This window comes from Leucopleurus acutus, assembly GCF_964270905.1.
Source record: "Leucopleurus acutus genome assembly, chromosome: 5".
In the NCBI taxonomy this organism is placed as follows: Eukaryota; Metazoa; Chordata; class Mammalia; order Artiodactyla; family Delphinidae; genus Leucopleurus; species Leucopleurus acutus.
In genome coordinates this window covers 66,342,391-66,450,497 of record NC_139147.1, presented here as the reverse complement: position 1 = coordinate 66,450,497, position 108,107 = coordinate 66,342,391, and the positions used below count along the sequence as shown (strand labels likewise).

The 108,107-nt window shown below is 41.2% G+C and overlaps 1 protein-coding gene across 2 annotated transcripts; it reads left to right on the top strand.

The window, feature by feature from the left end:
• Positions 1 to 46,938: 46,938 nt before the first annotated feature.
• GPR156 (G protein-coupled receptor 156) lies at positions 46,939 to 105,302 on the top strand (the record flags this gene model as incomplete). 2 transcript variants are annotated; one of them, XM_082839846.1, is made up of 9 exons in its annotated part: positions 46,939 to 47,034; positions 47,250 to 47,386; positions 81,541 to 81,676; positions 81,896 to 82,006; positions 87,074 to 87,187; positions 88,202 to 88,297; positions 91,617 to 91,853; positions 99,216 to 99,374; positions 103,953 to 105,302. In XM_082839846.1, the coding sequence occupies 9 exons, from the start codon at positions 46,939 to 46,941 to the stop codon at positions 105,300 to 105,302; spliced, it is 2,436 nt and encodes an 811-aa protein (XP_082695972.1). The 2 variants fall into 2 exon arrangements, with proteins under 2 accessions (XP_082695972.1, XP_082695971.1); XM_082839845.1 differs by having other exon boundaries at positions 87,074 to 87,199.
• Positions 105,303 to 108,107: the final 2,805 nt, after the last annotated feature.

Here is a 108,107-nt window from a genome sequence, read left to right as displayed (position 1 = left end):
ATGGCTGTAGCTCAGCTTCTTCCTGAGCTCCCACCACTGGACCACTAGAGTCCACTTCACAGCTGTTGCTCCCTGAATGGGTAACCTTCTTGGATGCAGTACTGGAAAGATATTTCAAGCCCAGAAACCTTGTGTAGGGTCCTCTCCTCTCAATCCATAGAACAATAAAGTCCCCTTGCCACCCTTGGGGTCCACACTCATTTGGATTCAGGGAGGGGAAAACATCCCTCCTTTCCTCTCACAAAGAAGGGAAAAGACTCTCATGGTGATTATGGTAGTCTTTTCTCACAAGACCACCACTCATCATTCATCCCACTCTTTTCCAGTCTTCTTAACTTGACTCAGCATGGTTGTTGAGGTGTGTTGATGATAGTATTGCCAGTTTTGCTTCCTTCCAGAAGCCCTAGGGAGGTATTTGACCCCATCTTAAGGTGATCAGTTGATGGCTGTCTTAAAAATGTATATATATATAGGTAGATATAGTTTTTCTTACCTAGTGTCTAATAGTGTAAGTTTTCAGTTTTAAATGCAATTTAGGAAGGGAAAAAGTCCCTCTCAATTTCTTGTTACATGCATTTAGCTACTTACAAATTACTCTCCAAAAAGGTTATATTGATCTACACTACCATCAACAGCAAATGGGAATGCCTGTTTACCAAACCCTCCCTAATACTCCCTTCAACATCTTTGAAGACCAAAACTCCTGGTAGAACCAAACTTCTCAGTTTACTTTGTCTTCTGCAGGAGCAGGAAGAAAAAGAAATCTGAGTGGGAATACACAGCCCCAATTCCCCTGCTATCATATGAGTATTTGCTGTGTAGGTGTTGGACTATTTTATGTGGATATACTTGACCTCTAATAATTAGCTACAGAGTAATGTCTTGCCTCTGTCAGCCCTGAGAACAGGTACTACCAGAAGGCAGTGGATCTGTTGTGAATACTGAGCCTGCAGGGTAAAGGAGAAGCTAGCACCCCTTGAGGCTAATGTTTAGTTGCCTAGGGAGAGACCCCAAGGGGGTTGTATTTTTAAAAATTTAACTGGCCTTTTTCCCCAGGTCCTGGGAATCCACCTCCAAATCCTTGAAATTTTCAGTCATAAAAGTGTCTTTGTTATTTGTGGTTGGCTCCCCAGATCACACCTGATAGTTTATGCTAATGAACACCAATTTGCAGCTCGTGTTTGTAGTAAAGACAGTCTTATGGAGGACTGTACCCTTAACCTGTGAAGTTTGCACTAACTCTAGGTAGTTGGTGTCAGAACTCCTTACACCGAGGGAGAATCTCTAGGCAAAACTAGAACTGAGACGCAAGAGGGAAGAGATATGGGAACATATGTATATGTATAACTGATTCACTTTGTTATAAAGCAGAAACTAACACGCCATTGTAAAGCAATTATACTCCAATAAAGATGTAAAAAAAAACACAACAAAACTAGAACTGTGAGGTCTAATAACCCTCACCCTTGCAGAGAATCTACTTCCATGACAAAAAGAGTTAAGAAAATTAATTTCTATTTATGTTCATTACTAAAGAGTCAAACAGCCCTGTGGCCTAGCAAAGAGATTATCCACCTAGAATGTCTTCTTTGATCTCTGCTCTAAACACTTGGCCCAGGGGGCTACTTCTACAGGCCAAGCAAAGAGAATAGTAGGTTCATCAGAGATCATAAGTTATTCAACTATGTGTCCCTCTCTGAGAACCTACAATGGTGCTTCCCTATGATAGATACTTAAAATAATAATAGTGTTGGTAATAATCACAATAATAATTTAGTGAAACAGGAAGGTCCACCTCTGGTAGCCAAAAGGCTTGAGAATCATCCATCTAATGGGTTAAAAAGAAATAGACCAGGGGCTTCTCTGGTGGTCCACTGGCTAGACTCCACACTTGCACTGCAGGTGGCACGGGTTCGATCCCTGGTCGGGGAATTAAGATCCCACATGCCACACACCTTGGCCAAAAGATAAAAAATAAATTAAAAAAAAAAGGAATAGACCAGGCCAAAACAATGAAGATTGAAAGGAGATGTGACAAAATGTTTATGAAATCATGAAGGGTGTGGATGAGATAACCAGACAATGCTTACTCTCCATTATAACCAGACAATGCTTACTCTCTATTACATTTCAAAGTATTTAAAGCTTGAAGCAGAAAAATTGAAAACATGAAGTATACACAGTGGGAAATGGAATGAGAGAATCCATTACTCAGTGAAATAGTGCAAGCTAAAAATATCTATAAGGTTTAGAGGAAACTTAAGAGGGACAAACCAAAATAGATTATTTCTTTTATTTCTTATTTTTTAACTTAATTTTTATTTTATATTGGGGTATAGTTGATTTACAATGCTGTGTTAGTTTCAGGTGTACAACAAAGTGATTCAGTTATACATATACATATATCCATTCTTTTTCAGATTCTTTTCCCATGTAGGTTATTACAGAATACTGAATAGAGTTCCTCCCTATGCTATACAGTAGATACTTGTTGGTTATCTATTTTATTTATTTTATTTTTTTTAAACATCTTTATTGGAGTATAATTGTTTTACTATGGTGTGTTAGTTTCTGCTTTATAACAAAGTGAATCAGCTATACATATACATATATCCCCATATCTCCTCCCTCTTGCATCTTCCTCCAACCCTCCCTATCCCACCCCTCTAGGTGGTCACAAAGCACCGAGCTGATCTCCCTGTGCTATGTGGATGCTTCCCACTAGCTATCTATTTTACATTTGGTAGTGTATATATGTCCATGCCACTCTCTCACTTCGTCCCAGCTTACCCTTCCCCCTCCCCATGTCCTCAAGTCCATTCTCTACGTCTGCGTCTTTATTCCTGTCCTGCCCCTACGTTCTTCTTAAGAAGAAATAAAAATTTAGGAAATTTATCGTCACTTTCTGAGGTCATGGAGCAGAACCAAGCATTCACACAACATGTGCTTAGAATTCACTCCAAAAGTAGAGCCCTCGGCTGAGTGGACAATGGAGATGACTCAGTCTCATCTCCCAAAAGGAGTGGACCCATCACATCAGATCCTGGTTCAGCCTGCTTAGGATTCTTGGGCTCATTCCATTGCCCAGTCGTGCTGGAACTCTTTGTCCTGCCCTCAGATGTCAGTTTATACACCCCAAAAGAAATCATTTCAGTCTTCTCTACTGGGTCCCTGACAAACTACCATTTCTACTGGCACTCTCGCATACTCTGGTGGGAAGGGATACTGGACAAGTTTCGGCACTTTGTCCTTATTTATTGAAGAGTCCAGCTCCAGGCCAAAATCGTATGTGTGATCGTTTAGAACTGATCATTGAAAATTACAGGGCTTTGCCTGGCAGACCTCACGGGGCGAAGCTGCCCTCCCCACACCAGACTTGATGCACTGCCAATCCATTGCAATTTTCTGGAGGGGTTGTGGTCCGGGACTCAGCCTGCCTTCTCCCTAATCCAACCAGCCATGGTCATACACATATCTACATTCCTAACCCAGATGTCTCCATTCAGAGTCCTCCTTGTTGGGGGCCTTGGCTGAAGCACTTTTCTCCACTTCGAGTCAGTACCTTTGCACTACTAGCCCTTCTCTCTCTCTCCTTCCCCCTGGCTCACAGATCCACAAAAAGGCAGGAACCTTTTGCTCAGGGCTTCTTGACAGTGAGATGATTGCCCCTGTATGTACTGCATTCACCTGAAAAGTTTTCAAAATATGTACATTAAGAACCTAAATGCCCAGCAATAAGGACTATGCAAATACATTTTGGCCCATTTATAAGCTAGAACACTGTGCAGATGTTAAAAGTGATAATGGAGATAAATGAAAGCATGCTTATCATAGGTAGTTCAAAGCAGCATATACTCTCTATTTGCATTTGTGTAAAGAAAAAGTATGCAGACAAAATAATTACCAATGGTTACCTCCACATCGTTACCAATGGTTACCTCCACATCGTTACCAATGGTTACCTCTGGGTGATGAGGTTATTCATGTTTGATTTTCTTGCCTATCAATATTTTTCTAATCTAGAATGACTATGTATTATTTCTGTAATGTACATACTCCTTGAATGAGCAATTCTATACCTAAGAATTCATCTTAAGAGTATAATTTTAAGCTGCGTGCAAAGATTTAGCTAAAGTAATGTTTAAAGCAAAGTTGGTTTTTTGTTCTTTTTTTTTGCGGTACGCGGGCCTCTCACTGTTGTGGCCTCTCCCGTTGCAGAGCACAGGCTCCGGATGCGCAGGCTCAGTGGCCATGGCTCACGGGACCAGCCGCTCCGCGGCATGTGGGATCTTCCCGGACCGGGGCACGAACCCGTGTCCCCTGCATCGGCAGGCGGACTCTCAACCACTGCACCGCCAGGGAAGCCCCTAAAGCAAAGTTTTTTATAATCAAACAATCTAGTGAAGATCTAGAAATAACTCAATTTCTAATGTTAGGAGATTGGAAAAATAAAATTTAATACATCCATAAATTATATTAGGCAGCTGAATTCAATATTTAATGACCTGAAAAGAGGATCATAATATATTAATAGGTTTTTTAAAAAAAGCAGGTTACACAACACTATATTTCCATAACCTTTGACTCAGAAATCCCACTTCCAGGAAACACTAGCACAAAGAAACAGTGTAAATATCTTGATTGTGTCATTTCAGTGAAAAAGTAGAAGCTACACAAATTTTATCAATGGAGAATGCTAAAACAAATAATGGCACATTCATATAATGGACTACAGTACTGAGCAACTGTTAAAAACAATGAAATAAATTCTTGTGAGCTAACATGAAAAATGTCATCATATATTCTTAAGTGAAGATATATCTGTATGAGGAATTAGGAAATACATTCTAAATTTTATATTTCCATACTGTTTCAGTAACCTTACCACAAGCACCTATCATCATTCTACTTCTGTCTCTATGAACTTGGCTATGCTAGATCCTGCATATAAGTAAAATCACACAATATTTGTCATTTTGTAACTGGCTTATTTCCCTTAGCATAATATTTTCATCCACGTTGTAGCATGTATCAGACTTTTATTCTTTTATAAGGCTGTTGTATGTGTATACAATATTCATTTGCTGATGGACATTTAGGTTGCTTCCACCTTTTGCCTCATGTGAATAATGCTACTATGAACACGAATATACAAATATCTGTTCGAGTTCCTGCTTTCAATTCATTTGGGCATATACACAGAATTGCAATTGCTGGATCATATAGTAATTCTACATTTCATTCTCATCATCTAGGGTTTCTTTCTGAGGTAATAAAATTATTCTAAAATTGACTATGATGATATGATGGTTGTACATATCTGTGGATATACTAAAAACTACTGAACTGTAAAGTTTGAATGGGTAAATTGTATGTTATGTGAATTAATAAATTTGTTTTTTAAAAAAGCAAAAAAGACATTTGCCTAAGAGCACTAAGGATGAGCCCTTCTCAACTTCTATCCCCAAGAAGTACTGGACAACCAGAAAGCTTCTCAACCTCAAAGGACTGGCAGCTTGCATCAACTGTGTTGGATTCTGGACATCTAGTTTCAAGGAGTCTTATGCTCATTAAAACTCTCCCTCTGGCTATGTGGGGCCACAGTGCATTAAACATTTGGGGACAAAAGTAGTTTGCAGAATGTCCATTTTATTAATTTAATTATTCTTAATATAGTGTTTACTTCTGTTTCCCACGGGTGTTCTTCTCTGTATCTTGTTCCTGCCTGTTCCACAGAACTGACTGTTTGACAAGTAAGGCCTAGGAGACAGGTTCCCTGCTAAGACTCATAATGGCAACCCTTTCCAGTGGCCACCCATCATCCCAGCAAGCACCAACAAAAGATGTCTATTACCTTTTAAAGGCTTACTGGAGATTGAAAAGTTAACCTAAGAGTCATTTAGGGGCATGACTATAACATGAAAAAAACTAAAAATAATCTACTAATTACTGTGACTCAGTCCCTCTGGTTCACACAAGACCAGTATCCACAAATATAAGGACCAGAAATCTTCCCACTTGCCTTATAGGAAATTATTCAAGTTGTGTTCCTGAAACAGTTCTTACCTGTTGTGTTATTGGAATTCTGGAGAGCATCTGCCCTTCTTTTCAAATAATGATGCTGTTGCTGCTTTTATTTCTTGGGATAGATTTCTGACATTAGCATCATCTTTAAGGGTTTTTAGTATGAATATTTACTTCATCTCTCTGAGCTTCTTTATTCGTTTTAAAAATGAGAATGTTGAACTAGCATATTTCTAAAGTCATTGCCAGTTTTGATATTCTATAACTGTGCACCAAGTAAATTGTAGAGGAAAGTATTTATTTGGGGGACATCTTCCTCCTCTTAAGACATTTAGGGCCTCTATTGGGAGCCTTTCTTTCTACCTGGAGGCACTGACACTTAACCGTTAGGCTCTAATGCCTCTGATTAGGCCAGAAATCAAGAAACCACACAATCTAGTTCCAATTACCTGTCTAGTTATCTTCCATTGCTTTGCTCAAAGATCCCTCCAGTTTTAACAAAAATGGACTGCTTGCCTTGATTCCTGCCTCTGAGTTCGTGCTCATGTTATTTCCTCTACCTGGCATATCTTCTCCCATCTCTGCCCTTTGAAATCTTATCCTTCTTAAATGAGGTCAAATTCCCTTTTCTCTGTGAAGATTGCTCTGTGTGGTCTTTGAAAGCAGAAACCATAACATATCTGTATCCTTAGTACCTATCACAAAACCTTAAACCAGAAAATGATTCCAAAATATTTTATGATGATATTCTCATTTGAATTGTTATTATTTGTTTATGTCTTAGATCTACAGTACTACAAAACTACAAATTTCTTAAAGGGCAGGGACCATGTACATAATCCTTTGAATTCCTCATAGCTCCTAGCAATATATTGTACAAAATGAACACCAATAATTGGAGTGCTAGAAGGAGAATCATATCCCTTTTGCCTCTGAGTTCTGAAAAATAGAAATATAAATCCAGGAACCAGGCTATAATTCAAATATCAGCTTTTCTTTTTTTTTTTTTTTTTGGCTGTGCTGTGCAGCTTGTGGGATCTTAGTTTCCCAACCAGAGATCGAACCCAGGCCCTCAGCAGTGAACGTGTGGAGCCCTAACCACTGGACTGCCAGGAAATTCCCCAAATTTCAGCTTTTTATGGTAATGTTAGATTGGAGAACACAGCCTGGATTAGAAATCAAAATGTGTTTCACACTCCTTCCTCCCAAACTGAACTGAACCACCCAAGCACAGGCAGAAGTTGTACAAACACAGGCCATCTAAAGAAGCAGGGTCTGTTCTAGTTAGTCTACCATATGAAGAAGAACGTATACCTCCTGCGAGCAGGATCATTCCACAGAAGGTCAAAGAAGGACTTGGCTACATAAATGCAAAGATCCTTTTTCTAAAATAACAATCACACAAATCATTGTATTTCCCGTAAGAAACAAGTGGGAGGTGAAAGAACAAAGGATTGACACTTTCTCCTTAACACTTCTGAGAAAGCAGAACTATGTTTTGGACCAAGGCAAGAAGTTATGGAAAGGGAGAGGCTGTTATCTCCTACACTTGATAGGTAGTTGTTGAAAAAAGAATAACAAAAGTATGCATGGGGCTTCCCTGGTGGCGCAGTGGTTGAGAGTCCATCTGCCGATGCAGAGGACATGGGTTCGTGCCCCGGTCCGGGAAGATCCCACATGCCGCAGAGCGGCTGGGCCCATGAGCCATGGCCACTGAGCCTGCGCGTCCGGAGCCTGTGCTCTGCAACGGGAGAGGCCACAAGAGAGAGAGGCCTGCGTACCGCAAAAAAAAAAAAGTATGCATGCCATTCTGATAATAGTCCATTTTTAGAATGTACCATTCACAAGCCAGCCACAGCCCTCTACATGGTAGAGCAAATTGGAGCCAACCCTTGGAGGTCAATTTGAGGTCAGGCAGGGAGCATCTTAGGGAACTGAGCTGGATGCTGAGTCTTAATTCTTTTTTTTTTTTTCTGAGTCTTAATTCCTGATGCTACTAGTTGGTTAAAGTGTGGGAAGCCTGGAAATTCTGGTGGCTTTCAAGTCAATTTCAAGGTAAAAATTCTGGGACCTTATTTTAAATTCCTTGTGGAACAAAATATAAGGGAGTCAAGATGAGGAGCCTAGAGGGTGAAGTATGGAGGGTATCTTTTTCTTAAGAAGGATTAGCATGAACGACCTTTAGGGGCTTAACTTGGTCAGAGTTCCAGTGCTAACTTTAATCCATTTTGGATTTACTAGACAAAGTTTTCAAGTCAGCTATTATAAATACGTTCAAAGAATTAAAAGAAATCACACATAAAGATTTTAAAAAAAGAATGAGGATGATGTCTCACAAAACCTAGAATATCAATAAGAAGACAGAAGTTATTAAAATAAAAGAACCAAGTTGAAATTCTGAAGTTGAAAATTACAAATGAAATAACAAATTAGAGGGGCTTAACAGCAGATTTAATAGGTAGAAGAAAGAGTCAGCACACTTGAAGATAAGTCACTTGAGATAATGCAATCTGAAGAACAGAAAGAAGAAAAGAGAAAAATGAAGAAAGCCTCAAAGACTTGTGCAACACCATCAAGTGTACCAACATAAGCATAATGGGAGTCCCAGAAGGAGAGGAGAGGGAGAAAAAGGGCAAAAACAATATTTGAAGAAATGATGGCTTAAAATTTCCCAAATTTGATGAAAAGAATTAACCTACACATCCAAGAGGATCAACACACTGTAAGTAGGATAAACACAAAGAGATCCCTACCTGGACACATCATAGTCAAACTTTAGAAAACCAAAGATAGAATCTTTAAAGCAGAAAGAGAAAAATGGCTCTTCACATCCAAGGGATCCTCAATAAAAATTAACAGCTGACTTTTCATCAGAAACTATGGAGACCAGAAGGAAGTGGGATAACATATTCAAAGTAATAAAAGGAAAAAACTGTCAACCAAAAATTCTATATCCAGCAAAACTGTCCTTAAAAGTGAAGGAGAAATTCAATCATTCCAAGAAAACAAAAACTGAAAGAGTTTGTGGTTAGCAGACCTGACCTCAACAAATGCTAAAAGAAGTCCTTCAAGCTATAATAAAAGGACACTAGACAGTAGCTCAAATCCACACGGAGAAATAAAGAGCACTGGTAAACATACTACACAAATAAATACAAAAAATGGTATAAATATATTTTTGTTTGTAACTCTCTTTTCCTATTTGATTTTTAAATAAACTGCATGAAAAAAGTAATTAATTTTAAAACTGTGTTGATGAGCTTATAGTACAAAAAGGATACAAATACTTGTGTGAAAATAATATCACAAAAGTGGGAATGGAGCTATACTGGAGCAAAACTTTGTATGCTATTGAAATTAAGTTGGTCTTACTCCAAATTAGATTATTTTAAGCACAGATGTTAACTACAATGCCAGGGCACCCACTAAGAAAATTACTGAATACATACAATCAAAAGAAGCAAGACAGATCTGAGGATTTTAGTGGCTGGGATTAAGGACAGTTATTTTAAGAGAGTGTCAATCTAAAATTCAAGATTCAAAAAATAAATAAATAAAATAAAAAATAAAATTCAAGATTCAAATTCCTGGGACATAGAGTCTATCTGTTCTAGTGTGGGTCATGCCCACTATTATGTTCAAAAGAGTGGGGTTGCAAGATTGGCAGACCTCTAGAATTACATGGGAGGCATTTTCCTAAATAAGTAGGTTTGGGCAAAAATAAATAAATAAGTGATGACCACTAAATGAGTTAACATTTTGTTAACCATAATTTTAGTGAATCAAAATGGTCTATTTAATGTGATTCTGCCAGATAATAATATATAGCAAATTTATATTATACCATAAACAGAATTATATTTGTGAATGGGGCAATGTGATTAATAGTGACTGAGTATGGGATTACAGAGTAGGATGGTATGTCAAATTTTTTAAATACTGAAATAGAAGATTGGTTTCCCAAGGAAGTTTGAAACAGCAAAATCTATTTTAGTTTCCTAAGTGCTATGTTGACTTGTTATAAGACATGTGATATTAACTTGACACCAACTGGAATTAGTTGTAGTTGGTTTTTAAATTCCAAACAAAGTTAAAAGATAAATGAGAGATTGGGGAAAGTACAATACTTGCAAAACATACAACATATTAACATACAACATATATAGGATTACTATCTATAATATACAAGAAATTCTTACACTTTGAAAAGACCAGTAACTCAAAAAGAAAAATGAACTAAGTATATGATTAAGCAATTTACAGAACAGAAAATCCAAAAGGGGAAAGAAAGAGAAAACATAAACAGCTTCACTAGTAGTCAGTGAAATAAAAATTAAAGGAACAACAAATTATCACTATTCACTTACCAGAATGGCTAAATTATGCAAAGTACATTGTTACAGTCTTTAAGAAGGCAATCTATTAACATTTTAAATAGACCAATCTCATACCTGGGAATCAGTCCCTCAGAAATTAAAGTACCAGGGCATTTGGATATACACATAAGGATGTTTATTGAAATGTTGGTGGCAGTGACAATTTTTTTTAAAAGAATTTGAATGTCATGAATAGGGAAACTTGAATAAATTTTGGTACATCCATACTGTGGAACATTATGCAGTCTCTAAAATAAAAGAACGAATCAGAGCTATACCAGTTGAACTGGAAGGATTTATATAACATTGTTTAATGAGAAAAGCAAGAAGCAGAGAAATGTTTACACTATAATTACTCACTTTGTAAAATATATATATAGATAGATATCAATATATATGGTTATATCAGCATGCTTAACTTTTTAAATAGTTGAGAATGAGGGAGAGTAGTGAAGGGAGAAAACTAAAACAGAGGGTGTCCTAAACATAGCATACATGAAATCATTCCATTTGTGCATATATGGTGGAGGGACATATGCATAAAGATATTCATGAAAATACGATCATCAAAACATTAACAGTGGTTATTTCAGTGTGTTGCGGGTTAATTTCCTTCCTTATACATTTAAGTATTTGAATTTTTACAATAAGCACAGTTTATATACAACCAAAGAATGGTTATTTATTTTAAAACGTGTGTGGCCAATCGCCATGGGGGATGAAGTTGAGTCAGAAACACCTCCTGCCTTGCAAGCTCTGACAGTGGGGAGACAAGAAAACACGGCCAGCTGTAGCATACAGACCAACTTAGTGAGTGCTGTAACAGAAGCACAGAGTGCTGGGAAAGGGAATTATTTGATCTCCCAGATCTGACTGGGAAGATCTGGAAGAACTTCGTTAAAGGAGAAGGCAGCTGGGTCTTGAAGGCTTGGGAGCAATTCAGCAGGTAAAGAAGGGGATAAAGAGAAATCCAGGATAAGGGAACAGAGTGACCAAAACACACAGGGGCATTAAACAACCAGGGTATATTCAAAGAATGGCAATTGGTGCAACTCAGTATAACTGGAACACAGGTGTTGAGTGGACCGAAGGTTGGAAAGGTAAGCTGGTTTCCAATTGGGAAAGTAGTTTGGACTGTATTCCAATTGCAGAGGGGGTTTACTGCAGGTCTGTGGCAGAGGAGGGGAGATATGTTTTGCTTATTTTGTCAGGAGAGCAACATTCTTAGTTCTGTTTTGGGAGTGGGGAGAGACAGGAGGCAAGGAAACTTAAAATGATTCGGGCCAAGGTAATCAAAGTCTAACAGGAGCAGCAATATGGGAATGCAGAGGAGGGGAAAGGTTCCAGAAACATTTCTGAGGTAAATAGGGCAGGCCTTGGTGGAAGATGGAAAACCTTCTGCGCCTGGCCAACTGAGGGCTTGGGGATACTTCAATTTGAGAAAAAGAACACTGGGACTGAAGGTGGGGACCACGTTGGAAGAAAAATTCCAATATCTTGCAGAATATGGTGAGAATAGTGGGCTAAAAGCAAGGAGAAATTCTGAGGAAAAATAAAAGCCCCACAGAGATGGGAAGGACAAATCCTCAGTCTGAACCACAGAAGTGAAGCCCTGGTTCTGGTCTCGTAAGTCAGCTGTCCTAAGGAGAAGATAAACCCACGTGCCTTCTTAACTAAAGCAGCCCCCAAGGAGGAGGATCAAATTGGTTCCGCTCACTGTCTGCATGTTCCAAATGAAAGGGCCTGGCTGTATCGAATGAGACATCTGGGAAGAGTCCTGGATAATATCTCGGACATAATTCCTGCTCCTGGGAAATAGAGCCTAAGCGTCCTTCTCCCCGCTCCGCCGCGGAGTCCCCAGGGGAAGCCCCGCTCATGCGCAGCCCGGCGCGGCGCACAGGTCCGCGTGGCCCCGTGGCGTACGGGGCCATAAGGCGCCGACCCGCCCTCCCGGCCAGAGCGCCGGGTCCGGTGCGGCGCGCGGGGCGGTGCCAGGGGAGGGGCAGGAGGCCCGGCCCCGCCCTAGCCGGCCAGGGGCGGCCCCGAAGGCACCGCGCGCCCAGTGCAGGTATCAGGGAGCCGCGCCGCTGTCCCGCCGTCCTGCCGCCTCCGCGCCCGCCTCCTGGCTCCTGGCTCGGAGATGGGCGCGGCGCCCTGCGGTGCTGCCCCCGCCCCTCCCCGTCCCTTCCGGCCCCGCGAACCCGCGAGAGACCCGGGCGCCGCGGGCGTCCCGCCGCCGGCCGTGAGCTAGGCGCTCCTCGGCGGTCCGGGACCTGGTGAGGTGAGCAGCGCGCCCTGGAGGATCCCAAATTCGGGAGTTTGCAGGACCTCTCTGTGGACACGATATATCCACAAAGCATTAAACACTTAAATTCTAAAGTAAAATGTGGAAAGGGGGGAAGGGCGTTCTCTCCTCTCCAGAATCTGGGCAGCTTCTTTGGAAACGGTAAAGAAACTATCTTAGAAATTGGAGGCGAGCCGTGGTCCCTGACCAGGGATGCCCGTGGCAGCTTCCTGAGAAGGGTTACTGGTATTTGTCGGGAAGAGGGGCTGCGGCTGTTTGTTTTGTTAAACGAACGACAGTGCTGAATCGGAGGGATCCGGGAACAGCGTGTAGACCTCCCAGAGCCTCCTCACCGAGCTTGTCCCCAAACCTGCCTGGTGGCGGAGGGCGGGGGCACGGGCACCCCAGGGTGCCGGGTGGCGGATAGGGTGGACTCTCTCACGGGCACTGTGAGGTCCTGAACAGAGAAAGTTTTATTGTACTGCGGTCTGTCAAACTGCCTTGTTCTGGGGCAGAGGAGAGTCGCCCGGGAGCTGCCGCATCCTTGTAGCTCTCTCCGAAACTAGAGGCCACTTGTTAGAACTTGGATGGTGTATGTCTAGTTATACGTGCTACGCTGCGGAATATGAACCGTGAGGTTTTTCTTTTAAATTGAGATTTGTTGTTAACATTTTCGAATAGGAATCTGTGGGGGAGAGACGTCATTACTTGCTCTCTTACTCTTCCCTTTGTTGGTTTCCTAGGTACATGCGTGCATGAATAATAGGCAAATTATGTCCTAGCCTATAATGAAATGTCTTTGCTGGTGTAGTCCTTTAACCAGGATATGGAGGGCAACATTAAATTATTGCACCCCTAAGTGAAAGATTTTCAGGTGGGGATTAAAAGCTGGGAAATTTGTTGATATAATTGTATGAGGCAGCAAGGCCTGCAAAGGAAAACTAATTTTTCTCCACCAATGGCTAAATGCAGCATAGAAGGCCTCCCTACAGGCTGGGTAGCAGCCAGGCTTGCAAAACAGTAGCTTCTTCCCCTGCTGCAGTTGTAGCAAATGTGTAAATGGCTAAATAAATGGAGATAAATGGCTGAGGAAGTGGTTGTACATAGTGTAAGGCAGTTTGAGTCTGGAGAAGAAAATGCCTTGGCAGGCTTTGCTTGAGTTAGGGATCTCTTGGGAGGGGACTGGTGCCTCTCTGGTCCCCATTTTGCCAACCTAATTCCACTTCAGGGCCACCACTGTCTCTGGAGTGCTCCCTGTATTCCCCTTTCTCTTCCCCCTCCAGCTTTTAGCTTTTCCCTGTTCCCCAATAAAGGCTAGCAATGAGCTTGGCAGAGGCAGAGTTATGGTGGCCTGGGGATAGAGAACTTACAAGTCTAGTGAAAGCAGAGTTGTGGCCTAGGGGAGACTCGGGGTGGGTGGGGTGAAGCAACTTCCAGCCTAGACTTCCAGCCTAGAAGGCTCTCAAAAGAGTGGGAGGGTAATGATGGAGGGAAAGAGATTCTCTGGGGAGGACGGTAGGTGCTTGACAGTTTGTTTCCTGCTGAGGGTTTTACTATTTCCTTTTTGTTGTTTGACCATAAGGGCATTTCCAGATGGAGTTGGGGGAGTATAGAACTTCTCTGAAAAGTCCCTCCTTTTCCCAAATTTGTATTTCTTTCAACTCCCTTGTAGGTTTTCAGAGAATAAGTGAGGGCAGGGGGAGAGAGAAGAAAGAAGCACTGAGGCTCTGCCTTTCCACAGAGACAATGGAACGTGGACTGACTTGGGCCCAGAAGGTGGATTTGAAAGTTGAAAAGAATGTTCCACATTTAGTTAAAAATCAGAGCCTTTATTTTGCAGAAGGGCATTGAGAACCATAACATTTACCTTTAGTTACTGATGAGTTTTGCCTGATAAAGGATCCAAGTTCCTACCTCTCTTTTTTTTTTCTCCAGCATTTTATTGTGAAAAATTTCAGACGTACAGAACTCGAATCAGAAGGTGGTTAAGAAATAGATGAGTGAAAGATATTGACATTTCGGGGTGGGGGGAGGATCTTATTCTTCTGACTCTTCCCTAAGAATCCTAGGCACATCTCTTCATTGCTTCCTTTTTCCCATTCTTAAAACATCAGTTGGATGATCTCACTCCCCTGCTTAACACCCTCCAATGGAATAAAATCCCTCACACCTGGAAGAAAATCCAACTCTCTACCAGGACTTAGCAAAGCCCTATGTGATCTGGCCTCTTTGCCCTTCTATTCTGTCACTCTCCCCTCACTTTACTGTCTTCCTTGCTTTTCTTTGCCTGAACACTCTTCCCTCAAATACTGGCAGTGCTTCTTTCCTTAGTTCATTTAGGGCTCTTTTCAAATGGGACCTCCTCCATCAGGTCTTCCTTGACCACCTGATCCCAAACCGCACTTTGTCACTCCCTGTCCTCTGACCCTGCTTTAGCTTTTTTCACTGTACTTACCATTACCCAGCATTAAATAGTATATCTGTTTCTTTATTAATCATCCATATATCCCCCACTCAAATGTAAGCTTCAGTAAGGACAAGAAACTTTTTGTTTTATTCATGGCGATGTTCCTGTTTGGCATATTGTAGGCAATCAGTAAATAATTGTTGAATTAATTAGATAATTAAATGACACAGACAAGACATTGCCTCCCATAAGGGTTACCAGAACCCTTGGTAAAATATTAGAAGTCCTTGTAAGTAATTCAGGTTAATCAATATTTTATAGGTAAATGGTGATCCTAGAGATCAGTGGCCACTCTTATCTCCACAGTGCTTTGAAGCTGAATCCTGTGTTAGAAGCTGGGCTAGTCTTGACAAACCCTTATCCCAAACAAGATATAAAAAATTTCAATCCTAGAAATTTACCCCTTGCCCCTTTCTAGTTACTCCCAATCCCCAGAAGCAACTTTTGTTGTGATTTCTTTTATCATAGATTAGTCTTGCTGGTTCCTGAACATATAAACGCATTCACACTGTATGTACTTTTGTGTCTGGCTTCTTTTTGCTTGGCACAATGTCTGTGAGATTCAGCCATGTGGTTGAGTATAAAAGTTGTTTATTTTTATTTCAAGATAGTATTCCACAATATGAATATCTACCTTCTGTTTATCCATTCTCTTATTGATGGACACTTGGGTTGTTTCCAGTTTGGAGCTATTTTGAATAAAGCTGCCATGAACATTCTTATAGAGTCTGCCTCATTTTGGCTTCTATGTACTTCTTTGAAAATCTTTGTGCCACCAGTGCTGAGAGAAGTATGGCAAGGTTATGGTGGCTATGACCGATGTGGCAGCCTGCCTGCAGCCCAACAGTGCCCTTCCTAGACAGCCCCACTGGGTGCTGACTTCCACTGTAGAGGGAAAGCACTTGGAAAAGGAGTGCGCAGGCAAACTGGGGAGCCCTCCGGTGCACTTTCAGTGTTTCTAGATCCTTAAAAGAGACGTAGAATGCCTGCCGCCATTGCTGTTGTATTCACCTCCTCCTCTCAGCTCCCCATCCCAGTACAAGTTGACTCTAATTAGCCATCGAGCATTCTGTTCTCGAGGGGTTTAAATATTTATGAGTAAGAGTCTTGTTCAGAGCCTGATAAAATATTTATGTGTTTCCATGGGGCATTGGTTTCCATCTAGACTTCTCAAGGTGTTTTTTTGGAGACACTTGTCATAATTATGAGCTGCTCAGACAGAGATAGATGATACGGCCAGAGAACATTGGTAATACTGAACCCACCTTGCTTTCTAGGGATGGGGACAAATGAGGCTTCAGAAGAATGAGCATTAATAATATCTGGATCGGGAGAAAGACTGACAACAATGACTTGGGAAAAGCAGGGCCTGTTAATGGAGTGCCCCTGAGGGTGTGAGTCCAGAGGGGATGGTGGAAAAGAGCTTGTCAGCGTGAGGAGGGATTAATTAAGATGGAATGCATTCGTTCCAAATAGAAGAATAAAGAAATCAGCCTTTAAAGGACACAGTTCCTTTGACAGCAATGTAGACAAGGCCTGTATAAGGCAGCTGTGCTGAGTGCTATAATTATCACACCTGCTATGAAAATATGGGAGAAGGAGTGGAGGCTAGCCAGCGTTTCCAGGGGTGGGGGGGCCGGGGGAGAAAACTAGCTATTTCAGGAGGAGTTGTTATTTTCATCCAAGGAAGAAGTGCCTTTTGAGTCAAGTTTTGAAGGAGGTGTGGCTCTCTGACTGGCAGCTGTGGTGTGGAAGGGCATTTCCAGACAGACAGAGTAACTTAAGCAGACATTTGAGTCAGGGCCAAAGTGCTGGTGTGGCTTTGAGTGAGGTGAAGACGGGGGTCAGGGAGGGGTAGGGCAGGTTGCAGTAAGAGGTAGAGCAGGAGAGCTAAAGGCCAATGGTAAAGGACACAGGGGCCTGGACTTTAGTCTGTTCATTGTAGGGAGCCATGTAACTTTTGATTGGGTCGGATTTTGAGCAATTCTTGGGCAGTGCCTCCAGCCCAAGTAAGGCCTTGAGGTCTGTTTATGTCCAAGTCACTTCCAGAATATTCTCCTGTGTCCAATCCAGTCTAGAGACTTTGTACAATCTACTCTAAGGGATGTAAACAAGAGGAGGTCAGATTCATTCAGTATACTCCTGGGATTAACCAGAGACAGATCTCACCCATCACACAAATAACTCAGAATGCTCCAAGTCAAACTGAATTCATGGGCTGTATGCTGCATCCTCTGATCTCTTTCATGGCCACTTTGCCTCAATGGGAGGGAATTGAGAGGGTCTAAGTACCCCTTTATCACCTGAACCTATATCTGGGTCAGTATACTTCAGGCTGGGTTGCCAAGCAACAGAGGACCAAGCGATGAGGCCGGCAGACCATCTCTGCAAGATTAAGGCCTGCTTCAACCCGGTTCCTGGGCTGTGACTAGAGAGGCAACTGGCAGTAGAGGGTTGAGGCCATGCAGATTGACAAACCATAGACAGGACTGCTCGGCCACCTTCCACATGTGTTCTCCCGTCAGATCACAGATTCCTATTCAAAAGTGCCTCAGGATGTTTATTTTTAATCCATAATAAAAATAAGGAGGTCAGGAGGGGTGTGAAACCTCTCGGTCATCTCCACTTTATGGTGTTTGTGATAAGGAGGAGAGAATTGTAGACGTGATGGTCTGGGGATAGTCAGTCTTCGGTGTTGTGGTGAGGAACTTTGCATATGTGTAGATTAGCTGGAGAGCTCTGGATGGGGAGAAGCGATTTCTTGGTGTGAGGACAGAGTAAGGCATGGGAGGACCTCTTAGAGAAACTTCATGATTCTGCCCAGGGCCTTGCTAGTTGGAACTGCTCTGTTGCTGCTGTGGGTACGTGTTCTAGAGTGCCATTGGGAACACCCAAGAAAGAATTCTCTGGGCCTTCCCACTGCCGTCTGCCTATGCTGCAATATCAGACTATCAATCAGCACTGTCAGCTCACCATCCTGATTTTCCAAGGGTAATTGGGGAGACCTTGGGAGAGGAGGCAGAAGCGAAAGTCTTAACTAGGGAAATGGCAAGACTCCGGACCAACAACGTCCTTCTTGGTTCTTATTTAAGACATTCCTGATTTTTTGCATGAAGTGGAATCTTCCAAGGGCCACATTAGCTGTAGTATTTCCTCTGAACAGGTGAACAATGTACATCCTTAATTGAGTGCCTTTTCCAAATGGACATTTCAGTGATTCTGTGTTGTGCCCTGGCTGGTGATGGTTGCCTGCTTTTGGATGCTGTTTAGATAAACCCAGGAGATCGGAGTGAAGAGGAAGCAGGAAAGATGATGGCAGGAGACAGGAAAGGGAAGAGAGTAGTGACTTGCTGGGGTCCTAGGCAGCCAGTTATCTGCAAATGAAAGACTGGAATGAAAGAACATCAAATAACCACCCATGGGAATCTTTATGTGCAAATATTGCTGCCTTCCAAGGCAGCTGTGAGGAGAAAAGAAGGGCGGAGACATGAGGCTGCTTTCAGTCAGTTTGAGGAATATTAATACAGGCTTGACACACCAGAACACATAGCCACACCACAACCGTGCAGATCCCAGCAGTAATACACTGTCCAAACCCCCTTCGCGCTTCCATCACATTCTCTCATATTCATTCATAATATTAGTTATGTATGTGAGACATTTCAGCTGTACTTGCAAAGATGCACAAATGCAGACTGACTTTATAAAGTAAGTATAAAGATAAGAAGAAACTATTCTAAAATATTACCAGCAGTGGGATTATAAATGATTCCTTTTCTTTTTTTAAACTTATCCCTATTTTCCATGATTGCTGTTATAAGTATGGATTTCTATGATAATCAGCAAAACATTAAGTAAAAAAATCTTTTAAGGGTCTAAGTAGGGAGAAAGAAGAAGAGGCATAGATGGAGGACAGTAGGATTGTACAAGAATAGAAAAAAAATGTTGGAAGATGAATGAACAAAAAAGTTAATTCTTTTCAGGCTGCTAACTTCTGCATATTTTTTTGTTCATTATTGAATATCATATCTCCTGCCCCCTGCCCCAAGGATCTGGAAGCTTCTATTAGCATGAAACCAAATTGCAAATACTAAGCCAAGTGTCATACCTCCAAGGCCTTAATGCAGTCCTGTGGGTGACAATTGGAAGTCCCACAACTGGCTTACAGATGTCGACCAAGGTGCTAACATAGAACACTTCAACCTGGGCGGCAGCATCTTTTCCACAGAGTTTAATATTTATTCCTGCAATGGCCGGGCCAGCCTTGTGCATCTCATCTCTGGAATATGGAACAGGGACCAACAAAAGCTGTCTGTAGTTGGAGTAGTGGGATTTTCCCAGACAAAACCCTGTTCTATTCTCATCCACGCCTCTGCCTGCTGCTCAATGGCTCAGGCAACCCCTTGGGAAGATCTGCAGCTGAGCCTTTGGAGAGGTAGATGTAGTTTTCATTGCACAACCACTGGCCTTTTCTAGAGGCACTGTCGAGTCTGTGCTTTAATTGGCTTCTACTGAGGGACACGTGGTGAGGCCTCTGTCCGGGAGCAGAAGTTGCTGTCTACCTTTACCCACCAGGATCAATTTAAAGCAAATGCCAGAGAACTATATACCCCACTGAACTCTGGGGTCTGGCATTACTTGTAATATTACAGTCTCAATAAATCCTTTTTATATTTTTAATTTATTACTTTTTTAAATTATAAAAGTAATACACACTCATTATAACAAGTCTAGTAAATAGCAGTATAGAAAGAAAATGTTACTAATCTCCACCTACTTTCCTTTCCATCTTCCTGACAAAACCACTTCTTCACCCCTTTTCTACTTTCAGACAAACATAGGTAGAGTTATTTTCTATTCTATATGTAAATGGGATCATATAATACAAGTTATTCTGTTTCATTTTATTATATTCCTTTATTTATTTACAATATTCCTTTGCAGAAAAGTTCTGTAATTTTTCCCATGATTTTTGTATTGATAGATATTTTCCTCCAGTGTTTTTTTGTTTTGTTTTTTTACACAACAAACTATGCCACAGTAAACATTCTACATATATCCTTACATTTTGGTTTTTATTTCCATAGGAAAATCCCCCAAATTGGCATTTCTGAGTCAAAGGGAACACACACAATTCTACTGCTCACTGTGGGTTTCCCCTACAGCAGTTGTTTCCCTCCCTCCTTCTGTCTTGCTCTCCCCTCTCCCACCGCCTTTCTCCAGGAGAGCCCTGCAGTGAGACCTCATCCTTGCCAAGTGTGGATTATATCAGCTCAGTGGGGAGCAGGGTCTGCAGTGTCTTGGTTGCATTGTGTCTCTATTGCTTCTGGTTGGCCAGACTGTTTACAATTCCCCTTGCTCATTTATTCCATGCTGAGGAATTATACATGGTCTTCATCTGTGGCAGGAGCAGCATGATCAGTGGGGAGGGGGCCGCTTTCAGAGAGAATAAGCTGTTACAATGCTTTCTCACAACGCGGTATCTGCTAATGTTTTTGTTATGTCCTTCCCTTAATAGTTGGATTGAGAAAAGTTCTTTGATTCCATCCCGGTCTTCTCCCTCTATTTTGAGGGATTTGGGATCTGGGGATTTTTATGAGCATATAGTCAATCAACTACAATTGATTACTTGACATGAGGATAATTAGTTGAGAAGGTAGGGGTCTCGGAGCTTAAGGATCAGTGCCAAGCAACAGATGCGAACATTTTTAAACAAATGATTTTACTCAACCTGTTATTAGTAGTGAGCTTCCCAGGACTACTTGGCTTTCATTTTTATTTTTGCTCTTGTTTGCATGTAAAAATTCAGTCTAGCCCATAAGACTGGAGAGGAGTGGGATTCCTCACCATACCAGGGCTGGAGAAAATATCAGAGAAGCATTAAGGGAAGCTGGTGAGTATGAACAAGTGAAATATAAATGGTGAACTGACAAAGTAGCAAGAAATATGAGATTTTTAAATCCTCAGCTGAAGGCTGCTGTGTAGGCCTGTGAGTTCGTGGACACGCTGTGGAAATCTGTGATCTCTAATCTGTATTACAAACCCAGTTGTGATTCTGTGTTCAGAATGCAAACGTAAGCTGAGTGGAGGGAACAAAATCATGAAGTCCTATGGCAGACATTTTGCTGTTGGCTTCTATAACACATGCTGCAATTTTTGCTCAGTAGCTTTGAAATGGATTTTTATGTCCTAGATTGAAAACTAAAGAAAGAAATGAAAACCAGAATAGAAGTTATTGTGATTAATTTCTAAGGAGAAATTTTAACTTTAGGTTGGACATATATAAACCAGAAGCATAAGCATCATCCTTTGTGTTAATACTTTTAACATCAACTTTTATTTTCAAGTATGCACTGATGGAGTAATAATGATAGTTAAACCAATCCCTATTATAGGTTTGTCTCTTATAACTTAGGGATTCTATAATGTATCTTAATTGGTCTCACAGGTAATAGTAAGGATAGTTATGTCTTATACTGTTTGCACTGTGATTTGCATCTGTAAAGATTATCTTTAAACAGTTTGGTCTTGACAGTAAAAAAAATTTAAGGTTAAACATATTACAAGACATTAAGCATCTGCTTCTGGCCCTAATGGTCTACCTGGTAGTAAACGATTGCTCCCAGAGGGGACATCTAGAAAAGCTGGATTTCAAAAATCTATTTGAAGGCGTAAAAGACCGACCAAGGCAGCCAGTGCTTGAGAGCTAAGACCTTAGAAAGAAGAGAAATTCATTGAGTGCCCTACATTCTAGGTTGCATTTTTCCTTGAGACATTTACCATTTAGTAAGTAGCATGTGTGGAGAAGCTAAGAACCCAAGCAAAAAGCAGCTGCTAAGACTCAGAGAAGCTGAGCAGAACATTCTGCAGCCTGATAGGGCTGGGGAAGGAAAAAAGGGGGAATTCAAGGATACTAAGTGAGCCGGGACGTAAGAGGCCATGCTCATGGAAAGAAAAGAGGCACAGAGGAATCAGCCCGATAAGTTTGAACCATTTTCCTTATAAGTCATTCACCAATGTATAAGTAGCACAGACCAAGAGGTAAGAAAGCCAAACAGAAAGCAGGTGCTGAAAAGCTAAGGTAACCAGAGCTATTACAGTCTTACTGTAATACTGTGCTGGGGAGATTAAAATGGGAGTGTTAGGCCCACCAAAGTGGAAGGGCCTGAAAAACACTGCAACAGTTAATTTTATGTGTCTATTTGTGTCGGCCACAGGATGACCAGATATCTGGTTAGACATTATTTTGGGGTGTATCTGTGGGGTGCTTCTGGAAGAGATTAGCATTTGAATTAGGGAACTAAGTAAAGCAGTTGGCCTTCCTCAATGTGGATGGACATCACCCAGTCTGTTGAAGGCCTGCATAGAGCAAAATGGCTGAGGAAGGTTGAAATTTCTCTGCCTGACTACTGAGCTGGGACATCGATCTTCTCTTGCCCTTGGCACTCCTGGTTTTCAGGCTTTCGGACACAGACTGGCACCTACACCATCAGCTCTCTGGCTCTCAGGCCTTTGAACTACACCACTGGCTTTCCTGTGTCTCCAGCTTGTGGATGACAGATCATGGGACTTCTCAGCCTTCATAATTAATTGTGTGAGCCAGAACCTTGTAATAAATCTTTTTAATTTATATATAAAATATTAATTCTGTTTCTCTGGAGGACCCTGACTAGTACAAATACCCTAAGCTTTTGGTTGGGACTCCTGAAGGACTGTGCCTGAGGAGTTAGCCCAGAAATAGACCTGATCTTATAAACAATTGACCAGTCCCCAATCAGATTAGCCACTGACTGGATTAACATGATCAGTTTTGGCTCCGGCCGGAGCAGGCGCAGGAGCGTGGGGGCCGCAGTGGGTGGCCCGGTGGCCTTCTCGCACAACCCCCAACCCCCTCGTCCGGCCCCTCGGTCAGAGCCCTCCAGGAAACCTCTGTTTTTTGCTCTGAAGGCCTTCAACTGATTGGATGTGGCCCACCCACATTGTGGAAGGCAAACCCTATCAAACCTTGCACTGCACTCATTTAATGACCTTGCCCTTTGTTGCAGCATGCAGGATCTAGTTCCTGGACCAGGGATTGAACCCGGGCCCCCTGAATTGGGAACACGGAGTCTTAACCACTGGACCACCCTATTCTTGTTTTTAAATACGGTCCCCTCCCTCTCTCAATGGAAGATAAGCTTGGAGCAAAGGTGTCCAGTAGAAATGTTCTCAAAAATCCTGGGCATGTTCTCAAAACACTTTTTTTTTAACAGCTATTTAATTGCCACTGTACTGCCAAGGATTAAATCAGTTTTTTACTTTGCTTCTTCACAGTGTTTTCCTTATAAAAAATTAAAGTAAGTAAATGACTGCCAGGTGGAGAAAACTGTCTGCTAAAGAATTGTATAAAGGCATCATAATGGCAGTATAAAAGAGTTGATCTTGGAATGAAGGCCTTGGGTTCATGTTATAGCATCTGCTACTTTCTAGCCATATGACAGTGATTTTATCTCTCTGGTTCTACAAAGTGGCCATACTTCATGTTACTTGTTGTAACGGCAAGAAAAATAGACCACAGGGTGTGAAGGGTTACAGTTAGTCCTCTGGTAGTGCTCTGGTTTCACAAGTCTTTTCTAAAGTTCTTAGAATGATTAGTAGGAGGTAATATTCATGTAATACCACCAGCACTGTGCCTGCTTAATAGAAGACATTCAATTATTTCTTGAGTGGAGTTAGTTTCAGTTGATACTATACCCTTTAAATTAAAAAAAAGCCAACTTATTTTACCATATACACAATTGTTTACTGTTAAAAGTGTTTAAATTAATTGTACCCTTGGTTACATGTTGAAAAACAGAACTGAAATGTTAAGTGGTGACCAAGTAATTATACTTCCATCATGCTAATGTTGTAGGGAAGAACAAAGAAAAATCAAACAGCAAAGGCATACCCAATAATTAAGTTGCACAATTAAAGGTTAATATTTTCTCAACACAAAAATGCAGGTTTCTACTTCATCCTACTCTCTTACAGTTAATCTTTGATAACTCGAGACACACTGAAAATATTAAAGCCAACTAGGTCTTAACTGATTACGTTTTCCTTAGTAAAGGTGGAAGTGTAGAGAATTATTCTTAGTACTACTGATACAAATAAAATTGGCTGGTTATTAGATGCCTTTCAGTGTAGTGGTTATGGTATATGAAGCTCTCTTGCCAATGAAAGTTTTGTCCAAATCACTTCCTGGTTGCCTCAAAATGCCCCATTTGTTAAGTTCTCCTTTCCCTATTCTTACTGGCTTTCTACCTTCATACCTTTTTACGAAATAAACATTTTCTTCCAACTAAAATTAAAAAAGATAGGGGCTTCCCTGGTGGCGCAGTGGTTGAGAGTCTGCCTGCCGATTCAGGGGACACGGGTTCGTGCCCCGGTCCGGGAAGATCCCACATGCCGCGGAGCGGCTAGGCCCGTGAGCCATGGCCGCTGAGCCTGTGCTTCCGGAGCCTGTGCTCTGCAACGGGAGAGGCCACAACAGTGAGAGGCCCGCATACCGCAAAAAAAAAAGATAATCACTTTTATTCTAACACCCTAACAGAAGCTAAAAAACATACCCTTTGGAAAAGAGAAAATGATCCAGAGCTTCTGTATTCTTAACATATGGTCTCTGATATTAAGTGAAATAAAACAAAACAAAACAAAAGGGGGCATACCAAAATATTCTTTCCAGAATATGGTGCAGAAAGGGAGAATGTAGAGTCCCTGAGCTGAGAAGACAGTTTCAAGTCTAGGGAGACGAAAGGCAGCTGGAGTTTGCAAAACGGAGTATTGAAGAGGAGAAAGCTGCTCAGAGAGAACTCCAGAGATTCTCACAGAGTATACCTCAAGTACAAAGCTGAGTACTAATGAGCACGTGAGTGTGAGGAAGCTACCTAGGGAGGGAAGAAGAACCACTCAAAAGGATTAGAGGAACCAGTACTTGCCAGTCACACAGGGCTGGGAACAGAGATTTCATCAGGAAAAAGTGCAAGCAAAAAGACAATGGAACAACATCTTTAAAGTACTGGAAAGACAAAAAACAAAAAAAACCCTTCAACCTAGAATTCTATGCCGAGTGAAAATATCTTTCAAAACAAAGGCAAAAGACTTTTTCAGATATATAAAAGCTGAAAGAATTCTTTACTGGCAGATGTTCACTACAAGAAATGTTAAAGGAAGTGCTTTCAGCAGAGGGAAAATGATACAAGGAGGAAATATGGATATATACAAAAAAGTGAAGAGCACCAGACATGGTAACTACATGGGAAAATATGTAAGATTTTTATTATTTAAACTTCTTTTAAGTAAAATTGACAGTTTAAAGAAAAATAAAAACAATGTATTGTGGGGTTTATAACATATTTAAAAGGAAATGTATGACAATGACTGTACAGAGGCTGTTAGTGGAAACATGGAAATATATTCTTGGTCACATTCTTATACTACATGTGAAGTCATGTGATATCACTTGAAGGTAGACTGCAATAGGTTAAAGATGTATCTATAAACACAAAAACAGTCACAAAAAAGAAGTATAACTAGTAAGCCAAAAGAGAGATAAAATGGAATCATAAAAAATACTCAATTCAGGGCTTCCCTGGTGGCGCAGTGTTTGAGAGTCCGCCTGCCGTTGCAGGGGACATGGGTTTGTGCCCCGGTCCGGGAAGATCCCACACACCGCGGAGCGGCTGGGCCCGTGAGCCATGGCCGCTGAGCCTGCATGTCTGGAGCCTGTGCTCCGCAACAGGAGAGGCCACAACAGTGAGAGGCCCGCGTACCGCAAAAAAAAAAAAAAAAAAAAAAATTCACGTTAAAAAAGGCAAAAAAGGAGGAAAAGGGAAAGAAGAATAAAAAACAATACAATATGATACATTTAAACCTAAAAATACCAATATACCAATAACTACTTTAGATATAAAGGATCTCAACACCTCAACTAAAAGGTAGGAATTTCCAGATAGGATAAAAAAGCAAAGCTAATTATATACTATGTATAAGAAACAGACTTTACATATCAAGACAAAAATAAATTAAAAGGGTGGAAACGTTTAACCGTGTTAACACCAATCAAAATATAGATGAGTAGCAATATTAGTATCAGGTAAAGTAGATCGCAGAGCAAAGAATATTATACACCTAATCACAGAGCTCCAAAATACATGAAGTAGAGATGATATGACTTCAAGGAGAAGTAGACAAATCCATAATTGTGATCCAAAATTTCGTTAGCTTTCTTTAATGCATGTAGCAAGAAGACAAAATAATTAAGGATATAGAAGAAGGAAACAACATAATCAGCTCGACCTCATTAATCTAGATATAGAGCTCTAGATATTGATATAGAGCATTTTACCTATTGACAGCAAAATATTCATTCATTTCAAGTACACACGGAACATTTATCAAGAGAGACCATATTCTGGGCTGTAGGACAAGTCTCGATACAGTTAAAAGGATTCAAGTCATACAAAGTATGTTCTTGACCACAGTAGAATTAATTAAGAAATCAATAATAACAATCAATAATCTTCAAATATTTGAAAACAATAATGCATTTCAAAATAGCTCTTAAGGCAAAGAAGAAATCAAAAGGGAAATGAGAAATTAGTTTGGACTGAATGAAAATGAAAAGTTACATATAAAAAGCAGTATAGGTATACCTCATTTTATGGCATTTGGCAGATACTGAGTTTTTTACAAATTGAAGGTTTGTGGCAACCCTGCCTTGAGCAAGTCCACTGGTGCTATTTTTCCAATGGCATTTGCTCACTTAGTGTCTCTGTGTCACATTTTGGTAATTCTTGCAATATTTCAAACTTTTTCCTTATTAGTATATTTGTTACGGTGATCTGTGATCAGTGTGTTTGATGTTACAATTGCAAAAAATACATCTTGCTGAAGATTCAGATGATGGTTAACATTTTTTAGCAATAAAGTATTTTTAAATTAAGGTATATACGTTGGTTTTTTAAGACATAATGCTATTGCACACTCAGTTGACTATAGAATAATGTAAACATAACTTTTATATGTTCTGGGAAATCAAAAAATTCATTTGACTCACTTTGTTGTAATATTCACTTTATTGTCATAGTCTGGAACTGAAACTCTCAGTATCTCTGAGGTATGCCTGTACTTAGGTGGAAATTTATAGTGCTGGGGACTTACAAGAAGAGAAGTCTCAATGTCCTCAAATTCCATCCCAAGCAACTAGAACAAAAAAGAGTAAATGAGACCCAAAGTAAGCAGAAGAAAGGAAATAATAAATATCAGAGCAGAAATCAATAAAATAGATACACAAAAAAGTAGAGAAAATCAAAGTGAATGCTGATTTATTGAGAATATCAATAAAATCAGTAAGCCTCTAGTGAGCCTGATCAAGATAAAAAGAGAACAGATACAATTTACTAACACCATGAATTAAAGAGGTGACAACACTACAAATTCTATAAATATTATAAACAGCTTTCTTCTAATAATTCCATCAACTTAGATGAAAAGAACAAATACCTTGAAAGACACAAACTACCAAGGTTTATTAAATATGTCTTAGAGTTCGTGAAAGCCCACATCTATTAGAGAAAAAGTCTTAGCAAACTAGAAGAGAATTTCCTTAACCTGATAAAGGGAATCTATGGAAAACCTACAGCTAACATCATATTTAATAGTAAAAGACCTTGCTCCTAAGATCAAGAACGAGACAAAGATGTCCACTGTCACCAATTCTATTCAACACTGTTCTGGAGGTCCTAGCCAGTGCAGTAAAGTAAGAAAAAGAAATGAAAGGCATCCAGTTTGGAAAGGAAGAAGTAAAACTGTCTTTATTTGCACATGACCTGATCATCTATTTAGAATATTAAATGGAATCTACAGAAGAGCCACTAGAACTAATGAATGAGTTGAGCATAAAAATACAGTATCAATATACAAACATTGTTTGTGCATATAAATACCAATGTTGAACAATCAAAATTGGAAGTTAAAATAATAGCATCAAAAATATGAAATACTCAGGGATAAATCTGATAAAAATTGTGCAAGACCTATATACTGAGAATTACAAAACCTTATTGAGAGAAATTTAAGAAGACCTAAATAAATGGAGAGATATACCTTGTTCATGGGTACTATTGATTGAATGTTTATGTCCTCCCCAAAATTTATATGTTGAAATCTTGTCCTCAGTGTAATGGTATTTGGAGACAGGGCCTTTGGGAGATGATTAGGTCATGAGGGGGAAGCCTTCATGAATGAGATTAGTGCCCTTATAAAAAGAGGCCAGAGAGCTAGGTAGCTCTCTTTCCATCATGTTAGGATATAACAAGAAGTCAGCCATCTGCAGACTGGAAGAGGACTGTCACCAGACCATGATCATGCTGGCACCATTATGTTGAACTTCTAGTCTTTAGAACTGTGAGAAATAAATTTATGTTGTTTATAAGCCACTTAGTCTATGGTGTTTTGTTATAGCAGGTGAGCTGAAAGACAATGGGTTAGAAGGTTCAATATTGTTAAGACGTTACTTCTCTCCTAATTGATCTATAGATTCAATACAATCCCAATCAGAATCCCAGATGACCTTCTTGTAAAAATGATAACCTCACTTTAAAATTCATGGGAAAATGTGCAGTATCTAGAATAGCCAAAACAGCTTTCAAAAAAGGAACAAAGTTGGAGGATTATTGCTCTCTGTTCGTTATTTTGTTTTGTTTTTGTTTTTTTTTTTTTGCGGTACGCGGGCCTCTCACCGCTGTGGCCTCTCCCGCCGTGGAGCACAGACTCCGGACGCGCAGGCCCAGCGGCCATGGCCCACGGGCCCAGACGCTCCGCGGCATGCGGGATCCCCCCGGACCGGGGCACAAACCCGTGTCCCCTGCATCGGCAGGCGGACTCCCAACCACTGCGCCACCAGGGAAGCCCTGTTCGTTATTTTGAATGCAAGAGTGTTTTCAGAGGTTTATGCATATGTCAAAACTTATCAAATTGACACTTTAAATATGTGCAGTTTATGGTGTACAATTTATACCTCAATAGAGCCGTTTATTTAAAAGCCTAATAGGAAAATGGGATAAAATACAAATACAAAATAGTCTAAAATAACCCAAAAAACCCATAGGACAGATTGAGAAAGTAAAACAAATAGTAACATAATAGATTTTAACTCATTTATGTCAGTAATTATCTTAAGAATAAATAGAATACTCCAGAACATATATACACTACCAAATATAAAATCGATAGCTAGTGGGAAACAGCCACATAGCACAGGGAGATCAGCTCGGTGCTTTGTGATCACCTAGAGGGGTGGGATAGGGAGGGTGGGAGGGAGATGCAAGAGGGAGGAGATATGGGGATATACATATATGTATGGCTAATTCACTTTGTTATAAAGCAGAAACTAACACCATTGTAGAGCAATTATACTCCAATAAAGATGTTAAAAAAAAAGAACGAATAGAATACTCCAATTAAAAGACAGAGATTATTGTACTAGATAAAGAACAGACATATTAAAAAGGATTATTAAAATGTTATAATTGGTGACAGAGTTTTTCATAGCCTTCATCATTTTTTTTTTTTTTTTTTTTTTTGGTGGTACGCGGGCCTCTCACTGTTGTGGCCTCTCCCGTTGTGGAGCACAGGCTCCGGACGCGCAGGCTCAGCGGCCATGGCTCACGGGCCCAGCCGCTCCGCAGCATGTGGGATCTTCCCCAACCGGGGCACAAACCCGTGTCCCCTGCATTGGCAGGCGGTCTCTCAACCACTGCGCCACCAGGGAAGCCCAGCCTTCATCATTTTAATGCACCATGCTTTACTTGTGGGTAGCCACAAAGAAATGTTTGATTTATGAGACCAATATAAAGAGAAACCTTAATTAAAAAAAATTTTATCCCTAGCTTCACCTGAGTTGTGGTTTGAAATGAGCCTCTTCACTTGACATGAGTGGGGTTTGTAGGAGGGGTTAATGGGTGGGCTATGATTCCCCCCTCCTGATTTTGTATGTAAAGTATTACATATTTATATATGTTTTTCAGGAGAGGATCAGTAGTTTTCATCAGTATTTCATGTCCAAAAAACTATTTAAGAATCATGGTTTGAAGAATGAATAAACTGAGTGCTGCACTAGGTGTCTAATTTCTTTTTTTTTTATACAGCAGGTTTTTATTGGTTATCTATTTTGTACATATTAGTGTATATATGTCAATCCCAATCTCCCAGTTTATCCCCCCGACCCACTTTCCCCCCTTGGTGTCCATATGTTTGTTCTCTATATCTGTCTCTATTTCTGCCTTGCAAACTGGTTCATCTGTACCATTTTTCTAGATTCCACATGTATGCGTTAATATACAATATTTGTTTTTCTCCTTCTGACTTACTTCACTCTGTATGACAGTCTCTAGGTTCATCCACGTCTCTACAAATGACCCAATTTCGTTCCTTTTTATGGCTGAGTAATATTATATTATATATATGTACCACATCTTCTTTATACATTCGTCTGTCAATGGACATTGAGTTTGCTTCCATGACCTGTCTACTGTAAATAGTGCTGCAATGAACATTGGGGTGCATGTGTCTTTTTGAATTATGGTTTTCTCTGGGTATTTGCCCAGTAGTGGGATTGCTGGGTCATATGGTAATTCTATTTTTAGTTTTTTAAGGAACCTCCATACTGTTCTCCATAGTGGCTGTATCAGTTTACATTCCCACCAACAGTGCAAGAGGGTTCCCTTTTCTCCACACCCTCTCCAGCATTTGTTGTTTGTAGATTTTCTGATGATGCTCATTCTAACTGGTGTGAGGTGATACCTCATTGTAGTTTTGATTTGCATTTCTCTAATAATTAGTGATGTTGAGCAGCTTTTCATGTGCTTCTTGGCCATCTGTATGTCTTCTTTGGAGAAATGTTTATTTAGGTCTTCTGCCCATTTTTTAATTGGGTTGTTCGTTTTTCTGATATTGTGCTGCATAAGCTGTTTATATATTTTGGAGATTAATCCTTTGTCCATTGATTCGTTTGCAAATAGTTTCTCCCATTGTGAGGATTGTCTTAATGTCTTGTTTATAGTTTCCTTTGCTGTGCAAAAGCTTTTAAGTTTCATTAGGTCCCATTTGTTTATTTTTGTTTTTATTTCCATTACTCTAGGAGGTGGATCAGAAAAGATCTTGCTGTGATTTATGTCAAAGAGTGCTCTTCCTATGTTTTCCTCTTAAGAGTTTTACTGTGTCCGGTCTTACATTTAGGTCTTTAATCCATTTTGAGTTTATTTTTGTGTATGGTGTTAAGGAGTGTTCTAATTTCATTCTTTTACATGTAGCTGTCCAGTTTTCCCAGCACCACTTATTGAAGAGACTGTCTTTCTTCCATTGTATATTCTAGGTGTCTAATTTCTTAGTACTTCTCTGAAATTAATTTCTAGTGAATGGTTCAAGTGATTTGATCTGTATGTATGTACATGAGCCTCATCACAGTAGCTTGGAGTAGCAAGTTAAAGGTTATTCCAAGGATTGTGTGGTTCCACACAATCTGATGAAAGCCTTATGTTTCCTTAAGCTAGACTCAGGTTCTCATGGAATGATTCTTAGATCAACAGGTGCAACATCACCTGGAAACTTACTAGAAATGTACATTCTCAGGCCCTACTGAATCAGAAACTCTGGCAGTAAAGGGCCTGCAATCAGTATTTTTTAAGGCATTCTCCAGGTGATTTTGATGTGCACTAAAGTTTGGTAACCACTGGGTTAAACTATTCTTAGAAAAGTCTATTTCGTACCCCCTGCTTTCAGGCCAAGTTTAGGACATTTTGATAAGGAAGTGGCTGCAGAATGAACAGTCCAGTGTCAATAGCTTATATTTTCCATCTCTTTATCCTCAAAGAGCCTGAATCACTGTCACACAGTGTCTTGGGTTGCACAGCAACACTGAACAACAGTTCAGAGAAACCCAATGTCCAGATAAAACTGGAATTTGCAGACACAGCATGTGAGTTCACTCATAAAAATTCTAACCAGAAGGCTTTTCAGGAATGAGTCCCATTAATTCCAAGGGCCTTGGATCACTGCTGCTTTTGAGGAGTAGAACATTGTTTCCTCAACAGACTGAACCTCAGGAGCGAAGTGTTATTTACCTTTTTCTAGCTGTACGGCATCCTCACGAACACCCTTTAAAGAAGTACTCAGTATCACCATGGCTCCGTTGGCAAGGTAGATTAATGAATTCACTCAGCCTATGTTCTGGGTATCCAGCAGGACTGAGGTCTCAGCTATAGCAGCATAAAACCTGAGCTGTCCAAAACCAGCCTCTGAAACCTTCAAATGATCATTCTCTCTGGTCCTTCTGTTGCCTGAAGCTTGATTTATCGTGACACCTTACTGTTTCGCTGATGAGAAATAGCACAGAGCACTTCACAGCAGTTCTCATTAAAGGAGGGCAGCCAAGTGGAATTCATTCTTGGCTCTTCATAATTTTCAAGTGAGAATTTTACTGCATATTAATGAACACTAATTGACATTTGTGACTGGTTTTTATGGAAATCATGCATATATAATTTGCATGATAGTACCTAAGTGCAACTCTGAGAAGTTGGTGAGGGTTTTTGTATGTTGCTGGGGTTTTTTGTTTTTTTGTGTGTTTAATTCCCAACTCCAATCCCTGGCAGTAGTGTGGAATATTCACATGTCTCTAGGCTCCGTCTATAAGGCAGTAGTGGCTCACAGCCCAGTTTGTGTGGTTGTGCCAGTTTATACCTGAGAGTACAGAGGGTCACAAAACACATCAGGGCAGGTCTCTGAAAGTAGGAGATGCTCCCACAGTAGTCAGGGGGATTTTCCAGCCCTCCTTTATAAATCAAATCTGCTGGTTCTGCTGAGTTATAGGAGTATCTCACTGTCCTGAGGATTGTTCCTAGGAGTATAGGACTCCTATCCTATATAATGTTTTCTAAACATCTCTGGGTTCACTTCACCAAATATGGACTGATCACCAGGCCCTGTGCTAGGTGGTAGAGCAAGACCACGTTGTCTTGTTCCCTGCTGCATCCCTAGGTCTTCATGACCAGCCCATAATAGTTGGTCAGTCAACATTTATTGAATTAACGATCATGGTCTCTACCATCAGGGATCTATAATTCAGTATCCTTACAAAATTTGATTTTAAATACAATATAAAGACCGTTACTCTTCATGTTAGAAGAAACAATGATTTAGAACTTGGGATTCTGTTAGAAACTTTAGAGAAACAAGATAGATAACCTTGGCTATATGATCCAAGTCTTTTGTATAGACGACCCTTCTCTACTGTGGAAATGAAAGAAGCCAATATTTATTGACGATCTAGTATATCAGTTCCATGTGCATGCATCCTGGACATCATATGATTTAATCATCAACAAAACCTGTGAGGTGTAGGTAGTATTATCCTCATTTCACTGAGGAGGCAGCTAAGAATTGGAGAAGTTAAGGGACTAACCTAAGACACCACAGATACAAAATGATGGAGCTGAGAGTTAAATTCAGCCTGGGCTTTGTCCATTGCAGTATCACTCATTATACCCAATGGTCCTAGGATGTGTGAAATGAAGCCAAACTCCATGTACTGGGATGGAGGCTGAATTGACCCAGGGACCCTGAGGTGTGCCCTGCATTCAGTTGATCTACTGTTTACAGTAAACCTACTGCTTACATCACTGTTGTTCAGATCCTGTGGGGGACCCACTCCAATAGACAGTCTGGTTCACTTTAATTCTACCAAGCAGCCAGAAATATTTAAACACTGTAAGCAGAGGGAGAAGTCAGATTTCATAGAAGAAAAGTTACAAGTAATATCAAATTAAAAGGTTGAGTATGGCCTTCTGTAATGTTGAACAAAAATGTCCTACAGATTGCAGAAAAAATCACTGACTGTGCGCTGGGAAGCTCTGGAGAGGAGAGGCTTTAGAACACAGGGATTAGGAAAGAATGGTGGGATAATCCAAGAATTCATACAGAGCCCAAGGATCTGAAAGGTTCGTTTTCTCTAAGACTCACATTAAAGTGGTGAATCAAGTCCACTCTCCTTCACCCCACCCTGTCCTCTTCCCACCCCTGTCAAGGGACACCCAGTGATTCCCTTCTGCTTCTAAACTCCCCTAAGAGGGATGTATTTGGAGCAGCTGTCTCTCCTCCCCTTGATCTTCCCTCCAGTGAATCAAGGTTCCCTGCACGAGCCCTGCTCCAGGGTCCTGGGGATGATTATTCAGAAACCATGAAAGTATGTGGAAAACTTAACTGGAGGCACTTCAGAGGCTTTAAAAGAGAACTTTTATCATTTCTCCCTCTTTTATAAGGCAAATCTGAGGTTCTGAGAAGCAGATTAATTCAGTACACTTTACATTGTTGGGGAGAAAATGTACAAGTTCCAAAACGTATACTCTCCCAAGAGAATATTCTTTCCCCTTCCACAGTATTCCTTTTTTCTCTCGGACCTCCTCCACAAACTTCTAACTACAGCCTTAGAGCTGTTACCCCTATGGCCCTGCTCTCTCCAGTTGCCTCCACTGGCCCTGCACACATTCTGTGTATTCACATCAAACTTGCCTTCCTGCTGGTCACCATTCCCATCTGGCACTCCCCTGTACACACACACAGTCTCCATCTTCCCTTCCCCAAGCCCAGGCCTTTGCCCCACATGTTTCAAGTGCGTGAAAGGCCAATCATAACTTCCTTTAAAGGACCTTTAAAGTAGTATAGAAAGAGCACTGAACTTGGGACACCAAGATTTTCTTTCTAGGCTCACCATGTGATCCCTGAACCTCCCAACCTCTGTGGGGCAGTTTTCTGACCCATAAAATGGAGACTGGACTTGATTATATCTGAGGTTGCTTCCATCTCCAATATTCTGTGACTTCACGTACTTTCCTGACTGAACTGTCTTGTTCATAGACACGCAGTTCTTTTCCACCCTAATCTCATGCTCATCCTCTCTTAGAAAGAATTTACAACTGTAAGCCATCTTCTGTGTTGAGGATCTCTGTGGTGGGCGGTCGTTAGAGGAGGTTTAATCCCCTCCGCCCTGTGTGTACTTGTCTGCTGCCTCCACAAAGAGCAGTGTATGCTTAGGCAAGAGACGTGAATTTTACTGTTAGTATAAGTGCCCCATATGCAGCATGTTTGTAAATCTGCTACCAGAACATAACACAGTGCATTCAAAAACAATTAAAATGCATTTTACATTCTCTGCTGTTTATAATTATCCATGTATCTGCTGCCTATATTAACATAGTTAATGTGGAGGTAACACTTGAGGCAATATTAGTGCCAGAAGGAACGTTAGTATCTAGTCACTGCTATTGGTGGTGGTTTGAATAGATATATTTTTTATTAATTTGCATGTGGTTCTGACTTACCTCTTCTTCATGGATAACCTGAGGCTGAGATACTTCAAACAATGTATCTATTTGCTCACACTGGATAGAAACATTGGTATTACTTCAGCTGTCCCTTCTGCTTTTAATATAAAGCATGTATTGGGTTGAAAAATGAAGGAATAAGGAAATCCAGACAAAAGGAAAATAGTCATAGGATAATAAAATTAGCCAGAAATACCTAACACTGCACAGTTGCTATAAGTGAACCACATATTTGATTCCAAGCTTCCCAGCAGCCAAAAGAGAAAGAAATATACTACTCATGACATGAAAATGTTCCAGAAAAAGATAACTTTTCCTGGTATTTGAAAGGAAGAGAAATTTCCACCATCTGTCCTCATGGAGGAGCCACTAAGTCAGTGTTGTAGACCACACCTTCGACAATATTTTACTAATACCTACAATGCTAATTTTGTTCATTTATTCAATAATCATTTATTGCATGCCTACTATGTGCCATATATGTTTCAGTGCATTACAGTTATTGTTCTTTTTGATGCTCAAATTATCCTGTCATTGACCAGTGGAAGCCTGTTGACTCCTGCATCCCTTTGACATGATTCTCTACTCTCTGTAGTCTGATAATTTTTCATGCTCTAGTATGACAAAATGTCCCAGTTTCATCTCATATATTTCCAGCTCTGTAACTTAAATTGACTATTTCACTAAAGAAACCTGATTCCTTTTAGTGAAAAATGGTTTTAGAGACTACAATCTGGGCACTTGCAGTGCTTATTGTTGCTATGTTGTACTTACTTCCAAACTTCAGTTAACAGACTAGGAAATATGAATATTTTAGAAAAAGAAAAATTTTGAGTCCATACTGATATTTCCCATTTAAATAAAAGATTGAGAGATTTTTAACTTATTTTATTTTATATGCATATTTTTTTCTCTTACTTTGAAATTCTTAGTTCCCATTGACATGAACATAATTACTTATTTGCTTTATCTAATAGGTAGATGTGTGTATGTGTATATGTATTTATATCCATCTATATAAAATAGGAACAATACCCACTTAATGCCATTTAAGATTTCTTTGTGGTTATTTTTTGTCTTTCGGGTATATAATCAAATTACTTTTACTTAAAATAATTCTTCTCTATGTGGTTATGTCATTAACTTGATGATAATAATTTGTTTCAGCTTGCTTTCTAATTTTTAGATATTTATTTTCTCTTTGATTTAATTTTGTTTTTTTTGAAGTTTTGAATTTTATTTTCTTTATTTTTTATATAGCATGTTCTTATTAGTTATCCATTTTATACATATTAGTGTATACATGTCAATCCCCATCTCCCAATTCATCACACCACCACCACCACCCCTGCCACTTTCCCCCCTTGGTGTCCATACTTTTTTCTCTATATCTGTGTCTCTGTTTCTGCCCTGCAAACCAGTTCATCTGTACCATTTTTCTAGGTTCCACATATATGCGTTAATATACGATATTTGCTTTTCTCTTTCTGACTTCACTCTGTATGACAGTCTCTAGATCCATCCACGTCTCTACAAATGACCCAATTTTGTTCCCTTTTATGGCTGAGTAATATTCCATTGTATATACGTACCACATTTTCTTTATCCATTTGGCTGTCGATGGGCATTTAGGTTGCCTCCATGACCTGGCTATTGCAAATAGTGCTGCAATGAACATTGGGGTGCATGTGTCTTTTTTTTTTTTTTAACATCTTTATTGGGGTATAATTGCTTTACAATGGTGTGTTAGTTTCTGCTTTATAACAAAGTGAATCAGTCATACATAAACATATGTTCCCATATGTCTTCCCTCTTGCATCTCCCTCCCTCCCACCCTCCCATGTGTCTTTTTGAATTATGGTTTTCTCTGGGTATATGCCCAGTAGTGGGATTGCTGGGTCATATGGTAATTCTATTTTTAGTTTTCTAAAGACCTTCCATACTGTTCTCCATAGTGGTTGTATCAATTTACATTCCTACCAACAGTGTAAGAGGGTTCCCTTTTCTCCACACCCTCTCCAGCATTTGTTGTTCGTAGACTTTCTGTTGATGCCCATTCTAACTGGTGTGAGGTGATACCTCATTGTAGTTTTGATTTGCATTTCTTTAATAATTAGTGATGTTGAGCAGCTTTTCATGTGCCTCTTGGCCATCTGTATGTCTTCTCGGGAGAAATGTTTGTTTAGGTCTTCTGCCCATTTTTTGATGGGGTTGGTTTTTTTTTTAATATTGAGCTGTATGAGCTGTTTATATATTTTGGAGATTAATCCTTTGTCCATTGATTTGTTTGCAAATATTTTCTCCCAACTGAAGGTTGTCTTTTCATCTTGTTTGTAGTTTCCTTTGCTTTGCAAAAGCTTTTAAGTTTCATTAGGTCCCATTTGTTTATTTTTGTTTTTATTTCCATTACTCTAGGAGGTGGATCAAAAAAGATCTTGCTGCGATTTATGTCAAAGAGTGTTCTTCCTATGTTTTCCTCTAAGAGTTTTACAGTGTCCGGTCTTACATTTAGATCTTTAATCCATTTTGAGTTTATTTTTGTGTATGGTATTAAGGAGTGTTCTAATTTCATTCTTTTACATGTAGCTGTCCAGTTTTCCCAACACCACTTATTGAAGAGACTGTCTTTTCTCCATTGTATATCATTGCCTCCTTTATCATAGATTGGTTGACCATAGGTGCGTGGGTTTATCTCTGGGCTTGCTATCCTGTTCCATTGATCTATATTTCTGTTTTTGTGCCAGTACCATACTGTCTTGATTACTGTAGCTTTGTAGTATAGTCTGAAGTCAGGGAGCCTGATTCCTCCAGCTCCGTTTTTTTCCCTCAAGACTGCTTTGGCTATTCGGGGTCTTTTGTGTCTCCATACAGATTTTAAGATTTTTATTCTAGTTCTGTAAAATTGCCATTGGTAATTTCATAGGGATTGCACTGAATCTGTAGATTGCTTTGGGTAGTATAGTCATTTTCACAATATTGATTCTTCCAATCCAACAACATGGTATATCTCTCCATCTGTTTGTATCATCTTTAATTTCTTTCATCAGTGTCTTAATAGTTTTCTGCATACAGGTCTTTTGTCTCCCTAGGTAGGTTTATTCCTAGGTATTTTATTCTTTTTGTTGCAGTGGTAAATGGGAGTGTTTCCTTAATTTCTCTTTCAGATTTTTCATCATTAGTGTATAGGAATGCAAGAGATTTCTGTGCATTAATTTTGTATCCTGCAGCTTTACCAAATTCATTGATTAGCTCTAGTAGTTTTCTGGTGTCATCTTTAGGATTCTGTATGTATAGCATCATGTCATCTGCAAACAGTGACAGTTTTACTTCTTCTTTTCCAATTTATATTCCTTTTATTTCTTTTTCTTCTCTGATTGCCATGGCTAGGAATTCCAGAATATGTTGAATAATAGTGGCGAGAGGGGACATCCTTGTCTTGTTTCTGATCTTAGAGGAAATGCTTTCAGTTTTTCACCATTGAGAATGATGTTTGCTGTGTGTTTGTCATATATGGCCTTTATTATGTTGAGGTAGGTTCCCTCTATGCCCACTTTCTGGAGAGTTTGTATCATAAATGGGTGTTGAATTTTGTCAAAAGCTTTTTCTGCATCTATTGATATGATCGTATGGTTTTCATTCTTCAATTTGTTAGTATGGTGTATCATATTGATAGATTTGCATATATTAAATAATCCTTGCATTGCTGGGATAAATCCCACTTGATCATGGTGTATGATTCTTTTAATGTGTTGTTGGATTCTGTTTGCTAGTATTTCGTTGAGGATTTTTGCATCTATATTCATCAGTGATATTGGTCTGTAATTTTCTTTTTTTGTAGTATCTTTGTCTGGTTTTGGTATCAGGGTGATGGTGGCCTCATAGAATGAGTTTGGAGGTTCCTTCCTCTGCAATTTTTGGAAGAGTTTGAGAGGATGGGTGTTAGCTCTTCTCTATATGTTTGATAGAATTCACCTGTGAAGCAATCTGGTCCTGGACTTCTGTTTGTTGGAAGTGTGATTTTTAATCACACTTTCAATTTCATTACTTGTGATTTGTCTGTTCATATTTTCTATTTCTTCCTGATTCAGTCTTGGAAGGTTATACCTTTCTAGGAATTTGTCCACTTCTTCCAGGTTGTCCATTTTATTGGCATAGGTTTGCTTGTAGTACTCTCTCAGGATGTTTTGTATTTCTGCAGTGTCTGTTGTAACTTCATTTTTCATTTCTAATTTTATTGTTTTGAGTCCTCTCCTCTTTTTCTTGATCAGTCTGGCTAATGGTTTATCAATTTTGTTTATCTTCTCAAAGAACCAGCTTTTGGTTTTATTGATCTTTGCTGTTTTCTTTGTTTCTATTTTGTTTATTTCTGCTCTGATCTTTATAATTTCTTTCCTTCTACTAACTTTGGGTTTTGTTTATTCTTCTTTCTCTAGTTCCTTTAGGTGTAAAGTTAGATAGTTTATTTGAGATTTTTCTTGTTTGTTGAGGTAGGCTTGTATAGCTATAAACTTCCCTCTTAGAACTGCTTTTGCTGCATCCCATAGGTTTTGGATCATCGTGTTTTCATGGTAATTTGTCTAGGTATTTTTTGACTTCCTCTTTGATTTCCTCAGTGATCTCTTGGTTATTTACTAATGTATTGTTTAGCCTCCATGTGTTTGTGTTCTTTACGTTTTTTCCCCTGTAATTGATTTCTAATCTCATAGCGTTGTGGTCAGAAAGATGCTTGATATGATTTCAGTTTTCTTAAATTTACTGAGGCTTGATTTGTGACCCAAGATGTGATCTATCCTGGAGAATGTTCCGTGTGCACTTGAGAAGAAAATGTAATCTGCTATTTTGGGATGGAATGTCCTATAAATATCAATTAAATCTGTGTGGTCTATTGTGTCATTTAAAGCTTGTGTTTCCTTATTAATTTTCTGTTTGGATGATATGTCCATTGGTGTAAGTGAGGTGTTAAAAGTTCCCCACTATTTTTGTGTTACTGTCGGTTTCCTCTTTTATAGCTGTTAGCAGTTGCCTTATGTATTGAGGTGCTCCTATGTTGGGTGCATATATATTTATAATTGTTATATCTTCTTCTTGGATTGATTCCTGGTCATTATGTAGTGTCCTTCCTTGTCTCTTGTAACATTCTTTATTTTAAAGTCTATTTTATCTGATATGAGTATTGCTACTGCAGCTTTCTTTTGTTTTACATTTGCATGGAATAGCTTTTTCCATCCCCTCACTTTCAGTCTGTATGTGTCCCTAGGTCTGAAGTGGGTCTCTTGTAGACAGCATATATATGGGTCTTGTTTTTGTATCCATTCAGCAAGCCTGTGTCTTTTGGTTGGAGCATTTAATCCATTCATGTTTAAGGTAATTATCGATATGTATGTTCCTGTTACTATTTTCTTAATTGTTATGGGTTTGTTTTTGTAGGTCCTTTTCTTCTCTTGTGTTTCCCACGTAGAAAAGTTCCTTTAGCATTTGTTGTAGAGCTGGTTTGATGGTACTGAATTCTCTTAGCTTTTGCTTGTCTGTAAAGCTTTTGATTTCTCCATTGAATCTGAATGAGATCCTTGCTGGGTAGAATAATATTGGTTGCAGGTTTTTCCCTTTCATCACTTTAAATATATCATGCCACTCCCTTCTGGCTTGTAGAGTTTCTGCTGAGAAATATATATAAGGAATTCCCTTATATGTTATTTGTTGATTTTCCCTTGCTGCTTTCAGTAATTTTTCTTTGTCTTTAATTTTTGCCAGTTTGATTACTATGCGTCTCGGTGTGTTTCTCCTTGGGTTTATCCTGCCTGGGACTCTCTGCACTTCCTGGATTTGGGTGGCTATTCCTTTCCCACGTTAGGGAAGTTTTTGACTATAATCTCTTCAAATATTTTCTCGGGTCCTTTCTCTCTCTCTTCTCCTTCTGGGACCCCTATAATGCGAATGTTGTTGTGTTTAATGTTGTCCCAGAGGTCGCTTAGGCTGTCTTCATTTCTTTTCATTCTTATTTTCTTTATTCTATTCCATGGCTGTGAATTCCACCATTCTGTCTTCTAGGTCACTTATCTGTTCTTCTTTTTTTTTAAAAAATTTTTTAAAATCTTTTCTTCTGCCTCAGTTATTCTGCTATTGATTCCTTCTAGTATATTTTTCATTTCAGTTATTGTATTGTTCATCTCTGTTTGTTTGTTCTTTAATTCTTCTAGGTGTTTGTGTTTTAATTCTTCTAGGTCTTTGTTAAACATTTCTTGCATCTTCTTGATCTTTGCCTCCATTCTTTTTCTGAAGTCCTGGATCATCTTCACTATTGTTATTCTGAATTCTTTTTCTGGAAGGTTGCCTATCTCCACTGCATTTAGGTGTTTTTCTGGGGTTTTATCTTGTTCCTTCATCTGGCATATAGCCCTCTGCCTTTTCATCTTGTCTGTCTTTCTGTGAATGTGGTTTTTGTTCCACAGGCTGCAGGATTGTAGTTCTTCTTGCTTCTGCTGTCTCCCCTCTGGTGGATCACCAATATTTTATTTTTGGAGTGTCTAATCTACTATATTTTTAATTTTGTAATTGCATTTTAATCTCTAGAATTCTGTTTGGGTTTTTAAAATATATTCTCCATTTCTCCTTTCATTTTGTTTATGTTCTGTTTTATATCTTTGAGCATATTTATAATAGTTGTTTTAAAGTCCTTATGTGGGCTTCCCTGGTGGCGCTAGCAGTTGAGAGTCTGCCTGCCGATGCAGGGGATGCGGGTTCATGCCCTGGTCCAGGAAGATCCCACATGCCGTGGAGCGGCTGGGCTGGTGAGCCATGGCTACTGAGCCTGCGCGTCCGGAGCCTGTGCTCCGCAACGGGAGAGGCCACAGCAGTGAGAGGCCCGCGTACCGCAAAAAAAAAAAAAAAAAAAAAAGGCCTCATTTGCCAATTATATTATTTCTGTTATTTCTGTATTTTTTTTCTATTTTTTGGCTGCGCTGCACAGGATGCAGGATCCTAATTACCTGACCAGGGATCAAATCTGTGCCCCCTGCCGTGGAAGTGCAGTGTCCTAACTTCTGGACTGTCAGGGAAGTCCCTCTGTATGTTTTTATTGAATTTTTAAAGTGTATTGTTATAGGTCTTATTTCTTGCATCTTTGCATGCCTGGTAATTTTTTATTGATGATGGACATTTTGAATTTTATGTTGTTGAGTGCTGGTTCTTGTATTCCTTGAACCAACATTGTATTTTGTTCTGGAATGCAGGGTTTTTTTTGTTTTTTTGTTTTTTTGCGGTACGCAGGCCTCTCACTGTTGTGGCCTCTCCCGCTGTGGAGCACAGGCTCTGGACGCGCAGGCTCAGCGGCCATGGCTCACGGGCCCAGCCGCTCTGTGGCATGTGGGATCTTCCCAAACCGGGACACGAACCCGTGTCCCCTGCATTGGCAAGCGGACTCTCAACCACTGCGCCACCAGGGAAGCCCATGCAGTTAGGTTTTTTGTGGATCAATCTGATCCTTTTAAGGCTTACTTTTGAGCATTTTTAGGGAAGGTCCAGAGTAGTTTCTAGTCTAGGGTTTATTTAGTCCCATTTTTTTCTGAGAATTGTATCCAATGTCCTGTATATTATGAGGTCTCTCCACTCTGGCTGGTGGGAACACAAAGTATTCCCAACCCTGTGTGAACTCCAGGAAATGTTCAGCTACTGCCTACCAGTGGTTATTTCTTTCACTTCAAGTAGTTTCCTCTCACTTATGCCTAGATCAATACTCAGAAAAAGACTGAGAGGATCCCCTGCAGGTTTCCAAAGCACTCTCTTTCTTGGTATCTCCATCTTCTTCATTACTCTGCCTCACAAATTTGTTTGCCTGATGTCCCTAAACTGCAATCTATTCTCCTTACCTCAGCAAGACTTCTAGGCTCTCTTTGGGTTTCCCTCCTTGTGCTGTGGCCTGGGAACTGCCTTCAGGCAGTAACTTGGGATCAATTATTGTCACTGGAAGGATATATTTATTTATTTATATTTCACTTTATATCTGTCAGTCAATTGTAGCTTCACCTCATTTGTTTTCCAAAGTCCTGTGAAATCTGTTATCCAGTATCTGGTAAGAGTTGCTTTGTATATTTTGTCTGTTTTTCGAGGTGTTTACAGCAGGACGGCAATTCCAATAGCAGTTAATTCTTCATGAACAGAAGCAGAAGTTGTACCAACTACAAAACAAATTTTTAAAAGACAGTAATTGTAGGACTAGTTTTTCAATAGCCAGAAATAATGTGTAGAGGAATAGGGTAGATTTTTGTGGAAAGATATGGGGGCTGTTGAGAGTTGTGAACCTGTAAAGGACCATCTTGCTGTTTGGAACAGTGTAGTTGATGCAGTATCTGTTTTGCTGATCCTAATCACCGGGCAGGATTCTGTCAAATAAATTGTAAGCCCTACCATTTCATCTTCTTGGGCCTGCTACTGTCTGTGGACTAGACAGTTTACCTCTGAAGACTTTGGTGGGGGCGGGAATTGCTCTTGGAGGAGCCTGGCAGACCTTTCTCTTTGTGCCTTGGATTCTGTATCTATGTTATGGTCAAATGCCTCACTATTATCCCCTCTGACACACTCCTTCCCACCCACTTTCCCAATCACTCAATACTTTTTGAAATCATTCAACTCTGTCCTCTCAATAACTAAGCCATTCACTTGTTTCACCACTTCTTCATGTGTGAATCTCTGTAAATGTGTGCTAATGTTATAATTGAATGCCTGCCCCGTGGAAGAGCCTAGTATCATGGTTTATAAAGTTCCTACACTGGATATCCATGGACTGGAGGGGTGCCTAGCATTCAAAGTTCCATGCCAGTGAGTTCAGTCTGTCCAAGGTGACCTTTAGAATGTACTCAGAAATTTATGTTCAGCTGGACAATCCTATCATGTTCACAGAATCTTCCAAAGATGATTTGGGCTTAAGGTTGTTAGCCCTTCTGAGATCCACAGTGTTGACCAGGGTTTCTCTACCTTAGCATTACTGACATTTGGGGCTGGATAAGTCTTTGTTATTTGGACCATTCTGTGAATTGTAGGATGTTTAACAGTATCCCTGGCCTCTACCTACCACATGTCAGTAGCACCTTCCTCTCAGTTTTGACAACCACAATGTGTCCAGACACTGCCAAATGTCCTCTGGCTGTGCAAAATTGCCCCGGTTGAGAGTTACTGATATAGACATACTGTTGTGGGCCACACTCCAGAGAGCCCATAGATGTGAAGCTCTGGGAACTAAACATGAAGAAACCTAACAGGCCATTGGTGTCTTCTTGAGGTGAGGTCAGTCCAGGGTGTCTGCCCCATGCAGGATATTAACTGGGAGTACATTGACCTTTCAGTTAAACTCCTGGATTTGAGTCCCTCCTCTGCAGATTTGGAGCAAGATTCTCCACTTTTCTGCTCTTCAGTTTCCTTATGTGAAAACGAGGAGATGTCTTGTTTACCTCACATGACACAGTTGTGAGAACAAAATGAGGTTTTACGTATATACACACACACATCTATATGATGTAAGGATACACAGACAGGGGCTTAATAATGGTTTAAATGTAAGTGTACTTATTTGCCAGTATGATTAAAAGGGCAATACAGGAAAAATATATTTTTCAATCCATCATATAGTCCTCCCTGTGGCTTCCAGTATTGCTCTATGCTAGAAAGCACAATAGGGGATGTCTAACTTTTAAGAAAAAAAAAAATATCTTTTTAGCAATTAAATTTTCAACTAAATTAAGATGCAAATAGTCAGATTTTTATATTTACTCCTTAATTTTGCATTCAGTAATCTGATCAGACTTCACAAGAATTTAAATGTCTTGACAGGAGGTAGTGGCTTTTAGTTCTCTTGGGATTTCATTGTAATGAGCCTGGTAAATAATTCAGGAAGATATGAGAGGCCAATATATGGGCAGCACCTGGTGCTATATTGTTCCTGTCTAAGCATGCAGAATCCAAAGATGGCATTCTACACCAGTCACTATTGTTCTGACTTAAACACAAGTCCTGTATTCAGTGGCCATTGGAATAATAATAATTGATTTTTTTTCCTCTTCCACAATAAAAGAAAACTGTGCTAAGCTGTTTCAGAAACACAAAGCAGAAGTGGCATCCTTTTTTAAATTCCCACTGGTAAAATTTCAAATCTGTTTCTCTGTTACGGGGTAGATTGCTTCAAAGTATTGGGGACATGTCTGCCTTTTCTGCTGGAGTTAATTTAAGCCTCTCTACTTTTGAGCATTTCTACTTTGGTTCTGCAAGGTAGAGCTTTTTTTTAGATCACAGTATTCATATTGCAATCATCTGAGAGAAATAATACCATCCCCTGGCCACTTGCTCACTCTGTGGGAATTCTTAGAACCCTCAGTTTCTCTCCCTATTACCCGAGTAGCCTATCCCACTTCTAGTAGTCTAACAGTTAAAAAATAAACAAACAGAAAACTCTTGGCAAAGGGCTTGCATATCCTTTTGAGATCCCAGCTGACTGGGCATAGAATGTTCCTCCCTTCACTGAGCTAACAGGAGTGAACAGGACCAACCAACAGACAATGTATGCAGACAGTATGGGCACCTGAGCCTACCACCACCCAGGATCAGACAGAGCTTAATCCCTAAGTTGCATAGAAAGATCTTTGAAGGGCACGGGGGGTTTCCACTAGGGAAAAAAAGAAGATGTGTTCACATATTGAAACTAAAATTCTTGTAGTGCTGGACCATAAAAGGGATCAGAAGAGGGACTGTAGAGCTGTATATCTATAAATTGTTAGGTGTGCTTTGTCTTTGTTTTTAAAGTATTGTTTATTAAAGAGGTTTTGAAATATATTTATTTAAATATATACTATATTTTAAACCTTTGTTATATATAATGTATATAACTACATATAATAAAAATATATAGTTAAAATGTGTAAAATATTTTAAACCTCTGTAATAAACCATTTACATATATGTGTGTGTTTGTGTTTATTTGTGTGTGTTATATATAAATAACATTTGTTTGTTAACAGGCTTAATTGCTTTCTTCTCCTTTGAGACCTGTGTGAGAGTACTTGGAGCAGCGACTGCCATCTGGTGGCAAGCCAGAATCATCGCAGTGTGTGACTTCATGGTTACTAAGATGCCCGCTCTTGACTCACATGGTCTGCACTGGCAGCAGGGGACGAGGAGAGCCTGGAGGGTGTCTGATGAAGGAGCTTAGTGAAATAACTCTCCACTTCCACCTGAATGGATTGTTCCTCCCAGATTCTGCACCAGGAGCCAGCTTCAAAATGGCACCTCTGAAGAAAAGATTTGAGTTGCTCTTCTGTTTTACTCAAAGATCTTCTGGTTATCTACTGGTGGGTAACCAAGACCGTGAATAAGCACATACCAAGAGGGGCATATGATGACATGGAGTCTGAAATAAACTGCTCTGAATTGTGTGATGGTTTTCCTGGCCAGGAGCTGGAGCGGAGACCCCTTCATGATCTCTGCAGGACAACGATTGTAAGTGAGCAGCCATGGGGTGTCAGGGCTGCTTAGATGTACACGTTATTGTTATTATTGTTGATGATGGTAGTGGTGGTGGAGCGGGGAGAAGTACGAGGAGGAAATGCTTATGCAGGACATTATGTCCCAGCTCTGGGGGTCATGGGGGCAGTTCATGTTTGATCTATAGAAGAGCCTTCGTTCCTAACAGCTTCTCTTCATTCTGTTCTCAGACCTCTTCCCACCACAGCAGTAAGACCATTTCTTCATTATCTCCTGCCCTCTTGGGTATTGTTTGGACTTTCCTCAGCTGTGGAATTCTGCTGATAGCCTTCTTTCTTGGCTTCACAATTCGCTGCAGGAAGAACAGGTAAGCAGCCCCATGCCTAGTTTCTCATATCTCGTTGCCTGAAACATGAAACCCAGAGTGTTAGTGTCATTTTGGCACCACGAGCTGCTGGCTGGTATCAGCAAAGCTTGTGTTCTACTGTGGCATTAAACTATGTGAGAAGCTGTCCCTGAAGGAGGCCTGGCCTTGCAGTACAATTCCCTCTTGAGAAGGAGAAAGGTCTGGCCCACTCTTGTGCTAACTACTACAAGGATATCCAAAGAAGAGAATGAAGAGTCTCTCCTCATAAAGGATGGTGAGATCTTTCCGAGAAGATAAGGTATTTGTATTAAAAATAGAGAGCACGTAGAGAAATATTCCAAAGCAACATTGAAGTTTATGGCAGCACAATTGGAACCAGTCTGGGTAAGCTAAGGTTTCCGTAAAAATAGTGAAGCCCCACTACCTGGCTATTCTGCTAGGCAATTGTGACTGGTTGGAAAGTCACTGGCTCATCCAGGTAAGGGCGTATGGCACCCAGGACTGACAAAAGAAACAAAGTGATGGCTTTTTTTCTGAAGGGACTTGCAGAATCTTTCCTTCACTGGTATCCAGTCCTTCCCTCAAGGCCCACCCCATCTCTCCCACTCTGTGCCATCCTCCTGCCCCAGCTATCCCAGGCTCCCTCCTGAGAAGCCCTGCTCCAGCCTTCTCTCCCTGGTCTACAGGTGATTTCTGGATGGAGCCCATGTCAGATTTCAACAACCCCCTCAGAGATGCCAAACTTGCCTGTCCCCACAGCAGCCTGACACTTTGTGGCGATCAAGTGTATTATGCTCCATTGCCTGGGCTTGGCACTCAGATGAGGGTCAGTCAGTTGGATTTGTCTGCAGGCATTTTGGGGTGCCACTGGCCATCTGAGGCTTGGAGGACATGGAACTGTTAGGCAGCAGTGGCTTGATCTACTGCGTCAACCTCAGCACGGCAGTGAGGAGTGGCACTTGGCCCTGGGGGCACCCCTGAAGCTTCCCCAGCCACTTTTCATTCTGTCCCTCAAATACACTAAGCCCACTCCCATCTTAAGGCCTTTGATTTACTGTCACCTTACTGTTCCCACTGCCTGACAGTCTTCTCCAGATCGTCCCATGACTAGTTCCTTCTCATCTGATAGGTCTTGTCTCAATTGTCACCTCTTCAGGGAGGATTTCCCTGATCATCCTGTCCAAGGTAGCGTCTCTACAGAATGGCCACCCAGCCCCCTACGTCTCATGACATATCCCATCACCCTGTTTTATTTTCTTCATAGCAAGTATCATTCTCTGATAATACCATATTTATTGATTTACCTGTTTATTGTCTGCATCCCCCACCAGAATGTAAAGTCTGTGAACACAAGGACCTTGTCTGTCATGCTCACCACTGTTTCCAGCATTTAGAACAGACTGGAACGTAGTAAGTGCTCAGTAAATATGTTTTCAGTGATCCTGGGAGTAAGGAGATTTAAATCCCAGCAGTAGCTGCTGCCAAGAAAATGACTAGGAAAATCACACATTCCAAGGTTAGAAAACTATGGAGTATACTATTTTCAGTTACAACACATTTCTATAATGCAAGTTAGTACCCAATTGGCAAATAAGAAAATAACATCATTGGTTCATATGTAATTTTTTCCCCAGCTAATCAATAGTTTAAAGCATCCAGGGGCAAGCTTTCTTACAGTTAAAGAAGGAAGCCTTAAGCTAAGAATACTGTGATGGCAGTGCAAGCAGTAGCTGGTTTAATGGCTTCAAGAACTGGTATTCTACCTACAATGTGACGCTATCTGATGAAGTTGCAGGAGTAGATGAAGACATGAAGAAGACGTTTCCCTCGTATTTAAAAACAATTGATTGCTGAAGAAAACAGAGATCCAAATTAGATTTTGATGACAGTGTTATCTATTGGAGGTGAATGCCCTTAAGGACCTATGTCTTGCAGATTTAAGGCTGTAAAAATCAGCTGTGATCCTGGGTACAAGTGGTAGTGGACATTTACTGAGTACTAGTATTTTAATTGAGATAATTATTATTTTTTATTAGTATTCTGGTTACAAAGTTAAATGTGTTTCATATGTTATGGCCCCACATTATTTTCCCATAAGCCATTACTTTTATCCACAATTTTGTAGAATGTGAGGTTTTTTAAAAAGCATTTATATGTCTGAACACTTGTAAACAGTGTTATAGCAGAAGCACCTGTACTTGTTTCATTCTACTGAAGACTTTGTTCCTTGTCTTGCTTGCAGCGGGAGCATGACTTGGCATAAAAAATAACGTATTAAGAGGCACTGTGAGTAAAAACACATTTTGCAGTTAAGTAGCTTACAAGGTCAGTCAAGGAAACATAAAATAACCCAGTTTCAAAAGTGCTTTCTTAAATAGTAAAATTTGTTCAAAGGTGCAGCATCACAGTTAGATGCCTCATTTCACTCCAGTTCTGTGGTCTCTAAATTTGTGAATGTGACTCTGTATGTGCACACACATGCATGTGTGTGCCAGAGTAAGAAAAACATTTTAATAAAATAAAAATAATGTAGCAGTGTTCAAGTTCAGTCACCAATACTGTATTTTTGATAACATTTTAAAATGTAGTCTACAAGGGAAAATCAGTAAAGATACAGAAGACTTGAACAACTCCATCAACCAACTTGACCTAATTGACATTTGTATAATCCTACACCCAACAGGAGCAGAATACACATTCTTTTCAAGTACACACAGAACATTTGCCAAGATAGATCACCTTCTGGGCCATAGAGAAGATCTTATTAAATTTAAAAGGATTCAAATTATACAAAGTACGTTCTCTGACCAGAATGGAATTAAATTAGAAATCCATAACAGAGAGATCTCTGGAAAATTCTGAAATATTTGGAAACTAAATAGAATACTTTAAAATAACCCATGGTCAAAGAAGAAATCAGAAGGGAAACTAGAAAGTATTTTCAACTGAATGAAGGTGAAAACACAATATATCAAAAATTTTTGGATGCCATTAAAGCAGTACTTGAGGGGAAATTAGAGCACTAAACTCCATATTATAAAGAAGAAAGATCCACCTTACAAAACAGAAAACAAGAGCAGATGAGTCCCCAAATAAACAGAAGAAAGGAATAATAAAAATCAAAGTGGAAACTTATAAAATGAAAAACAGAAAAGCAACAGATAAAAACAGCAAAACCAAAAACTTTATGAAGATCAATAAGATTGACCAACTTCTAGACAAGGGGCCAGGAAAAAAAAAAGAGAATATATAACTACCCAAGTAAGGGAGAGAGAGCTGTCATCACTAAAGATTCTATAAATATTAGAAGGAAAATAAGTTAATATCATGAACAACTTTGGTAGGCAGTCTCTACAATGTTCTCCAATAAGTCCTACCTCCTGGTAGTCACAATATTGTGAAATCTCTTCTCCTTGAGTATGGGCTAGACTGACTGATTTGCTTATTAGTCACTTGGGATAAGGTTACAAAAAGACTATGGCTTCCAACTTGGATCCCTCTCACTCTTTCACTCACTCACTCTGAGGGATCCCACCTTCCATTTTGTGAGCTGCCCTGCAGAGAGGCCCACATGGCCAGGAGCTGATGTTTCCAGTCTGTGGCCATCAAGGACCTGAGGCTTATTAACAGCCATGTCAGTGAGCTTCAAAATAGATCTTCTGAGTCCTGCTAAGAGCAGTGTGAATAAGCTTGGAAGCAGATTTTCCCCCAGTCGAGCCTTGGAGGACTGCAACCATGGCTCACCAAGGGGTATACTTGTGAGAGACCCTGAGCCAGAGGCACCCCTGTGCCTGTATTGTAGAAATGTTACTAGTTCTACACAAAGTCTTCTAAGAAACTGAAAATAAGGAAGCATTTCCTAACTTACTGTAATGAGTTAGGAAACAAAGAATTTAGAAGAGAAAAAGGCTATAGGCTCATGAACATAGATCCAAAATTCTAAACAAAATTTTAACAAATTGAGTACAACCAATATCAAAAGGATAATTCATCATGACAAAGTGAAGTTTATTCCAGGAATGCAAAGTTGTTTTAACATCCATATATCAATCAATATAATACACCATGTTTACCAACTAAAAAAGAAAACCATATGATCATCTTAATAGGCATAGAAAGAGCATTTGACAAGGTTCAACATCCATTCCTGATAAAATCTCAACAAAGTAAAATAGAAAAGAACTCCCTACCGTTTTTTTTAACATCTTTATTGGAGTATAATTGCTTTACAATGGTGTGTTAGTTTCTGCTTTATAACAAAGTGAATCAGTTATACATATACATATGTTCCCATATCTATTCCCTCTTGCATCTCCCTCCCTCCCACCCTCCCTATCCCACCCCTCTAGGTGGTCACAAAGCACCAAGCTGATCTCCCTGTGCTATGCGGCTGCTTCCCACTAGCTATCTATTTCATGTTTGGTGTGCGTTGGTGGTATAGTGGTGAGCATAGCTGCCTTCCCTACCATTTTTTTTTTTTTTTTTTTTTTTTTTTGGGTACGCGGGCCTCTCACCGTTGTGGCCTCTCCCGTCGCGGAGCACAGGCTCTGGACGTGCAGGCTCAGTGGCCATGGCTCACGGGCCTAGCCGCTCCTCGGCATGTGGGATCTTCCCAGACCGGGGCGCTAACCCGTGTCCCCTGCATCAGCAGGCGGACTGTCAACCACTGCGCCACCAGGGAAGCCCCTTCCCTACCATTTTTAATGGTAGAAGACTAAATGCTTTCCCATTGTGATCAGAAGCAAGATGTCTGCTCTCATCAGTTCTATTCAACAGTGAAGGTTTTAGCCAATGCAAAGAGAAATAAAAGTCACCTAACTTAGGAAGAACTAAAATGGCTTACCTTCAGGTCACCTGATCATCTATATAGAAAGTTCAATGGAATCTATTTTTTTTAAAAAAAAAATTAGAACTAATAAATTAGTTTAACCAGTTTGCAGGGTACAAGATCAATGTACAAAACTCAACTGTATTTCTATATAGTAAAAGCAATTGAAAAGTGAAATTAAAAGTAATGCCATTTACAGTAGCATAAAAAATATGAAATATTTAGGGATAAATCTAACAATGTGAAATACTTGTGCACTGAAAACTGCAAAACATTGCTGAGAGATATTAAAGAAATTCTAAATAAATGGAGACATATTGTGTTCATGGGTTAGAAGACTCAATATTGTTAATTCTCCCCTTATTGATCTATAGACTAAACCCAATCACAATCACAATTCAGCTGGCCTTTTTTTGTATAAATTGACAAGCTGGTTCTACGATTCACATGGAAATATGAAGCACCTAGAAGAGCCAAAACAACTTTAAAGAAGAATAAAGTTGGAGGACTAGGACCACCTGATTTCAAGATGTTACAAAGCTACAGTAATGAAGACAGTTTGGTATTGGGTAAAGATAGACATATACATCAATAGAACAGATAGAATCCAGAAATAAACCTATGCATACATGAGAAACTGCTTTTCAACAAAGGTGCAAAGGCAATTCAGTGGAGAAGGGACAGTCAGTCTTTTCAACAAATGGTGCTGGAACAATTGGATACCCATATGCAGAAATGAACTTTGATCTATATCTTGTGCCATGTTTAGAAATTAACTGAAAATGGATCATAGACCTATCTATTAAATCTAAAAAAATCTAAAACTGTAGAACTTCTCAAAGAAAGCATAGGATAACAATTTTGTGACCTTATAATAAGCAAAGATTTATTAGGTACAACAATAAAAGTAAAATCCATAAAACAAAGCATTGATGAGTTGAACTTCATCAAAAGTAGAAGCATCTTCTCTTCTAAAGAGAAACTTAAGAAAATGAAAAGAAAGCCACATACTGGAAGAAAATATCTGCAAGTCATGTATCTGATAAACAACTTGTATCCAGAATATATAAATAATACTAAAAATTGATAATAAAAGAAGCAATCCAACAACAACAAAAAAATGAGTGAAAGGTTTGAACAGACACTTCACCACAGAAGATATATGGATGGCAAATAAACATGTGAAAAGATAGTCAACACCATTCGTCATAGGGAAATGCATATTAAAACCACAATGAAATACCACTACACACCTATTAGAATGGTTGAAATTTTAAAAGACTGGCTAAATTGGCATATACTGCTGGTGGGAATGTAATATGGTGCAACCACTTTGGAAAACAGCCTGAACGTTTCTTTAAAATTCAACATATGGCTACCATATGATCCAGTCATTCTGCTCTCAGGTTTTCACCCAGAGAAATTAAGCTATATGTATACCATACTTGTATACCATGTTCATAACAGTTTTATTTGTAATAGCCAAAAACTGCAAATAACAAATATCCATCAACAAGTGAACGGATAAACAAATTTTGGTATATCCATACAATGAAATACTACTCAACATTAAAATAATTATTAATATTTGGAACAACGTGGATGGATATCAAAATACTTATGCTGACTGAAGGAAGACAGGCAAAAAAGACTGTATAATATATAATACCAATTATACAAATTCTAGAAAATTAATCTATTGTTAACTAATCTGTAATGATAGAGATCAGATGAGTGGTTGCCTGCAAGTCGGGGGTAACACAGAAGAGCAGGAAGGAGGGATGACCAAGGGGCATGTGGAAACTTTTGGGGGTGATGGTTCATTACCTTCATTGTGGCGAATATTTCACAGGTATATACATATATCAAAACTTAATAAATCATATAATCCTCAAAAATCATACAGTTGATTGTATGTCAGTTACACTCATTAAAGCTATTAAAAATGTAGTCCATAAACATTCTTATTTTTTTGAGAAGGTTCTCATGAGTGAAAAAGTGTACCATATTTGGTGTCCTTTTCCAAAGGGCCCTGCTAGGTGACCTAAAACCCATCTGTGAAGTGTGCTAGGTATTAATGACTGATATGGGAGAATGCACTCTTTTTTCCTAGATTCCTCATGCAGTTTAATAAGGACCAAATTAACTCTTGGAGCAAAGTAGACCTTTCATGTCAAAAGGGAGGCTCTCCTGGTGCCTCCTCTGAAATGCACAAAACAAGGGCAATGTCATAAGTTTTGCATGAAGATAAACTTGTTCAATTAAAGGACTATCTTTTATTCTAAGACCTTATCTCACTGTCATTTGTGATAATGATTTAGATGGTAGTTATTTACATATTGTTACTTCTCAGAATTGAAAGTAGCATTCCCACAATAATCCCCAGTAGCTGGGTTTTTACTACCTGGGAAATCAAAAAGTTTGAGTAATAAGAATTGTGTAGGGGGGCTTCCCTAGTGGCGCGGTGGTTAAGAATCTGCCTGCCAATGCAGGGGACACGGGTTCGAGCCCTGGTCCGGGAAGATCCTACATGCTGCGGAGCAACTAAGCCCGTGCGCCACAACTACTGAGCCTGTGCTCTAGAGCCCATGAGCCACAACTGCCAAGCCCGCGTGCCGCAACTACTGAAGCCCGTGCACCTAGAGCCTGTGCTCCTCAGCAAGAGAAGCCACCACAATGAGAAGCCTGCACACCGCGACGAAGAGTAGCCCCCACTCACCACCACAGAGAAAGCCTGCACGCAGCAATGAAGACCCAATGCAGCCAAAAATAAATAAATAAATAAATAAATTTTAAAAAAAGAATTGTGTAGGGTATGAGATTTTGCCCTACTTATAAGTTAACAACTTAGCCTGTTACTGTTTTATGCTAGCAAAAGACACAAGACTCTTGGGTCAGAAACAAAGTACTTCATTACTCATGGTAGAAAGCAGTAGTCAGAGCTTTGTGTTGGGTTTGTGCTGGTTCCCATGCCATCAGTCCCATGGGGATGATGCAGGGCCCATGATGGATGATACTTGCACACACAGGGGGCTACCATTAAAGGAAAGGAACCTAAGCCTGGGGAATTCTTCACTTTTATAGTGAATCGTAACAAGCCTATTCTTTGTCTGGGGGGTGGGGTATGTTACCTCATCTCTCAAGGTTGCTCACTGCAAACACAGCCCTGAGAAATGGTCTAGTTAAGGAGCAGTCAGGGCCTTGCCTGTGGCCATACCCAGCAAGAATGTATTTCTGTGGTGCCAGTTGTAACTTCTCATTTTTCATTTCTGATTTTATTGATTTGGGCCCTCTCTCCTTTTTTCTTGATGAGTCTGGCTGAAGGTTTATCACTTTTGTTTGTCTTTTCAAAGAACGAGCTGTTAGTTTCATTGATCTTTTCTATTGTTTTTCAGTCTGTATTTCATTTATTTCTGCTATGATCTTTATGATTTTTTTCCTTCTACTAACTTTGGGTTTTGTTTGTTCTTCTTTAGGTATGAGGTTAGGTTGTTTATTGGAGATTTTTTGTTGTTTCCTAAAGTAGCTTGTATCGCTATAAACTTCCCTCTTAGAACTGCTTTTTCTGCATCCTATAGTTTTTGGATTGTTGTGCTTTTATTTTCTTTTGTCTTCAGATTTTTTAAAAATTTCTTCTTTGATTTCTTCAGTGATCCATTGGTTGTTTAGTAGCATATTGTCTAGATTCCACATGTTTATGTTTTTTGCAGTTATTTTCTTGTAATTGATTTCTAGTCTCATAGTATTGTGGTCAGAAAAGATGCTTGATATGATTTCAGTTTTCTTAAATTTCCCAAGACTTGTTTTGTGGCCTAGCAAATGATCTATCCTGGAGAATATTCCATGTGCACTTGAAAAGAATGTGTATTCTGCTGCTTTGGGATGGAATGTTTTATTATATATATAAATATAAAGTTTTTTATATGTGCTCCTATGTTGAGCACATATGTATTTATAATTGCTGTATCTTCTTGTATCAATCCCTTGATTATTATGTAATGACCTCCTTTGTTTCTTGCTACAGTTTTTGCTTTAACATCTATTATGTCTCATATAAGTATTGCTGCCCCAGCTTTTGTTTGATTTCCATTTGCATGGAGTATTCTTTTTTCCATCCCCTTGCTTTTAGTTTTGTGTGTCTTTAGATCTGAAGTGAGTCTCTTGTAGGCAGCATATATATGGGTGGTGTTTTTGTATCCATTCAGCCAGTCTGTGTCTTTTGATTGGATCATTTTTTTTAACATCTTTATTGGAGTATAATTGCTTTACAATGGTGTGTTAGTTTCTGCTTTATAACAAAATGAATCAGCTACACATATACATATATCCCCATATCTCCTCCCTCTTGCATCTCCCTCCCACCCTCCCTATCCCACCCCTCTAGGTAGACACAAAGCACCAAGCTGATCTCCCTGTGCTGTGCGGCTTGATTGGATCATTTAGTCCATGTTCCTTTAAAGTATTGATAAGTATGTACTTATTGCCATTTTGTTAACTGTTTTGTGTTTTTTTTTAGTTCTTTTTTGTTCCTTTTTTCTTTTGTTCTCTTCCCTTTTGATTTGAAGACTATCTTTAGTGTTATGTTTGGGTTTCTTTCCCTTTTTGAGAAGAAGACCATATATTTTATGATTCCATTTATTAAAATGCTTAGAATAGACAAATCTATATAGACAGAAAGTAGGTTAGTGGTTACCTATTGCTAGGGAAAAGCAAATTAATACTATGAGATATATACCAAATGACTTAAATTTTTAAAGATAAAGATAAAGATGCAAAACTGTGAAATTCTTGTCTGCTCATGGTGAGAGTGCAAATTGGTACAACCACTTTGGAAAGTGATTTGGTATATCTTCTTTTTTTTTCCTGTGAAAATTTTTTTTCTCCCAGGTTTATTGAGATATAATTGACATATAACACTATATAAGTTGAAGGTGTACAGCATTATGATTTGTTACATACATCGTGAAATGATTATCACAGTAAGTTTAGTGACCATCCATCATCTTGTATAGATACAAAATTAAAGAAATAGAAAAAAACTTTTTCCTTGTGATGAGAACTCTTAGGAGTCACTCTATTAACAACTTTCATATGTAACATACAGCAGTGTTAATTATATTTACCATGTTGTACATTACATCCCTAGTTCTTATTTTTCTTATATGGCATATTTTCTAAAATTAACAATACATGTAACTTGTGATCCAGCAAATCCACTTCTAAATTATTCCCATGAGAAATGTATGCACATTTATACCAAAAGTTGTATAAAGAATATTCACACTAGCATTATTTGTAGTCATCCCAACTGTCCTTTAACAGTAGAAGGAATAAATGTTATGGTACATTCTTGCAATGAAATACTATTCAGCAATGAAAATGAACAAGTTATTAACACCCAGAAACATGACCAAATCTCATAAACAAATTTTAAAAGCTGGCCACAAAAGAACATGTACTATATGCTTCCCCTTAAATACATTTTAAAGGCATAACTAAAGTATAGTGTTAAAAGTCAAGCTAGTGGAAAAAAAAAGTCAAGATAGTGGTGTACCTTTAGGGAGGAAGGAAAGGGTAATAATTATGAGTGGAGGTTTTGAGGTATTGAAATGTTCTTTTTCTTGACTTGGATGATAGTTACATAGATGTTTTCTTGGTAATAATTCACTGAGCTAAACATTTATAATTTGTGCACTTAAAAAATACCTTTCCTGGTCCAAGATTATTTTTTTAAAAAGTCAACCTGTCAGGTATCTATAAGTGTAGAAGGCATGAATAGGAAGTGGCAATGTCTTCAGGAGACTGCTGAACATGAGGACAAAGAGTCAGCTTCTAAATACCTTCCTTACATAATGCCAGATGTCCACGTGTTCAACTGCTTCACCATAATAGCCTTTCTTACTTTGATCAGATTCCTGCATCAGGGTTTGTTCTTAAATTTCCTGTTCCCTTGGCTTTCGTAAATGTAGCTGAGCATCAGATTTTCACTTAATTTGGATGTTAACAAGGTTAGACAGTAATCTGACATTAATCAGTTGCTGATCCTATTCTATTCCTTCTTCCATCTCTGTCCCACTAAAGAGCTTGCTTTCTGGGGGGAGGGAAGTTTTCAGACAGTAGACATATTTCAGTTAATATTCTGAACTTTGCCGTGATCAATGGAGGAAGATGCTATTCCTGTGTGCGTGCATGCACGCGCACCCGTGTGTGTGTGTGTGTGTGTGTGTGTGTGTGTGTGTGTGTGTGTGTGTGTGTTAGGAGGAGGTGGTGATCAGGATGCTAATCTATGCACAGTGACCTTTGCTTCTATCTGACTGAGCAGATGTAGGAATTAATCATTGTCACTCCTGGATGCTGCAGCTGCAGCTGTCCCCCACTGCCTTTCTGTTCCTGATAGATTTATTAGTGCATTTTGTTTGCTGGAAAACATGCCTCAGCAGAGTAGAACTGGCAAATTAGAGAAGCTTATCTGTGAATATAATTTTCTAGAAACATGTTTTTCCTGCACATCGTACTTATGTACTCTAAACTCTTTAAAAGAAAAAGAAAGAGAGAAAAGAAAAACAAACTGGTAATATTGTTTATGTAATATCTCAACAGTTATGTCTCATCCTGAGAAATTTCACAGTGGACCAGTAACATTACTGTATAGCGTAGGATTGCAAAGAACTGATTGTCTTCTAACCTCTGTACCCTTCTTCTTTTTGTATCTGCCCCCCCACCCATTAACTTTCAACTATCAGTTTGGTCCCACCCCTGGAATATGGGCATAGTTTGGCTGTAGGCACAAGAAAATAAGTGGTGTAAATTAGCACTAAATTCATATTATAGCAGGCCCCACTAACAACTTTCAGACTATAGCTAACACTCTCTGGACCCCAGGCATCCCCGCTGTGTAGATATCCCTGCAGCCACACCAAATCCAACCCATGCCAATATTGACACTAGTCTGGATGGAAATCAAAGTAGCCACACCGTTTTGGATGTTGAGAGTCAGCTCCAGAATGCAGTATAAATTTCCTAGATCTGGCCTATCTATTTACTTAAAAAAAATTTTTTATTGGGGTGTAATTGATTTACAATGTTGTGTTAGCTTCAGGTTACAGCAAAGTGAATCTGTTATACAAATACATATATACACTCTTTTTTAGATTCTTTTCCCATATAGGCCATTACAGAGTATTGAGTAGAGTTCTTTGTGCTATACAGTAGGTCCTTATTAGTTATCTATTTTATATATGGTAGTGTGTATGCGTCAATCCCAGTCCTCCAATTTATCCCTCCCCTTCCTACTCCCTGGTAACCGTAAGTTTCTTTTCTTTTTTTTTAAAATAAATTTATTTATTTTATTTTTGGCTGCATTGGGTCTTCATTGTTGCTCGCGGGCTTTCTCTAGTTGCAGCGAGCAGGGGCTACTCTTGTTGCAGTGCACAGGCTTCTCATGGTGGTGGCTTCTCTTGTTGCGGAGCACGGGCTCTAGGCACGTGGGCTAGTTGTGGCACGCGGGCTCAGTAGTTGTGGCTTGCGGGCTCTAGAGCACGGCTCAGTAGTTGTGGCACGTGGGATCTTCCCGGTCCAGGGCTTGAACCTGTGTCTCCTGCACTGGCAGGCGGATTCTTAACCACTGTGCCACCAGGGAAGCTCCCATAAGTTTATTTTCTATATCTGTAAATCTATTTTGGTTTTGTAGATAAGTTCATTTGTAGTCTTTTTTTAGATTCCACATATAAGCGCTATGTTATATTTGTCTTTCTCTGTCGACTTACTTCACTCAGTATGAGAATCTCTGGGTCCATCCATGTTGCTGCACATGGCATTATTTTGTTCTTTTTGTGGCTGAGTAATATTCCATTGTGTGTATGTACCATATCTTCTTTATCCATTCCTCTGTTGATGGACATTTAGGTTGCTTCCATGTCCTGGCTATTGTGAATAGCACTGCAGTGAACATTGGGGTGCGTGTATCTTTTTGAATTATGGTTTTCTCTGGATGGCCTATCTATTTTCATTTTCCCCCTCTCTCTTATCAACTCAACATGCCCTGGGGCAGAGGCCAGAGTGGAGCAGCCAGTGTCTATTTAGAGTCTGTTCATTCCTTTCCTCGTGGCATACTGCCTGCTAGAATCCTGGGCCTCTCCCTTAGATACCTACACTAGCCTGTAGTATATCCTCCCTTTCTGGTACAACCCCTCACTCACTGGGTCCTCTGCTAATTTTCTGTACTTCCTGACCCTGCTTGGCGGACTTTGATTTTCACTCATATTTCACTATTTTGTTGACTCTTTCTTTTTTTTTTTAAATTTTTTTGAAGTCTTTATTGAATTTGTTACAATATTGCTTCTGTTTATATTTTGGTTTTTTGTCCATGAGGCATGTGGGATCTTAGCTCCCTGACCAGGGATTGAACCCACACCCCCTGCATTGGAAGGCAAAGTCTTAACCACTGGACTGCCAGGGAAGTCCCTTGTTGACTCTTTCTTCTGTATTTCTCTTCCTCAAAGTGATGTCCTGGTTTTACTTTTTTAAAACATTTTTTTAATTGAAATATAGTTGATTCACAATGTTGTACCAAGATCTCCTGGTTTTAGACATCCTTGCATGTTCAATCCCTAAATTACCACTGCTGCTTCTTCCTTTCATGCTCCCAGGATCTGGTTTGTGTGTCTTAATCCTATGAGTCTGCCTAGACTCCTGAATTCTGGTGTAACCTCTTTGGCCACCATTTGAGCCCCAATTCTTACCAGCTTTCTGTCTCTGATAGTGATACCAAGCACCTTATTAGGAGAAGACAGGTTAATCCTCTGGATATCAACTTTAGTATTTGGTCCCATCTTCCCCCCTGCCCCCAAAAAACAAGCTATCCAAGTGTCCACTGACAGATGAATGGATAAACAAAATGTGAGATGTACATGCAATGGAATATTATTCAGCCTTAAAAGGGAAGGAAATTGACATATGTTACAACACAGATGTATCTTGAGGACATTAAGTGAAATAAGCCACTCACAAAAAGACAAATACTGTATGCATCTATTTATATGAGATATCAAGGGTAGTCAAACTCATAGAAATAGAAAATAAAATGGTTGTTGCTAGGGGCTGAGGGGAGGGAGGGAGAAATGGGAAATTATTGTTTAATGGGTATAGAGTTTCAGTTTTGCAAGTTGAAAAAGTTCTAGAGATTGGTTACACAACAATGTCAATATAATTAATACTACTGAACTGTACACTTAAACAGGGTTAAGATGGTAAATTTTATGTTTTATTGTATGTAACTTTATTTTTATTTTACCACAATTAAAATCGTTTTAAATTTTAAAGAGAAAAACTAAAACTCCTATTAGTAGTAACTTATTTTGATAAAATAATCTACTATAGGGCCATTTCCTTAAAACTGTATTTTATTGCCTGTACTATCTTTCAGGGGAATAATGATAATGATCATCCTTAGATCATTACCTGTTTTGTGAAGTTGTTACTTTATTTTTCATGTCCTAACTCTACATTTCTGAACCTTTAAATGGTATCATCTCTTTCAAGTATTCCAGGATTTCCTTGTAGTATACACAAGATCTCTTTGTGATTTAATAGGTTTCTATGACATCCCCCTTGGTCTTCTCCTTTCCAGGCTGCAGAGTGGTCTGTCCTCATTCTCTAGAGACCCTGCCACTCAGCTTTTCTTCTCCAGAATTTATTTATTTTCCTCATATCCTTCTTTAGTAAAGGTGACGAAAGCCAGATGTTTCCTTCTGGCACATTGTGATACCTTACCCTGGGCTTTAGATTCTTACCAGAAAGGGAAGGAGGTGGCCTAGTTTTGTGTGAGATATACAGCAAACAGTAGTAAAATAGAAATGTTATTGGCAAGGAGAGTCTTTCTCAAATCTCCATGGGTAAGAATTCCTCAGACACATAAGATAACAATAAGAATATACTTATTCTTTTGAAATATAATTCACACACCATGAAATTCATCTTTTTTTAATTAATTAATTTTTGGCTGCATTGGGTGTTCGTTGCTGCTTGCGGGCTTTCTCTAGTTGCGGCGAGCGGGGACTACTCTTCGTTGTGGTGCATGGACTTCTCATTGTGGTGGCTTCTTTTGCTGTGGAGCACGGGCTCTAGGCATACAGACTTCAGTAGTTGTGGCTCACTGACGCTAGAGTGCAGGCTCAGTAGTTGTGGCTCATGGGCTTAGTTGCTCTGAGGCATGTGGGATCTTCCCGGACCAGGGCTTGAACCCGTGTCCCCTGCATTGGCAGGCAGATTCTTAACCACTGCGCCACCAGGGAAGCCGGAAATTCATCTTTTTAAAGTGTACAATTCAGAAGATTGGACAATTATCATCACTATCTAATTCCAGAATAATTTCATTACTCTGAAAAGAAACGTCATACCTGTTAGCAGTCCCTCCCTATTTCTTCCCTCCCCCAGCCTCTAGCAACTACTAGTCTAACTTCTATCTCTGTAAATTTGCCTTATCTGGACAATACGTATAAAGTCATACAACATGTGGCCCTTTGTATCTGGCTTCTTTCACTTAGCATAATCTTAGCATAATGATTACAAGGTTCATCCATGTTGTAGTATGAAGCAGCACTTCATTCCTTTTTATGGCTGAATAATGTTCTGTTGCATGAATATTCCACATTTTGTTTATCCAATTATCAGCTGATAGATATTTGGTTATTTTCCCTTTTTTGTCTATTATGAATAATATGCTGCTATGAACATTCATGTATAAGTTTTTGTGTGTACATTATGTTTTCCTTTATCTTGGGTGTATGTCTAGGAGTGGAATTTCTGAGTCATGTGGTGGCTCTGTATTTACATAAATGCTGAGCTCTTTTCCAAAGTAGCTCTAGCATTTTACAGTCTCACTAGCAATGTTTGAGGGTTCCAGTTCCCTCCACATAATTGCCGACACTTGTTATTATCTGTCTTCTTTATTCTAGCCATCCTAGTGTGTATAAAGTGGTTTTGTGGTTTTGATTTGCACTTCTCTGATGGGTAATAATGTTGAGCATTTTTTCATGTACTTATGGATCATTTGTGCATCTTCTTTGGAGAAATGTCTATTCAAATCCTTTCACAATTTAAAAAATTAAATTATTTATCTTAGGAATATAAACCAGTGATATCTCAAACTTGGTTTATATTAGAATCTCCTAGGGAGCTTTTAAAAATCCTGATATCCAGGCTTCACCCTAGACCAGTTAAATCAGAATGTCTGGGAGTGGGACAATAGCAGCAGTTTTTTCCAACTTTCCAGGTGATTCCAGTGTTTGAGAACCAGTGCTTTAGGCTAGATGACCAAGCTGATGATACCAATATACAAATGTTAAAGATTTAGAAACTTAGAAATTATGCCAGGTATTAAAACTTGAACTAAATGTGAATTGTAAAAAGTCTAATCAGGTCAAGAGGTAGGGGTGAGCTTTTTAACAGAGATTTTTGATAGAATGAACTTTCCTATAACAGGAGGTTTCAAACCACCTACAGTTAGAAAAATGTCCTAGCTGTGGTTCTTGCCTTGTGACTAGGCATTGGTCTTAGGAGGTAACCATGGGTGAGCCAATTAAGGTGAGTTATCATGACACATTCAATCCATAAGCCCAGAAAATTTATCTCAATCATTCAGTGCTCAAAGGGAAACTATGACAAAATATGAGTATTAGCTAGGAGAAAATTGAAACATAGGCTTTGAAAGTCAAAAGAAGATTGGAGACTGTTTTAAGAAATTCTATTGGAAGTGTAGGGAAAGAGTAACTGAGAATTTAAAAAAAATTAAAAAATCCAAGCACTTAAAAATGTGATAGTCACAATGTTTATTGTGGAGGGAAAAAGACGTCTCTCAAAGACTGTAAAAAGCTACCCAGAAGAGATCAGGGAGCCCACAGAGTATGTCAGGTTAGGTACAAAATAGGAAAAAAGACTTTGAGAAGCACCTTTGAAGAGAGTCCAAAACACATAAAGGGATTATTTAAATCTATTAAAAGGAAGAAGCTTAGAATAACAGTGGGATCTTTTGCTGTTAATAATGGGGCACAGGGAGTGCTCAGAGACCAAAAGACAATAAGTCTAAACTAATTGTGTGCCTCTGAATTTATTGAGAAAGATACCAGAGTGATTACCACATTCAAATTGCCTCCTATGAATGAATCAGTAGTAGTTGATCAAATAGTTTTCTCTGTTTTGCATATTTCAAGTCAGGTAGACAAATAAATATTGATTAGCCACTGGAAACTGTTGACATTCGTCTTGAGAATTTTGAAGGCCTCCAGAAGAAATTTTTCTCTTAGTCATGCCTTTCTCTGAAGCTATTGCCCTGGCCCTCTCCTTCCTGTTACCACCAAGCTTCTTAGAAGAGTGGTATTCAGCCACCTCCACTTCCTCATCTCCAGCGCATTCTTCAACCCATGCCCTGATTCCAGTGAAATGGCCTTTGACAACATCGTTAAATCAACTCATCTCTTTTTAGATGCCATCCTGTTTAGCCTCAAGCCACGTTAACACTTAACCATCTCCTTTGTTCCTCCTTTCTGAAAACTTCTCTGCTCTTAACTTTACCATACATGATTGCCCTGGTTTTAGCTCTTTGCTTCTTACCAGCTGCTTTCACTGGCTCCATTTCATGTTGATATCATCTTCGGTTCCAGTCTTAATTCACTTCTTAGACTATACCCATCACCTGGTCTTAATCCCTCCTGTGACATATCTGTGACATATCCCCAAGCCCTGCCTTTTTCAAATCCCACATTCTAACTTCATCATTTCTCATTCTGGATTTCCTTGTCTCCCTACACATCCAGTTAGTCACCGAGTCTTAGACATTTAATCTCTGAAATGTCTCTAAAATTGTTCTCCTATTACCCACCTCTGTTGCCCAAGTGTAGTACTGATCTACTTTTCATCTGAATTCTTGCAGGAGCCCCCTAACTGGTCTTGTCCATTTCCAGTTCAGCTTTTGCCCTCTTGCCAGCATTTTTTTCTTCAAACATAGACTTCTATTGCCTACCCAACTCCTAAGGTAAGCACTTAAGATCTTTTGTAGTCTGGCCTTAATCTACAATTTCTGTTTATTCCCTTTAAATTAAGTTGTACTTGCATCATACAAGATAATGGCCATTCCTAGAGCATACCATGCACTTTCATCGCCCAGCTTTTGCTCATGCTCTTCCTTGTTTCATGACTCTTCTCATTTTTCACCTGATAAACTCCTATTCATCCTTTAAGACAAACTCTTGTCCATCAAAATGTGGGCCCTGGACCAGCAGCATCAGTAGCATCTGGGAACTTGTTAGAAATACAAATTCTTGGCACCCTACGGTAGACCCTACTGAATCTGACACTTTGGAGGGTGATGACCAGATCTGTACTTTAACAGGCTCTTCAGGTGATTCTTACCAATTCTAAAATTTAAGAACCACTGTTCTAAGGCACAATTCCTTTATCAGTGTCCACAGCACTTTGCATATACCCATGGTAGTTGCTACGCTGTTTCATAATCATATTTACCCATCCACTTATCTATTTCCTCTGCCTCATATTGAGTCCTCAAATTCAAATACAATATTTTTGTTTATTTCCTAGCACCTGCCAGTGTCTGGCATACAGGAGACGCTTGATAAGAATTCGGAACCTTAAGCACACGCTACTCCCCTCCAGGATTCGGTCCAGTCAGAGTGCATACAAACACACAGCGCTGACAATCAGAAGGTGTCCAAGGTTTCTACTCTTAAAAGCTGACATGTGCCACACTAGCCAAAAGCACACATACTGACAAGACCAAGTGTCAGCAAGGATACAAAGAAACTGGATCTCTCATACATTGCTGGTGGGTAAAATGGTACCACTACTCTGGAAAACAGTTTGGCAGATTTGTACGAAGTCAAACATACACTCACTGTGTAATTCAGCAATCACACTCCTGGGTATTTACCCTAGAGAAATCAAAACTTATCTTCACCAAAAAAAAAAAAACTGTACACAGATGTTTATAGAAGCTTTATTTGTAATAATCAAAACCTAGAAACAATCCAAACATCCTTCAACAGGTGAATGGATAAACAAGCTGTGGTACATCTATATAGTGGAACACTACCCAGCAATAAAAGGGAACAAGCTGGGGCATTATGCCGAGGGAAGAAAGCCAGTCTCAAGAGGTTACATACTGTATGATTCTATTTATATGGCATTCTCAAGAGACGAATTTATAGTGATGAAGAACAGATCAGAGGTTGCCAGGGGTTATGGTTGGAGGGAAGGGTGTGACTTGGAGCGGGTAGTTGGAGGGAGGTTTTGTTTTGTTTGCATAATGGAAGAGTTTCGTATCCTGATTATGGTGGTAGTTATCAATGCATTAATCTATACATGTGATAAATTTCATAGATCTACACACACAAAGAGTGCATGTAAAAACTGGTGAGATTCGAATAGGGTCTATAGTTTAGTTGATAGTATTGCACCAGTGTTGATTTCCTGGTTTTGATAATGTACTCTAGTTATGTAACATGTTATCTTTGGAGAAAGCTGGGGGAAGGGTACACAGAAACTCTCAGTTCTGTTTTGCAATTCCCTGTGAGTCAAATAATTTCAAAAGAAAAAGGCTTTTGAGAAATAGAAAGCACAGGGATTTCTGGTGAAAGCTAAATTAGAAAGCGCTGCTTGACACAACTCTAAAATGGGCCCCAGGAAGGGAGACGAGTTCGTTGCCCAGTGGAGATGGGAAGGGAGGGAAGTGGAGTGGAAATTTCTGCCTTGGAGACTGTTTGGTAGGACGTGGCCCAGGCCTGTTACCTCTCTCCAGTGTGACTGCAGGCTCCTGCTCGCTCGGGGAAGAGTGAGTACTGGGGTGGAGAGGGAGGTGAAAGCTTCCTCCTCAGCAGTTTCCCACATGGGGAGAGTGGGAGGAAAACCTTTCCTCAATAGGCCTAGGTGGGAAAATGGAAAGAGGGGTTAAGAAATGTTGACATCCTGGACTTCCCTGGTGGTCCAGTGGTTAAGACATTCTGCTTCCACTGCAGGGGACATGGGTTCCAACCCTGGTCAGGGAAGTTCTGCATGCCATGTGTGGTCCGGCCAAAAAAAAAAAAAGTTAACTTCCCTTAACAAGGTTAAAGGTGTGCCCAGTGAAAGATTAAATGGCATAAGAACTCAAGCTCTGGAATCAAACTCCACCTCAGATCCCAGCGCCATCACTTATTAGGCATGTGACTTGATCACTTAAATGAACTTTGCTAAATCCCACTTCTCTATTTAAAAATAGGAGTAATGGGACTTCGCTGGCAGTCCAGTGGTTAAGACTTTGCACTTCCACTGCAGGGGACATAGGTTCGATCCCTCGTTGGGGAACTAAGATCCCGCATGCCGGGTGATGCAGCCAAAAAATAAAAATAAGTAAAAAAAAATTTTTTTTAATAGGAGTAATGATACTGTGTATCTCAGAAGGCTATGAAGATTGCATTAGGTAGTTTATGTAGAGCACAGCCTAGCACATATTAAATATATAATTGATGTTGCCTACTCTTTTTAATATTATTCTGTATAATTATCAATATTCTAAGTAGTAGAGAAAACATGTATTCATATGATTCTGACTATAATGTAATTTTTGATGATCCAGAGGCATTTCAGGATCCTTCACTACTTCAGACATCATGAAATGAGCACTTAGTCCCTGTATGTGTACACACAGACAGTTTAACTTAAAGGTACTGGTTGTTACTTTCTATCACAGGCTTCTTATCTGCTTTTTACTTTAGGTACATTATCTCTAACCCATATAGCACTCAGGAGGATAAACTGAGATGAAGAAACCGCCTTGGCATGGTTAGACAGATCACCCATCACACACAGCTAGTCAATCTAGTCAGTCCAATTTCAAAGCCACGCCTTTTCCACAACTTTGTGTTACCTCAGTATTAACCTCAGTATTAACCTCAGTGTTAATCCATGAAAGCTGCTTAAACATACACACAGACTAACACTTGTTCCTTTCACATCAGATTACAGGACAGAATATGCAACTCCTGTCACAGCCTAAGGCAGATACTTCCAGCCCATTGCTGGGGCCAAGACTTGAACACTAGACAATGATGGAAACCAAGAGCCCAAAGCCAGCTGTAGCAAGAATTCAGTCTTGGGTTGCAGCCAGTAGGTCGAGCCAGGAGTCGTAGGGAACCCTGCCAAGGTCTGAGGTCCAGGCCGGCAATCAGAATTGGAAGAGGCAGGCAATGCCCAGCAGAAGGCACTCCAGGGAACTCAGACTACCTCTCTATCTCCTCTTGATGGTAAATTCCAGCTAAAGGTGAGAAGGCAGAGGTGAAAACCCTGAGCCTGGAATTTCCCTGGTGGTCCAGTGGTTAAGACTCTGCTCTCCCAATGCAGGGGGCCCGGGTTTGATCCCTGGTCAGGGAACTAGATTCTGCATGTGGCAATGAAGAGCCCACATGCCGCAACTAAGACCCAGCACAGCCAAATAAATAAACAAATAAATATTTTAAAAATGAAAGAAAGAAAGAAAAGAAAACCCTGGGCCTGCCAGAGCTAGTGCAGGACGTTAGAAACCAGGGTCAGGAAGGCCCTAGCAGAAGTTCGTTGATCAGTAGGATGGACACAGGTCCCAGGTGGCTGGGGTAGACTGGAGGGAAGTGAGAGAACACCCGAAGGAACCAGGAGTCAGGACATCTACATTAGCTGTCCCCACGTGGTCCCTATCTGGCTGTAAAACTGCATACGGGTCCCTTCATCTTAAAATAAGGGAATCAGGTTCACTCAGTGGTTTAAGCCATGTTCCTTAGAACCCTAAGACTCAAAGCCTGTCCTAGGCAATTTGTGGGGGGCAGAGTGGTGGGGAGCAAGCAGGTCCTGCCTTTCTAGAAGTCTCCCTTTTTCTCTTTGGAGTACTCTTCCAAGACTCATGATTTATCCAGGATAAGAGACATTTAATAGGTTTCCACCAGGTTCAGGGCCCTGTAGATGGTGCTGATAGAGACAAAGCTGAGTAAAACCCAGTCCCAACATCATGAATTCCCAGATTGTGGCCCAGTGGGGAATGATTCCAGCAGTTGTAGCTGTTGGGGATTTCACTCAGATTCACTAAGGCCCAAAGTTCTAACACCACAAACCTGAGGATGAGAAAGAAGGGAAAGAGGGAAAGGAAACCTCCCCAAGATGGCAGGCCAGTCTTTGGTGCCTCAGAGAGATCAATTTACATGTCACCTGGTAAATGATAATATTCTGGTTCACAGCAGATGCCCTGTGATTGGGTGTTTCACGTGGCCAATTGTGCTGTGCTTTATGCTCTACTTAAAATCAGGGCATCTGCTCTGTCCTTTGGGAAGTGCTACAAGTCTCCTGCTAGGAATTGCTCAAGGCCTTTCCCACAGCTAAGGGGAGAAAGGAAGTTGAAATCACTGCTTCATAAATTACAGCACATGCCTACCCTCTAGGGTCTGAGGTTATATGACAGAAGAGGACTTTTTGTGTTTCTAGTGTTTCCCCCTCACCAGCATTTAAAAACACATTTAAAATATATTACAAGTGCATGAGACATAGAAACTAATTTTTAAAAAATCTATGTGGAATGTGGGCATAATACTCCTAATTAAAACCATACAAGCTCCTTTCTAGTAAGGGTACCCTTTGGTACTCTTTTCACCCTCTCATCACCAGCTTATCTTGAATCTATCAGTATGCTTTTTCACCACTGTCCTAAACTTGAGCTGGTATAATGAAGTAATTAATGGGCATTGGGTCTTATATCTAAATATTCACATTTCAGCTTTAAAAATATTTGCAAGGCTGCATTTTAAAATTGATCCTTAGGCCTTTTTATATTCCATGAGAGCTGTGCATTTTGAAATTTGTATACTAGAAATTTATATTCATAGTCACATAAAAATATCCATATTAAACATACATTCATATACATAGATTTTGTTAAATTGCTCAGTGTATACTGAGAAAATAACTGGTAATATTAAATTAAATTTTTATTCTATTTTAAAAGGTGACAGAATAAGCAAATTGTCTTTGCCATGAAAACATTAGAAACCAGAGAGGTAGAATCCTAATGAGCTGAGGACAGAAATTAGATCTCATTTGCTTTCCTGTCTCCAGTTCTTCTTAATACCTTGACAAGTAGATATTTAAGAATTGTTGAATTAATGTCTGATGCAGAAAGTTTATTAAAAAGATAATAATGAATAAAACATGGAGACACAAAGATCGTCTGTTAAAGGGAAATTTAGGGGCAGGATGTATACCAAGTTTTGTTTTGCACTTCATAGCTAAATATTTTGATGGATTGATTGAGACATAAATTCTAATGCATCTCTGGTAACCAGGTCAGCCTATTGTTCCTGCTTAAGTTAGAGAAGCAGAAATGCAAAGAGTCCGAGGGGGGCAAGCGGGGGGTGGTGGTGAGATGAAATGGGAGACTGGAATTGACATATATACACTAATATGTATAAAGTAGACAACTAATAAGAACCTGCTCTATAGCACAGGGAACTCCACTGCACAGTAGAAACTAACACAACATTGTAAAACAACCATACACCCCCCCCAAAAAAAATCTTTTGGAAAAAAGAAATGCAAAGTGTGACTGGCTTATTAATAAGCCAGAGCAGGGAAAAGAAATTTGCTTCTGGAATAAGTTGAGAAGGGAAGAGCTGGAAGGGGCCCTAGATTTCATCAAGTCAAACTACTGCTAACCATTTGGCTCTTCTGCAGGCAGAATGTCCCTATTCATCTAGTTCCTCCCCAGCTTCAGTGCTATAGGCTTGAATTGACAGAATAGTTGGTAGGGACCTTGGTCTCTCCGTGTAAAACAAGGCTCTGCAAGCACTTAATGGCTACAGGAAAGCAGGCACATTTAGAGAGGCCAGGCCCACTCAGGACAAGAAGCAGGGCTTAGTGTTTTAGTTCATGACAAAACATCGTTTACTGCCTGCAAGGATGTAAAGAGAAGGCATGCGTTGCAGCCTAGCTGCAAGCAGCAAATCAAGATCAGCGGATTTTCTGAAGTCAGAATGGGATGCGTGTTGTTAACCTCTGAGCAGATGTCACCTGAGACCCTGTAGCCTATGTGGTCATGAGGATGAGGTTTCATCCATCAATTGCTCAACAACCATCATGTCACTGGGCCTACATGGCCCTCGACACATGATGTAAGAGACATATTCGACAAAGGCATTTCCTGGGGGGATTCTCCAAGATGAATTCAGCCAATGGAACGGAATCTTTCAAGTGGCCTGATTTCACTGGAGACAAGTGAACACATATGCATGTGTGCCTGTGTGAATATACACATCCCCAAGATGCTGCACTTTCCTAGAAACAAAGAATGGGAGAGCAAAAAGCTTCACAAGCATCCCATTAGGATCCTTTCTCTCATTTATTTTTAGACTCCCTTGGCACCATGCTGAGAGAGGAAGCAGAGGAGGGGCTCACCCAGATGACGCGGCTTTTCAGTGAGGGTTTGGGGGCTGGGGATTTGCCAGGTGGTTAAAACCCTGTGTCTGTGGAAGTCCACGGCACGTAAAATATCTTGGCCCTTTTGTGTGCAGTAATGCCAGGGAGTTTCCAGCCATTCTAAGAGGGACCAAGGGGATCCTCCTAAAGCTCCTGCCATTACCCAGAATGTACCCCTCTTGCCTTAGCACCCATTGAACCGGCTCTTGACTCTCCCTCTGACTGCAAGGATCTCTGCCACTTTATGGCCATTTGGCACACTTTGGGAAGGATGAGAGCCTCCTTCCTCCACCCAACAGAGGAGAGCGTTGCCAGGGAAAAATGAGATTAGGCAAGACAACAAAGAAAGGAAGAAACAATGGGCCTTCCATGTCCATTAATGAATTCATTCATTCGTTCATCCATCTAACAAATGGTTATGGAACACTTGCCATTTTCCAAAGCCTGTGCTAGGGGCTGAAATACAGACAAATAAGAAACATCCTGGCTTTTGAGGAGTATAAATTGTCTAGTGGGACAACAAAATCAATACAGTTGTCGTGTAATATAACACAACAATTGTATTGATGCACATATACCCTGGGGTAGTATAAGGACGTGGAGGAGGGCACCAAGCCTAGACTGAGGGCATCATCCAGACAGACACTTGCTCTTATTTCTTTGAATCCAATGAAGTGAGTCACTCACAAAGGAAATATGAAGAAATAACTCATAGAACAAATAAAAAGATTGACTGGTAGTACAGTAAGCTTGGCTGATTGATTTTGGTGGCAACGGTCTACAAGGTTTTACAGTTTTCCCCCACAGCAGTCAGCAGCCTGGATGTAAAAGCAGACAGTGAACTGTAATTTTTTTTTTTTATTTAACTGTAGTTGATTTACAGTTTATGATAGTTTCCGGTGTACCGATTCTTCTGCATTACAGGTTATTACAAGATACTGAATACAGTTCCCTATGCTGTACAGTAAATCCTTGTTTATCTGTTTTGTATATAGTGGCGTGTATCTGTTAACCCCATAATCCTAATTTATCCCTTCTCCACTTCCCCTTTGGTAACCATAAGTTTTCTATGTCTGTGAGTCTGTTTTGTAAATATGTTGATTTGTATTATTGTTATTATTTTTTGCGGTACGCGGGCCTCTCACTGTTGTGGCCGCTCCCGTTGCGGAGCACAGGCTCCGGACGCTCAGGCTCAGCGGCCATGGCTCACGGGCCCAGCCGCTCCGCGGCACGTGGGATCCTCCCGGACTGGGGCACGAACCCGTGTCCCCTGCATCGGCAGGCGGACTCTCAACCACTGCGCCACCAGGGAAGCCCTGATTTGTATTATTTTTTTGGATTCCACATATAAGTGTTATCATGTGATATTTGTCTTTCTCTGTCTGACTTACTTCACTTAGTATGATAATCTCTAGGTCCACCCACGTTGCTGCAAATGGCAATATTTCATTCTTTTTATGGCTGAGTAACATCAATGGATTGAACTTTTGATGCGAGTTTTGTCAAGCAGGTGCAACAAAAGGGCCTGTTTGGAAAGGGAATTGGGTGTTGTTGAGAGAACAGTCCCAATAACCAACCAGAGGTTTGAAATTGAGTAGAGGAAGGAAGAGAGACTGTGAGAAAGCTAAAGAACCAAGGAACTGAAGGTCTGGAGGTTGTCAGTGGGCAAGTGTATTAGATGTAAGCCTATGAGAGTAGAGGGCTGAGGATAGGAGACTCATTCATTCATTCATCAAGTATTTATTGGGTGATTTTTTAAATTAATTTTTATTGGAGTATAGTTGCTTTACAATGTTGTGTTAGTTTCTGCTGTACAGCAAAATTTATTGAGTGATTTTAATATGTGAGGTAGTGTTATAGTGCTGGGAGTACATCATGAACAATTCTAATTGTCAGGAGAAGACAATAAACAACAAGAATAATAAATATGTAAATTATGTAACATGTTAGAGGTAATAAGTACTATGGTGGGATGGGGATGGAGAGAATAGTGTGGGGTAATAAGGATTTAGTATCTAGTGGAAGAGTGTGATTTTAAGTGGGATTGTCATCATAGCCCTGGTTGAGAGGGTAACATTTGAATAAAGATATGAAGGGAGAGAGGGAATGAACCATGCACATATGTGAATTAGAATATTCCAGGCAGGGAGCACAGCCACTTTAAAGCCTTGAAGTGTGAGAGCACCTGGTGTTTTCATGAAATAGCAGGGAGGTGTGTGGAGTGGAGTGGGCAAGGGGAAGAAGTAGGAAATGAGGTAGAGAGATAATGGGGACCAAATGTGTAAGCACTGTGGACCCTGCTAAAGACTTTGGCTTTTTTCGAGTGAGATAGAAAGCCATTGCAGGGTTCTGAGCAGAGAAGTGACATGATCACTGTGGCTGCTATGTTGAAAATAGAAGTCAGGAGGGTCCAGAGTAGAAGCAGGGAGACCAGTTAGGAGGCTAGTGTAATAATCCAAATGAGAAATGCAAAGTCAGACTTTGATCAGGGTGATGGCAGCAGAGGTGGTGAGAAGTAGTTGGATTCTGGATGTGTTTTAAGGATAGAGCCAATAGGATTTCATGACAGATTGGATGTGGGAGGTGAGCTAGAGTCAAGTATGACTCCACGATTTTTGGTCCAAGCAAATATAAAGATGAAGTTGCCATTATCTGAACTGAGGAAGGATGTAAGAACAGGTTGAGGGGGGAGACCAGGAGTTAAATTTTGGATGCATTGAAATCAGAGATATTGGCGTTTAAATTTTCTGAAGTGGAACCATTCTGAATGATCATAAGACCCAGGGTGTGACCCAGGGTGTCTGAAAGTGGAATAAAGTGAAGTTGTTATGATTAAAGAATTTAAACTCTGGAAGTTGAAAGGTTAATGAAATCTCCTAGGATTGTCTCCTAGGGTGGTGGCCCAGGCAGGAGAGGAAGAAGCAGCGCCAGGCTGCTCTCACCCTTAAAATACAGAGTTTGAATATAAATAGCTACAGGTCACACAAATATTAGTTTGAGGTGTTCAGAATTTGAATTGAACTTAATACATTAGAAATAAGCAAAATGATAAATGATCACATTTGCTGAAACACACCAGACAAAATTATGATAAAACTGTTTGGAACATATCCAGATGAGTTAGATTTATAATCCCATTGTAGCGTGGATCAAAAACAGTGGACTGAAAAAGAAATTCAATAAATTTCACAATTTAATCTTAATTGTTTTATTAAAAAGCTTTTTGGGTATTTTTTTAGATATGTTTAAAGCTCAATGATACTATTTATATCGACTCATGTAGCATTTTAGAAAGCATGGCCCTGTGACATTTTAGGAAAGTTTTCTAATAGTAACAGCAAGCCAAGAAGTACCCTCAGCCCCATTCACAGGCTATGTTTCCAAACTCTGTCCTTAACATCATTAAGAAGAAACAACAGGATACCAGTGTCTCTATAACTCCAAGTATAATGAAAGACCAAGTTCAGAAACTGATATTTGATAAAGATTTTTAAAACATCATACTGTTAGATGTCATTTATGCATCTGAATTCATTAAAGACTTCGAAATGATAATACAGGTTTATATAGGTTCTGCAGATATAGATGGATATATATTTATCTCTATGTACTGAAACCTTACTTGAGAAGAGAGAAATCAAGAAAACTCTTGCCTTATATTGCCAATCAGTAAATGAAGTAAAAAAGATAATGAGGTAGCTATAAAATCCTTTTTTAAAAAAAATGCCACCTTGTTTCTGACTGTCAGTAACCCAGTCTGGGCTTTTTGTCTCTTCATAAATGAAACACAAGTAATCTAGATGGGCCTGGCTATTTATAAGTAGATAATATTTAAATCTTCTTCCCTTGTAGAAATTATGTTTGTGTTTATTAAAATATTCAGCATATGCAGTCTTCATCTTTTGGTTCAATAGAAAAATATAAATGATATAGGTGGTTGAATTCCTATCAAAGTAGCAAAGACATTCTCCAGACTTACATAATTCACCTGCTGAATTGGAGATGATTCACCTTTCAGTGACTTCCCAGGTGTTAACTTGGCCAAACACAATAGGTAAATCATCTTCTATTCATTTTTTTTTCTGAGGCAAGTTTTCAGTATCATTGTTTAGGAAAAATATCAAAACATATATAAGTCCATAACATGTCCATTTGAAAATTAATTTGCATCAACTTCTGAGATGTGAAGACTATGTAATGTATATTTTGTTTTTTAAAAAAACTAAATTGAGTTCCTCCTAACTAAATCAGGAGGGGGAGGAATTCTAAATCAGGATTCATGCAGTACTGAATTACACAGAGGAGACCTGATTGTACAGTGGTGTTCAAATAAAATGGTCCAGAGAGGAGTTAAGAAAGAAACCTACCCATCAGTGATCTAGACAACACAGACGTGTGGCTGTGAAACTGGGCATTTGCTTGGTGAGAACCTCATCATCAGATATTCATAGCTGATGCCTAGGAGCTTGTGAGAGGCCACGGGGAAGAAAAGCCTCAGTTCTTGGTCCTGCAGGATCCCACCCAGTGGTTTTACCACCGCCCAAGCTTCTGGCTGCACTGAGTGGCCAGTCCTGGTCAGCGGTGCCCTCTTTTCTAAATCAGTATCAGCACCGGTCTCTCTAATGTATACTTTTCTTAACAAATGCTTTGCGAAGCTGCTGATAATCATTGTTATTTTGGTAGTCAATATTCAGCACATATTCCCCCTTCTTATGGGAAGAGACAAAGAAACTAGGGAAGATTACACTAAGCCCACAGTTGGAAGACATGATGACTGAGGAAGCAATCCTAAAGGAAGAAGTGGATAGGTAGGATAGGGCTAAATCTTAAATGGGGATACAGGAGACTTAAGGTAAACAATAGAAAATTGTTCTTTATACATGTAGCTCTCTTGGTAAGTGATGAAGGTGGTATTTTAAGAAAATAAGTGTGAAAGTAATACGCAAGATGTATTAGGACAGGGAAAAACTGGTGTTACAGAGAGCTGAAGCTTACACCAAAAAATCTAAAGATTAACATTTTTGCATCGCCTTAGAGTATTCAAAGAGTTTTAGCACACACCTCATTCGATCCTCACAGTACCCTGTGGGTGGATACAAAAGAAGATATTATCTTCATTTCACAAATGAGGAAGCAGGAACATAGACTAGTTAAATGAGGCGATGAAAGTCACACAGCTGTGACTGGCTGAGCCAGGATTCCCATCTCATACCGACTCCAGTTCCATTTCTCCTAACACGACTGTATCCTGGATAAATGTGGTAGCAGGAATGGAGAGTGAGGGATAGCTCAGAGAGATTTTGAAATAACAAGTGAAAGAAATTGGCAATTGATTGGGTAGAGGTGGAGAAGGAAAAGGAAGAGGGAAAAGGTGATTACCAGGTTTCTAAAGCCTGGAAGATGATGAGGTTAACAGTATCATCAGCTGTGTTGGCAACATGCTTGCAACATGCTTGCTACATGCTGGGCCCTGTGCCACACACTTGGCTACATTGCCCCTTTGAATCCTCACAACTCTTTGGTTTGGGCAGGAGGGGAGCGTGTATTATTATTATCCCCATTTTACAAGGCAGTTGTTCTCACTTTTAGAGGAAGAGAAAAAAATCAAGGTTTTTGCCCCAAGACTAGGTAAGCCTCAGCTGGACTCATTGGCTTACAGTGACCGTACTTGGGGCCTGAGTCGCAGGCAGAGGTTTGGTGTTCTTGTATGTGTGGACGTAATTATGTTGCCGGCTATGAAGTAATCAAGCTGGGCCGATGGTGGTTGTGATGGTTCTAAGTACAGCACTGCCAAACTGTTTAATGCCTCCTAGGTACGTTGCCTGTCTTTAAAGTAGGCTGTACTAAGTAGCTGGTTTTACCTTCGCTCTGGCCTTTAAGGTGGTCAGCCAGGTAATCCAGGTACATAGATAAGAATGCTTTCCCCCTTTGTTACTAATTAAAAATAAACATATAGGGAACTTCCCTGGTGACGCAGTGGTTAAGAATCCGCCTGCCAGTGCAGGGGACACAGGTTCGAGCCCTGGTCCAGGAAGATCCCACATCTTCCCTTAGATCCCGTGGAGCAACTAAGCTCATGCGCCACAACTACTGAGCCTGCGCTCTAGAGCCTGCGAGCCACAACTACTGAGCTCATGTGCCACAACTACTGAAGCCCGCACGCCTAGAGCCCGTGCTCTGCAACAAGAGAAGCCACCACGATGAGAAGCCCACACGCCGCAATGGAGAGTAGCCCCCGCTTGCCGCAGCTAGAGAAAGCCCGCGCGTAGCAACAAAGACCCAATGCAGCCATAATTAATTAATTCATTCATTCATTAAAGAAAATTTAGGTGAGTTTAAGAAAAAAATAAACGTATAGGTATAATTACCAAATGACTAGTTGTATAAATATTGCATTTATGCAGAATACACTATTTAGACTAAAACTCTTAAGTACAGTTACATTACTTCTTAACTGTTACTAGTTATTTTTATTTCTTAATTGTTATCAATCACAGTCCAATGTAAACCTGCTTTTCCCCTTAGGTTAACCAATTCACACATTTCTGCCTTGTCCCAAGCCTCTACTGGTGCCCAGGATTTGTGTCAGACTGTGATTGTCCACATTTCCCTATAATCTTCAAAGTGCTCTATAACCTCATTTAAAAATCACTCAAGAAAAAACTTTTCCCAAATTTCCTGCTTTCAATCCCTGCTTTCTCTTCCTCTCTTGGTCAAACAGAGAGAGGAAAACAATTTACATGTCAAATAAAGTAAATAGTGGATGAAAAATTCCCCAAAGTTTTGTCAAAAAGTAGTTTACCTTACAGCTCATTTTATTTTATTTTTTAATTTTATCTTTTTATTGAAGTGTAGTTGATTTACAATGTTGTATTAGTTTCAGGTGTACAGCAAAGTGATTCAGTTATACATACATGTATATATTAATATATGTATTATATATATTCTTTTTCAGATTCTTTTCCCTTATAGGTTATCACAAAATATTGAGTATAGATCTCTATGCTATATAGTAGGTCCTTGTTGGTTATCTGTTTTATATATAGTAGTGTGTATATGCTAATCCCAAACTCCTAATTCATCCCTCCCCACCTTTCCCTTTTGGTAACCATAAATTTGTTTTCTATGTCTGTGGGTCTATTTCTGTTTTGTGTATAAGTTCGTTTGCATCATTTTAATTAGATTCCATATATAAGTGATATCATATGATATTTGTCTTTCTCTGTCTGGTTTACTTCACTTAGTATGATAATCTAGGTCCAGCCATGTTGCTGCAAATGGCATTATTTCATTCTTTTTTATGGCTGACTAACATTCCATCGTATATACATACCACATCTTCTTTATCCATTCACCTGCCAATGGAAATTTAGGTTGCTTCCATGTCATGGCTATTGTAAATAGTGCTGCAGTGAGCACTGGGGTGCATGTATCTTTTCAAATTATGGTTTTCTCCAGGTATATGCCCAGGAGTGGTATTGTAGGATCTTATGGTAGCTCTATTTTTAGTTTTTTAAGGAACCTCCATACTGTTCTCCATAGTGGCTGTGTCAATTTACATTCTCAACAACTGTAGGAGGGTTCCTTTTTCTCCATACCCTCTCCAGCATTTATTATTTGTAGACTTTCTGATGATAGCTGTTCTGACTGGTGTGAGGTGATAACCTCATTGTAGTTTGATTTGCATTTCTCTAATAATTAGCGATGTTGAGCATCTTTTCATGTGCCTTTTGGCCATCTGTATGTCTTCTGTAGAGAAATGTCTATTTAGATCTTCTGCCCATTTTTTGATTATGTTGTTTGGTTTTTGTTGTTGTTGTTGTTATTGATCCGTATGAGGTATTTGTATAGTTTGGAGATTAATTCCTTGTTGGTCGTATCATGTGCAAATATTTCCTCCCATTCTGTAGGTTGTCTTTTTTGTTTTGTTTATGGTTTCCTTTGTTGTGAAAAACCATTTAAGTTTAATTTGATCCCATTTGTTTCTTTTTCTTTTTATTTCCATTACTCTAGGAGACGGATGGAAAAAGATATTGCTGTGATTTAAGTCAAAGAGTGTTCTATGTTTTCCTTGAGGAGTTTTATGATATTTGGTTTTACATTTAGGTCTTTAATCCATTTTGAGTTTATTTTTGTGTATGGTGTTAGAGAATGTTCTAATTTCATTCTTTTACATGTGGCTGTACAGTTTTCCTAGCATCACCCATTGAAGAGGGTGTATATCCATTGTATATTCTTGCCTCCTCTGTCATGTCATTAATTGACCATATGTGTGTGGGTTTATTTCTGAGCTTTCTATCCTGTCCCATTGATCTATATTTCTGTTTTTGTGCCAGTATCATACTGTTTTGAGGACCATAGCTTTGTAGTATGGTCTAAAGTCAGGGATCCTGATTCCTGCAGCTCCATTTTTCTTTCTCGAGATTGCTTTGGCTATTCAGGGTCTTTCGTGTTTCCATACAAATTAAAAAAAAATTTCTAGTTCTGTGAAAAATGCCATTGGTGATTTGATAGGGATTGCATTAAATCTGTAGGTTGCCTTGGGTAGTATAGTCATTTTGACAATATTGATTCTGCCAGTCCAAGAACACAGTACATCTTTCTATCTGTTTGTGTCATCTTTGATTTCTTTCATCAGTGTCTTATAGTTTTTGGAGTACATGTCTTTTGCCTCCTTAAGTAGGCTTATTCCTAGATATTTTATTCTTTTTGATGCAATGGTAAATGGGATTGTTTCCTTAATTTTTCTTTCTTATCTTTCATTGTTAGTGTATAGAAATGTAATAGATTTCTGTGTATTAATTCTGTACCCTGCAACTTTACCAAAATCATTGATGAGCTCTAGTAGTTTTCTGGTAGTATCTTTAGGATTTTCTATGTAGAGTAACATGTCATCTGCAAACAGTGACAGTTTTATTTCTTCTTTTCCAATTTGGATTCCTTTTATTTGTTTTTCTTCTCTGATTGCTGTGGCTAGGACTTCCAAAAGTATGTTGAATAAAAGTGGTGAGAGTGGCCATCCTTGTCTGATCTTAGAGGAAATGCTTTCAGCTTTTCACCCTTGAGTATGATGTTAGCTGTGGGTTTGTCATATATGGCCTTTATTATGTTGAGGTAGGTTCCCTCTATACCCACTTTCTGGAGAGTTTTTATCATAAATGGCTGTTGAATTTTATCAAAAGCTTTTTCTTCATCTATTAAATGATCGTATGGTTTTTATTCTTCAGTTTGTTGGTGTGGTGTATCACACTGATGGATTTGCGGATATTGAAAAATCCCTGGGATAAATCCCCCTTGATCATGGTGTATGATCCTTTTAAAGTATTGATGGATTCAATTTGCTAATGTTTTGTTGAGGATTTTTGCGTCTATGTTTATTAGTGATATTGGCCTGTAATTTTCTTTTTTTGTGGTATCTTTGTCTGTTTTTTTCAAATAGTAGTTTACCTTACAGCGCATTTTTAAAGGCTCCAAACTGTATCTCTTTAGGTATCTACCTGCTAGTTATTTATTCACTAGGCTGCATAGAGCAGTCTCTTAGCAACCATAAACTTCATGGAAAAATGCTAACTCTTCTCTGATACCACCTAAAAAGGAAGTGACCTTCTTTTAAAAGACTTGGAGTTTATACAAGCAAGAAGTACCAGAATTTAGTTCTATTTGAAAATAAATTTAAATAAGTCATATTTATTTAATTTTTAAAAAATTTTATTTAAATTTTTCACAGATTTGTAAAGTGGTTTCTTCCCTATGGCCTTTTACTCTGAGGCTGCATTGGAGATTATTCTGGCCCACTCCCAGGGCAAATGACATGACTGTAGGTATCTTTCTTCCTGGTTTCCTATAGGATTGTGAAGATGTCCAGTCCCAATCTGAACATTGTGACCTTATTGGGCAGTTGTCTGACTTACAGTAGCGCTTACCTCTTTGGGATTCACCATCAAGGTGCTTTAGCAGGAAGGTCAATGGAAACTCTCATTCAGGTAGGTGAAGTCTTCAATTTTGTTTTGAATATGATGCGGGTGGTGGTTACATTTATCCTTGCTGTGGGCACTTTCAGAGGCAATCCCTGGAACTCTGAGTCAGTGAGGTCCACTTTCTGCCCCAGGTTCTCTGTGGACTGAGGCTTTACAGATCAGAATGTATGGAGAACCACAAAGGATTCTCCCCTGCCTCTTGCTTCTGTCCCTTTCCGCCTATAGGTAAGACTGTCCATGTTGTGCATTGGGACCTCCCTTGTGTTTGGCCCCATTCTGGGAAAGAGCTGGCGACTCTACAAGGTGTTTACCCAGAGGGTTCCAGACAAGAGAGTGGTGAGTAGGCAACAAGTACACAGTGCTTGATCACAGACAGCAGCTCTACTACTGGTTAAAAGCTAGAGAAACTTGTGCCAGATTACTGGGTCTGGCCCTTTTATGATGACCTGAAGTTCCTGCTCCTTACTTCAAACCTTGGAGTCACATGGCCGGTGTCAGTGCTATTGGGATATAGGTCTTTAAACAAAGGTTCTGCTTCATATGCACCCCAGGCCCCGGTACTGCTCTGGGGGATGTGTGAGCTGGCCCATATCTGGCACCAGTTTGAGGGAGAGCAAGATGCCCAGAGAGGCTGTTGCTTGGCACAGGTGTGAGCTGAAAGTCGACAGAGGGAGAGTGATTACAGAGAAGCTATAGCAGATAAGCAGTTATTTCCCTCTCTGGAGCCTGATTCTTTTCCATTTAAGAAGGCCATTCTCTGCACTAAGAAGGATGAGCCTGGAGCAGTGAGCAAGGAAGAGCATACCCATTTCAGCAGACAGAATCAACCCTAGAAGCTATGTGGCAGCCAGACCACCTACATGTGCCTGACATCAGGTGTCATCCTAACCACATTCCCCCATTTTATCAGGTTTCCTGATAGAGCTGCCCGCACCTCAAAGCCTGATCATCAAACGCTTTGTCTATGTAGGCCCTGCCCAGACCTAACATATTACTCAGTTGGAGTTTACTTCTCTGGACTGACAGGACTTTTTTTTTTAGCAAACATTATTAAATTGTGGTGAATATTTATCAAAAGCTCTACTGTGAGTAACCATACATATGAAGAAGTTTGTCTAAAGGACAGTAAGTTCATTCATCTCTCTAGAACACTAATTCCTTTTTTTAAAAATAGCTTTATTGAGGTATAATTGACCTCCAATGAACTGCACATATTTACTGTTTGATATGTTTTGACATATGTATACACTGTGAAATGTGGGATATTATCTACAAGTTTCCTCATGCACCCTTGTCATCTCCCTCTCCTGTCCAATTCTTACATCCCCTGTCCCTGTCCCCAGGCAACCATTGACCTGCTTTCTGTTACTATAGATTAGTTTGCATTTTCCAGAATTTTATATAAATGGAATTATATAGTATGTATTTTTTTTATCTTTCTTTTACTTGGCGTAATTATTTTGAGATTCATGTATGTTGTTACTTGCATCAGTGGTTCTTTTCTTTTTATTGCTAAGTAATTTTCCAATGTGTAGATGTAACTACAGTTGGTTTATACATTCACCTATTGATGGATGTTTGGGTTTGTTTCCAGTTTGGGGCTATTAAAAATAAAACTGCTATGAATGTTTGTGTACAAGTCTTTGTGTAGACATATGCTTTCATTTCTCTTGGTTAAAAACCTAAGCCTAGGGGCTTCCCTGGTGGCACAGTGGTTGAGAGTCCGCCTGCCGATGCAGGGGACACGGGTCCGTGCCCCGGTCCGGGAAGATCCCACATGCCGCGGAGCGGCTGGGCCCGTGAGCCATGGCCGCTGAGCCTGCGCGTCCGGAGCCTGTGCTCCACAACGCGAGAGAGCCCAGCAGTAAGAGGCCTGCGTACGGCAAAAAAAAAAAAAAACAAAAACCTAAGCGTAGAATGATTGGATCATATGGTAGGTATATGTTTACCTTTTAAAGAAATTGCATGACTGTTTTCCAAAGTGGTTGTACCATTTTACATTCCCACCAAAAGTGTATGAGTCCCTTTCCTCCACATCCTTCCCAACATTAGACTTGGTTGCTCATTTTCACGTTGATCATTCTAATAGGTATGTATGGTAGATTCTCATTGTGTTTTAATTTGCATTTCCCTGATTCAGTGTTGAGCATCTTTTTATATGCTTATTTGCCATCCATATACCTTCTTTGGTGAAGTATCTGCTCAAATCTCTCACCTATTTTTTAATTTAATTGTTTGTTTTCTTATTATTGCGTTTTGAGGGTTCTTTTTATATTCCAGATACAGTCCTTTATCAAATAAAGATTTTCTTCCAGTTTGTGACTTTTTATTCACTTAAGAATGTCTTTCACAAAGAAGATGTTTCTAATTCTGATGAAGTCCAGTTTACTACTTTGTTCTTTAATGGATCATGTTTTTGGTATCAGATCTAAGAAACTTTTGCCTAACCCAAGGCCCCAAAAGTTTTTCTCCTATGTTTACTTCTAGACGTTTTAAGAGTTTTTGTTTTTACATTTAGGTCTATGATTTATTTTGAGTTAATTTTGAAATATGATGTGATCTGTGGATTGAAGTTCATTTTTTATATATGGATATCCAATTGTTCTGACACCATTTGTTGGAAAGAGTGTCCCTTCTTCACTGAATTACCTTTGCACCTTTGTTGAATCTGTTTCATTGATGTCATTGTTTATTTTGACACCAATACCATATTACTGTAGCTTTATGTTAAATCTTTTTTTTTTTTTATTTATTTTTGGCTGTGTTGGGTCTTCATTGCTGCGCACGGGCTTTCTGTAGTTGTGGCAAGCGGGGGCTACTCTTCATTGTGGTGCATAGGCTTCTCATTGCGGTGGCTTCTCTTGTTGCGGAGCACAGGCTCTAGGTGCATGGGCTTCAGTAGTTGTGGCACGCGGGCTCAGTAGTTGTGGCACACGGGCTTAGTTGCTCTGTGGCATGTGGGATCTTCCTAGACCAGGGCTCAAACCTGTGTCCCCTGCATTGGCAGGCGGATTCTTGACCACTGTGCCACCAGGGAAGTCCTATGTTAAATCCTGAGTCAAGGAGTATTAGTTCTTCTCTTTCAGTGTTGTTTTGGCTAATCTAGGTCCTTTGAATTTCCATATGAATTTTTTAATCAGTTTGCCAATTTCTGCGAATTTTTTGCTGAGATTTTGATTGAGGTTGTATTGAATCTGTAGATCAAATTGTGGAGACCTGATTTCTTAACAATGTTGTGTCTTTTAACCCATGACCACAGTATAATTCTTCATATATTTAGGTCTTTTCTAATTTCTCTCAGCAATTTTTTTGTAGTTTTCAGTGGAGGTCTTTCATATCTTTTATCAAATTTATTCCTAAGTATTTTATTTTTTATGCTATTATACATGTTACTGTTTTTTATTTCACTTTCCAATTTTTTGTTGCTAATATATAGAAATACAATTGATTTTTGTAAGCTGATCTTACATGCTGCAATCTTGCAAAACTACTTATTAGTTCTAGTAGCTTTTGTGCATATTCCGTCAGATTTTCTATATAGATTCATATCTTCTGTAAAAGAAATTTTCTTTTCAATCTTGTATGATGTCACTGGCTAGAAACACCAGTACAGTGTTCAATAGAAGTGCTGAGAGCAGACATCCTTGAGTTGTTCTTGATCATATGGGGAAAACATCCTATCTTAGTCAAAACTAAGAATGATGTTAGCTGTAGTTTTATCATAGATGCCCTTTATCTAACGGTGGAAGTTCCCTTCTATTCCTATTTTACTGAGAGTCTATAAAGAATTAATGTTGAGTTTTGTCGAATGTATTTTCTGTATCTGTTAATCGTATGATTTTTCATTTTTAGCTTGCTCATATGGTGAATTACATTAAATGATTTTAGGATCTCAAACCAACCTTGCATTCCTGAAACAAACTCCACTTGGTCATTATGTATTACCCTCTTATATTGTTGGATTCATTTTCATAAAATTTTGTTTATAATGTTTGTGTTCATGTTCTTAAGGTATGTTGCTCTGCAGCTTTCTTTTCTTATAAAATCTTTTTCTGGTTTTCTAACAGGGTAATGGCAGCCTTGTAGAATGAATTGGGAAGTATTCCCTCCAATTCAATTTCTGGAAGAGTTTGTGTATAATTATATAATTGGCATTTACTTATGGCATAAGTATTTCATTTACAATAGTGTGCTTCCAGTTCCCCACTCTCCAATCTTTGTGTTGTTTTTACTTTTACATATGTTACAAGCCCCACACAATTGTTATTAATTTTTGTTTAAACAATCAGTTATGTTTTAAAGATATTTAAATAGTAAATATCAATCATATATTTTTCTATGAAGTTAACATTTCCAGAGCCCTTAATTTCCTCGTATAGATCCCTATATTCATCTGGTATTATTTTCCTTTTACTTCAAGGATATCTAACATTCTCATGCAAGTGTGCTAATGCTGAATTCTTTTGGCTTCTGTTTATCTGAAAAAGTCCTTATTTCACCTTTATTTTTGAAAGATATTTTTTCTGGATATAAGATTCTAGGTTGATATTTTATTTTCTTTAGTTGAAGATTTCCCTCTACTGTTTTCTCACTTGTCCTTGTATCTCATGAGAAATCTGATGTCTTCCTTATCTTCGTTCCGCTATACATACTGTGTCATTTTTTGCTAGTTGATTTGAAGATTTTCTCCTTATCACTGGTTTGGAGCATTTTGGTTCAGCAACTGATTTGTTTTTATCTTACAAACACCATGAATCATGTAATTAGTTGTGCTTCCTTCTTTTCATTGGTTGTCAAAAATGCAGACCCATGTTTCTGCCCCAATTCTTGAATGGTATGTGCTCTCCTCACCTGAGCATTCATCATAATTCTTCTTATTGTCTCTTTCCTTAATATTTTTCATCCTGTTGCTGCATACATTTTTTTAAATCTTATTTTTGTAACCACAAAAATAACACATTCTTTTTGTATTAAGTCAAATGCTTCACATATGTTTAAAGAAAATGCTAGTAATCTCTCCTCCACCACCATCATCTCTCAGTCTGACCCTCCAGGTTAATGGTTGTTAATAGTTTTATGTAAAAATTTCCACATCTATCTATGTGCTATATAAACATATAGAAATAATAGTGTATTTATTTTATAATATCCCTTGAATCCTTTGTGGGAAAAGGCAGGATATGGAAGGGACAAACAAATGAAAATGTGTAATGGTGCTAATGATGATATGCACATAGAAATCACTGCATGTGTTTAGTGTCTGTTTCATCTTTGATGGCTGGATTTGAAGCCCCTTTGGAAGGTTAACCCTGGAGCCTTTATCTCAGAGCACATAGGACACTCTAGCCCCTGTGTTGTATAGCCAGTGAGCAAAGGAAAGTTATGACCTTGACTCTTTTGCAGATAATCAAAGACCTGCAGCTCCTGGGGTTGGTGGCAGCCCTGGTGGTAGCAGATGTGATCCTGCTCATGACGTGGGTGCTGACTGATCCCATCCAGTGCCTCCAGATTCTCAGTGTCAGTATGACGGTGAGGGGCCCAATCCCTGGAGAATCTAGTTCCTGAACTGGAGGGACTGGCTTCTGTGGGTACACGGGGGTCATTCTCCCAGTAGCATTCACTGTGTGGACATCCTCCCAACGAGAAGATAAATGACCCAAAGAGGCTAGCGAGTCAGGAGCTGTGGCCACCATGAACACCTGCCCCTTGTCTGCAGGGTCTGCTCCGCTCCCACTGCTCCTCCCGCCCCAAGTGTTTTCCAGCAGCAACCGCTGAGATGGCAGCAAACAGAGATCTGCCTGGCAGTTATCTCTGCTTCCACCTTATCAGTAATGAGAGTTTTCAGCTACAGAGAGCTTCTTTACCCTAACTGTTGAAAGGTAAAGGTAGTATTTTGAGGTGTTCTTTGGAGTCAGTCAACCCCAATTCAAATCCCAGCTCTACCACTTACCAGCCTTGGGAAAGTTTTTTAACCTGTCTAAGTCTCTATTTCCTCATAGGTAAAATGGAGATAATAATACTACCTATTTCATAGGGCTGTGGTGAAGATTAAGGGAAACAATGCAGGTAAAGGACTCAACTGTGCCCAGTATATAGTGTTCAATTAATAGGAAGCATTATATCTCCAGCCTAACAAAGGAGCTGAGGAATACAGGGGAATCTTGACAGTGCAGATTCAATATTGAAGGTTTCAGCTGTTAACAAATAGCAGAAAGAGGATGTGAAATAATTTGTAATTTTGCTGATGCACTAATCTGAATCACTGTGGTAGCAAAGCACATAACAGGGGTAAGCCCTGCTGGCACCAAGAATCCACATGTCAGCCCAACTTTGTCATCTTTTCCTCCAACTCATGGTTACTCTCATTTAGATTCTAATGGAGTCACCTAAATGGTATAGTTTTTACATATTAAGGGAGAAATTATATACTATAGAGGATTTCACAAACTAGAATGTTTACAAAGCTCTGCTGTGTATGTGTGTTCCTGGTAACTGTGGGTGCCCTCAGTCCTGACTCTGTGTCCCTTCTAGGTGACAGGTAGAGACGTGTCCTGCTCTCTGACTAGCACACACTTCTGTGCCTCCCGGTACCCTGATGTCTGGATTGCTCTCGTTTTGGGATGCAAGGTTGGTAACTTCATCTCCTGGGGCTATCTCTCTGTTACCAACAAAATGGATATAAAGAGGAATTATAGGAATTAATGAGGTGATTTCTGCAAAGAGTATTGAAATCAGAAGAGACCTCTGTTGATGCATACATCTCAAAGCCATGACCCTTATTATTTCTGTACTCTATTTGTTTTGAGGGTCACGTTTCCAAATCTTTGGACTCCCTCATTGAGTCCTCCCCCAAATCATGTGGAATTCACCCACTGTTTCTCCCATTTCTTGGTCTGGTTTTTTCATTGATTTGTCAATACCAGTTTTCTCCCCAACTACCTGCAAGGGGAATTATAAGGAGACATTCTAGCCAGCTTAACCTATTCTCTTAAGTGCCCTTATTACTCCTCTTGGGTCTTTCTTCAAGATTTGTGTCAAGGTAACCTGCTGCCCTCCACTTGCCTAACTTTCTTGCTCTGATTGGAAGCATGGTTGGCCCTAAGACAAATGGGAACATCCATGGTGTCCTTTGAGTGGTTCCAGCTGCCTCGAAGTGTCTCCTATACTGCCCTGAATCTCCCATCATTCGACTCATTTATCTCTGTTAGATGGCAAAAGGAGGATATTGGTTCTAGAGGGTACCGAATACCATACAGGGCACTAAAGGAGAACCAGCTATCCTGTTAGCTGGTTTTCAGCTTGGAGGGACAGAGAATCTGGCTTGGGGCGGGGGAGGGGGGGAGTGGCATAGGGCAGGTCTGTTTCAATGAACAGGCGAGCCCTGCCTGGCAGGAGGCTGCCTGTTGAGTATTAGGAGAGAGGGGCCTGGTTGATTGATTGCTGGCAGAGGAAAAGGAAAAGGAAAAGGAGGTCTTGTAGACATAGGTAGGTAAACTTGACTCACTTCACCACTAGGAAAGTGTTCAAGTGGTTGCTTCTGAGAAATAGGCCTGAGGATGGGCAGGGCTGGGACAGGGAAATGTTGCTTTTTAACCATGTGCATGTATTACTTTGATAGAAATGTTTTTAAGAGAAAATGGTAGGAAGTGAATAGCTTTTGATCTCTAGTTTCTTACTAGTGGTTAAGAAAATGAGTTTCAAAATATGACAGAACAGGGTTTGAATAATGACTCAGCCCCTTCCTAGCTGACCCTGAACCTCATTTGACCTCCCTGAGCTTCGATTTCTTCATACGTGAAATGGGGATGATGATAACATCCTCTCAGAAGGGGTCTGAGTTTTGAAAGGATTAATGCATGTTGAGTTTTCGTTCACTCCTGGCCCATAGTAAGAGCTAAATACATGTTAGATACTTTTATTATTAATCTTCCACTGCCCACCCCTGCCCCCAGACAGTTTTGAAAGCACAGTGCCTTTCCCATTCTTCGAGCCCCTGTAGAAGAGCACGTCCTTCCCGGCACAGAAACTCAGCACTTCCCCCATAGCAACTCCCTCTGCAAGTCAACTTGATTTATTTTCTCCATTGCCTTTTATATAATCCCATTTCCATTTTATTTCACTGCAATATCTTTCTATAGGACAAAGAAAGAAAAAGGGGGGAGAGTGCTGAGCCATCAGGAAGGTGACTGAGCCAGGCCCCCATGGGCTCCCTGTTCAGGCAGCTCCTGAGGAGGACCCCAAATCTGCACATTAAGTCCCCGGACCGCCACCCCACGCTTCTCAGCAGTGAGGGCGAATGACACACAAATATCAGATGTGATTCACTCAGACACGAGTCATGCGTGTATAGATGCTTTATTCATACCTGATTCACTTTTGGAAAGAGTTTTAATGGAGGTAAAGCATTTTAATAGAATCAGATTTGAGCATTTCAGAGTCATAGAATTAATTTTATTTGCCTTTGATTAAATTACTAATGATCTAACTCTGCCAAATGCCGCCTGATGGCGTCAGTTATCCAAAAGTCAGGCCCCACTGGCCTGCTGACTTGTATGTCCTCTACTCATTGACGATCTCAGGGCGGCCACATTTGTACCCCTTTGGGACACTGAGCATTCGGGGCACCCAGACAGCATCCCTGCTGTACTTACTCCTTCACTGTAGGCACAGCCAGTCCTCCAAACAGTTGTCTTAAGGGCCATCCCTGCAGATGGAGTTGGTCAGATCGTGTGATTTCAGGGCCACTGGCAGGTACCCTGCTGATACCTGACCTTACTTTTATTATTAGTTCTCCCTCTGAGTCCCTGTAGTTCCCACCCCACCTCATCCCCCGTGGCAGCTTCATATCCTGTGTCATAAAACATTGATATTTGGGTGCTTGCCTTAAATCTCCCAACCAGACTGAGCTTCTTAAAAGCCAGAACCATGACTTCCACTTGGCAACACTGCTTCCTGCCCTACACCTACCCCAGCACAGAGCTTTGCCCCGAATCAGGCGAACATACGCTGAATCTATATATTATGTATTATTGATTAAAGCTTTGATTTCTGTTTAAATGTAGCTCCTTCTAGGAGAGGCAGCACTTTAAGAAGCTGTGAGCCATTTTCTGTGTAGTACAAATGAGAAATCTGAGAGCGGGTTTACATTCATGACAAAGAGGAAAGAATAGGGCCCTGGGTTCTGGGGGGGCGGGGCAGGGAATGTCACAAAGAGGGTGAAGGGTATAGATGAGGCCTTTGCTGCCTGTGCCTGTCCCACGGTCCTGTCCAGGTCCCGGCCTGCCTTTGTTCTCTTCTTTTTTCACTCTTCGTCTCCCATAAACACCCACTGGCACAGAGCTGCTGCTAGCCTATAGAGATCCTTTGTGTGAATTAGAAAAAGGCATCCCTTCCGGGCAGATGCAGTCTTGCAGGTGCAGGGCTTGGCAAGCAGATGGTGCCTTTGGGAGCATTAGAAAAAAGAGCCCCTTCCTCCAGTGCTTCCCCTGCCGTGGCACATGGCTTGACAAGGGGACCACAGGGCTATTTCAGCTTCTGCATGCCCCTCAGCTCCATGCAGTGCAGAAGCACACAGCAGCATGGTGCGCCCCTTGCCCTCCCAGTGCCTGGCAGTCCTTTCTGTAGGGCTCCTACCTGCATGTATCATCCTATCCTGTACCTCATCCTGGCAGAGTCCTCTCTGATGGCTGACTTGCTGACCTCTGATAAACTAATTCTCAGAGGAGAGGAAAATGAAATTTATCACGCATACATGAGGTGTAAGGGGACCACCCTAAGGGTAGTCCCAAGTGCTATCTTAGTAAATCCTCCTCATAGCAACCCTTTAAGGTAGGTATTATTATCCCTATTTTACAGGTGAGGAAATTGGTCCCAACCCTACTGCTCTTGGACCCCAAGCCTGATATTTCACTTCTCTGAGCCTCCGGTTCTTCTCCTCTTTGTCCAGGGCCTGCTGCTGCTCTATGGGGCCTACCTGGCTGGCTTGACGGACCATGTCAGCTCTCCTCCTGTGAATCAGTCTTTAACCATCATGGTTGGGGTCAACCTCGTGGTGCTGGCTGCGGGGCTTCTTTTTGTGGTCACCAGATACTTGCACTCCTGGCCCAACCTGGTCTATGGACTCACATCTGGAAGTATCTTTGTTTGCACAACCACAATCAACTGCTTCATCTTCATTCCCCAGGTATGCTCTAGGGAGAACTTGGAGGACCAATCCACCCCATCATTCCAGAGACTTTGCTGGGTGTGATAAATTGTTCACTTTGTTTCCTACTGAGACTTTTGGGTGCCATTGATTAGAGAGTCAGAAGGAAGGTGGGGTTCCTAGTGAGCTGGCTCCCTCTGTTCTTCCCTCCTTGCTGTCCTGAAGGAGCCACTCTGCTCCCGGTCAGTAAGGAGGGCTGACCAGAGTAGCCAAGTAGTGGCACCCGCTTCTGCCCAGGTGGGTGCCTCACAGACCTGCTTTTCTACCCACCCTCCAGTCTGCTGCATGCATCCCCAGTTCCCCCTTCATCCTGATAATGTCATTTCTTGTACTAGCCTGGCAGTGAGGAACCTTTCCTTCTTTCCTGTTTGCAATTGCACATTCAGAGAAAAGTGCATTTGGGTCTTTATGAAATTTAAAATGCCTTTTCTTTCTTTTTAATAAAAAGAGGAAAATGTAGAACCTTCCTTTTCTTTTTACAATAAGGAAAAAGTAAAAACTAAATTTAAAATGTATTTCTTAACCATAATTCAAAAAGAGTCATGTACCACAATGTTCATTGCAGCACTATCTACAGTAGCCAGGACATGGAAGCAACCTAAGTATCCATTGACAGATGAATGGATAAAGAAGATGTGGCACATATATACAATGGGATAGTACTTAGCCATAAAAAGAAACGAAATTGAGTTATTTGTAGTGAGGTGGATGGACCTAGAGTCTGTCATACAGAGTGAAGTAAGTCAGAAAGAGAAAAACAAATACCGTATGCTAACACACATATATGGAATCTAAAAAAAAAAAAGGTTCTGAATAACCTAGGGGCAGGACAGGAATAAAGATGCCGACGTAGAGAATGGACTTGAGGATACGGGGAGGGGGAAGGGTAAGCTGGGACGAAGTGAGAGAGTGGCGTGGACATACATACACTACCAAATGTAAAATAGCTAGCTAGTGGGAAGCAGCTGCATAGCACAGGGAGATCAGCTCCGTGCTTTGTGACCACCTAGAGGGGTGGGATAGGAGGGGTGGGATAGGAAGAGTGGGAGGGAGACTCAAGAAGGAGGGGATGTGGGGATATATGTATACGTATACCTGATTCACTTTGTTATACAGCAGAAACTGACACAACAATGTAAAGCAATTATACTCCAATAATGATGTTAAAAAATAAAATAAAATAAAATGTATTTCTTATTATGAGGATTAAGAAAAAATCAAACAAGGGAGGAAAATAGAAGGGGAAATATCCAGACAGCAAACAGAAAGAAAGAGAGTCAGAGAGAAAGGTGAAGGAATCCATAAGCTCTGAAAGGAAAGTGATGTTAAATTATTCACGTTATGCCCCAGGGTACCACTGAGCCACATACATCCAAGTTAATGAGCTTGGCATTAAGCACTTGTTTTGTGTCCCTTCTAGTTCTCTTTTTCTTCCTCCCGAGGCTTCCCTCATCCCACGACACCCTCACTACCCTATCCTTATTCCCAGTGCAGTTACCAGTTGACCATGTATGACTTCTCCATGAGGGAGCTAACCGGTAATTAAAGTGTTGCCTGATGGAGGGTGGCAGTGTATTTATAAAAGTGAAGAGTGCACTTTGGGGCACGATGGTATGACACAGGCAGAGGCCCTTTACTCTTTTTCCCTTTCATAAATTCTCATTAAAATACTCAAGAGGATGAACAAATATGGAAAGCTCTGTAGCAGCAGCACTAAAAATCAAGGATGGGGGCTTCCCTGGTGGCGCAGTGGTTGAGAGTCCGCCTGCCGATGCAGGGGACACGGGTTCATGCCCTGGTCCGGGGAGATCCCACATGCCGCGGAGCGGCTGGGCCCGTGAGCCACGGCTGCTGAGCCTGCGCGTCTGGAGCCTGTGCTCCACAACGGGAGAGACCACAGCAGTGAGAGGCCCACGTACCGCAAAAAAAAAAAAAAAAAAGAAAAATATCAAGGATGGGCATTGCCTCTGAGCCAGAAACTAGAGGAATTTTTGTTGAATCTTAATGTTATAAGAACTGGATTGAAGGAAGCCTTTGAGAGCTGAGTCTTATTTGTCTGGGATGTAGCAGAAAAGGGCTATGAAATGCCAGGGCTGTTCCTCCCTGGGAGATGGGTAAAAGAGAGTGGAGAGGAGACTTTTGGGAAGCCCACTCCTTAGGCCCTGGGGCCAACATTATTGATTGGTAACCCATCCACCCATTGCCAAACCTTTGTTCCTCAATTCATCTCTACTAGTCTGAAAGAGCTAAACACTTGCTTTGCCAGCCTCCCTTATAGCTAGGTGTACCCATGTAACACAGTTTTGAACACCAAAGGTTTTCTGGGAGGCTTCTGAGAAAGCTTTTGCTTTCCTAAAAAAAAGCTGTGGGGGTGGCTGGCGTCGCCTCTTCTACTTTCTTCCTATCTTGAATGTTTTTGATGCTTGAAGTTATGGCAGCCATCTTGGGATGATGAGGGAAAAGCCAGGAGAATGTATTTATTATATACCAGGAAACTATAGCTTTTCCCACGGAAGACTATGAATTCAGGGGGAAAGGATCTATGAAGAGATTCTGCAGTTCACAATAAAAGGACCACAGATTTCTGAAGATTAGAGAAGCTACCTTCCTCTGAAGTAAAACAGAATGTTTTTAGAAGGTATCTGATTAGTCTTATCAATAGGATTCAAAGGTTATTGCCCCTCTTTGACTAAAGCAAACCATTATGAAAACGACATAATCTTAGATCATGAAATATTGAATAAGGATGAAAAAGATTGTGTTAAATTTAAAACACCAATAGAAGCATTGAATAGGCAGCTGGACATGGCAAAATACTGAATTAGTGGGTTAATTTAAGGAAACAGAAAACAAGGACACAGGAAAAAAATGAGAGACTAGAAAATATGGAGAGCAGGTCTAAGGATATGATTTAAAGCTAATAGGAGTCTCTGAAAGAGAACAAGATAATTTAGAGCAGAAGTAATCACCAAGGAACTATTAGAAGAAAGCTTTCCTGATCTAACACAAGACCTCCATCTGAAAATTGAGTGAATCAGTAAACTCCCTGATGTGGCCCTACTTAGGTTTCCTCTCTTCCCCCACACTCTGTCCCTCTTGTATCCTAAGCCTCAGACACAAGATTTCCACTTTCCTCCGTGTTTAAATCCTCAGGACCTGGGACCATAGTGATATTTAGGTGCACTTCCATCTTATACACAGACATAAAAATACAAGATAAAGTTCATCTTGGAATCTGTCTTCCGGGTTTGAACTAAGGACAGGCACTTGGTTTGTTGAAGCGGGAGTGGAAATGGAATTATTGGGGCTGGGGTACTGGAACTGGGCAGATGGACTGTGTTGGCCTTTCTCTCTTTCCTTCTCTCTATCTCAGTCCTCCTAGCTGTCTTGAGCTTCCTTTCTCATACTGTATATTTTCTATTTTCTCTCTCATGCTTTTCCTCCTCTTGAACTGACCATGATCTGAAACAAAAAAATATATTTTATAGTCAATTGTATTTTAGGTGTAGGAGGTAAATTGTTTTTCAAAATGTAAAAGTAACTGAGGTTTTTCAGGTTTTCTGTGTGCCCCTGAATTGATTTTCCCCTCTAACTCTGTGGCCTTTGGTTGAAGAAATATTCTCCCTGTGAGACCAGAGACTGGATATTCCCAGGACAGTAGGACAGCTGAGCGAATTTGGAGAAGTGTGTGAGGAGAGCCACAAGGGGAGGGAAGGGAGCAGGGAGGCAGGCTTCTTTCTTGCTACTGAGCCTTCAAACTGGACTGTGATGGGAGGGATTTATGAAAGCAAAGGCACAGACACCTCAAGGGCAGGTAGGCAGTGCCAGAAAGCTGGGTGAAATGGACGATGTGACTGAAGAGCTAAGTGGACTAAGTAGCATTCTCCACAGGCCCTCAGGAAATGCCTAAGTGTTTACGCCAAACGCTGAGGTCATCACCAGTAGTGAGCCAGCCTCTGCTTTTGTGACTTAGATGTGACCCATCCTCCCACACACACACACCCCTCCCTCCACCTCTGAGAGGCAGGTGGGTCCTGAGGTAGGACATTATTTTATCCTCTAAACCTGCAGTGTTTCATCTGCTCCTCCAGGAAGGTACTCATGACTTTCTACTCTGCCTTATAGTCCTCTGTAAATGTCTCAGCACCTTACCAGACAGATGAGCTTTTTAAAGGAAAGCTTCCTTCATTTGTCCGTGTATCTGTCCATCCAAATATTAACTGTTGGGAATAGGCAGTTAAACACACGGCCTCACTCTAGGTCTATTTGGGAGCTGACGTGAAAGGATTTATAACCCTTGTGTTATAGTGTTTGAGGATGTTACACGATGTCAAGGAAGGGGTACCCCAGCCTGTCTGGGAACTCGGTAACACCGTCTCAGAAAATGAGGTGCTTGGGCCCACCTTGAATGAGGAGTAAGAAATGTTCACAGCACAGACGGGGGAAGAGCAGTGGATGGCATTTCCGACGGGGGAAACCCTCTGACAGAGGCAGAGAGGTATGAGAGAGAAGAGGAGGTGTTTGGAACACCATGAGCCTTTGCTCTTTTCGAAGCACAAATTGAAACAAGGGGAGAGTGGCAGGAGGTGAGAGAGGCACATGGGGTGAACTTCTGAAGGCCCCAGTGCACCCCATTAAAGACCCGAGACTTAATCCCACTGCTTGGTTTCCTATTGCTGCTATAACAAATTCCCACAAACAGAGTGCCTTAAAACAATATACATTGAATGCCCTATAGTTCTGGAGGTCAGAGATCTAACATGGGTCTTATTTGGCTGAAATCAAGTTGTTAGTAGGTCTGCGTTGCTTCCGGAGACTTTGGGGCAGAATCTGTTTCCGTGCATTTTCCTGCATTTTCTTCGATCCACGGCTCCTTCTTCCATGTTCAGGGCCAGCAGCACAGCATCTTCAAGTCTCTCTTTCTGACCTCTCTTTCCATTGTCACATCTCCCGTCCTGCCTGCCTCTTATAGGGACTCTTGTGATGACATTGGGCCCACCTGGATGATCCAGAATAATCTCCCCATCTCACAGTTTTAAACTCAATAACGTATGCAGAATTCCTTCTGCCATGTAAGGTAACATATTTTACAAGTTCCTGGATTAGGAGGGAAGCGTCTTTGGGGGGCCATTTTCTGCCTGCTACACGCACAGACCCAGATGCCGAGAAAACAAGACTCCCTGTCCTTCTGAAGGAAGGGCTGTGGGGAAGTCCTGAAATTATGACCTAAGGGTCATTTCTAGCCATATTCCAGAAATCCTGAAGAGTCAAGTCTTAAGGACCAGGACCTTCACAAATGGGGAATTAAGGGGGAGGGGGTTGGAGGGGCAAGGGGCTTTAGTCAGGGGCCACCCTGGCTCCACCCAGCCAGCTTAGGGTGAGACAGACGAAAAGCCTTGGAAGTGCCCTTACACCAATGTTGAGCAGTTCCTCCAGCAGCTCTGTAGGGAGGGCTTGGTCTGGAGGTGCTGGGGGGAGAGAAAGGAAAAGCTATGCTGCTAGGGAAATGAGGGGGCCCTGAGGAGACATAGAGGTAGTGCAACACTGCTAGGGCCAGTGCTAGGAGAGCAGCGCTGGCGGTCAACGCCATCCACCCATGGCTGTACAGTGACCCTGTAGTGCTGGGCTCCAGTAGCTCCTGAGCAGGGTGTTGAGAGGACAGCACCCTGGGGAGGGGGCCTTCAAGAAGGGCATCTGACAGGGCGGTTCCTGGCCCGACCCAGCACAGGTCACACAGACTCCTGGTACCATGAAGGACTCATGCTGAGTTAACAGAGGACCCAAGAGGACTTGGGCAGAATGTGGTATTGAAATTGATGGCAGGATTTAGAATCCTATCTGAGATTTACCAAATTTAGGTTACTTTCCATAGTCAGAGCTCAGTAAATGTTTGATGAGCAAACAAAGACACCCCAGGATCCCTGTGAGGCTCCCCACAGGTATCTCAGCATCATTTCCAGAGCTAAGGTCCCAGAGTGCCCAGCGTCCATCACTAGGGCTCTTAATTATGAGAATCCCTAAGGGAAAAGATGCCTTCAGCGCTGTGGCCTCCCCTGGCATCATGTCCCTAGCATTCGCCAGGAGGAGACAGTGTCCCACGGGCTCAGGAGCGTGTCCCTGTTTGTGAATGTTCTCTGTTCAGTCCCATCCCTGTTAAACTAAACCAGCCTGTGCATCCATAGACTGGTTCTCAAAACCAGTATCTCCTGAAAAACGTTCCCTAGGACCTCACAGTTGACAGTCTCTCTCATCAGCTGTGTTGAGGACGTGCAGTGTGGCACAGTGCCCTCGTTACAGCTGTGACTCTGAGGCTAAGTAGCCATGTGGACCTAGACAAATCATCCTCCTTCTGAGTCTTTCCTCATTTGTCAAGGAAAAAAGACAGATCGCAGACCTGATGTTCTATCATTTTTATTAATTTTTATTGACATTTGTGGTTTTCTGTTTCTCTGAGCCTTGATCACTGACTTGGGTTAGAAGTCCTCTAGAGGGAACAAACGTATGGACACAAGCAAGGAAGGCAGGGGTGGGGGTGGGATGAACTGGGAGATTGGGATTGACAGGTATACACTAATTTGTATAAAATAGATAACTAATAGGACCCTGCTGTATAAAAAAATAAATGTAAAAAAAAAAGTCCTCTAGAAGGAACTGGGTTTTCTTTTTTTTATTTTTTGCGGTACGCGGGCCTCTCACTGTTGTGGCCTCTCCCGTTGCGGAGCACAGGCTCCGGACGCGCAGGCTCAGCGGCCATGGCTCACGGGCCCAGCCGCTCCGCGGCACGTGGGATCTTCCCAGACTGGGGCACGAACCCATGTCCCCTGCATCGGCAGGCGGACTCTCAGCCACTGCGCCACCAGGGAAGCCCGGACCTGGGTTTTCAATAACAGTAAGCACACCATCACTCAACACATGAGAATAATTAAGAACAGCTGCATACAACTAAAACCAGCTTCATTTGAAATACAGTGTTTAGATTGCTTAACCCTGTTATAGCGCCTAAACTCTGGCTTGAGAATGTGGCTCTAGACGTCCACCTCAGCTCTGGTTTTCTTTGACCAGTCCAGCAGTGGGTTGGTAGATGGGTCCAGCCGATGGTTCTGTTTCATCAACCTGTCATCTTCTTCCTTTGGCATGTTTTAAATGATATAACCTTTACATTCTCTAAACCTTCTGTCATTGCTGTCTGTGAACTTTCCAGAGTAAAGTACATTTTGAGGAGAGAATGGTTTGTGCATTTATCTATGATACTGTCATTCCTTGGTGTTTTTGAGGAAGAGTGAGAGAATGTGTTTCTGGGTGTGTAATTAAATAAATAACATGTGTTCTTTTATCCAACAGCTGAAGCAATGGAAGGCATTTGAAGAGGAAAACCAAACAGTCAGACGCATGGCCAAATATTTCAGCACTCCCAGCAAAAGCTTGCACACCCAGTATGGTGAGGAACAGAGTTGCCACGTTAGAGGAGAGAAAAACTCCATGGAGAGACTCCTCACAGAAGTAAGCGAGACCCTGCCTGCTGGATTCTCTATAAAGAACTCCAGTCATGCATTGGTGGGCCCCATATGCCTCATTGCTAACATTCTTTCTCCTCCTCCCATTTCCCCAATTCCTAGCCATTCTGGTCTCCCTTAGCAGCAAGCAAAACCTCAACGTTTCGCCAGTGCCCCTCCCATTGCTGACCCTCACCCACTTCATTCATTCATTGGACAGATGTGTGCCAGGCATTGTGCTAAGTGCTGATGAACAAAACAAACAGAGTCCCTACCTTCATGGAGCTCACAGTGTAGTGGAGGAAATAGATACGGATCAAGTAGCCATATAGTTATAAATGGTGATAAGATTTATGAAGGGAAAAATCAGAGTGGGAAGAAAGAGTGCTGAGGACAAGGGAACCTAATTTAGAGTGGTTGGAAAAGACTCTCTGAGCTGAGAGCTGAAGGTTAACTACAAATTAGCCAGGCAAAGAGTGCAGGGAAAAGCATTTCAGGTGTGGGGAACAGCATTGTAAAGGCCCTGAGGAGTAGGGGATGCTAGCTTCTGCTGTGTGATACACTCTTTCTTTACATAGAGTAGTGCCCTTGTCTCCAAGATCCTATGGGGCTCCTTACTGTCTTTTCCAGGTGCTAACTAGAAATCTCAATCATCCTACCAACCCAGAAAATTAAGAGGTGTCTAAAGATGGGGAGGAAGGATGAACAGAGCTTCTGAATATCGCAGTAGCGCCAAGGCAGAGACAAGGGAGCCCCTAGTCCTCTTTCTTCTGTTCTTCAGCCAGATTTGGCACCTCTCCCAGAACTGGGCAGAGTGATGTGGGCTTGAAGAAAGCACATGGGAAAGCTTGAGGCTGCACTGCCTCAGAGAGGAGGCATGGGGCCCAGAGGAATTAGCCAGTTTTTTCACACTAACTAAATTATATTCCATATTTTTGTTTTAGTAGAGAACATACCTGAGTAGGTGTTATATGGGAAATTATGCTTTTTCATATTGGACTGACACTGGGTGCCAATAGTCCCTATGCGAAAGGATGGTGTGATGGGGACCTAAGGAACGTAACCAATGAAGGGATTCAGCTCCCCAAGCACCCTCAGTCCCTCGCACCATTCCCTTGGTTCTGGACTTTTTTTCCCATCAGAGTAATACTTGTCCTTTCTTTACTATTTCTTTACTATTCTTTACTATTTCTTTACTATTTATCAAGCATTCAGGACCTTTTTTCAGAGCCAAATTTCTTCCCACCTGGCAAGGGAGTAGCATTGCCATTGATACTCTCTGAAGTCTTCAAAGAAACATTTTTTTTCAGCTAAACAGAAGGCCAGAAACTTGGCGAGAACACCCAGGATGGTTTTCATTCACAATCAGCTAATGTTGGAACAGCCAAGTGGCCTGACTCTTTAGCCTTATGGTAATTTGTGACGTTCTTTTTGTACTCCTGCCATGCTACCCTGTTTCCCATGCAGTGACTGAATCCGCTCTACCAAAAAGATGCCTTGAGTCTGCAGAGGCAGGGCCCTAATAGGGAGCAGATGCTTAGGTAGTAAAATGCTGGACTCCTGTCCCCGACACCCCACACCTGAACACCTTTCCCAGAGCAGGCCTGAGAACCAGCAGCCCATCCCAGAGCCCTGCGGCAGGCCTAGAGAGTTTCCGGTATCTGAATCCCCAGCTCCAGCACTGCCCAGTGGATGAACACAAGAATCTCTCCTGCCTCCGTAACCCCAGCTTCTCGGCTGCATTTCCCTCCTCTGCAGCCCCTCTGCTGCCCCAGTGTCCTCCTTCTACTTTCGCACCATCTGGGCAGTCCATCTTCTCATTCTTGCCTCCCTTTCCCCATGGCAATGGTCCCCGAAGGCTGTTTGGGGCAGCATCCATCCCTGACATCCCAGGCGGTGTGGAGGCCAGCAGGTAGAACCTTCCCAGAGCTTGAAGAACCTCCCTTCTACGCTCTGCAGCAGAGGAAACTCACCTTTACTTTTCTTCCTTGAAACACAGAAAGAGGGGGAGATTCCATTTCTCCCTGTGGCCTGCACCTTATGAAACATGCCTGTGGATGTGTTGCTTCCCTGGGTGTGCCAAAAGTGATCATTAATAAGCTCGTTTCAATGCAGCTGCCATGGTCAGTCAGATTTTGGTCTCACCGTGGCAAGCCACGCTTCTGATTAGTATGCAGCCATGGTGAAAACAGAGTCCCACTTCCTTTTCTGTAAGAAGGGAGATTTACTGATTAGGCTGGTGTTTCTAAATCTGTCACCAGCCAGCTTCAGATGTTTGGTTTGCTAGAGAAGAGTATTATTCCCAACTCAAGGTTTATACTGTTTTCCTATACTCTAAGGAATTTGTGGGTAAGGCACAAAAAGGCAGCACTCATGTGGTAGTTCTACCTGTAGTTTTTTAAGGAACCTCCATACTGTTCTCCATAGTGTCTGTACAGGGAGATCAGCTCAGTGCTTTGTGACCGCCTGGAGGGGTGGGATAGGGAGGGTGGGAGGGAGGGAGACGCAAGAGGGAAGAGATATGGGAACATATGTATATGTGTAACTGATTCACTTTGTTATAAAGCAGAAGCTAACACACCATTGTAAAGCAATTATACTCCAATAAAGATGTTAAAAAAAAAAACAAAAGGCAGCACTCAGAGTTCACTTGCTGGGGTAGCTGTCATCAGCTGATGGCTCCCTCCCAGCTCTGTGAGACGGTAGGGCCTCCTGAAGCCAGCGTGAGAATGTGCCAGGTGGGCTTCACGAGGAAGGGCTGGTGAGGAGGAAGAGAGTTGGGGTCCCTCCAGTGCAGCCAGCGCAGTCACCCCCGTGAGATGCTCAGAGAGATACCTGGCACCACCCAGATATCACGAAGAGCCTGAGTGAATGTCTTCCTGTTACTCACCCGCTCTGCTCCTGGCGAGTCCTTGAGTCACCTACACTTCCGCGACAACGCCCAGCCCTTACCGCTCTGTGGCTGAGGAAAAGGGAGAATGAGCAGGCAGGTGCTCAGCTGCGAGTCCTTCCGCTTATTCACCAGTTGCTCACTGGTTCGGAACTCCCTCCTGAGGATAAGAGACGTCTAAACCAGGATGAAACTGGGAGTACCAATAATCAGAAAAATCACCTTCCTGCTTATAAGTAGGGAGCAGTAGGTTTGCCTTGGAGTTGCTGCCAGAAGACTCTTGCTGGACTAGTTTACCTAATTTACTGTTCCCTCAAAGGGTCACTTCTGGGCAACCCTTCCATATCTACTTGAGAAGAAACCACAAATTCAATGCATAGGCAAGTTGTGTCAGGAATCCGAAAGAAGGGAAGCATCCTTTTACTTCTAGGGCATAATAAATGGACATCCAGATGCTCATCCTCAGCTTCTAAAGAGGCTGACAGCAGAGAGGCAGCATTTTGGTATTTGGACAAGCACTTCTCATTATCTTCTCCAAACTCTCGACCCCGTGTCATCTGCCCCAAGAACCATCAGCTCCCCACGATGATCTCTCTCCTGCTCCACTGCTTTTGAACATGAGAAATTCCAGAAGGTGGACATCAGGTCTAAACCAGACGATCAGCTGCTGTAGCACCAAAGGATGCTCAGGGCACACCCACTGCTGTTACTCTTCCTCCTACTTCATGCCCCATGGTCCTGCAGTTAGAACAGGCACATCTCTGCAGCTGTCACCTGCCAGCCTCCCGGGCACTGCCTGTTTATCAACTGACAGCCATGCAGCAGGTAGGCAGCTCACCAGCAGAACTGCCCAACTTCATTTATCTTCTGGGCTCCCTTCTAGTTCTACTGAATCAAGCTATCAGGGACTTAGGCCCAATAATCCTTTTTTTTTTTTTTTTTGAGCTTCTCCAGTAATTCTGATGCCTGCACTCCTTTGGGAGATACCGACAGCTGATAGTGCCACATTGGTAGCTTTGGCCTCCTACCCGCAAGTTCCAGCCAGGGGAGGTGATAACACCAACCTGAGATTCTCATTCCCCCCTAAACTGCCCCACCCCCACCCCTGGCTCCAGTCTTTTCACTTTGGCCCAGGAATCTCCATCCTTCTTGTTCTTCCCATTTTCTAGGCTGTTTAGCAACTGGCAAAATGCTTGTTTCCCTATTCCTTCATTCCCTTCAGAGATGCCTCAAGGTCATCTGTATCTTGCAGAAGTACGATATACCCAGAGTTGGGCCATCCCAAACACTGTTCTGACTGGTGTCCTGCAGAGTGACCTGACCCCCTGTGTTCTGAGCAAAGTTGAGCGGGTGCTGCAGCAGCCAGCGGGCAGCTAGACTGTGCCTCCCCTGACCGCCCTTCTCGCAGACAGTGCCACAGTCTGGGGATGTATGGGGAGGCTGAGATCATACAGCAGTAAATCATAGTAAACCGTTACTGAGCACACGTGGCAGCTCTTGTGCCAGATGCTTTGTATGCGTCATCTCATTTCACCTCACGGAGGGACCTCCTCAGAGCCTAAGATCACCAACTAATACGTGGAGAAACTGGGATTTAAACCAATGTCTTCTGATGCCACCCTTTCTCCAGCATGGGAGACAGTGTGAAAGCCCTCAGCAGCATCTTTTGTTGATGGTTTTGCTTTTGTTTTACAGAAAAATGCTGTGATTGAAAGCTTGCAAGAACAAGTAAACAACGCCAAAGAGAAGCTGGTGAGGCTGATGTCAGCTGAGTGCACCTATGACCCCCCCGAAGGGGCTGTCCCGCCTGCCTCTTCCCACAGCAAGGACATCCTGGCTGCAGCCCCTCCCCATAGCCTAGCAGCTCAAGGGTCTTTGAAATGTCTCCCTGACTCTCTGAGTGATACCAGCCCGGCCACCCAGGACTCCCAGAGTACCTCAGCACCCGCCTCAGGTGTACAAGGCGTCAAGGGGCCTGTGGAGGACACCAGCCCCTCACCGGGGCAGAAGGAGAAAATTGCTGCCTCCCAAGACTTTTCTGACCATTTAAATTTGGGCTGCAGCCAGAAGGCGCGGGCTGAGCAAAGCCAGGGTGTGGAGAGAAGAGACCAGGTACCCATGGCCCTCAAGCAGGGTCTCACGCCAGGTGGAGAAGGCTCTGTTCTTCAGAGACAGGGGCAGCTGGAGAACTCAGAGGGGCCCCAAGCACGACCGTCAAGGGTGAATTCAGTGATCAGGGAGAAGCTTCAGGAAGTCCTCCAAGATCTGGGCCTGGGCCCTGAGGCTCCCGTCCCCTGTCCCCCGTCCTGTCCCCAGCAGCCCTGGAAGAGCAGTGCCTGCTGCAGCCCCCAGAAGATGCCCCTCTCCAAGGAGCTGGGCTTCAGCCCGTACATGGTGAGGAGAAGGGGCGCGGCACAGCGGGCTCGCTCGCACTTGCCAGGTTCTGTGCCCTCCTCTGTGGGGCGTCGGGTAAACAGGGCTGATTCTGGGGCACGCACTGGGCGAAATGTGCAGGACAGGGACAGCGCCTGCCTGGACCCCCAAACTGCAGATTCCAGAGTAGCAAGACCCGCTTCCGGGAAGCCTTTACTGCTCCCAGCTCCTCAAGGCAAGGCAGACTCCCCGGAGGGCAGCAAACAGTGCCAGACAGAGCCCCAGGGAGCCGAAGGGAGCCGCGCAGCCCTTTCTCACCAGCCTTCTGGTCCTGGCCAGGCGCTGTGCCCCGCTGCCCCACGCCGAGCCAGAGCCTCGCCGGACCTGCCTGAGCAGCGGCTGCAGCGGTCCCCAGTGCCCCCAGGCTGCCCTTCCCTGTCTCCTCCACACAGCTACCTCGACACAGAATCCAGCAGCTCGGATGAGTTCTTCTGCCGCTGCCACAGGCCCTACTGTGAAATCTGCTTCCAGAGCTCCTCTGATTCCAGTGACAGTGGCTCGTCAGACAGCGACCCTGAGCCTGCTGGGAGGCTGGCTTCCTGGGAAAAGCTGTGGGCCCGCTCGAAGCCTGTCGTGAACTTCAAAGATGACTTGAAACCCACACTGGTGTGAACAGCAGAGCAAGTCTGGACATAGAGCTCTGTCCGGGACAAGCCATACCATGGCCTGTTGTGGCCTTCGGGGAATAGACCAGTGCCTTGCATTGGACCAGCCCCTTACCATGTTTCAGCTATGCTTACTTGAGCACTGTGGTACCTGGAGCACTTCTCAATCTATACAAAGAGGGGTATTGCCTGTCTTGTTCCTACCTCACCGCATTCCTGTAAAAGACTGCAGCCGAGTGCCCATAAAGGATACCCTTGGATAAAAGGTGCTAAATGAGCACAGAGGGTCTTCTGTCCTGGTCAGCCTATAATGTACAGAACTCTTCATATATACCAGATGGATGGCTGGGTGGACAGACAGATGGAGAAATGGAAGGAAAATTTCTGCAGAACCAGAGTTGTGAACTGTGATCCACCAGACTGGCTTTTTGGCGGCAGACCTGCTAGGAAGGCGTCTCCTGTGTCTTTGGGTGGCCCGCTCTCGGCAGGGGCTTGTTTTGTTTCTGCTCAGCTTTGTGAACGGCACCACCCCTAGGTCCCAGCTTCCAGCCAGACTCAGCTCAGAGCCAACTGTACACCTCTATTTGGTGTTCATGTCCTTATACCATTGTGGCACCTCAGCATCATCCCTGAGACAGTCAGGTGTCCATGGGGCCACAGGTGACCCAGATCTCTCTCCTGGGCTCAGATGGCACCGGAGGCCCCCTGCATTGACTTTGCCAGTGGTGCAGTTTTGCAATAGCAGGAAGCACGCACTGGCAATCTCTGTTGAGGTTGGGGAGGCCCTATTGGTCAGGAGGATGCCAAGTAGGGCTACATGACCACTGATGGCTACATAAACCTAAAAACAGAAAATGGGAAAATAGAAAGGAAGAAATGGGGGAGAAGGTAGGAAAGAAAACAGGTTTTGAACGTTTACCTTGAGTCTAGCGTGGTACTTGGAAATATCAAATATCGGTAATTCCTATGTTAACCCCATGAAGTAGAGACTCTCGTTCCCACTTTTACAGATGGAGATGATGAGGCTTAGAGAACTGAGGTAGCTTCCCCAGCGTCACATTGCTGGAGAGGGGCCCATGTAGCGGCCCATGTGAGACTTGGCCACAGCTCACAGGACTCCAAGTGGGTAGACTTCCCTGGGGCACATCTCTTCACTTGTTCTTCTGGGAGTGGCGGGCAGAGCATGGCAGGCCAGACAGCAAAGCAGGGGTAGTGTAGGAAGCTGCAGTGCACTCACCCTGCAGTCCAGGATGACAAAACTGGGCCCCTCACCTCGGGAAGCAGCCCTCCACTGCCTCAGGGGCCCACTCACACCTCCCACGGCAGCTGGGGAGTTGGTGAAAGATAAGTGCCAGGATCTCATCTGCTGCCAGAGCCACACGGAGAACACAGCTGGGTCCCCTTCACTTGTTGCTGAGCTAGTTGTTGTTTACAGGCTGTCCCCTGCCTGTTCACTTGTGCGTGCATCTGTGTGTGTACTTATGCTGGTGTGCAGGAGTTTGGGCCTCATTAGGTATGTCTGGAGGGGAGCACGTGGCTTTAAATGTCTCACAGAAGATGTATCACAGACTTTTGGTGGACCTTGTGAATCTCCAGACACTGGACCAGGAGGCCCTCCTGGTAACACAGCTTCTTCTATTGTCTACTTTTAAATACAAATATCATAATTTATTCTGCGTGTGGGCTTGTAGTTTCTGCTTGTGCTGTTTGTATGCTGTCCAAGTGAGACCTTAATAAAAGAAATGGCTCTCAAGGCAAGTCTCTTCAGAAATTGTAGTTTGGGGCTGGGGAGGAGGGGCACAGACAAGACTGTACCACCCAAAGGCTTGGAAATGCAGCAGCCATTAGAGTTGCTGCTGGTTTACCCTGGGTTCCAGGTGTATCTTCTACCACACTTCCATTTGTAACCGATTCTTCTGTGGTCTCCCCGTGCAGCTTCCTATCCCAGAAACACCTGCCCCAGTGGGTAGAGGAAACTCTGGAGACCCTCAATTCTTCCCACCCACTGGGGATCCTGTGGTTGGGCTCCACCTCCTTCAGCTCCTTTCCTCCCAGTATGTCACCGCTAGCAGCCTACTGTTCAGTAGTGTGGAATATGCAGGCTCTAAACCTGGCAGTGCTTCTCTCACTCTCTCTGCTCCTACACCCTCAGTTCCCTCATCCCAGCCCTTCCACATCTCCATCTCTCTTCTATCTAGACTTTCTTTCCCCTCTTTGTGCATCTTGTGAATGACTCATCCCTCAAGGCTCAGAGCGTTCCCAGGTAAAAATGACATCCCCTAGTTAAATGAAGAAAGATGTTTTGGGGACCATGCTTCACACTTAGTTGTATAGAAGCTTCTAGCATCCATTTTTCCTAGAATGACTTTGTAACACTTGCTAGACTTTGTTGAAAAGATGGAGAATCTACCCTATATTTTCCTTATTTATCATTTGGTTTGAAAACTGTATGCCAAGCACCACAACTTCCTGCCGCAGAAAACTGTCTCCAAATCTATTGCTTACTGTGTACTACCTCCGCACCCACTGCTCACCAGCTTCTTCCCTAGATCTTTTACTCAAGACCAGCTAATCCAGTGATGAAATTCTTGGAAGGATGAGTATGCCATGACTTCTGGCCTGCTCTTGATTGTTATGCTCTTGAAGAAAGGGCAGAAACTTGGTGCAAAGAAATCCTAGAGAAGTAAACATTGCCTCTGCTATTGTCATCGGGGCTATGCCTGTCTCTGTTGGTCGTAAGGTCTGGCATGAAGCCCAGCCTGCTTCTTACCCAAGTATATGTTGCTTTGCTGATTGAAATCTTAGGGTTGGA